The sequence below is a fragment of the Lithobates pipiens genome, unplaced genomic scaffold (assembly GCF_037356315.1).
Source record: "Lithobates pipiens isolate NorthernLeopardFrog02 unplaced genomic scaffold, aLitPip1_a1.2 Scaffold_18, whole genome shotgun sequence".
Taxonomy (NCBI): Eukaryota; Metazoa; Chordata; class Amphibia; order Anura; family Ranidae; genus Lithobates; species Lithobates pipiens.
In genome coordinates this window covers 593,313,607-593,435,502 of record NW_027507758.1, presented here as the reverse complement: position 1 = coordinate 593,435,502, position 121,896 = coordinate 593,313,607, and the positions used below count along the sequence as shown (strand labels likewise).

The 121,896-nt window shown below is 43.9% G+C and overlaps 1 protein-coding gene across 1 annotated transcript; it reads left to right on the top strand.

The window, feature by feature from the left end:
- The first annotated feature begins 7,337 nt into the window (after positions 1-7,337).
- On the top strand, positions 7,338-121,063 carry LOC143986801 (uncharacterized). The gene is made up of 7 exons (XM_077485207.1): positions 7,338-7,418; positions 10,236-10,355; positions 22,333-22,568; positions 31,027-31,315; positions 73,070-73,291; positions 119,784-119,930; positions 121,031-121,063. The coding sequence occupies exons 1-7, from the start codon at positions 7,338-7,340 to the stop codon at positions 121,061-121,063; spliced, it is 1,128 nt and encodes a 375-aa protein (XP_077341333.1).
- The last annotated feature ends 833 nt before the right edge of the window (positions 121,064-121,896 follow it).

The following is a 121,896-nucleotide window of genomic DNA, read 5'->3' as shown; positions in this document are numbered from 1 at the left end:
TTCCTTGGGGTGTCTACTTTCCAAAATGGGGTCATTTGGGGGGGGGGGGGGGGTCTGTGTTATTTTGGCATTTTATGGCCTTCGAAACTGTGATAGGTAGTGAGGAGTGAAATCAAAAATTTGCACCCTTAGAAATCCTGAAGGCAGTGATTGGTTTTCGGGGTGCCGTACGCGGCTAGACTCTCAAAAAGTCCCACATATGTGGTATCCCCGTACTCAGGAGAAGCAGTAGAATATATTTTGGGGTGCAATTCCACATACCGTATATACTCGAGTATAAGCCGAGATTTTCAGCCTCTTTTTTGAGGCTGAAAGTGCCCCCTCGGCTTATACTCGAGTCGCCGCTGTCTGACTGCTCGATCAGCGTATCGAGCAGACAGACGGCGGACATTAATTTTCAAAAGCCGCGCCTCCTTCTCCGCCTCCGCCTGTGATAGGCGGAACACTGAATTTCCCAGCAGTCAGTATTGCCTATCACGGACATCCGCTCATTCTCATACTACGGACGAGTATGAGAGGATGTCTGTGATAGGCGGAACACAGGCTGCTGGGAAATTGAGTGTTCCGCCTATCACAGGCGGAGGCGGAATTTTGAATTGTAGAATGGCCGCCGAGAAGAGCGGCGATCCATCGGCACGGGACGGAGGAGGCACGGCACGGCACGGGACGGAGGAGACACGGGACGGAGGAGGCACGGCACGGGACGGAGGAGGCACGGGACGGAGGAGGCACGGCACGGGACGGAGGAGGCTCGGGACGACGGCGGCTCGGGACGGAGGCTTGGGACACAGGTAGGCTGGACACACACACAAGGCTGCACGGACACACACACACACACACACACACACACACACACACACACAGGGATGGATGGATGGATGGATGGATACACACACACACACACACACACAGGGATGGATGGATGGATGGATGGATGGATACACACACACACACACACACACACACACAGGGATGGATGGATGGATGGATGGATACACACACACACACACACACACACACACACAGGGATGGATGGATGGATGGATGGATACACACACACACACACACACACACACACACACACACACAGGGATGGATGGATGGATGGATACACACACAGGGATGGATGGATGGATGGACACACACACAGGGATGGATGGACGGACACACACACAGGGATGGACGGACACACAGGGATGGACAGCCATGTCTCACCCTCGGCTTATACACGAGTCAATACGTTTTCCAGTTTTTTGGGGGTAAATTGGGGGCCTCGGCTTATACTCGGGTCGGCCTATACTCGAGTATATACGGTATAACTATGGTATGTGTGAGCAATATATCATTTAGTGATAACTTTTTGTAAACTTTTTTTTTTTTTGTGTCATTATTCAATCACTTGGGACAAAAAAAAATATTCAATGGGCTCAACATGCCCCTCAGCAATTTCCTTGGGGTGTCTACTTTCCAAAATGGGGTCATTTGGGGGGGGGGGTTTGTACTGCCCTGATATTTTAGCACCTCAAAAATGAGATAGGCAGTCGTAAATTAAAAGCTGTGTAAATTCCAGAAAATGTACTGTAGTTTGTAGACGCTATAACTTTTGCGCAAACCAATAAATATACGCTTATTGACATTTTTTTTTACTAAAGACATGTGGCTGAATAAATTTTGCCCTAAATGTATGACTAAAATTGAGTTTATTCGATTTTTCTTATAACAAAAAGTAGAAAATATCATTTTTTCTCAAAATTTTAGTTTTTTTTCCATTTATATCGCAAAAAATAAAAATCGCAGAGGCAATCAAATACCATCAAAAGAAAGCTCTATTTGTGGGAAGAAAAGGATGCAAATTTTGTTTGGGTGCAACATTGCATGACCGCGCAATTAACAGTTAAAGCAGTGCAGTGTGAAATTGTAAAAAGACCTCTGGTCCTTAGGCTGAAAATTGGTCCGGGGCTGAAGTGGTTAAATTAAAGATCGTTCTCTGGACCACCAGAGACGAATCCTTTCAAAAAGGTCTTATAAGAAACTGACTCATTTAGGCCAGGGATGGTGGTAGCATTAAGTTGAAAAATCCATTGGTACTCCCACTGCAACAATGTTTTATTCCAGTCCCTGCCCTTAAGGCCTGGGTGAACACAATCCAGTATTAAAAACTTGATTTGTGGGAAAATTCCGCAATGGGATGATATAACATGGCAGCCCAATGGTAAATCAGAGTTACATGATTGCATACTATGGATGTGTTTATATGCCCTCTGCCAAAGTTGCATTTTAGTTTTTCCCAAGTAGAAACAAGAACAGGCACATTGGCGTAAATATACAACACCATTTGTGCGACAATTCGCAAAATGTTTTGGAACAAGCCGAAAATTATTTGGGAGATGTGGATGCTTTGCCACATTCATATATTGACAGTATCCACATCCCCCACATGTGTAGGTGCCAGATGTTTTACAAGGATCACCTCCATCCGGCTTAAATTCACTAGAGACAAGCTTGTCTCTCAGAGACCTAGCTCTCCGGAACATAAAGGATGGTCATTCCCATACGCATGATCCAGCTATGGGATCAAGCGTCAGAATGTGCCAGTATTTGTTTATGTTCCGTTTAAAACTCTCCTGTTGATTTGAGAAACATGTTATGATTCTCAGTTGACCTGCATCGGATTTTTGAATTTTTGCTTTGTATTATAGTTCTTGTCTATTTTTAGTGATTGCCTTTTTAAAAGCTCACTTGAGGCATTTGTTGGAATATCCCCAAGCTTGTAGTTTCAGCTTCAGTTTATCTGCTTCCTCTATAGAAATGATGTCATTCGAACAATTTTGTTTGTCTATTGTCCGTACGGTATTGAATTAACCAACTTTTGGGGTGAAAATTGGTGGCATGAAGTATGCCATTTCCAGCAGATGGTTTATGATAAAGGCTGCTGGATAACATGCTCTCCTCATCTTTATGAATATATATATATCCAGAAATTAGATTTTTTGTTGGATTACATGACATAGTGAAGCTGAAATTGAAGGTGTTAACATTGGGAACCGGGGAGTGTGGCCGGACGTGAAATGTGTGTGGTGTGCGTAGCGGTGATGAGCGGTGTTATAGAGTGAGAGCTGAGAAGCCGCTGTGTGAGCTCCCTCCCCCTGTTACACCTGCTATGGGACGCACCGGGAGACAGAGCCGGCTCTCAGTGAGAGAGAGAGAGCCTGCATGACGTAGCTGCTGTATAGCTTCCCTACATCGCGGTGCTTCATTATCCTGCTGAAGCGGGAGTGGATAACCCAATCCCATGCGAGGGAACCCGAGGGAGACAGAAAGAGCCTGTATGACATCCGCCGGGCCAAGCCATGCTAGGTAACTGAGAAACTGCCGGGAAGTGGTAAGAGAGAAAGAAGACCATATACATTATGAGTAGCTGAAGTGAGGTTGCCCGCTGTATCAGAGGACATTTTAAGTAATTTCTTTCCTGCAAACAAAAACGGTGGATGGCTGTCTTTCTTTTCTCCCTTTTTTTTGAAGCTGGAGGAGATATCTGCCTGTTGTACTCCCCATTTAAATGCTAGACAGAGCAAAAAGGCACCAGGCAACTTATGGTATGTTGGAGACCATAGGATTGGTGCTTGTTAATCCGTATGGGTGATATGCTGCTATACTGTGCTTGTGCAAGGACTAATCATTGAATGGTATCTCTGGTATATGATTTACGAGCTAAAGGGTATACAGGCACGGAGAAGATTTATTTTTGGCTTCTTATGACCAGTCCCATTATACTCTGGGCTCAATGAGTGTCATTTAATAAGGGGAGGGTAGAGCGCATCCACGAATGTTTTGTTCAATTAGAATAATTACACCTCCAGGAAAAGGGGGAAGGGAGAGGAGGAAAGAGAAAAAAAAAGGGAAAAAAATAAAGTCGTCTGGCACCAGCATAGTTGATAAGTATAAAATGCTGCAGCTACGCTCCGCAAAAGAGAAAAACTCTCAACAAGTGGGTACAGCCGCAGCAGCAAAATTAGAACAATATGCACATACCCCAGGCAGACCTCCTCACAGTCCCCCCCCAAAGAAAGGATCGCAATCCAAGTTGCAACAGGGGGGCAACAGAAAAAGCCAAGGTCAGAGTCAAGCAACTGTTTCAACCCCCGAGGGCTCAAATAACAAAAATCTAGGACTGTCTGATCAAAATGTAAAAGTAAATATAGAAACAACGGACATTGCAGATGGGCCCAATACATCTTTAGAGGAAGAGCCAACATTAATGGATGTGCTTAAGGCAGTAAAAGTTTGCAATGACTCACTTAAAGAGCTCTGCAAGCAAATAAAGGGAGTCAAAGAGGACTTAGTTATGGTCAGACAAGATGTGCAGAAAATAGCAGAGAGAACTACAGTTCTGGAAGGAAGGATCAGCCAGTTGGAAGATGAGGTGTCACCATTAATAAAGGAGATGAAAAGTATGAAAGGACAGCTACTCAGACAAGCCTCTAAGCTAGAGGAAATGGAAAATAGGAGCCAAAGGGATAACATATGGGTAGTGGGGCTGCCCGAAAAGAGCGAAGGTCCTTATCCCATAGAATTCCTAGAAAAATGGCTGATTGAGCTTTTTGGGAAGGAGTCGTTCTCATAAATGTTCAGTATAGAGAGAGCACATAGGGTCCCATTCTGGCCCCCACCAGCAGGAGGATACCCTAGGACTTTGCTAATAAAGTTCCTTAATTATCAGGACAAAGTGTCACTATTACGGAGGGCTAGAGATATGGGAAATATTCTCTTTAATGGGATCAAGGTATCTTTTTACTCTGACTTTTCCCAGGATCTCCAGAGACGCAGAGCGGAGTTTATGCAGGCAAAACGCTCCTTACAAAAATTTAAGGTACCATATGCCCTTCTTTATCCAGCAAAATTGCGTGTGACCGCTGTGGGGGGGAAACCTGTTTTTTGAAGCTCCGGCTGGAGTTAAAAAATGGTTGGAAGAAAACAAGGAGAAATTATTGACATTTTGTTGAGAATGAAGAGAAGGGGTATAGACAATAAAAAGAAATGGGGGGAAGAGTAAATTAGGATATATGGGATATATTGTTTGTAATATGGCAGGAGGGAGGGTGGGAGGGGGGTTTTGCACAGTGGGAGTTTGAGAAATTATGTAAGGGGATGAATGTGTGAGTAGGAAGAGGGAACAAGTGGTATGGGAAAAGGTTTTAGGGGAATACCTAGAGAGGTGGGGGAGGGTAGGGGGTGTGGGGGGGGGGAGAGGAGAGGGGGAAGGGGGAGGGATTACCAGTATGGTTCAAGGTTGTACACTAGGGAAGCGTGGATTAAATGAAGGCACTATTGGAAATAATATAGGAAAGTTGCAAGAAGTTAAACAGAAGAGGGAGAGAAATGGTGTGTTTTTTTTCTCCTCTCTCTTTGGGGATTATACAAAATTAATTATAAAAAGGAAATGGGTGACACAAATAATAATAGGTAATGTGAGAATTAAGGAGGAAGTGCACATGTACTTGTAGTTAAAATACTTTGTAAGAGGGTATATATTGTTTGAATTTAGATGCAATTTAAAACACTAGGTTTTAAGATAGGTTCATGGAATGTAAGAGGGCTGGGCACAGTGGGCAAGAAAGCAGTAGTATTTTCTATGTTGGAAAAGTATGGTGTAGAACCGGTTTGCCTGCAGGAAACACATCTAACAAAGGACACAGCCCAGCAATTTCAAAGAAAAAAGAGAGTATATCAACACCAGTTTCACTCGGTCTATAGTTCCTATAGCAGGGGGGTTAGTGTGATGGTGAAGTGTGGGTTGAACTTTTCCAGCATGCAAATCAGTATAGACGAATTAGGTCGATATGTTTTTCTTCATTGTTTAATTGACAACAAAGCACTTGCAGTTGCAAATGTTTATATTCCGCCTCCATTTAAAATAGATATTTTGCTCAGGTTAAATTAACTTTTGTTGGATAAGCAAAGTATGCCAATTATAATAGTGGGAGACTTTAACGAGGTCCTAGATAGTAAGTTGGATAGATTCACTGTTCGGAATATAACAGAGCCTATTGAGAAGGGACGATTGAGTCAGTTTCTGGAAGAGATGGGATTATTGGATCTCTGAAGTGTGTGGAACCCAGGCGTTCAGCAATACTCTTGCTATTCGGCCTTGCATTCCACAGTCTCCAGGATAGTTATGGCACTAGGAAATGATAGAGTACTGCAGATTATGGAAAAAATAACATACTGGTCAAGAGGGATATCAGATCATTCTCCATTAGTGATTATGTTAAAAATGGGGGGGGAGTACAGAAGGAGTGGAAAATAAATCCATACTGGTTCAAATTAATCAATAAAACAGATTGTACTCCTCCCAAAATGAGAGAATTTATAGAATTCAATACAGGTACAGCTACGACAGGGATTTTATGGAATACCTTAAAAGCTTTCCTTAGGGGTACATTGATACAACAGGTGGCCAAATATAATAAAGATGTGACAGCTCAGGAGGAAAGAACTAGGAGGGAAGTGGTTGTGGCTGAGGATAATTATATATTAGATCCAACACCAGAAGGGTGTATGGTTAAATAAACAACAAGAATACAAGCTGTTAATTATGCAGAGGGTAGAGACTAAACGGCTACTACAGCGACAGGCCTCCTTTATGGATGCTGAAACTGTAGGGAAGCGCAATTAGTAAGGTCCAATGCCTCGCTACCAACTATTACAGCTATTCGGTCTACAGGAGGGGAGATAATATCAAACTCCACATAAATAGTGCAAAGTTTCAAGGAATATTACAAAAGTTTGTACACCGCCCAAATAAAAGGAGGAGGGGGTATAATGGAGGAGTTTCTGGGGAATTTGTAAACACCAGTATGTTTATGTGTTATGTTCAGGCGGGGTTCATATCTAATAGATCTACCAGCACAAATATCAGGAGAGCCTTTTTAAACTTGCAAATGCCAACAGAAAATTAGGGATCGAGAGCTATAATATCACTAGATGCGATTAAAGCCTTTGATACTCTAGAGTGGGGTTATATGTGGCGAGTAATGGAATTTGGATTTGGGCCCTCACTGATCGGATGGATTAAAATGCTCTATGATAAGCCCACAGCAAGATTAAAAATGAACAATGAATTTTCAGACCGGATAGAATTAGAGAGGGGGACAAGACAGGGGCGCCCGTTGTCCCCCCTGCTCTTTGCTCTTGCAATGGAACCCCTGGCTGTGTCCATAAGAAAGAGTTTGGATATAAGGGGCTTCCATAGGAGCTCGGGAGAAGAGTGAATAGCGATATACGCGGACAATATATTGCTTTTTCTGGGGGATATGGGCCATTCACTAGAGGGGGCAATGAATATCGTGGAGAGGTTTGGTAGTTTTTCTGGTCTGGAAATAAACTGTGCGAAAACCGAGCTCTTCTGTGTGGACACGGTGAGGGAAGGGATAATATGGGATAGACCACCAACTGGCAGTTGTAAATACCTTAAAATATTTAGGGATAATGATAACAAAAGATCCAAATATATTTATAAATAGAAACTTAGTCCAACTTTTGGTTAAATTTATGAACAAAATTGATATTTGGAAGCGTCTGCCGCTATCAGTAGCAGGCAGATGCTCCCTAATAAAAATTATTTGGCTACCTCAACTGATGTACATAATTCATAATTCTCTGGTGTGGATATCAAGGAAATGGTTTAATAAAATAGAGAGTCTTTAGGGAACTGATATGGAAAGGGAGACAAGCCAGGATACGGTTGCGTACATTACAACTTCCGGTGGGGAAAGGGGGATTTTCATTGCCCAACCCTGAGTACTATTATTTAGCATCACAATTACAGCAACTATTGGGATGTGGCGAACAAAATGGAGGTACACCCAATGGTAGAATCTTGTTAACAGGAACTTTGCATGACACAATAATAGAGACACTGGAGGGCAATTCTTTTAGGTACAAATACCCAACAATAAAAATGATCATTAGAATATGGAAAAAAGCTAAAAAGTTGATGAAATATATAGGGTTTAATACATATACCCCCATTTGGAATAATAGCAATCTGCAGGAAATTAGCTCAATAGGAAAGATCAGAGAGTAGGAAAAACAGGGAATTAAAAGGCTGAGACAAATTTATGTAGGTAACACTTTTAAAGAATTTGCTGAGTTGAAAAGGGAATTTAACATTCCTCAGAATACACTTTATAATTATCTTCAGATAGGGCATGCCTTAGAAGCCCAATTTAGAAATCAACCTCTAGAATGGAAAGAGTTCCCTCTGATACAATGTATACTTGGGACGGGCTCCACTAAAGGTCTAATCTCAGAAATATATAGACAGATAATTAAGGAGGTTAATGGAGAGGAGAAAATAGACTCAGTAAAAGAAAAATGGGAAAAGGATATAAGGGTAATACCCCCCGAATCTGTGGAAGAAAATATTGGAGGCAAGTCAGTCTGTATCAGTTTCCCCTTCACAGAAGATTTCACTTCTAATGCTATTGAGTAGAGCATATTACCAGATACCAGACCAGATGATAGCTGCCCTAGGTGCTGGGGGTCTGGGGATCTTCTCCACATGATGTGGAGATGCCCCAAGCTCTTCCGGTACTGGGAAGGAGTAACTGAAATCTTGAAGGAAACGTTTAAAATCAGACTGTAAAAAGAAGTTAAGACATGTACAGTATACTGGGATATAGGCAAGAGCAGGGTGAAATTAAGAATACTACAGTAGCTATATTAAGGAGTATATATCAAGCCAGGAAAATGATAACAGTGAGATGACAATCAAAGGTACCGCCTACGGTAAAAAATTGGATAGATACATTAAATGAAACCCTTCCTAAAGAGAGAGCTGCTTATGTAAAGAGACACAACTTAAAGGAGTTTAACAGGATAAGGAGACCTTGGATGGAAGGAAAACACAAAAATTTGATAGGAAAATAAAAATGGGGTACTGGTAAGGGAGGGAAGGGGGGGATGGGGGAGATAAAATATACAATTAAATATATGGGGATAGGGGGAAACGCGATGGAAGGATTAAAAAAGAGGTATCTCCTTGTTATGTTGCTCTATCTTCCTTAAGAGGCTTTTTCTTTCCTCCCATGTTGGGATAAGCGTTACGGATTCAAAAAAAGGATTTGGAATAGCCGCGCTTAGGAGAAAGTTCAGTTTGCTGCCACCCCCTAACTCCTCAGCCCCTGTTAGGAGGCTGTGGCTGTTTAGCTGTTTACAGTGTTAATATGGGGCTTTAGGCGCTACCTATGCCAAACCAGATGTTTTGCCTTTATAATATCCACATTATATTTCCCAGTGTTCATTACAATATGTAAACAGTGGGGTTAGTTAATCCACAAACCACATTGCAAACCATATATGCACTAGATATTATGAATGGAGCAATGGCCCGAAAGAAGAGAGAGGAGTAGGAAGAGGGAAAAAGGGAGTATTATTTGAATTCAAAAGCCCCCAACCAAAGATACTTTAATACTACTTCAGTATGTGGGAAGTGTGCGTGAAGTGGTATTAAAGTATCTTTTGTTGGGGGCTTTTGAATTCAAATAATACTCCCTTTTTCCCTCTTCCTACTCCTCTCTCTTCTTTCAGGCTATTACCCCATTCATAATATCTAGTGCATATATGGTTTGCAATGTGGTTTGTGGATTAACTAACCCCATTGTTTACATATTGTAATGAACACGGAAATATAATGTGGATATTATAAAGGCAAAACATCTGGTTTGGCATAGGTAGCGCCTAAAGCCCCATATTAACACTGTAAAAAGCATTGCGGATTGTATTAATTTAAGAATGCTAGTATAAATATTGATTGATAATTCACTGCTTATGTAATAAGAGGTTTTTATAACTTTGTTAAAATATTTAAGGAAAAAAACTTAATAAAGAATACATTTAAAAAAAAAAAAGAAGGTGTTGACATTAGGGGTCTGCACAAAAGTATGTAGCAGCTCATCAGAGCCGCCCCGCACTAAAAAAATATCATCAATAAAACGAAACCAAAGAATCACATAGCCATATAAAAAGGCCAGATCGCCAGAAGTACTAATCCTATGTTCCCACTCCTCCAGGTACAGATTGGTGTAGGATGGGGCACAAAAAGTCCCCATAGCCATGCTCTGTCCCTGGAGGAAGTGGGACCCATTGAAAGCTAAATAATTGTGATTAGAAAAATCGAATGCGTCAACAATGAAATTGTTAAATTTACGATCAAAACAACTTTTTTCTGATAGAACTCGTTGGATGCAAGCCAGGCCCCTATCGTTTCGAATGGAACTATAAAGGGCCTCCACATCAATGGCCACCAGGATCGCATTGCTGGGAACCTGGAGGCCATCGATGTTTTGAAGAAGGTGAATAGTGCCCCTTTGTAACTTGGGACATTCAAAATATAAGGACGAAGATGACTATCAATGAATTTGGTCAAATTTTAAGTTAAAGAACGTTGCCCAATACAATGGGGCGACCTGATGGATGCAACATACTCTTGTGCAGCTTTGGTAATGCGTAAAATGTAGGTGTACATGGGAAAGGAATATGAATAAATTCCCATTCATTTTTAGAGATTCAATTATTTTGATGGAAAAAAAAAGAGCAATGCGAATGTACACATCAGCTAGATCTAGAGAAACTGTAGCTGCTTTATCTGACGGTTTGAGTGATTGGTCTCAATGACTTCATATGATGCTTTGGATCATGATCCTTCCTTCCATATCTTGCCTAAATCTGCTTTCTGACTAAAGAACAATGGACTGATTGGTAACATTTGCTTAAAGCCTTGATTGCTCTAAAGAACCATAGTAGGAATTAGAGGAGTTGGAAGAGTGGAAAGAAATTCAATTGACTGCCTTACTGCACAAAGTACAACCCGCCAGCACACCAGGAATCTTCCGTTGTTGTCCCAAGGTTTTGTTGCAGACAGATCATATCACAAAAACAAGTGCTGCACAGGCCCCACTGATCCTGGGCCCCCTGCCCCAATTTTGCATTAATTTCCGCAATACAACACCTACTGGGCTTATTTGAGTGAAAAGGAACTTTCCTGCTCCTCTAGAGCAACAGACTTGGGCTTAGGTGATCAAAAACGATTATGGATCTTCCAATTTTTTTGCTAGCTCTTCTCAGGCCCTATCACCAACTCTTTGTTATGAGACTAGGTGACTAGCCTAAGGGATTAGTCCCTGATCTAGACATCACTGATCCCATCTTAAATCGCATTACATTTGACTTAGAAGAGGTATAAGCAGTCAGTGAGTTAAGCCATAAGACTTGACTGACCCCACAGAATAGTAGGAGGAACAGCCTGCTGCATCCATAGTGGTTGTACTGCCTCGCTGGTCACTCTAATTCAGTCAAGGATCAAACACCACATAGGCGTATTACTGGCCAAGTTTTCCTTCAACTCATCTGCTGAGAATCAAATAGCCTTGTCTACTGAGGTGAACTCCAAGGCAGGTCAGACCATACGCTTTTTCTATTTACCTTTTTATTTTTATTAATAAACAAGTGTGATTTAATTGTACTTCTGTCTCAGTCTGATTCATGGTTTCTGACAGTAGGTGAAGGCCATGAATTCAGAAGATACAGTCAATCCACTTGTTGGTAATATTTTTTCCAGATTGGATGAGCAAGATCACCGCATGGATCAGTTTGCCATGGCGTTACAAATGCTTCTGAGTCACACAGCTCACCTGGAATCCTCCATGGTGGCTGCTCCGGAACAACCTGAGTCGCAGGCCATCCTTGCTGCGCCAGTCTTTGTGCAGGCACCTGCCTCAAGTATTACCTCTATAAGAGGTATGTCTGGTTCCGCTCCACTTCCCCAGTGATTTTGGGGTGATCCAGTTCAATGCAGAGGGTTTTTCAATCAGGTTGAGATATACTTTGAGATGCTGCCCCAGGCGTTTCCCACGGACAGAAGCAAAGTGGGTTTCATGATATCTTTGCTTTCTGAGAGAGGCCTAGGCTAACCCTCTATGGGAGATGCAAAAACCCGTTGTCTTAAGTTATCTTCAGTTTGTGGACTCCTTTAAAAGGGTATTTGATGTTCCTGCATGCTCTTCTTCTGCTGCCAAGTGCCTCATGTCCATCAAACAGAGTACAAGAACTGTTGCCGACTACGCCATTGAATTCCGTACTCTGGCAGCAGAGGTTGCTTGGAAAAATGAGGCCCTCGTGGCTGCTTTTTCTCATGGTCTCTCGGATTCCATCAAGGATGAGATAGCAGCCCAAGATATACCCACTGAGCTGGAGAGCTTGATCTCGTTTGCCATCCTCATTGACTCCAGACTCAGAGAAAGATTTTCTCTTAAGGAGCGCTGGCGGAAGCCTCCTGTAAGTTTGCCTCCAATCTTTGTAGTCCTACCCATGCCTCCCTCACCCCCTTTGCCTCCTGGTACCGAGTCGGTCAGTGAAGATGAACCCATGCACCTGGGCTTCACGCATCTCTCTGCGGATGAGAGAGCCTTTAGGAGGAGGGAGAGACTGTGCCTTTATTGTGGCCAGGCAGGTCACTTTTTGAAGTCTTGTCTTACCCGTTCAGGGAATGCCCGAACATTGAGGTCCTGTCATGGACAGACCTTAGGTGGCGTTGTTTCGTCCCCAGTTATCCAGAAGGATAAGCCCCTGATTTCGGTTAACCTTTCTTGGGCTGAGTTGTCCATCGAGATACAGGCTCTAATCGACTCTGGGGCAGCAGGCCTGTTCATTGATGCTGCATTTTTTTTGCAGCACTCGATTCCGCTGCAGCTGTGTAACACTCATCTGACCATTGAGGATCTTGACAGGAGACCTTTACAGCCTGCCCATGTGACTCATGAGACGGTTCCATTGTCCATGGCGGTAGGGGCTCTTCACCATGAGATAATCCAATTCCAAGTTATTTCCTCACCCAGGTTTTCGCTGGTTATTGGTTATCCTTGGTTAGAGAGGCCCAACCCCTCTTTTGATTGGCTCCATGCTGAGTTTCTCTCCTGGTCACCACAATGCAGTGAGACATGCTTCCTGAAGGTATCCAAGGTCCTGTGCACCTCTTCACTCCCCTCCCTGCTGGAGGAGTACCGCGATTTTAGCGATGTCTTTGATCAAGCCAGTAGTTTGCCTCCACATCGGTCTTATGATTGCGCAATTGACCTTCAACCTGGTGCCATACCTCCTCATGGCCGGGTTTACCCTTTGTCAGTCTTGGAGGTTAAGGCCATGGAGGAGTATGTTGTTGACGCACTTTCTCGAGGTTTCATCCACAAATACTCGTCTCCTGCTGGTGCTGGTTTATTCTTTGTGAAGAAGAAGAGTGGTGAACTGAGACCTTGTATAGATTATAGGGGTCTCAATCGTATCACCATTAAGAATGCCTACCTGATTCAATTGATTACAGAGTTATTTGACCGCCTCAGGGGAGTAACGGTTTTCACAAAGCTTGACTTGAGAGGGGTATACAATCTCGTGCGCTTTAAGGAGGGCGACGAGTGGAAACTGCGTTTAATACCAGAACAGGCCATTATGAATACCTGGTAATGCCTTTTGGCCTTTGTAACGCCCCGGCAGTTTTCCAGGAATTTATTAGAGATGTCCTCCGAGATTTGTTGCAGTTATGTGTGGTGGTTTATCTCGATGATATCCTCATATTTTCCAAGTCCCTGGAGAGCCACCACACAGATGTATGTCGTGTGCTTCAGAAACGAAGAGAGAACAATCTCTATTGTAACCTGGAGAAGTGCAAGTTCCATCGTGAATAGGTTACATTCCTGGGCTATGTCATTTCCACTGCTGGTTTTTCGATGGACCCAGAGAAACTTTCGGCAGTCCTACAGTGCCCTCGACCCCTGGGTTTACGTCCTCTGCAGCGTTTCCTGGGTTTTGCCAACTACTATCGGAAGTTTATTCGTAACTTCTCGTCTCCGGTCAAGCCCCTGACTGATATGACCAGAAAGGACGGTAACCCACAGAGTTGGTCTCCGGAATCCATTAAGGCCTTTGAGACTCTCAAGGCTACCTTTGTTTCTGCTCCTGTGTTGGCACATCCTGATCCTACATTGTCTTTTATCCTAGAAGTTGATGCTTCTGAGACTGGAGTTAGCGCCCTTCTGTCTCAACAACCTAACTCTGAGTGCGCTATGCATCCGTATGGCTACTTTTCCAATAAATTGTCACCTGCTGAGTGCAATTATTAAAAGGTTACAGAGAGCTTTTGGCAATAATTTTAGCCCTAAAAGAATGGAGACATCTCCTTGAAGGTACCACTGTGCCTGTTCTTATTCTTACTGACCACAAGAATCTTACATTCTTGTCTGAGGCTAAGCGACTCTCTCCCAGAAGGGCGCGATGGGCTCTTTTCTTGTTGAGCTTTAATTACATTGTCTCATTCTTACCCGGTACTAAGAATGTAAGGGCTGATGCCTTGTCACGACAATTTTCCTCCACTTCCAAGTCGGAGTCGGTTCCGGTTCCTATGATTCGCACCAGTCTTACTTCTCCTTTGGGTGACAAAATTCTTGCTGCTCAGGTCCATGCTCCTCCTGAGAAACCTTGTGACCGCTGCTTTGTCCCAGAGAGTCTCTGTACTGCTGTGCTCCAGACTTACCATTCTCCCAAGGCAGCTGGCCATCCTGGGAAGAATCAACTAATTTGGGCCATTTCCCAACAATTCTGGTGGCCTAGTCTATGGGCTGATGTTACTGCCTTCGTAGCTGCCTGTCCCGTGTGTGCTCAGAGTAAGACTCCACGACACTTTCAGTGGGCCTCCTACAACCCATACCCAATGGAGAGAGGCCCTGGACTCACCTGTCAATGGATTTCATTGTGAAGTTGCCCAACTCCCAAGGCAACACTGTTATCCTTATGGGGGTTGACCGGTTCTCAAAGATGTGTCATTGTATTCCACTTAAGAAGTTGCCTACCTCTAAGGAACTGGCTTCCATTTTTGCGCGGGAGATCTTTAGCTCACATGGGCTACACAAGGTGATTGTCTCGGACATGGGCAGTCAGTTTGTCTCCCGGTTCTGGCGAGCCTTTTGTGCACAGTTGGGAATCCAGCTTGCATTTTCTTCTGCGTATCACCCGCAGTCTAATGGGGCCGCAGAACGAGCCAATCAGTCCTTGGAGCAATTCCTACATTGCTATTTTTCTGACCATCATAACAACTGGTAAGACCTATTACCTTGGGCAGAGTTTGCTCACAACAGTGCCTTGAATTCTGCCTCCCGATTGTCTCAATTTATGGCGAACTATGGTTTCCAACCTTCCATGTTGCCTGACTCGTTTGTTCCGCCAGGTATTCCTACATTAGAGGAGCATCTCCGTTTTCATTCCACTTGGGTACAAGTCCAGGAGGCTTTGCGTCATGCTAATGATAGGTACAGACTCCATGCTGACCGCAGACGCCTGCCTGCGCCTTCCTACCAGGTTGGGGACAGGGTCTGGCTATCATCTCGCAACCTCCGGCTTCGTGTTCCCTCACTGAAGTTTGCACCTCGGTTTATTGGGCCTTTCCGTATCCTTCGCAGGATTAACCCAGTGGCTTACGCATTGGACCTTCCTCCTAGTATGCGCATTTCAAATGTGTTTCATGTCTCCTTATTGAAACCGTCCACGTCCCTATTCAGGTTGAGAACCATGAGGAGTATGAGGTACAATCCATTGTTGACTACCGTAGGTTCCGTGGGCGCATACAGTACCTGGTGCATTGGAAGCGGTACGGTCCGGAGGAACGCTCCTGGGTTTCATCTTCAGATGTACATGCCCCTGTCCTCCTCCGCGAGTTCCATAGACGGTTTTCCTTCAAGCCCGGTGGCCCTCCGAGGGAGAGGGGTCATTGAGTAGGGGGTACTGTCAGGGCTGGCTTAGCCCTTCCTTCTCTGTGCTGGCTGCTCAGCTGTCGGCTAATTGCCAGCTCTTATCTCTCTCTCCACAGTTACCAGCTGTTCCTGATCATGCTCGTCTGACCTGCCTACTTAAAGCCATCCAGCTCACTTCCCCTCTGCCTTCACCTTGGTCACATCAATAGAAACCATTTCCTGCAGTTCTGTTTTAAGACTGGCTTGCTGACATCCCTTCTGGCTCCTTATCCTGCTTGCTGTTGCTCTACTTGGATCCTTGACTTCTGGCCTGGCTGACTACCCGATTTGGTTATTGAACTCTGGCCTGGCTGACTACCCTATCCGGTTACTGGACTCTTGACTACGCTTTTTCTATTTACCTTTTTATTTTTATTAATAAACAAGTGTGATTTAATTGTACTTCTGTCTCAGCGTTTAAACCTCTATAGTCGATGCAGGGTCTGAGGGTACCATCCTTTTTGGCAACGAAAAAGAACCCTGCTCCTGCAGGCGATGAGGATTTCCGGATGAAACCTCTCTCCAGATTCTCGGCGACATACTCAGACATGGCCTGGGTCTCTGCAATGGACAAAGGGTAGGTACGACCCCTGGGCAGGGTTTCTCCAGGGACAAGGTCAATAGCACAGTCAAAAGATCTGTTGGGAGGAAGCACCTCAGCAGACTTATTGCAGAACACATCTCGGAAATCGCTGTATGCCGCGGGAAGATCGGACGATACAGATGTGGTAGCAATGGGAAGTTTCCTCTTGGGGGTCACCTTGGGAAGACAGGATGAGAAACACGAAGGACCCCAGGCCAGGATCTGCCCAGAGACGCAGTCAACATGTGGCGAGTGGAGCTGTAGCCAAAGAAGGCCCATTACAATGGGGGTAGAGGCCTTGGGTAGGATGAGGAAGGAGATCCACTCCTGGTGGAGTATCCCTACCGACATCCTAATAGGTAGCGTCTGGAAACGGATAGGGCCCCCTGGGAGCACAGTGCCATCAATTGCCGAGACTACTAGTGGAGTAGGGAGGGGAGAAAGGGTAAGCTTCATAGAAGAAGCAGTTCTCCAGTCCATAAAATTGCCGGCAGCCCCGGAATCCAGATATGCTAGGACCGATTGGGGAGAAGTGCCTACATGGAGGAACACCGGAAGAAGGAGACAAGAAGGTGATGTTTCTGGGTCCAATACTCCACCTTCCAAATGTATTAGACCCGAGCGTTTTCTGGACGGAGCGAGCAGGAGTCACGAAAATGACCCTTGCCCCCACAATAAAGACACAAGCCCAGAGTTCTGCGTCTAGCACATTCTTCGGGGGTTAGTCTGGTCCGGCCCAGCTGCATGGGTTCCTCAGCAGACAGAGGATGCTCCACAGGGCGACGGGGAAAAATCTCAGGCTGACTAGGACCTAGGGGGTGCTGGTGTCTTTTTTCTAAGGACCTCTCCTGGAAACGAATGTCAATCTGATTACATAAGGAAATTACATCGTCCAGACCGGCGGGGATAGCTCTTCCTGCTAATTCGTCCTTCACTCGGTCAGAGAGGCCATGTAAAAAGGTTGCGACCAGGGCCTCATTGTTACAGCTCAATTCTGAACTGAAGTGCATATTGTCCCACTGAACAAGATTCTTGGCGAAGGCGTAAAAGGGCACTAGCCGCAGAAGAAACCCGGGCTGGCTCCTCAAAGATGTTACGAAAGAGCTTCAAGAAGTTGGACAGGCTGGAAACCACTGGATCATTTTTCTCCCACAGGGGAGCAGCCCAGGCTAAAGCTTCACCAGAGAGGAGGGAAATTATATAGGCTACCTTTGCCCGATCAGGCAGAAAGTTTTGAGGCTGGAGCTCAAAACGAATGGTGCATTGGCTGAGGAAGCCCCTGCAGGCCTTGGAGTCCCCAGAGAAATGGGACGGAGCTGGCAGTAATAATGAATGCGTGGATGTGACTGGTGCGATAGGTGCAGTCGCAGACTGTACTTGAGGCTGCAGGTTCGGGGTTCCCAAGGAAGCCTGTAGCTGCTCAAAGCAGGAAGCCAGATCCTGAAGGAATCGCATCACCTGAGTCTGATTAGATTCCTGGGTCTCGAGTCTGCGCACTATGCCCTGCAATGGATCGACTGCAGGGAGCGGCACGTCAGCCGGGTCCATGACTGTCGGGTCACCTAGAACCCAGGTGACAGATGCACACTGTAGGGCTTAGGAGTGCACCGCAAGGTTGTGGACCCTACGGCTGACTGCTGCAGATGGGGGACAGATCCCACTGGGGTTAGAGCGTAAGATTCCCTTGGGCGTGGAGTCTAAGAGCCAGCAGGTGTTCACAAGCGCCTCTGGTGGTGAGGATGAACTTGGCTGCAACTGGCTCCAGGTCGCGACCCCCAGGGTCCCCCAGCTCACACCCACAGTAGGCAACAGGAGGATAGGGATGGTGAGGGACAAAGCCAAGGTCGGGGCCACAAGCAGACAAGAATATTCAGGTACACGCCAAAAGGTCAGGATCACAGGCAAACGGGGATAGTCAAGATACACCAAAGTCGGTAACGGAAAACAGTAGCAGAGCACACGGCAGGAAACAGGAAGCTAACACACAAAGGTTGATCAGCAGGATTGGCTAGCAGTGCACAGGTTAATATAGAGTAGTCTGATAGGAGCTAGGGTGGAGCCATGCCAGAGGATGGATTATAAAAGCAGTCAGGTGAAGCTCGGCTGGTCTCTAGAAATGAACACATGGAGACAGGTAAGCAGACGAACTCTATTGCATAACCATGACAGTAAAACTTTTGGCCTTAGGCTCATGGTAACTCACATAATATACATTATAGAGGTATCATTAATTCGGGTGTAAACCCTGACCGAAAACAATGTCCGGGCATGTATGCATGAGGGTACATTCATCCACAGAGGAAGGTAGTCTCACTAGTGGGGGGCATGCATGTCCACCCGACCCAAAAGTCATAAAAAGGAAAAACAAATAAGTAAAAATAAACAAATGTGTGAACAGGAACTATGCTTTAACTAGTTAAACCTTGTGGGACAACAATTTTTTAACATATCCCCTGTTCCCATGGCCCAGAGGTCCCCACCAGGCCAGTGCCATCGCCTGGTGTGCTCCGGGGCCGTGGGCCCGGGGGGGGGAGGGCCTATGATTGTCCCCCCCAAGAGACAGGCTCCATACATCAGTGCTGACACTTAGATGGCTTAATCAATCAATAAATCAAATATAATGTTAAACTGAGCAGCTAACTTGCAACCGGCACAACTGCGACGAGTCGACTGTCAGAGACAGGTATCCACCAGTCCAACTGGGGGAGAACTTTGTCAGCCCCTTATGAGGCGAGCTTATAGTTCAGCTGGATTCAGGGGATTGGGGAGGACCGCCAGGCCGATGTTTTACGATCTTGTCACAATGGGGAGAGAGGGCGATTTGCTTAGCGGGAGGGGGAGGCAGTTTGGGAGTCCCGTGTAATGATCCCCAATTCTACCAATAAATCTTCGCCGTCCTGGAACATAGAAAATGCGTGGGATCTGCGCTTGTATGAAAATGATCATTTGAATGGTAATGCCCATCTGTATTTTATTTGTCTGCTCATGAGCTATTGCAGTAAGGGCTTCATATTCCTCTGTTTTTGCACTGTGGAAGGGGCTAAGTCTGTGAAAAGCTGGATAGGTGTTCCAAATAGGGATAGATCTGGTCTACTGCGGGAAGCTGACATTAGCTTCTCTTTTATGCGCTAATAGTGTGGTTTTACTATTATATCGCATGGTAGGCCATCCGACTTAGGGGCTGTGAGTGCACAATGGAGTCTATCGATCTCCATTTGGTGTGCGGTTATGTCAGGAATCAGATCTGTCATCAGCTCTCTCATGGCTCTTTCTAAATCAGTGTGAATTTCAGGAAGTCCCCTTATGCGCACAATGCGCACATTGTATCTGCGAGACCGATATTTCAAATCCTCGATTTTGGTATGCGCCTCATCCAATCTGTCCTGGAGATCGGTAATCATATTAGAATTCTAGTTGACCTTAGTGACAGTACTGTCCATCTTAGACTCAATCATCTCAAACCGCTCTCCTATGCCCTGGATGTCACGTTTAAGGTCTGTAGTGATTATTGAGCAGGCTTTGGATAGTTCTTGCTGTAGCATAGCAGGGAAACATGCCAGCAGCACAACATCCCCAGCATAGTGTGTTGGTTGGGGTGTGGGCAGCTCCCTATCAGGCCTGGGTTGGCTGAGGATTAGGTCTGTCATTTCTGCAATGTTTCTGTCCATGGATGACATAGGGGAGTCAACAGGCTCTTTCATGTCCCTGTATGTGGCATGTGATGGGGGCTGTGATAATGACTCACCCTGCTGCTCTGTACCCAGGTCCCCAGAAGGGGTCTCTGCTGAGTTCACGCCGGGCTGTTTGGCCTTCCTCTGCAATCTGGTTGTGTCCTGATTGAGGCCGCCTCATGTGTTTCCTCTGACCAGCGCCATCTAGTGCCGCGTACACACGACCGGACTTTCCGGCAGACTAGGTCTGACGGTCTTCCCGACGGACTTTCAGCAGAGTTCCGATGGACTTTCCAAATGAACGGACTTGGCCACACACAATCACACCACCGTGATGATGTACGACCGGACTAGAATAAGGAAGTTCATAGCCAGTAGCCAATAGCTGCCCTAGTGTCGGTTTTCATCCATCTGACTAGCATACAGACGAGTGGAGTTCTCCATAGGAGAAACGAGAACGGAAAAATTTCAAACATGTTCTATTTCTAAAGTCCCTCAGATTTTTGGACAGCAAAGGTCCGATGGAGCCCGTCTGTTCCGTCGGACCTTTGCTGTCTAAAGTCCGGTCGTGGGTACATGGCATTAGGTGGAGGTTTCTGGCCAGAGGAGGGCCCCGCCACTCCGTTCTGGTGCTATTGTTTATACGGCCTTCGTTTGGGCTGTCCGGTTGCCCGCCGCTGCATCACCCGCTTGGGGTGTGAGCCAGTGAGTCTCTGGTGCTCATTCCGGCGGATGGTGCTGATTATAGCTGCCGTTCGGGCCAGTGGTGTTCGGAGCTCACTCGGAAACGTCCGCTCCTGATTTCCCACACATGCGCGCTTTAAGAAAACACATTTAAACATTTTTAACTTATGAAATGGCATGTTAACATATGATAAAAATCATTATACCTCCAAAACAAATTAAAGTAAAAAAAATAAAAATAAAGAAATACTCCCCTTTTTAAAGGAAAGCCTTTTGACAAAAGAAAAAGCAGGTAAACCTAAAAAAGGCCCTATAAACATACAATAAAAAACAGTATACCACATAAGTAAAAAAAAAGAAAAAAAAAAGAAGAAATGTCCTTTTTTTAAAAAGTAGTCTTGCAGTGTGTAATTGCAGTCTTCTAGCATGCCAAAGCATAATGGCTTACTGAAATACTACAGAAGAAGGGTCATTGGAGGTTATTATGAAGGTGTTTCCTTCATATGTTAATCACTTCACAGACAGACTATAGCTCCCAGGATTCTCTGCGCTCTGCATAGAAGTTAATCAGCTTGATTGGCTTTAACCCCCCTGGCGGTATTCCTGAGTCTGGCTCGGGGTGGAGATTTTGTACCAAAAGCAGTAACTCCCGAGCCAGACTCGGGACCGCTTCGCTGAATGCAGGGAGGGTTTACTTACCTTCTCCCCTGGATCCAGCGATGCCCCCCCCCCCCACTGGGCGAGCGAGCCGTCCTCCGCCCGATCTATCATGGAGCCGATCTCCGTTCCCTCCGTTCAAAAAGTGAAACACACACATTACATACAGTATAATGTAATCTTACAGATTACATTACTGTATGTAATTATTTCACATCCCCTTTGTCCCTAGTGGTCTGCCCAGTGTCCTGCATGCAGTTTTATCTTATAAAAACTGTTCTTTATGCCTGGAAACTGGAGATTGTCCATAGCAACCAAAACTGTCCCTTTACATCAAAAATGGTTTTAGACCAACTAGAAAACAGCGATAATAAATTAGAATCACTCGCAGAATTAAGCAATAGCGATTTGTGGGGAGATCCGTCATCAAACACTGAAAAGTAATGACAGTGACAATTCTGCAACTGAGCAAATTTCTGTGTTTTTGATTTGATTACATTATTGAATAATTTTTATTATTTTTATATTATTATTTGGTATAATTATTTATAGTTATTTAATATATTATAATTTATGATTTCATTTTTCAAACTTTATCATACCCGGGATGTCTGCTAGACTCTGGTTTGGACAGATTTAAGTGAGTTATTCCTAAGAATTACAGGACTACAATATAAAACGCCAAATTTTCATGCAAAATAATTGTACCGCTTTCAGCACCTAAAATCTGAAATAACCATACCGCCAGGGAGGTTAACTCTCCTCCTGCTGTATAGAGGAGGATGGTTCAGCATAATATTAATATCTTAGTAGAGGGAGAGAAGAATAAAAGGGCAATGTTTTCATCTTCATATTGCTGTAGACTAGCACCTACCTGTCTACATGTCCTCTCTCCTTCCAGGTACAAATGCTGAAGAAATTACTCAATTTATCACTGTTAATCACTTTGTTAATGTTTGGCGAGGATGAATATGTGAAAGAGCCAGCGTGTAGCTTGGCAATGGTCCAGAAAAAGCCTCAATATTTTTCGAGAGATGGAGATGCCATCATTGGGGGCATTTTACAAATATCTAAATTGACAACATCATACCCCCCGAACTTCTTGTCTCATAGACACCCAGAGGACAAATGTGTACTGTAAGTAACTTATGTTTATGGAAATTCACCAATACCCCCTACTGACACATACCTTTCTCATATGTAAAAAGTAGCAACAGAACATTTCCAAGAAGTTATCAGATCATTCCTTTTCTTCTAAAACAAATTAAAACATCTGTGACACAACCAAAAATCCTTCCCAACCTCACAATTTCAGTTCAGTTGGCTCAGGATCACGATATTTCTGTATTTACTAATGCTATTTGTGAGTTCAGCTTTAATTTTCATAGCCACTGTCCTGACGAAGCAACTCCATTGCGTAACGCATTGATGTGATACGTGGATTTGGAGACGCCTACATTACAAATACTTGTTTTATGTTGTGATACATTTATTATATTGGACTATATGCTTCCCTATACAGTTATGTGTATTGTCTGTATGGTTTTATGAGAATTAGGGGTTATATTCCTATCATTTTAAATGGGTTTGATTTTAATATGATTCAATAAATCATTTTAAATGGGTGTTTATGTTTTAATATGTGTCCCATGTTGTGCCAATAATATCTGTTATCTGTAGGTGGTCAAGTTGGGGGGGGGGGGGTTCCCCCTTCACCCCACAATTTTTCTTTATTTTTATTAAAATAGTTCAGAGTTAGAGGAGCCCATCCATATGGGTAAAAAAAAAATACCGCTCACCCCAAATTATGTAACAAAACCATAAATATAGACAACAATCTCCCAGGGGCTGTTAGGCAACAAAAAAATACTAAATAAATTAATTGGATATATTGGATATATAACAAATATATTTTATTGATAGAAAATGACAAAGTTTCAAAAATAAAGTGCAAATATAAAAAAATGGGCACTGGTTTATGCACCCTCTATACTACACAGGATGTCCTAATGACATAGATAAACAACATTATATACATGAGAGAAAAAAAATTCACTTGATATACTGCTCAAAAAAACCCCAACAATTGATTTATGCTAGTTAAATGTTCCTCAGGGGGATAAGGACATCCTAATCATGAAACATATTAAGGTAAAATATGTTTACATACAGAGAAACCAACAACATATGTGTCCATACTATATTGGATCAACAGTTATGCAGTGACCATCAATGAGCATACAGGTGGTTACAGGTGACCAGAGCATACTAAAAAAAACACCCAAGAAGGTGGGTTTCAGAATGGACACCCAACAAGGAAACACACCGGGGCCCAAATTGAGTCTACGACAGTTGTGATCCAATATAGTATGGATTGGACACATATGTTGTTGGTTTCTCTGTATGTAAACATATTTTAACTTTATATGTTTCGTGATTTAGATGTCCTTATCCCCCGAGGAGGATTTGAACTAGCATAAATCAAAATGCGTTGGGGTTTTTTGAGCAGTATATCAAGTTTGAAAAAAAAAAAAACATGTACAGGTCCTTCTCAAAAAATTAGCATATTGTGATAAAGTTCATTATTTTCTGTAATGTACTGATAAACATTAGACTTTCATATATTTTAGATTCATTACACACAACTGAAGTAGTTCAAGCCTTTTCTTGTTTTAATATTGATGATTTTGGCATACAGCTCATGAAAACCCAAAATTCCTATCTCAAAAAATTAGCATATCATGAAAAGGTTCTCTAAACAAGCTATTAACCTAATCATCTGAATCAACTAATTAACTCTAAACACCTGCAAAAGATTCCTGAGGCTTTTAAAAACTCCCAGCCTGGTTCATTACTCAAAACCGCAATCATGGGTAAGACTGCCGACCTGACTGCTGTCCAGAAGGCCATCATTGACACCCTCAAGCAAGAGGGTAAGACACAGAAAGAAATTTCTGAACGAATAGGCTGTTCCCAGAGTGCTGTATCAAGGCACCTCAGTGGGAAGTCTGTGGGAAAGAAAAAGTGTGGCAGAAAACGCTGCACAACGAGAAGAGGTGACCGGACCCTGAAGAAGATTGTGGAGAAGGACCGATTCCAGACCTTGGAGGACCTGCGGAAGCAGTGGACTGAGTCTGGAGTAGAAACATCCAGAGCCACCGCGGACAGGCGTGTGCAGGAAATGGGCTACAGGTGCCGCATTCCCCAGGTCAAGCCACTTTTGAACCAGAAACAGCGGCAGAAGCGCCTGACCTGGGCTACAGAGAAGCAGCACTGGACTGTTGCTCAGTGGTCCAAAGTACTTTTTTCGGATGAAAGCAAATTTTGCATGTCATTCGGAAATCAAGGTGCCAGAGTCTGGAGGAAGACTGGGGAGAGGGAAATGCCAAAATGCCTGAGGTCCAGTGTCAAGTACCCACAGTCAGTGATGGTCTGGGGTGCCATGCCAGCTGCTGGTGTTGGTCCTCTGTGTTTTATCAAGGGCAGGGTCAATGCAGCTAGCTATCAGGAGATTTTGGAGCACTTCATGCTTCCATCTGCTGAAAAGCTTTATGGAGATGAAGATTTCATTTTTCAGCACGACCTGGCACCTGCTCACAGTGCCAAAACCACTGGTAAATGGTTTACTGACCATGGTATTACTGTGCTCAATTGGCCTGCCAACTCTCCTGACCTGAACCCCATAGAGAATCTGTGGGATATTGGGAAGAGAAAGTTGAGAGACGCAAGACCCAACACTCTGGATGAGCTTAAGGCCGCTATCGAAGCATCCTGGGCCTCCATAACACCTCAGCAGTGCCACAGGTTGGTTGCCTCCATGCCACGCCGCATTGAAGCAGTCATTTCTGCAAAAGGATTCCCGACCAAGTATTGAGTGCATAACTGAACATAATTATTTGAAGGTTGACTTTTTTTGTATTAAAAACACTTTTCTTTTATTGGTCGGATGAAATATGCTAATTTTTTGAGATAGGAATTTTGGGTTTTCATGAGCTGTATGCCAAAATCATCAATATTAAAACAAGAAAAGGCTTGAACTACTTCAGTTGTGTGTAATGAATCTAAAATATATGAAAGTCTAATGTTTATCAGTACATTACAGAAAATAATGAACTTTATCACAATATGCTAATTTTTTGAGAAGGACCTGTATATAATGTTGTTTATCTACAGTATCTCACAAAAGTGAGTATACCCCCTTTCACATTTTTGTAAATTTTTTATTATATCTTTTCATGGGAAATATGACACCCCTGTCAAACAGGTGTGGAAAAATTGGTCTTTGAGTGTTAGTGCCTTTATCCCGTAACCTTATAGAGATACTCTTGATGAAAGAAAGAATTGGCCTTGTTGTAAAAAAAAAAAATTAAATGCTCTCCCAGCTATGAGAGCATGACTGCCAATTTGTGTACCATTGTTCTCCCCTCTCTGTAGTCTCATGTTCCTTCCTTCCTCAACATCAAAACCAACATCTGAATCAAGTAATGACTGTGCATCGTCAAAGTGCAAGTGGCTGACGCTGTGTTCAAATATCTCTGCTGACTCCTCCATGTCTAAGGCTGGGGCTATGGCAGGAATAGCTGTGGACAAGGAGGCAGGTTTAGCCACTTTGCTGACAGCACCCACCATCCAGCAGGGCTTGCGGCACTGACAGCTAACCCCCTCAGTGGGGCTCGTGGCTCTAAGCAGCAGCAGCAGCGGTGGCAGGGGAGGTGTCCTTCCTGGAGTCCAGTTCATGTCTCCCCTGCTGAAGCCTCTTCCTAAGAACCAGGTGTCCAATAGGACAGCGCTTTGGCCAATCGGGAAACAGCTCTCACTGACCTGCCTCCTGATTGGTGGGGAGGAATGATAGTGTGAAAATAGCAAAAATGTATTCGCTATTGTCACACAATTGGGTGGGATCAGGGCGCACTCTCTGCACCTGATCCCACCCTATTTTGAAGCCTATTATGCATGGGCACCCTCAATGCATGGGCTGCCACTAGTTAAACCTGTACTAATGCACAGAGATGTACTGTGTTAAACGGCATGTAATGCATGGAAATAGTTAAACCGCATCCAAGGCACTGAAATATCCTGAGTTAAACGACGTGTAAGGCCCTGAAATATACGGCATTAAACTTGCAATGAGGCACTGAAATATACTGCTTTAAACGGCATGTAACTCACTGAAATATACTGCATTAAACAGCATGTAACGCACTGAAATATACAGCGTTAAATTTGCTGTAATGCATTGAAATATACTGTGTTAAACGACACATAAACTGAAATATAGGGCGTTAAACTGCAGTAATGCACCGAAGTATAGTGTTTTAAATGGCACGTAACACACTATAAATATACGGCATTAAACTTGCAGTAATGCACTGAAATATACTATGTTAAAGTGCACTAAAGCACTGAACTATACTGCAGTAAACCTGCTCTGACAAAATAAACTGACGCTAATGTAAAGATGAATGGTCACTACTCCTATGCCACGTACACATGATCAGACTGGACAATCCGCCCATGTGTGGGCTCCGGCGGACTTTTTCTTTACAAAAGTTCAGCGGACTTAGAAAGAAGTTTTGACTCAAAATTGTCCGCCGGACTCGGCAATCCACCCGTCTGTGTGCTAGTCCGCCGGACTTTTGAAATGAACGGACTTGCCCATACACGGAGTAAAGTCCATTCATTTTGAACGTGTCTCCAGGTAGCCGGGACTAGCGAATGAAGTCAATGTCGCTGCCTCCATCAGCGAGATTTACACCTCGCTGGCCCCGTCACCTGGTATGGATTTAAAGGGGAACCCCTACGCTGAAAAAACGGCGTGGGGGTCCCCCCAAAGTCCATAGCTGACTCTTATCCAAGCACACAGCCTGGCCAGTCAGGAAAGGGGGTGGGGACGAACGAACACCCCCCTCCTGAGAAATACCAGGCTGCGTGCCCTTAACATGGGGGGTGCCTTGGGGAAAGGGGGGGCCTGCAGCACCCCCACCTCAAAGCACCTTGTCCCCATGTTGATGAGCACAAGGTCCTCTTCCCGACAACCCTGGCCGTTGGTTGTTGGGGTCTGTGGGTGGGAGGTTTATCTGAATCCGGGAGTCCTCTTTAATAAGGGGTCCCCCAGATACCGGCCCCCCACCCTATGTGAATGCGTATGGGGTACATTGTACCCCTACCCATTCACCTGGTGAAAAAAGTGTAAATAAAAAAACACAACACAAATTTTTAAAATAATTTAATAGACAGCTCCGGTGGTCTTCCTTCATTTTGGGGGGTCTTCTCGTCGGACTCCTCTGCTATCTTCTGCTAGCTCTTTTACAAGTGGAGGAGTGTGGCTTTCTTCTTGGACGTCGCCGCCGCCCGGGGGTCTTCTTCCAACTTCGGGGTCTTGTCTCGCTCTTCTGGAGTCTTGTCTCACTCTTCGGTTCTTCTGCCGGGCCTCCGCTATCTTCTTACTCCCGCCATAGTCCTCCCAACCTAGCCTGCCGGAAAAGTCCGGTCGTGTGTGGGCAGGTCCGCTCATTTGGAAAGTCCGGCTTAAGACCGCCAGATAGTCCGATCTTGTGTACGTGGCATTACACTGACTGAAATATCACTAGATTCACACTAATTGTAAAGCTAAATGGTGGTCACACAACACTCACACTGACTGAACTGCCACTAGATGCACACTAAACTGATATTCTATACTGACAATTGAATCACAATAGCACACTAATGTCCCATACACAGGAAAGGAATTTCCGTTGGAAAAATCTTGGATGATTTTTTCGAAGGAATGTTGATCAAGCTTGGCTTGCATACACACAGTCACACAAAGGTTCTCTGAACTTTCGACCATCAAGAACACGGTGACATACAACACTACGATGACCCGAGAAAATTAAGTTCAATGCTTCTGAGCATGCGTTGAATTGTTTTGGAGCATGCATAGGAATTTTGTGCGTTGGAATAGCTAAAGATGATCAGAATTTCATATCGAAGTTTTTCTGACCGAAAAATAGAGAACTTGCTCTCAATCTTTTTCTGGCAGGAATTCCACCAGTAAAAGTCCGATGGCGCATACAAACGGACTTTTGCTGGCGGAATTTCCGATTGCGTGTACGCAGTATTACTCTCTAGTGACACTGAACAGAACCCTGTTCTATCTCTCGCCACGTCAATATCACACTACAAATGGCTGCTATTGAAAGAATAATTTTATAGTAAAAAGGGGGGGAAAACACCGCGCTGATCAGAAAAACAAGTGAAAAAACAGCTGCCAACACTTCAAACAAACAAAGTCAAACAATTCAAAACAATAAGTAGTGTAGCGCTTCTATTAAGTGAAAAGGTAATCACAATGAGAAGAAAACCAAATGTGATCACAGAAAATCAAACTTATTGGTAATCATATAAGGGAATCAATGGTCACATGGAGAAAGTCCATAGACAATTGCAAATGATAATAGAGTCCTCTATAGTGTGACTGGTGCACAAAGGGTGTGATAAGAACTTCTTCAGAAGTCGAGTATAGCCCAATATATCAGCTTGTCTGAAGATATCAGAAAAGAGGTGGGTAGAATACTCTTACCGACTGTGATGGACTCACACGGTCTTACGACGGTTGAGTCGGGAACGCTTGGGGTCCAGACCTCGGACCAGAAGATAGGTTGATGGTGGTACGACCAGATGTAGAGAAGACTCCAAGCGACTGTAGACCCTGGGGGGCGTCTCACATGGGGTTCTCCGGAGTGTTCGTCAGGTGGTCCAGTTCAGATGTAACTCAATTGGAATTACAACTCCAAACGAGGAGTAAGGGATTTGTAGAAATTAGAACAAAAAAGAAAAAAGAAAGCTCCACATGGTGCGGGTCAAAAAATATTAACCATCAGGTTTTATTAAAAGTCATATAATATGATAAAAATTATGACTAGTGATCACAGGTGAACAAAATAAAATAGAATAAAAGCAATGTGGGGTGCCAAAAGCGAGCCTGACGCGTTTCGACATAGAGTGTCTTCAACACTATTTTATTTTGTTCACCTGTGATCACTAGTCATAATTTTTATCATATTATATGACTTTTAATAAAACCTGATGGCTAATATTTTTTGACCCGCACCATGTGGAGCTTTCTTTTTTATTTTTTGTTCTAATTTCTACAAATCCCTTACTCCTCGTTTGGAGTTGTAATTCCAATTGAGTTACATCTGAACTGGACCACCTGACGAACACTCCGGAGAACCCCATGTGAGACGCCCCCCAGGGTCTACAGTCGCTTGGAGTCTTCTCTACATCTGGTCGTACCACCATCAACCTATCTTCTGGTCCGAGGTCTGGACCCCAAGCGTTCCCGACTCAACCGTCGTAAGACCGTTTGAGTCCATCACAGTCGGTAAGAGTATTCTACCCACCTCTTTTCTGATATCTTCAGACAAGCTGATATATTGGGCTATACTCGACTTCTGAAGAAGTTCTTATCACACCCTTTGTGCACCAGTCACACTATAGAGGACTCTATTATCATTTGCAATTGTCTATGGACTTTCTCCATGTGACCATTGATTCCCTTATATGATTACCAATAAGTTTGATTTTCTGTGATCACATTTGGTTTTCTTCTCATTGTGATTACCTTTTCACTTAATAAAAGCGCTACACTAATAATTTTATAGTGTTGGGCAAGACTAAGAGAAATGAGCCATGATTGGATAGTCATCATGACAGCGTTCAATCATGGCTCTGACAGTGCTCTGTGCCTTGATTGGGCAAAGCTTTCTTTGCTTCAGCCAATCAGAGATTCCAATGCACTGTGCGGCAGCGCAGTGCACTGTGGTCATTCGGCAGGCCGAACAAACGGTGGAACGCTCCAATAATTTGGGTATTCGTCAAATGGGTGAACAGCCAATGTTCGGCCTGAATTCATGCTCGGAAAGAACCTTTGGCTCATCCCTACTTCACGCGAAACAACATACCTGTAGATAGAACCCATGGGTCTAGTTTACACTTACTTCAAAACATGACTTTTGGACACGCTTTGTTAAAGGTCTCTGAACGCCAGTCAAAGCTCCTGCCACTAAATAAAATGGTTAGCTTACAGTCCTGTTTACACCTTGCTTTTACTTGGTGCTTCGATGAGGCTTCGATGAGGCTTCAATGAGCCTTTGGTGGTTCTTCGATGAGGCTTCATGGAGCTTCGATTGAGCTTCAGTGAGCCTTGGTGGGGCTTCGATGAAGCTTCAATGAGCCTTTGGTGGGGCTTCAATGAGGCTTTGGTGGGACTTCAAGCAAGCTTTGCCATAGACTTCTATGGAGGCTTTGAAGTCGCTTTGAAGCACAGCTAAAGCGGCATGGGGTAAAATTTTGGAAGCAAAGCCGAAGCAAAGCAAAGCAAAAGCAAGGTGTAAACAGGACTGTAAGCTAACCATTCTATTTAGTGACAGGAGCTTTGACTACCATTCAAAGAACTTTAATAAAGCCTGTCTGAAGCCTTGTTTTGAAGCAAGTGTAAACTAGCCGTTAATGTGTGTTGAAGGCAAAGCAAGTGTAAAAAAAACCTTAGTTTGGATTGTTAGGTGCATATGAGTTACATGCAAAAATAATATTGACTGTCTCTCTTCAGTGAACTCGGTTTTCTGAGACATCTTTTAGTCTTCATGTTTGCCATAGAGGAGATAAACAACCAAACAGATTTGTTGCCAAACATCACGTTGGGGTACCAGATTTATGACGTGTGTAATATTGAAAGTAAAGCTATACAAAGTGTGCTGGATGTATTATCTGGGATGGAGCATCCAGCTGCAAACTATGACTGTCATAAGAAGAGTAAAAAAGTCATGTTCGTAGGTCACAAGATGACTTCCTCATCTGTAGCATCGGCAACACTGACCGGAATCTATGGATATCCTCAGGTAAATAACTCCCTGTCATTAACCTTAAAATTGTAAGTAAAATAACAAACAAACCAGGTATTTTAAATGCTTACTTGCATAATTTTCCTTTGCTAGAATTTTTTTTTTATGCACTTGCAATGTCTCTTTGAACCTGCTAGGGAAGTTATCCACTCCAGAAAGAGTTGATTCCTTAGTGTAGCCCCCCCCCCCCCTTCCTCCTGCCACACCTTAGCCTCCTGCAGGAGGGGAAACTACGCTAGCTGCCTTGCTGCCCTTGATTTACAGAGACATCATCACTTTACCCATTAAGGGCAAGGTAATAGTAATTCTAAAGTGCTTTCAGTACAAAGAAAAAAGGAAGTGGGACAGAACATTTTTTACATGTCCTTCCTACAGGTACCACATCCTTAATCACTTCAATAATTGACCAGCCACTTTTACCCCCTTCCTGCCCAGGTACATTTTCACCTTTCTGCGCTGTTGCACTTTGAATGACATTTGTGCGGTCATGCAGCAATGTACCCATATGCAATTTTTTTATCATTTTGTTCACACATATAGGGCTTTCTTTTGGTGGTATTTAATCACCACTGGGTTTATTTTTATTTTTTTTGCTATCTTAAAATTGATCACTCCTGATGTACTGATACATTTTGTGAAACCCCAAAATGCCAGGACAGTACAAGAATATCCAAATTACCCCTTTTTTAAAAGTAGACAATCCAAGGTATTTAGTAAGAGGCATGGCAAGTTTTTTGAAGTTGTTATTTTTTTGTCATCATTTTTTGGAAAATTAAGAAATTATTATTATTTTTTTAACAGACTGTCACCAGTGCAGTACAGCATCATCGTATAACTGGTGTGGCGGTCATCAGGGACACTGACTGGTGAAAGTATGAAAAAAATTTAATTTTTTGTATTTTTTATTTTTAATTATATTTTTTTCAATTTTACAATTTTTTTTAACACACTTTGACCAGAGCAATATAATTTTATCATAGTGACATTGCATTACTCTGGGTAAGTGATCAGTATTTTTTTTTATACATTATGTTTGCTTATAGCAGTGAATTCCATTAGGCGGGTCCTAGTGTTAACCCATTCCCTGCCAGTGTCATTTATACATTGATTCGTGCATTTTTATAGCACTGATCAATGTAATAATGTCACTGGTCCCCAAAAAGTGTAATTTGAGGTCAGATCTGCCTGCCGCAATGTCGCAGTCCCAGTAATTTTTTTTTTACCAAAAATATGTAGAAGAATACATATTGGCCTAAATTCATGACAAAATGTGTTTTTTTTTTACATTTTTTTGGATATCTATTATAGCAAATAGTATTTAGTTTTTTTCAAAATTGTCACTCTTTTTTAATTTATAAGGCCGCAGAGGTGATCAAATACCACCAAAAGAAATCTCTTTTTGTGGGAAAAAAGGACATACATTTTGTCTGGGTACAATGTCGTACAACCACGCAACTGTCAGTTAAAGCGAAGCATTGCCGTATTGCCAAAAATGGCCTGGTCATTAAGGGGGCAAATCCTTCTAGGGCTGAAGTGGTTAAAGAGGTTGTAAACCTCCATAGTACCTATAGGTACTGTTAATATCTCCTAAACATGCGTCAGGTTTGGATAGTATAGGGTGGTATAGTGGCAGGTTTGGATAGTATAGGTGGTATAGTGGCAGGTTTGGGTAGTATAGATGGTATAGTGGCAGGTTTGTGTAGTATAGGTGGTTAGTGGCAGATTTGGGTAGTATAGGGGGCATAGTGGCAAGTTTGGGTAATAAAGGTGGTATAGTAAATGGTTTGGGTAGTATAGGGCAATATAGTAGCAGGTATGGGTAGTATAGGGGGCAGGGCCGGGAGCACCACTGACGCGCTGACCCCGCCCCATGTAGCCTGTAGACTGTATGCTCGGAACAGAGCGGCTGTAGTTAGAGCAGTGATCGGAGTGGGCATGTCAGTGGAGCCTCCGACCCTGTCCCCTCTATACTGGATGGGGAATACAGAGGTCTGGAGGCGGGGCTGGGAGCTCCATTGATGCACCCACTCCGATCACTGCTCTAACTACAGCCACTCTGTTCCGAGTGGAGCTCCCGGCCCCGCCCCCTAGCGAGCGAATACAGCCTCCGGTGCACTCTGCAAAGCTGTCATCGGGGCCCCAATTCACGGATAATCTCATGCAGTATGTCCACAGTCTCTGGTAATCTCATGCAGTATGCCCGCAGTCTCTGGTAATCTTATGCAGTATGTCCGCAGTCTGGTAATCTCATGCAGTAAACCCGCAGTCTCTGGTAATCTCATGCAGTATGTCCACAGTCTGGTAATCTTGTGTAGTATATCCGCAGTCTGGTAATCTCGTGCAGTATGCCTGAATTCTCTGGTAATCTTATGCAGTATGTCTGCAGTCTCTTATAATCTTGTGCAGTATGTCCGCAGTCTCTGGTAATCTCCTGCAGTATGTCTGCACTCTCTGACTCTCTCCTGTAGTATGTGTATTAATGTGCCGCTTTACTTGCTTAATTATTTGGGATTGCTCCACTGCTCAGTGAGTGGTAATGATGTGCATTAACCTATAGCAACCAATCAGCTAACAGAAAAGATGTGTTGTAACCTCAAGCAACCAGCCTGTGAGCGGTAAGGATAGGCTGTAACCTCTGGCACACAAATGCAATCGCTGCGTGATCTGCTGCAGTAAACAGATTTTCAGTCTATATGCTATTTTTTTGTATGTCTCAGAATGGGGGGTGGGCCCAAGAAAATGTTTGCCCAGGACCTGTCCACTGCCAGCTTCTCCATGTTAAAAGGAATGTAGATGGAGCCTGCACACCACTTATGATTGTCTTATGTAAATTACACACTTTACATGTAAATTTAACAACACAGGTTCAAATAATAAACATAACATCTGATGGACAGAACACCCTCAACATGGGGAGGGTGCTTTGGGGTAGCCCCCCAAAGCACCTTGTCCCCATGTTGATGGGGACAAGGGCTCATCCCCACAACCCTTGCCCGGTGGTTGTGGGGGTCTGTGGGTGGGGGCTTATTGGAATCTGGAAGCCCCCTTTGACAAGGGGACCCCCAGATCCCGGCTTCCCCCCTTACATTCAACTCGAACATCGATTATTCAATAGTCTCTGTGATCTGGCGAGCTTTGGTAGTAGTTTTGGTGGTAGTGGTCACTTTGCTGTCCGGAGTACTGACCGTGACAGGCATCGCAGCTGTGGTAGGCCTCACGACAGGAGTATGAGCAGCAAACTCCTCCACGACCACGCCCGTGGTCCAGTCCACTTGTTAGGCCCTTGGTGGCGCAACAGGTTGCTCCACGTGAAATAGGTATTCTCTGCATCCTGTACATTGGGCAAACGGTCGGGGACTTGTGGCTAGTCCTGCACACTTCCCACACAGCATCCTGAGGGCTTCAGTGTCTCCTGAGGTGTACAGTAGGAAGCGCCCTTGAGGTACCAGGCGTATCCCCGTGTCCGTAATCAAAGTTCCTGGGAGCCTCACACCCGCAGGGATACCAGCAATTGGCAACCTAGGACTCATGGCAGGTGATGCTCTAGGAACGCCAAACATTTTCAGCAGCTTCACTCTTAATCTCACGTACAGCCTTCCTCCTCTCTCTTCTGCAACACTTTTACGCGGTGCCTTGTGCAGGACAAAGAGAAAGGTAAGACTCCTCTCACTGGTTCCTTTGGCTGCGCAACTCGCTGGCTTTTTCCAGGCTCCTCCCACGCTTACACGCCAACAGTAGATGTCCATCATTTCACAAGATGGCGTAGTAAAAAAAAAAACACAACCCTCTGTCCTGTATTCACCATGTGCACAGTTGTTTCTTTCGAGGGGTAGCGGTAAATCCCGGACTGCGAGCCCCAACATGTAGCACTAACCCCCGAAAGAGCTGCTGGTTTGATTGGGCTTACCGTTATCTTCTTCACCTTGATTTTCGTCTAGGGATTTCCTGTGGTACATGGCCCAGAAACTTTAGAGACTGACGACAGATCCGCTTAAAGGGATTTTTATTTGCAAAAACGTAGTTAATGAACAGTCTCTTAGTATAGGATCAGAGGGTTGGGAAGAAAGTTCAGGTACTCCTAGTGTCAAAGTCAATAATAAAGAACTTGCTTACTTCGACTAAATCCAGAGAATAGCCATTCACAGCTGGATGTTCACTCAAGTTGGATAGTCCCTCTCTCACAAGGCCTAGCAGCCAACAAGGTGCTTAAATCAGGAATAAGTCTCTGCCACAGACTTTGTTATAGAACACATAGGAATAAGTCTCTTCCACAGACTTTGTTGTAGAACACGTAGGAAACTAGGACTTGTAGAACACTAGTGTGGTACCAATATCTTTCTTTTTTTTAAAGAAAGTTTATTCGAGAAAAAACAAACAAAGCAAAAGAATTACATCATTCTCGTACAACTTTTACTCATAAAAGATATACTGAGTATATCTAGTTTTTAACAAACACAAACAACTCGGGGAACATCCTTCCTCATGAGCAAATCAACCCAGAACCCTTGTGTGCTGGATTTCGTAGTCTTAGGTGACCAGGGTATGGTTAGCGGTATTTGAGGGTGTATTGTATTGTTGCCTTTGCTGTCATGTCCTGGGTGGTCCTGATTGGGTGCATCTAGAAGGTTTATGGTCTGAAGGAAGGTTACAGCGAGAATCTGCAAGAGCTTGAGATGAGGGTCATATTATTGGGTGTGGGTTAGGGGGACTGGGATGAGGGGGTAGGTCTGGAGTGTTAACTAAGGGAGATAAGGGGGGATGGGGTGGATGGGGGGAAGTCTAGGGAGGCCAGGTCATAGGGGAGCTGGGGGGGGGGAAGGAAAGAGCGGAGAGAGAAGAAAAAAAAAGGGCGGGGAGAGGGGGAGAAGGTATGGGGGTCCAGCATTGACTACTCTCTCCCATGTGTTTTTAAGGGTGGGAGTATTTGTTACTGTTTCGGGTAACTTGAAAGGAGCAGTTGGTCGTTGTTTGACTCGTCTTTTTCTGGCAATTTGTGTATTTAGTTGTCGTGATATGGTCTCTAGTTCTATATTCTTCTCAAGTTGGTATTTATTATTAGTCTTTGTGGTCAGGGCTAAATTAATTCTTTGAGTTGATTACACTTAGATATACGGGTGTTGTTTGGAAGTGTGTCTTATGAAATGTGGATCATCTCTTCCATTTCTACTGTTTTGCAGATTCTGCAAAACCACTCTTGGACTGTAGGTGTCTTGGAGAAACTCCAGAGTATCGGGTTGCATTGTTTTGCCGCGTTTAGCATGTGCATTGTAAGGGACTTATGGTAGGAGCTGTGCGGTAGGGAAGAGTTGTGTAGGAGGAATTGATCTGGGGTGAAATTCAGTTAATATGGGAGATGATACGGCAGACCTCCCTCCAGAATGCTTGTAATGAGGTGCATGTCAACCAGATGTGTAGTAATGTGCCCCTTTCCTTTTGACATCTCCAACACATGCCTGGAACGGCTGGATATATTTTGTTCAGGAGGGACGGAGTGCGATACCATATTGCCTGTATTTTATATCCATTTTCTTGCATGGAGACATTCATTGAGCCTTTATGTATATTTATGAAGATTTGTTCCCAACCCTCCTCTGTTAGTGGGTGAGATAGGTCTTCCTCCCATCGCGTACAGGCAATGTTGTCCTTAGGGCTAGTGTCTGCATAGAGGAGGTTGTGCGTGTAGGCTATCAGGTGTCTTTGGGGGATCCTTGAGTGCAAAGCTTTTCAAAGAGGGATAGTTGCCTGGAGCAGTTCTTGTTTTTGTCTAGGTTTTTGATGTAGTGGGATATCATTAAGTACGTCCAGGGGGGGATGGGTGGCTTCTCTGTTATTTCTGCTAGTAGTGAAGCAGAGAGGAGTTACCCGCTGGAGAAGAATTTGTGGGTTTGAATGTGATTGTGGGGCCATTCTTCTGAGAGGAAATGGCGAGACATCCCTTGAGGGAAGTCAGAGTTAAGTTTTATTGGAGTTAGACGGCTTGGTATACATGATATAGTGGTTTGGGTGCATAGTTCCATGAAACATTGTAGTGTTGGTTCTATCAGTGGATGATTCCTGGTAGCCAATGGTGGTGTTTAGGTGCTGTCCATGGTAGGGAGGCCAGGGGGAGGGGTGGAGAATGAATCCTCCAATTGAACCCAGTCTTTATACTGGGAGTGTACATTCCAATCTACAATTCTGGAAAGATGGATGGCTCTGTAGTAGTTGTATAGGTCTGGGAGTCCTATCCCTCCTAGTCATTTCGGTCTTGTCAATTGTGTAAAGCTGATTCTGGGTTTCCCATCACTCCAATTGAACTTTGTCAGGCAGATTTGTATTTTTTAAAAAAGGTTTGTGCTGGAATTCTGCTAGAAGTACAGGTAACGTGGTCAGGGGTTCCATAAGCAATAGTAATATGTCTTCTGCAAATGCAGCGTATTTATATTCTTTGCTGGCGGTTCTTATTCCTTTGATGTCTTTATTTAGCTGTAGGTTCTGGAGGAAGGGCTCTAACGTGAGAATAAAAAGAATCAGAGACAGGGGGCATCCCTGCCTTGTTCCGTTGCAGATGGGGAAGGCGTCTGACAGAGTGTTGTTCGCTCTTACTCTCGCTATGGGGGCGGAGTATAGGGACATTATGAAACTTAACATGCGCGGGCCTAGGCCTATTTTCAAAACCTCTTCCATGTAGTCCCAAGCCACACTGTCAAACGCCTTCTCCACATCTAAAGACAGAAAGAAACCCCTAGCCTTGGTCTGTGTCATCAGATGATGTAGATTTATTGCTTTTATGGTATTGTCCCTGGCCTCTCACCCAGGAACAAATCCCACTTGGTCTGGGGGGATGAGTGAGGGGAGAAGGGGTGATAGTCTGTTTGCTAGTATTTTGGAAAATATTTTGCTATCTACATTTAGTAGAGATATCGGTCTATAATTGCTTGTGTTCATGGTGTCCTTGCCTTCCTTGGGAATTACTCTGATGTGGGCTTCTAGCATGCAGCATGCAAAGGAGTTTGAAGGGGAGAGGGAGTTGTATGCGAGAAGGAATGGGGATTAAAGAGTTTCCGCAAACGCTTTGTAGTAGACTGCGGAAAGCCCGTCCGGGCCTGGGCTTTTCCTGGGTTTTAATTGTTTAATTGCCTGCTTCCATTCCTCCGGAGTGATAGGAGAGTCCAGTGTTTCAATAGTCTCCATAGGTATTTTCATTCTAGTGAATTTGGTCAGGAATGTGTGAATCTCGTTTAATCTCTCCTGAGTTGGAGGGGTATTGGGAGAACTTTTCTTGATGTTGTAGAGAGAGGAATAGTATTGTTTGAATTTGCGTGCTATATCTGCATTCTTCGTGAATACTTTGCCTTTCGAGGAATTCAGATGGTGTATTGTGTTCCTGGCTTTCTTTGCATGTAGTGTTTGGGCTAATAGGTGGACAGACTTGTTTCCGTATTCATAGAAGAGTTTCTGTGAGAGAATGTATATTTTTTTTATCTCGTGCCCTTGCTCTTCTTGTGTGCTTGTGCGGATTTCCATAAGTTCTGCTTGAGTGTTTTGTGCCAGTGTACGCTTGTGCATTGCTTCCAGAATTTTAAGTTTGCCAAATAGCCCTACAAGTTTCACCGCTTTCTCTTTTTTCATTGCTGTTGCCATGGAAATAAGTTTCCCCCTCACTACGCACTTGTGTGTCTCCCATTGGGTCATCTTTGATATGTCAGGGGTATTATTATCACTAAAGTAGTGTGTCAGGCATTCGTTAATCTCTTTTTCCTTAATTTTATTCCTTAGGATATGCGGATTCAACCTCCATATGTGCGTTTTGGTGACTTTGCCTGGGAAAGAGAGTGTAATTGAGATGGAATGGTGGTCTGAGATTGCCATAGGCTCTATTGTGGCCTTTGCTAGGTTTGGAAGGTCTTGTTGGGTGATGAAGACGTAATCGTTACGAGAGTACCTATTGTGTGGGATTGAGTAGTAGGTAAAATTTTTCTCTTTGGAGTACAGGTTACGCCAAGTATCATGTAAAAAAAGATCCTGGAGGCATTTTCTAATTTGTTTGATCGCTCTGTAAGGCATGTGGGAAGTACCAGAGGATGTGTCTAGTAGAGGGTCCAATGGGGCATTGAAATCGCCCCCTAGGATCAGTGTGCCCTCTTGAAAGGTGGCCAGTTGTCGTGCAATTGTGTGAAAGAAGGGAACCTGGGCTGTGTTGGGGCCGTATATGTTGGCTAATGCAACCCGCTTGTTGTTAAAGACCCCTTTAATGAAAGTAAATCTACCCTGGTCATCTTCTAGAGTGTCTGATATTTGGAAGTGGGTGTTTTTAGAGAAGAGTATGGAGACCCCTTTTGATTCTGTGTTTGGTGAGGTGGCGTGGAAGTTCTTGGCGAAGTGGTGATGTGATAATTTGGGTATAGATTTCGTGCAAAAGTGAGTCTCCTGCAACAAGACAATGTCGGCCTTCATGGTTCGCATACTGGATAGCACTTGCAATAGTTTTCTGGGGTGTTCAGGCCTTTGGCGTTCAGTGAGATAAGTTTTAGAGAGGAGTTGCTTACACGCATTTTTGAGGTGGTCATCTTGATACCCGAAGTTAGTTGATTGGGTTGTGTTTTAGGTAGGAGGGAGTGTTAATGCTGGATGAGAAGAAGAGGGGGGGGTTATCAGAGCATAAGACAGTGCTGGAAGAAAAAGAAAATATAAATGGGGGGGGGGGGGGAGGAAAGAGGGAGAAGGAGCAGGAGAGAGGGGGAAAGGAAAAAGTAGGTGAGCGAGGTAGGGTTTGCTGAGGTTGTGTGGAGGGTTTTAGATAAGGTCTTGTTTGGGGGGTAGGTTAAAGGGTGTTGGTAGGTGTACGGGCTGCGGGAATGGACCAGTCAGCCAGTAGGGGGGGGGGGGGTGTGGGCCGGTGAGGTCAACGGTGTCTGCCAGAGGCCATTGTTTGAGGGGTGGTCGGTAGCGTGCTACAAGAGGGACAAGCTCTGTGTCCATTAGAGGTAATTTTAGCTCTATAGTCAATGTATCCCGTGATGGAATCTCAAATTCTTCCTCTGCTGTTATTGTGTGTCGGTTGCGAATGGTGGTGTTGCTCAAGTTGGTGAGTGTGTCTTCGGTTTGGGTAGTGGTGCTTGTTTAGTGTATGTTGGTAGAAGTTTTATTGTAGTGTTTTGGTCTGAAGTTTTCCCCCTCCATTTGGTTGAGTCTGAGGTGTGGGTATGTTCTAGTCATGTGAGCTTGTTAGTTTAACGCTAGTTTGATTTAGGTTTGATATTACTTTTGGTTTCAGCTTTCAGTTTTCACTTTAGAGCTGGGAGAGGTTAACGTTGAGGGGTGTCTCTGGGCGGTAGTCTGGTGTATGGGCTTCCACTTTTGGCAAGTAGTGGTGTGAAGGCAGTGAAAATAACATGGACATAAAAGTATAGGAGAAAACATGCTCCAAACAAGTTTTAACTATTGCATGACACGCACTTACACAAACAAGGCATCTATAACAGTTTCAAGTATCGTATTATATCATGGTGGATTGTTTGGTCCCGGGGGAGACATGCATGGCTCCGGCTTTGCGGGTGTCAGGTAAGTGCAATGGCCTATCCAAGTTCAGTGGTTGGAGAAATGTGCACATGTGCTGATTGCTCCCTTGGTTAAGTATTTATGTGTCTCGGAATTAAGTTTTACTGTATATTTTGCCTGTTAACTTGAGCTCTCGCCTGTGCATCTCCCCCCTGGTCACCGAAAACCTGAATTTGGCTAGTGTACTTGATTATCTTTTTTCTCAGGCTAGCTCATATGGAGATATACAAAAATTATATTAACCATTTGTTAACTGACTCGTTGTTTTTCCCCATCTCTTTTGTAGTAGGTAGGTATGAAAAGACAAGCAAAGAGGTTTACTCAGCAGGAGCGAAAGAGATATTGAGCTCAGAGAGAGAGATTTTGAAAGTGGGACCAGAGGACGGTGAGAAGGGAGGAAAAAAAAAGTTGAGGTATGCACTTCTGATTAGGAGCTCTTGTCCTCTGCTCCTTCAAGATGCTGTGGTGTGGATAGTTGTTTATTCCGATACCAGGTAAACCGGCTGGGATAAACAGTTCGCGTAAGACGTCTCTAATGAGCCAGTTTCCAGAGTCATATATATTCTTCTTATCGTGTCGGTACTAGGTTTCCCTTTTGACTATAGGGCAAGCAGTTCTCTAGAGCATGGTTGCTGTGTTTTGAGGTTTTCTAGAGGAGTTCTTTCACAATAGGGAGAGTCGGCCCTATTTCAGGAGCTCAGGAATGTGAATTAGGTATTGTGATTTTATGGTTTCTATTTTCCTGTCTCTGGTCCCATCCTGCTACTATGATTAATTGAGTGTTTTTGTGATACCTGAAGTGGGTGATGGTGCTGATGTTCTTAGGTACAGGTGGATAAGTACTGGTTCTTGTCCGCAGTGATACTTGGCATACCTGTTGTGTTCTCAGTCTTGAGAGGGGTCAGGTAAGCTGGGCCGTGAAGTTTCTCTGGTTGGTGCGAAGAGGTAGAGATGTAATTCAGGTAATAAGGGAGTATATTGATAGGGTAGCTTAGTCTTATCTGCTTTGGAGGCTTAGTCCGCATTGGCTTAGTCCCGAAAAGAATTGGCGAATGGCTTTCCCTTTTTGTGTACATGGTATATCTAGGTGGTGAGCTCTTAGTGTGTATTGCAGTATTGATTGTTTGGCCATTGTGCCAATCGTGTTTAAGTCCATAAAAGAAGTTTGTGTCATGCAAAATTCCAGAGTTTAACCACTTGCTTACTGGGCACTTAAACCCCCCTCAGTCCCAGACCAATTTTCAGCTTTCAGCGCTGATGCACTTTGAATGACAATTGCGCGGGCATACAACACTGTACCCAAATGAAATTTTTATCATTTTTTTCCCACAAATAGAGCTTTCTTTTGGTGGTATTTAGTTACAGCTCGGAGTTTTATTTTTTGCTAAACAAACAAAAAAAGATGCAAAAAAAAAAAAAAAAAAATCATGTTTTAATAGTTTGTTATAAAATTTTGCAAACGGGTCATTTTTCTCCTTCATTGAAGTGCGCTGATTAGGCGGCACTGATAGGCTGCATTGGTGGGCACTGATGGGCTGCATTGGTGGGCACTGATGGGCTGCATTGGTGGGCACTGATAGGCTGCATTGGTGGGCACTGATAGGCTGCACTGGTGGGCACTGATAGGCATAGTTAAGGCGGCACTAATAGGCACAGATAAGGCGGCACCGATGGGCACAGATAAGGCGGCACTGATGGGCAAAGATGGGCACAGATAAGATGGCACGGATGGGTGGCACGGATAAGTGGCACGGATGGGTGGCACGGATGGGCACTGATAGGTACCACAGATAGATGGGACTGATGGGCACTGATAGGTGGCACTGATAGGTGGCTCTGATAGGTGGCACTGCTGGGCACTGATGGGCGGCACTGCTGGGCACTGATGGGCGGCACTGCTGGGCACTGATGGGCGGCACTGGGGTGCAGCACCTTTGAGGCAGATTGTGGGCACTGTGGGTGGCACTGTGGGGTGGCACTGTGGGGTGGCACTGTGGGGTGGCACTGTGGGTGGCACTGTGGGTGGCACTGTGGGTGGCACTATGGGCACTGACGGGGGGCACTTACTTTTGCTTTTACTTTTACTTCAGGATGGCACTGCGGGAGGCAGGTGGGCACTGGCAGGTGGCAGGTGGTCCCTTGTATTGATGGCCGTGATCGGGACTGATGTCCCGATCATGGCCGCCGGTGATCGGCTTTTTTTTTTTCTCCTCGCGCTGTCAGCGCGAGGAGGAATAATAGCCGATTACCGGCTCCGTTCTATCACATGATCAGCTGTCATTGGCTGACAGCTGATCACGTGATAAGGGGTCGGGATCGACCCCTTGCACGGATCGGGGATCAGGCGAGTCTCATGGACTCGCCGATCACAGAGCGCGCCGCGCGCGCCCCTCGGGGGGCGCGCAGGCCGCTCGTACACGGGACGACATCAATAGACGTAGTCCCGGAAATGTAGGTCCGCGCTAATGCCGTCATTTGGCAATAGCGCGGATCCCAAGTGGTTAAATTTTGTTTTTTAATTACTTATCTTGACCTGGTCAGTTGATGCGCGGCCTGCGTTGTGCCGGGGACGCTGTAGGACTGCCATTTCTTGGCGCACCAGCAGTCTGTGCAGTAGAATGTGGTGGCGGGGGCTGGTGGTGGTGTCGGTGGCATCTGGTGGCGAAGCCACCCGCCTCGCTAATGCCATCCATTGAAATAGACCTGTTGATTGGGGGTAGCCTGAAATCACTGTACCAATCTGGGAGGTCCACGCGTGGTATATCCAGTGTGGTACAGAAATGGTTCAGGTGTTCTGGGACTCTGAGATTATCATTATGACCTTGATGGGTCACTGACAGGCAGAAGGGGAACTTCCAGCGGTATGGTATTGATCTGGCCCGTAGTATATCTAGCAGGTGCCTTAGTTCCCTTCTGCGCTGCAGGGTGATATTGGATAAATCTTGAAAGATTTTTATTTCGGCTCCCCTAAAGGTGATCTGATGTCTGCTTCTGGCCTTGTGGAGGATTTACTCCTTAAGGGGAAAATTCATGAGACAACACGCTGATTCCCTGGGTGGGTCTGCGTCCCTGCCTTTAGGGCGAAGCGCCCTGCGTACTTGCTCAAAGGAGATCGGTGTCTCAGGGGGTCTCTCTAAAAGATCATTAAAGATGTTGGTAATGGCTTGTGAGAGTTGGCCTGGCTCTAAAGTTTCAGGGATCCCCCTTACCCTGATGTTGCAGTGTCTCCCTCTGTTATCGAGGTCCTCCATGTGGCGGTTGATTTCTCTCAGGTGCATAGCGTGTGATTCAGTAATTTGTTGTACGTGGCACAGGGAGGCATCATGGCGTGTTTGAACTGTCTCCACTTCCTCCACCCTAAGGACAATGGCTTGGATGTCTGCTTTAGATCTGCTATGGCAGCTGACAGTGTGCTTTTTATGTCTGAGGCAAAGCGCTGGTGAAGCGCGTGACTCCGGGTCTGATCTGTCAGGGTGCAGGCTTCTGCTGGGCGAGCATGACTCACGCAAGTACTGCGGCTGTGGGGCCGATCTCGTTGCCGACATGTTCCACGATGTTCTCCCCATTCTGTGATCGCCGTGGCTTTGGGATACTGCTGTCTCACTATTTATGCTGGACCTTAGGACGGGAGCTCCGAGATTACACATCCATCTTGGCCCACTGCTTGGCCACACCCCCCACCAGTATCTTTCAGCCAGTTTGGCGATACCCACAAAACTGTATTTGCTTAGATACTTCAGCTCTACCAGGCTCTTGCTAAGAAGCCAACCCATGCGTGGCCTTCTTCTGAAGAGTCCTCCCCTGGATAGCTATAAAGTCGCTGGGCCTCTCCACGACCAGAGACGGCACCGGACCATCTCTGAATCCTTTCCTTAGTTTCCCTACCTCGGGCTAGCCAAGACATAAAGTCAGGTGGATCCGCACCCCAGGCCATAGCCTTCCTGGGGGCTGGTCAGGAGGACCAGGACCATGCAGTCAGAACATACTTCTGGACCGGAGCCCCGACCCACGTGACATCTGCATCTTAAGTACCCTCTCCCAGAAAGCACAACAAGAGTGACCCTCCCACTGGGCTGGCTCCGAGAGAAAGTAACCTTAAAGCATCCAACCAGACTGTGGTTCCGTGCCTGCCAGAAGAGAAAGTGCCCCCTATGGCCAGGCTGAACACCCTATAATCCAGTCAGACTGATGCTGAGGTCAAAATTTGGAACAATTATACCCAAACCAAACTGCAGTTTAGGTGTAACTTTAAATTTCAAAACATATAGCACGGGCTCTTCAGGAGCCGGCGCTACACTATGTTATTCATAGACTCTGTATAGACGAGTATCACATTCATGGATATTACTATCATGGCAAAAGTCATTCACTATATGAGGCAAACTACCTTAATTAATATCCAATTATGGCAGTGTAGGGGCGAGGGTTAGTGGGCTAGCCAGCCACCTGTCCCAGATCTTGTGAAATGTTTTTTCCTCTTTCAGATATAAAAGATGAGCTTATTCAGTGGTAGGGATTCGTTAACCAGTTTTAACCAGAGACCCCTAGAAGGGGTCGCAGTTCCCTTCCAGGTCAGCAAGATGACCTTCTTTGCGTAGAAATAGAGGATACAAAGCAACCTTTTAGCCTGGGAGGGAACATCATCAAGGATGCCCAAGAGACAGTTCTTGGGGTTAAGTATGTTGCGGAGACCCAGTTCTGAGGAGAGAAAGGTGCTTCTGTACAATAGGACAAGTCCAGAAGCAGTGGAGGAAGTTAGCTGTGTGTCCACATTTCTGAAAGCATTTGGCCGAGGGGGATATGCCCATTTTTTTAATTTTAACTGGAGTAAGGTGTGATTGGTGAAAGACCTTGAGTTGAATTATCCTATCTCTAGAAGAGATAACCGAGGTCTTAAAGGTGTCACAGAATTCCGACCAGTCTTCATCTGTGATAGGGATGTCTAAGGAGTACCATTTCTGTTGTGCTGCCCTGAACCTAGGATTTGAGTTTGTCACTAGGGCTGAGTAATAGGTAGATATAAGTTTTGTCTGGTGTGGAACTCTTAGGAGCTTTTCCAGGTCAGGTGACTCTAGGGGACTAGCTAGGGAGCCAAACTAAGCGCAACCCTGCCTGGTGCCTCTGGTAATAGGGAAAGTCTTGGTAACTTAAGAATTAATTAGTATTGGGCCAGTGGCAAGGTATACATGAGCCGTATCCAGGCTATCAGTCGGGGGGCCGAATCCATATCGCTGCAGTACTTGAAACAGGTATGGCCATTCTACACTGTCAAAAGCCTTGCAGGTGTCAAGGGACCACAATAACCCAAGTGGGTGGGCAATCATGTGGGTAGATCAGGTTGTGAAACAATCTACAGACGTTCATTCTGGTCAAACGACCTGGTATAAAGCCCCCTTGGTCACTCCCTACCAGCTTCGCAATCACTTAGTTCAGACGGTTGGCCAGCACTTTAGCTAGAATTTTGACATCTACATTGATGAGAGATATCGGCTGATAGAAGTCACATTTAAGAGGATCTTTTCAGGGTTTAAGTATTAAAACAATTAAAGCCTCTCGTGTGCATGTACCATTCAGCTGGAAAACTGTCTAAGCCTGGTGTCTTACGAGTCGGCAGTTGTGAAAGCACAACGGAGAGTTCCTCCACAGAGAGAGATTCATCTAGCTCCTCGCTGTCTTGGTCTGTCATTTGGGGAAGTGGCATTTGGGTTAAATAGTCATCAAGTTGTGTTTCCGTGTATTGAGCTTTGGAGGTATAGAGATCACGGTAGAAGTTTAGGAAGGCGTTTGTTATATCCTGAGATACATCACTGATGTGATCCTCAGAGACCAAGATCCTGGGTAGAGATGAGCCAAACACCCCCCTGTTTGGTTCGCATCCAGAACATGCGAACAGGCAAAAAATTTGTTTGAACACACGAACACCATTAAAGTCTATGGGACACAAACATGAATAATCAAAAGTGCTCATTTTAAAGGCTTATATGCATGGTATTGTCATAAAAAGTGTTTGGGGACCTGGGTCCTGCCCCAGGAGACATGTATCAATGCAAAAAAAGTTTTAAAAACTGAAGTTTTTTCGGGAGCAGTGATTTTAATAATGCTTAAAGTGAAACAATAAAAGTGTAATATTCCTTTAAATTTCGTACTGGGGGGAGGGGGTATCTATAATATTCCTGTAAAGGGGCACATGTTTCCCGTGTTTAGAACAGTCTGACAGCAAAATTACATTTCTAAAGGGAAAAAAAGTCATTTTAAAACTACTCACGCCTATAATGAATTGTCAGTCCGACAATACACATAAAAGTTCATTGATAAAAATGGCATGGAATTTCCCCACAGGGGAACCCTGAACCAAAATTTAAAAAAAAATGCATGGAGTCCCCCTAAATTCCATACCAGGCCCTTCAGGTCTGGCATGGATATTAAGGGGAACCCCATGCCAAATAAAAAAAATGGAGTGGGGGTCCCCTCAAAAATCCATACCAGACCCTTATCCGAGCATGCAACCTGAAAGGCAGCAGGAAAGGAGGGGGGACGAGAGAGCGCCCCCCTGAGGAACCGTACCAGGCCACATGCCCTCAACATTGGGAAGGTGCTTTGGGGTAGCGGTCCCCCCAAAGCACCTTGTCCCCATGTTGATTGGGAGAAGGGCCTCATCCCCACAACCCTTGCCCGGTGGTTGTGGGGGTCTGTGGGCGGGGGGCTTTTCGGAATCTGGAAGCCCCTTTAACAAGGGGACCCCCAGATCCTGGCCCCCCCATGTGAATTAGTAATGGGGTACAAAGGTACCCCTACCATTTCTCAAAAAAAGTGTCAAAAGGGTTAAAAACCACAAGAGAGGTTTTTTGACAAGTCCTTTATTAATTTCTTCTTCTTTCCGCTTCTTCTTCCATCTACTTTCTTCTGGTCATCCTTCAGTGTTCTTCTTCCTCATCTTCTTCTTCATCCGGTCCTCTCATCCTGCATCTTGCTCCCGCTTTTTCTATTGCTCCGTCTGTATGATCCGCTACAGTGGGAGTCTTCTGCCGCGTGGCAACACGGGGAAAGCCATAGGGAAGTCCCCATGCGCCAGAGGGGGCAGGGTCACTCCCTCCGTTATAAAAGAAGTGCCAGAAGAACAGAAGCTTCACACGGTGGAAGACTCCCACTGAGGCGGATTGTGCGGATGGAGCAAAGAAGAAGCTGGAGCAAGATTCGGGATAAGAGGAGCGGAGGAAGAAGAAGATGAAGAAGAAGATAGAGGAAGAAGAAGAACACCGAAAGAAGACCAGAAGAAAGAAGATGGAAGAATAAATGGAAAGAAGAAGAAGAAATTAATAAAGGACTTGTCAAAAACTGTCTCTTGTGTTTTTTAACCCTTTTGACACTTTTTTTGTGAAATGGTAGGGGTACATTTGTACACCGTTACCAATTCACACAGAGGGGGGCAGGATCTGGGGCTCCCCTTGTTAAAGGGGGCTTCCAGATTCCGATAAGCTCCCCGCCCGCAGACCCCAACAACCACCGGGCAAGGGTTGGGGGGATGAGGCCCTTCTCTCCATCAACATGGGGACAAGGTGCTTTGGGGGGGGGGGGGGCGCTACCCCAAAGCACCCTCCCAATGCTGAGGGCATGTGGCCTGGTATGGTTAAGGAGGGGGTCTCTCTCTCGTCTCCCCCTCTTTTCCTTCAGCCTGCCAGGTTGCGTGCTCGGATAAGGGTCTGGTATGGAATTTTGGGGGAACCCCACACCATTTTTTTTTATTTTAATTAAAATTTTAACATTTTAAAATTTAATTTTTTATTTTTTTTATTTTACTCCCCTGGGGCAGGACCCAGGTCCCCAAACATTTTTTTTATGACAATACCATGCATATAAGCCTTTAAAATTAGCACTTATGATTTCTCCCATAGACTTTTAAAGGGTGTTCCACGGCCTTCAAATTTGCCGCGAACACCCAAAATTGTTTGCTGTTCGGCGAACTGGCAAACAGCCAATGTTCGAGTCGAACTCATGTTCGATTCGAACATAAAGCCCATCCCTAATACTGGGGATTGAGATGGGGGGGGGGGGGGCGGTCAGGTCTAGTAAAATATGTGAGTAGGCGACCTGCTTTGTTACCATGTTCAAATGTCTTCTGGGTGACACAGAGCATGTGTTTTTTAGTGAGGTCTAGCAAGGGAGTTCGTACTCCCTGTGACATTGCAGTCATGGAGTTAATGTAGCTGTACTGGGATTTTGGGTGAAAGTCGCCTCTGCCACTAGTAATACATTTTCTAGTTCCTTAGTATGTTGTTGGGCATTTTTGGGTAGAATACCAGTAATAGACATGAAAGTTCCCCTTAACACTGCCTTTGAGGCTTCCACAAGCCGTCGTGGGTCCACAATAGGCCATCGTGGAACCCCGATTCACCCGCCAGTATTCAGTGATGCCCTTCTGGCATTCACTCTGTATGATCTCATCCTCCAGCCAATGAGAGTTCTGTCTCCAGACCCGAGGGCCTGCTCTTAGCAGGAGGAGAAGGTCAACAGACATAGGGGCGTGATCGGAGATCCCCTAGAGCAAATATGAGACTGACTGGACAAGAGGAAGTACCTCTGCTGGGGCAAATGCCAAGTCTATGCGAGACATAGTATGGAAGGAGTCAGAGTGACAGGAAAACTGTCTGTCATCTGGGTGCTTCCATTGTCATATACCTGGGTCCAGTCAACAAATGAGGAGTAGGGTCTGCCCCCTCCCCGCAAGTGGTCCACAGTAGGATCAATTATAGTGTTAAAGTTGCCAATGAACAGTAGGGGACCAGGGGATCTGGAAAATAGTAAGAGATATATGAGAGAGAATTTCTGGAGAAAACGGAGGAGGAACATATACGTTCATAAAGGTACACTCTAAGATATTCACTGATATCCAAAAAAAAAGCCACCAATGGCTACAAAAAGGTTTTTGACTACTCCTAAACTCACCAATGTGATGTTGATTCCAGATTAGCTATGGAGCTATGGATCCAGTCTTAATGAATAAGTTACGCTTTCCCTCGTTTTACTGCACAGTCCCTGATGAGAGAGATCAGTTTAACGCCATCATCCTTCTACTGAAACATTTTGGCTGGAATTGGGTGGGCATTGTGTCTCCACAGGACCATGATAGTGAAAGAGTCATTACAGAGCTGAAGAGTCTACTGTTGCATAATGAGATCTGTGTTGAGTTTGCTGTCACTGTCAATGCACATATTGGATCTTACAATTTAAACACTAGTGATGGACGAACTTCCGACGGGACGTTTCGCGAAAGCGAAATGCGAACGGACCCAAACGTTCGCGAAACCGAACGTTCGCCGCGGGCCCCATTGACTTCAATGGGAGGCGAACTTTGCAAACCTTCATGTCGAATTTGCGGCCACGTGGTAATTATTAGGGGGTAAAACGTAGTCCCACCATCTGGACAATGACATAATACATGTATGAGGTGAATTTGGGATCGATAACTACAAGCATTTTTATTTTATTTGGGAAATTGTTCTAACAATTCAGGACTATGGAGCTAATGAAGGCAATGGAGGAGAGGGAAGGTCAGGGACCAGGGTAGGCAAAGAAGAGGGTGCAGGAGATGATCACCAGCAGCGTGACATACCGGAATGACACATGCACCGTGATAGAGGCATCTGACAGCAGCACCGTAATACAGAGCACTGACAGCAGCACCGTGACATACAGCGCTGACAGCAGCACCGTGACATACAGCGCTGACAGCAGCACCGTGACATACAGCGCTGACAGCAGCACCGTGACATACAGCGCTGACAGCAGCACCGTGACATACAGCGCTGACAGCAGCACCGTGACATACAGCGCTGACAGCAGCACCGTGACATACAGCGCTGACAGCAGCACCGTGACATACAGCGCTGACAGCAGCACCGTGACATACAGCGCTGACAGCAGCACCGTGACATACAGCGCTGACAGCAGCACCGTGACATACAGCGCTGACAGCAGCACCGTGACATACAGCGCTGACAGCAGCACCGTGACATACAGCGCTGACAGCAGCACCGTGACATACAGCACTGACAGCAGCACCGTAAGCAGCCCCAGGAGGAAGTCAGCACAGCACAGGGATGGTGTGATCCCCTCATAATAAGAACCCCCAGGAGGAAGTCAGCACAGCACAGGGATAGTGTGATCCCTTCATAATAAGAACCCCCAGGAGGAAGTCAGCACAGCACAGGGATATCATAAGCAGCCCCAGTAGAAATATGACACCGCTCAACCTCTTCAAAGAGGAGGGTAGGGGCATATAGTACGGTGTGCTTTTTTGGGTCAAGGAAGTGAGCCAAATGAATTAAGAAGGTCTGTGTGCTTGATTAAAAAAATAGTTTATAGACATATACATGGTCTACTGGTCACATGTGTTGAATTCCTCCGAGATCCATGCCTCATTCATTTTTAGAAATGTGAGGTAGTTAACACTGTGGTGAGCTAGGCGAGTACGCTTATCGGTCACAATCCCCCCTGCTGCGCTGAACGTCCTTTCGGACAGGACACTGGATGAGGGGCAAGCCAACAGTTCGATTGCAAATTGGGCAAGCTCTGGCCAGAGGTCAAGCCTGCCCACCCAGTAGTCTAGGGGTTCATCACTCCTCAGAGCGTCCACATCGGCCGTTAACCCAATGTAGTCGGACACCTGACGGTCTAGGCGTTCCCTGATGCTGGATCCGGATGACACCTGTCGATGGGTCGGCTGAAAGAATGACCTCATATCCGAAGTCACCAACACATCTTCAAACCGGCCTCTTCTTGCAGGCGCTGTTGGATTGGTACCCGCAAATCCTTCTCTGGGAGTGGGAATTGCTCCTCTGCCAGCGCACGCAAAAGCAGAATGCAGCATTTCTCGAAGCAAGGCCTGGAAGTGCTGCATTCTGACAGCCCTCTGCGACGGCGGTAACATTTCCGCCATTTTGTGTTTGTACCGGGGGTCTAAGTACGTTGCCACCCAGTACTGGTCCTTGACCCTCATGCTTTTTATACGGGGGTCCCTATTAAAACACTGGAGCATGAAGGCCCCCATTTGCACTAAAGTGGAAGCGGTGTGGTGGCCTGGCTCCTGCTCATCATCCAGGATAATGTCGTCCTCTTCATTCTCCTCTCCCCATCCTCGCACAACAGGGATCCCAGAAAGGTTTAAAGCATGCTCTTCTTGCTCCTGCTCATCCGCCCCGGCACCATCCTCCTCTGACTCCTCATCAGACTCCTGTTGTTGACTTGTCTCAGATAGAGTAGCCCCCCCTGGGAATTCATCCAGCATTGCGACTTCCTCATCTTCCCGCTCCTGCTCCTCCACAGCCTGATCAATGACACGACGCAATGCACGCTCCAGAAAGAAGGCATAAGGTACCATGTCACTGATGGCGCCATGGCTGCGACTGACCAGTTTGGTGATCTCCTCAAATGGCCGCAGAAGTCTGCATGTGTCGCGCATGAGCAGCCACTGGCGCGGTGAAAAAAAACCCAGCTCCCCAGAACCGTTTCTTTCGCAGAGTTCATACAGGTAGACGTTAACTGCACGTTTCTGCTGGAGCAGCCTATCAAGCATATAGAAGGTTGAGTTCCATCGCGTCGGGCAATCGCAAATAAGACGTCTGACCGGCAGATGGTGTCGCCGCTGAATGTCAGCAAGGCGAGCCATGGCCGTGTAAGATCTTCTGAAATGGGCCGAGATTTTCCTTGCCTGCCGCAAGATGTCCTGGACCCCAGGGTATTTGACAAGGAATCGCTGCACGACCAAGTTTAAGACGTGTGCCATGCACGGCACGTGCGTGATTTTGCCCTGTTTCAATGCGCTAAGCAGATTGGCACCGTTGTCACACACCACTTTACCAACTGTCAAATTGAGCGGTGTTAGCCACTCATCTGCCTGTGAACGCAAAGCTGAAAGGAGTGCCGGGCCAGTGTGGCTCTTTGCTTCCAGGCACAACAGACGCAGCACGGCATGGCAACGTCTCACCTGGCATGTGGAATAGGTTCTGGGGAGCTTGGGCGGTGCAGTGGAAGAGACGCTAGCAGCGGAAAAGGAGGAGGCAGCTGAGGAGGAGAGGGAGGAGGATGGAGTAGGAGGAGGAGAAGAAGAGTCAGGCCTGCATGCAATCCGTGGCGGTAAAACCAAATCTACACGGGTGCCACGGGTTACATGCTTGACGGCCGTCAGAAGGTTCACCCAGTGGGCAGTAAAACTGATATACCTTCCCTGCCCGTGTTTGCTAGACCACGTGTCTGTGGTCAGATGTATCTTGGCACCGACACTGTGTGCCAGAGATACATTCACTTGCCGCTGAACATGGCCATATAGCTCTGGGATGCCCTTCTCTGAGAAATACTTCCTTCCTGGGACCTTCCATTGTGGTGTTCCAATGGCCACAAATTTGCGAAAGGCCTCCGAGTCCACCAGTTTATATGGCAGTAGTTGGCGGGCTATGAGTTCTGACAAGCCAGCCGCCAACCGTTGGGCAAGAGGGTTATCCGGCGTCATCATTTTTTTACGCTCAAACATTAGGCCCACGGAAGCCTGCCTTTTTGCAGAAAAATGTGAGCTTGGCGTGATGGAAGGTGGAGTGGAGGACAATTGTGAGGAGAGAGGAGAAGGAGAAGTAGAAGACGAGGCTGGACGGTGAGAGCCTGCAGTGTGGCTTTGTGTGTTCCGTTGCTCCCACTGGGCTCGGTGATGGCTGCTCATGTGCCTTCTTAAGGCGGTCGTCCCTAGGTGAGTATTGGGCTTACCGCGACTAACGCGTTGACTGCAAAGATTGCAGATGGCAACGCTATTGTCAGCAGCGGACACGTTAAAAAAAGCCCACACTGCGGAGCCATGTGCCGGTGTCCTGGGAGCGCCAGATGTGACCGTACATGGTCGATGACTCGCTCCTGATACATTTGCAGTCTGCTTTGTCCCTGCTGTGCAATGTAAGTCATTGCTGCTTCTCCTCCCTATCTGCTGGTCCATATCTCCCTCTGAACTCCCCTCCTCTTCCTCTCTTGTGGGCACCCACGTGACATCACTAGACACGTCATCATCAACGTCACCTTCCCCACCGCTATAAGTAGAGATCTCGGAGTAGGCAGCAACACCGGGGACCAACCTCCTCCTTGGGCTGATCTGGGTACTGGCGTCAGACTGCTGAGTAGCGCTTGTTGCTACCTCCTCTTCCTGATCCAATACCAAGAGTGGCTGCGCATCAGAAATGTCCTCTTGATATGGATCGGAAAATAATTCCAGTGACTCAAGCGGAAGGTATGTGGTGGTGGTGGTGGTGGTCGTGTTGTTGGTGGTAGTGTCTTTGGGGGTGCACATAGCAGAGAGTGAAGAAGAGGGTGTAGATCGAGAGGATGAGGAGGGTGCAGAAGAGTAAGGCTGAGCGAGCCACTCAACCAAGTCTGGTGCATCCTTTAAAGTAATTGAACGCACCTTCTGCAACTTCCCACTTTGGCTCAAGCCTGTTGCTCCTGCCCTACCCCTACCACCCCTGCGGAAGGGCCTGCCTCTTCCTCTGCCTGTCATTTTTTAAATGACCCTGTGACAAAACTCTTAGTCCCTATACCGATGAAGGACTGCTGCAGTATAGGGCAGCGGTCAGCAGTGGTGCACGTCAACCCTATCTATTGTGGACCGATAGCGGTCCTTACAGAACAGCAGACTGTACCGCACTCAAGCCTATGTACCGTAGCACCCTATACCAAGTTACCAGTCCTTATAAGAACTTTTGTGGACCAAGCAGGTTGTGTATTAGTGTTTAGCAGACTGTACGTCAGTCCCTATACCGCTGAAGGACTGCTGCAGTATAGGGCAGCGGTCAGCAGTGGTGCACGTCAACCCTATCTATTGTGGACCGATAGCGGTCCTTACAGAACAGCAGACTGTACCGCACTCAAGCCTATGTACCGTAGCACCCTATACCAAGTTACCAGTCCTTATAAGAACTTTTGTGGACCAAGCAGGTTGTGTATTAGTGTTTAGCAGACTGTACGTCAGTCCCTATACCGCTGAAGGACTGCTGCAGTATAGGGCAGCGGTCAGCAGTGGTGCACGTCAACCCTATCTATTGTGGACCGATAGCGGTCCTTACAGAACAGCAGACTGTACCGCACTCAAGCCTATGTACCGTAGCACCCTATACCAAGTTACCAGTCCTTATAAGAACTTTTGTGGAACAAGCAGGTTGTGTGTTAGTGATTAGCAGACTGTACGTCAGTCCCTATACCGCTGAAGGACTGCTGCAGTATAGGTGAGCGGTCAGCAGTGGTGCACGTCAACCCTATCTATTGTGGACCGATAGCGGTCCTTACAGAACAGCAGACTGTACCGCACTCAAGCCTATGTACCGTAGCACCCTATACCAAGTTACCAGTCCTTATAAGAACTTTTGTGGACCAAGCAGGTTGTGTATTAGTGTTTAGCAGACTGTACGTCAGTCCCTATACCGCTGAAGGACTGCTGCAGCATAGGGCAGCGGTCAGCAGTGGTGCACGTCAACCCTATCTATTGTGGACCGATAGCGGTCCTTACAGAACAGCAGACTGTACCGCACTCAAGCCTATGTACCGTAGCACCCTATACCAAGTTACCAGTCCTTATAAGAACTTTTGTGGAACAAGCAGGTTGTGTGTTAGTGATTAGCAGACTGTACGTCAGTCCCTATACCGCTGAAGGACTGCTGCAGTATAGGGCAGCGGTCAGCAGTGGTGCACGTCAACCCTATCTATTGTGGACCGATAGCGGTCCTTACAGAACAGCAGACTGTACCGCACTCAAGCCTATGTACCGTAGCACCCTATACCAAGTTACCAGTCCTTATAAGAACTTTTGTGGAACAAGTGAGTTGTGAATGTTTAGCAGACTGCAGCAGAAGGGCAGCAGTCAAGTATAATATCCTTTCTATATTTGGAAGAAAGAATATTATACATGTACAAGCCTATTACTGTACCACTGATACCAGTCCTGAAAAGAACCTTTGTGGAACTAATAATAACAGCAAGTCTTTAAAATTACCCTCACTGCCTGACAACACTGCTTCCTTCCTGTCCCTATACAAATTGGCAAAAAAAGAGAACGATTAGTGGTTACTGGAACAGCTCTTTTGTGGACCTTGATAGTAACAGCTAATGATGATGATGATGATGATGATGATGAAAGACTAATCTGGCTGTCCCTGTAGCATACACCGTCCTTTCCCTTTCTCTAAACTAACAAAAGACACTCAGGCTGCTGCAAGAATCAGCAGCACAGCAAACCTATCAACACCTAACACCTATACCAGTCCTGAAAAGAACTTTTGTGTACCAAATAGCTAGTGGTTTATCTCTCCCTACTCCACACAGGAACCTGTCCCTATCGTAACAGAAGAAAGAATGTAAAATGGCCACCGGATCGGGTGTATTTATAGGTTAGGGGGAATGTACAAGTGTCCATGTGCTGTCATGTCTCAATTGGCTGTCCTGTATCACATGATAAACGTGTCACCAAAGGTTAAAGTTCTTGTATACATTAAACACGTAAGTCCGCCGCGGCGAACGACGGAAAAAGGCGTTCGAACGTGCGGACCGCGAATGTCGGAAATTCGCCGCGAAACGACCGCCGGGCGAACCGTTCGGCCATCACTATTAAACACTATGTACAGAATTTTAAAAGCTACCAGCAGTGTTATAATACTTTATGGTACTGCAGAAAGCACATATCTTTCCAGTGTCATTCATTTTACTACCAAGAAAAGGAAAATTTTCATATTGTTTGGGACTTTTCAGATATATGATAAGTTAAACATTACTCTTAATGGTTCTCTGATGGTCCATTTGCACAGCGGGAACATTCCAGGACTGAAGGATTACCTGCTAAATGTGAACCCTGAGAAATATCCTGACAACCCCATGTTACTGAATGTTTGGAGACAACAATTCTTCTGTGTGCCTGAATCTCTTCTGAATGTCTCAGAATTTCCAGAATTTCCTTGTAGAGAGTCTCATAGTTTTCAATCTGTGGATCTAATTAAATATGATGTGGAAAGTTTCCGCTTCTCTTTCAATGTCTACTCTGCAGTTTACAGTCTGGCACATGCTCTGCATGATACATATTTATACAAGGAAGGGAATGTCTTTAAATCAGAAATCTCAAACTGGCAGATGTGGCAGGTAGGGCATATGTTTGGTGTAATATCACACTACAATCTCCTTGCCAGGTTTTATATTATTAAAACCTCTTATTGATCCTTTTTATTCCAGATGTACAAAATACCACCCCCCCCCCCCCTCCCCAACAACACCTCTTTCCATCTCCTTATCTCAAGTTATTCCCAAAACTTTGAAAATGTAGGATTTCAGGTATGAATATTGTAGAGCTGGCTCCTGATGAGCGGGCGCTATGTTTTTTTCAAAGTTAACTTTCCTGAAACCACAGTTGGGTTTTGGGGCTAATTTGCTACATTTCTGGTTTCAGTACCATTCTGGCTGGGTTGCACTGGCTTCTCCTTGGCCGCAGGTGTTGCTGTCACCGCTGGCAAGGTTAGAAGCGCAGTCTAGCTGGGTGTATTGAATGCCACTGATTCCCTCGGAACCAGCCCAGTGGGAGTGTTCTCCTGCTGTGCATTCTGGGGGGTGGTATTTAAGGTACTGACATCACGTGCTTTGGGCTTTTCGTCCTGGAGATTATTTTCTGTCTGTTTGGTTCTTGTTCTCCTGACCAGCCCCCATGGCCCTCCTGGCCTGCGGTGTGCAACCATGCATTTCCAAGCATCGGGGCTGGCTGGCCCGAGGTGGGGCAACTGCAGGGACAGGTCTGAATGGAATTCTGGGCCTACTGATCCAAAGATGGTCCGGTGCCGTCTCATCTGAAGGGAGAGGCCCAGCAACTGGAAAACTCCAGGGGAGGACTTTTCAGGAAAAGGCCGTGCGCAAGGCTGGCTTCTCTGAAGGAGCCTGGAGGCTAGGTTGAAGGATCAACACTCATATGGTATCGCCGGATCGGCTGAGAAATACTGGTACTGTATGATAGCTCTTTAAAAATTGTCTACGTCCCTCAGTAATGCACAAGTCTGTGGCAGAGACTTTGTCAAACACCTTACCGGCTGCTAGGCCTAGTGAGAGGAGGTCTATCCGGGGGTTTATACAATCCAGTTGTGAAACGGTCTTTATTCTCTGGATTTTCTATAAGGACTCCCTTGTATTTTTTGCAGTCTAAAGTACCTGAACTCGCTCCTAACCCTTTACTTTATAGAAAGACTCTGTTTCTGTTTCAAATAAATATCCCAAAAAGAAGATTCAGTGTCAGTTTCCACATTTCTTTAGGCCATCTACCATGGGAACCCCTAGATGGAGAAATAAACAAGAAGGTAATGGTAAGCCCAATAAAACCAGCAGCTCCTTCGGGGGTCAGTGCTACAATATAGATAATGGCTAGTGTCAAGGCAGCATGCAAGCACTGGAATATGCAGAAAATAAACATTACTCAGCAGTGTGTTGTATCTTGCTCCACCATTGTGGGCTGTAGACTCTGCCTGCAGTGTATCAGCTGTGGTAAAAGTATTAGCAATTTGGGTACCACATGCATTAGAACACATACAACTCTATACAACATACAATGACACTTCCATTCTCATCCTGCATTTCCTAGCTCACGGGATTCCATTCAGAAAATATGCCTGTCAAAAAGCATAGGATTTTTTTACTGAAAAAGCCGGATGCTGTCTCCCTTGCTATGGAGGGTCCCCCCCACTTGTGTAAGTGGGGGAACATTTGCAAACATTTTCAGAAGTATGGCGATGGCTATTATGCAATGTATGGGTCCATTGTATGATTGCCCTTGTTTGCAAGTAATTATGCCAGTTCTAGAGGATGAAGGGTTCTGAGGTTCTGCTTAAGCCTTGTTACTATTTCAAAGCTGAGCGATGAGGTTCATCTAATAGTAAAATGTCAAATGGAGCAAGCACATGGAATAGTGGCATTTCAGGAGTGTTTTTTTCTGGCATCATAGGACAAAATTATACTACCTAAATGCCCCAATCTTTGTTTTTTCTATCCAGAGGTTCTTTCACTTGAAGTGAAGGATGGGCATTTTTTTTTTTTTTTAGTCTGGGGCCTGACCCGCAAGTTCAAGTTTTCTCTCGCTTGGGTGGAGCCCCAAGCGGTTTGGTGTGCACACGCGCCCCCTTCTGTATGGATGTCCAGGCCATCCATACATGGGATATGTTGGGGTGTAGAATGGTCTAGGGGTGAGTGGACCCTCGGTTAAGGTATCTGCTTAGAGTATCCTTCAAACCCAGCAGGCCTGGAGACCACTCTGATCAGGAAAATATTCACACACACACACACCATACAGTTCTCAAAATTGTCTGACAATTTATTTCTGGACTTCAGCTCATAAGGGCAAAATTACCTCACAAAGAAAGCCCAACCCTCCTTACATTGATATATGATAAAATACAGACATTAATTAAATCAAGCAGTGGAAAATTACTGAGTACATGCATAAAATAATATACACCCTCAAATTCATATAGAATCTGACCACAGGAAGGCCAGTAGAAAAAAATAGATTGTTCTCAAGAACATTTGTTCTCAATAGTGATGGATGAACTTCCGACGGGACATTTCGCGAACGTGGACCGTGAACGCGGCCAAAAGTTCGCAAACTGCAAGATTTGCGGCGGACCCCATTGACTTTAATGGCAGGCGAACCTTAAACCTTAAAAACCTGCAGGTCATATTTTCAGCCACAAAATACTTACTAGATGTGCACACATAGTCCCACAACATGGACACTGACATAACAAAAGTATTAAGTGAATCTGGGATCGACAACGACAAGCATTCTTTTTTTATCTGTGAAATTTTGACAATTCAGGAGCGCATGAAGGCCATGGAGGAGAGGCAAGGTCAGGGCAGGCTATGAAGGGGGTGCAGGAGATGATCAGTACCACAATCAGTCCTGTGCCAGTGTCCCAGTGTGCCAACCTGTGCTTGAGCCCCTCCCTCTGCCCGGCCCTTACCCCCCCTATGCAGGGCTCCACTGCGGTGGTCTGGAGGTGCTAGTCCAGTGCTGATCCTCAGCCATGGTGCTGGCACTGCCTGCTGATTGGCTTCTCCACTGCTATCTCCCTCACTGTCTGAAAACAGCACCACAATAGAGACTGAGCACTGACACCAGCACAGTGATAGAGAGCACTGACACCAGCACTGAGATAGAGAGCACTGACAAGAGAAATGAGATAGAGAGCACTGACACCAGCACCATGATAGAGAGCACTGACACCAGCACCGTGATAGAGAGCACTGAGACCACATCAGCACCAAGATAGAGAGCACTGACACCAGCACCGAGATAGACAGCACTGACACCAGCAACCAGATAGAGAGAGAGCACTGACACCAGCACCGTGATAGAGAGAGAGCACTAACACCAGCACCGTGATAGAGAGAGAGCACTGACACCAGCACCGTGATAGAGAGCACTGGCACCAGCACCATGATAGAGAGCACTGACACCAGCACCGTGATAGAGAGCACTGAGACCACACCAGCACCAAGATAGAGAGCACTGACACCAGCACCGAGATAGAGAGCACTGACACCAGCACCGTGATTGAGAGCACTGACACCAGCACCAAGATAGAGAGCACTGACACCAGCACTGTGATAGAGAGCACTGACACTAGCACCGAGATAGAGAGGAGAGAGAGCACTGACACCACACCAGCACCGAAATACTGTATACCTATACCAGTCATTAAAAGGACTTTTGTGGACCTAATAGCAATAGCTAGTGATTCAACTGACTGTCCCTGCTCCACACAGTGTCCTTTCCCTACACTGACAAAAGACAGCTGCAGAATCAGTCAGCAGTGTACTCAGCAGCACAGCAGTCAGCAGCAGTGCACCAGAATATACTTTGTATATTTGAAAGAAAGTATATTCTAAGTGTATTATATATAACACTATATACTGTACACCTATACCAGTCCTCCTTAAAAGGACTTTTGTGGACCTAATACTAATAGCTAGTGATTAAACTGACTCTCCCTGCTCCACACAGCGTCCTGTCCCTACACTGACAAAAGACAGAATGTAAAATGGCCGCCAGATCAGGTCTATTTAGAAGGTAGGGAGTATGTCCAATTGTCCATGTGCTGAAATGTCTCAATTGGCTGTCCTGTACCCCATGATGGATGTGTCATCATGGGTCAAAGTTCTTTCACAATGTAAACGTATATGTCTGCCACACAAACAGCGCCAGATGTCCGCCAGTTTGGCGAATCGCGAAGGAGCAAAATTCGAACCGACCGCCGGGCGAACCGCAAGGCCATCTCTAGTTCTCAATAAGAGTGACTTAACTTATCTCTTAATTTAATTTAACTCCTAACAGACTCTATGTGAATATTTATCTTAAAATGGATACTCATATTATAGGTTACAATATCTAAGATGACAGGCAATAAGATAAAAAACATTAAGCTAAAATATCCCTTCAGGACAGACACCCTCCCTGACGGCCTGTCCACAAATCCAGAAAGGTTGACAATGGTTTTTTTGGGCCTTTTTAAGGGTGCCTATTTGGAGGTGACTGAACAAGCTGCTGCTCAGGGAGCAGTCTTTGCAGCATCCGGAGCACAATGCTTCTCTGATAATGTGCTTTCTGGCGAGGTTGGATGGTTCCTATTCTCTTGCGTTTGGCATTGGTGCCAGCATTAGGTACCTGTGCCTGCTGCTGGACATGGTCCAGGTGAAGCTGGCTCTTCCTAAAAAAAGATGCCTGTTTTAGAGGAATCGGGTGTCAGCTTTTATTCGGAATGCTAAGGTATCTCTCAATTAATCTTGGCATCATTGGCATGAGAAGATTGTGGAAGAGTGTTGCCTCGTATAAGACAGTGTGTTTTCCAGAACTATTCAACAGAATGTTCGATTGGCATGGGGCAGGAGGAGGCTCCAATGTCCTTACATTCCAGTGATTATAGTCTAGACTGGTGGATGTCTCCCCTAAAGTTGGAGACAGGGAGATCTTTTCTCACTTTTTCAGGACATTAAGAGACTGGATAGTTACCAGATCCAAGGATCCTTAGGCATTAGCAGTGGGTCCTTGCAACATTGTGGGATCAGTTCTCCCTGAAATAGGTATTTTTTCTACTGTACAGTTCTTCCATATCTGCATTCACAGGATCTGGGTATGGTTGAGCCGAACACCCCCCGGATCAGTTCCCACCAGAACTTTTGAACGTGCCAAAAATTTGCGCAAACTTTTGAACCCCATTGAAGTCTATGGGACTCGAATGTTTGAAATAAAAAGTGCTAATTTTAATGTCTAATATGCAAGATATTGTCCTAAAAGGGGTTTGGGGACCTGGCTCCTGCCCCAGGGGACATGGGTCAATGCCAAAATTGTTTTTAAAAAAGGCATTTTTTTCGTGAGCACTGATTTTAAAGTGAAAAAAAGTGAAATATTCCTTTAAATATCGTGCCTGGGGGGTGTCTATAGTATGCCTGTGAAGTGGCACATGCTTCCCGTGTTTAGAACAGTCCCTGGACAAAATGATATTTAACGGAACAAAAGTCATTTAAAACTGCTTATGGTTTTAATGTAATATCTGGTTCCGGCAATATGGATGAAAATCATTGAGAAAAATGGCATGGGTAGCCCCCCCTGCCCATTACCAGCCCCTTTGGGTCTTGTACGGTTTTAAGTTGAACCCCGTACCCACATAAAAAAAAAGGAAAGGCGTGGGGCCCCCAGGCCCTATATACTCAGAACAGCAGTATACAGGCGGTGCAAACAAGACAGGGACTGTGTAGGTTTGTTGTGTTAAGTTGAATCTGTTTGTAATTTTCAACTGGAACATTTTGAAAGTTTAGCTGCAGTCAAAAAATCTATTTTTAAGCTTTTTGGAAAACATGGGAAGGGTTATCACCCATGTATAATTTTTTTTGCCGTCCGTCTCTTTTCATCTCACTTCCTGTTGTCTCCTTCTGTTTGCAAGTAGGAGACGTTTGTAAGTTGGATGTTTGAAAGTAGGGGCCTGCTCTATATGCTCTGCAGAAATGGCGGAACAAGGTATTGGTGTAGCCACAACACTGTAAGCCCTCAAAGTGACTCTTGGTGGGCGCTGGAGTGCTCTGCTGTGAACGATTATATCAAGAATTGTAATTACATGCCCCTGTTAAACAGGGGCTGAAAAATTGGGCCTTAGGCACTGCTTGCTGGTGCCACAACCCTGCAACCTCTCCCAGATACTCTAGTTGGAGTGCAGAAATGAGCCCTGATGCAAAGCATTGCATCAAAAATTGTAATTACATGCCCCTGTTAAACAGGGGCTAAAAAATTGGGCCTTAGGCACTGGTGCTGGTGCCACGACACTGCAACCTCTCCCATATACTCTATTTGGAGTGCAGGAATGAGCCCTGTTGCAAAGCATTGCATCAAAAATTGTAATTACACGCCCCTGTTAAACAGGGGCTGAAAAATTGGGCTGGTGGCATCACCCAGAACCAAAAACGTTCTTCCAAGATATCAGCGGGATCATTGAGGAGGAAGAGGATCATCAGTCAACATAACAGGACAGTCACTCAGCATCAGCATAGACAGTCTCGAAGGGATGTGATATTTCCAAAAAAACTATTCGGTTACATCAGCTTCAGGTGCTTGGTAGCTGGTGGTGATCCAAGACTGATTCATCTTTATGAAGGTCAGTCGATCAACTGAGTCGGTGGACAGATGCACCCTGTAATCGGCTACAAAGCCAACAGCAGCACTGAAGGTGCGTTCCGAACGCGCTGGATGCAGGACAGGCCAGTAGCTCAATTGCATACTGTGCAAGCTCTGGCCAGTGATCCATCCTCAAGACCCAGTAAGCCAGAGGATTTTCGGTGGGGAAGGTGTCCAAGTCTGACCTTGCCACTAGGTATTCCTGCACCATGTAAATCAGACGCTGGCGATGGTTGCTGGAACCGATCATACCTCGGGGCTGCGGACTAAAAAATTGTCTGAATGCATCAGTCAGACGGCCACCTTCTCCACCGCTCCTTCTGACCGAAGCCTCAGCAGCACATTGTCTAGGACCAGGAGTTTGTAACCTCCCAGTCTCTGGGAACGCGTTGCACAGACCTTTCTGCAAGACCTCCCGGAGATGTCTCATCCTCTGCTCCCTCTGCGATGGCAAGATAAGGTCGGCAACCTTACCCTTGTACCGTGGATCAAGGAGAGTGGCCAGCCATTAATGGTCCATCTCCTTGATCCGAATAATATGAGGATCCTTCCGCAGGCTTTGCAGGATCAGGGAGGCCATGCAGCGTAGGTTAGCTGAGGCACTCGGTCCGGACTCCTCTGGGTCACTAAGGACAACATTATCCGCAGCCACCTCCTCCCAGCCATGTAGAAGTCCACGGGTTTCTTGGGACTGTAAATCATCCCTACAAGACTTCTGCTGCTGATGCTGAGTGCCAGGCTCCACCTCCATGCTGACACAATCCACCTCCTCCTCCTCGTCCTCTTCCTGTGTGATGGGTGGGACAGCAGGAACACTGTCTGGATAAAGGGGGCCTTGAGAGGCACAGAAGTCCTCCTCTTTCTGCCTGTTCTGCCTCAAGGGCCCTGTCCATTATTCCATGCAGCGTATGCTCCAAGAGGTGGACAAGATGTACAGTGTCACTAAAACATGCACTGTCACTGCTGAGTATCATCATCAGACCCTTCAAAACACTGGGCATCCTCCTGGAGCATGTACCCAACACTGTGCTCAAACAGTTTGGGGGACTCCTCGGGAGGACATGGTGGGTCTAGGGAAGGAGTGACTGATGATGACATTGAGACAAGGGAAGAGGATGCATTGGCAGCTACTTTGCTAGTACCCTGAGCCTGGGTGAGAGAGGATGAGGAGGATGAAGAGGGCTTGGTCATCCACTCTACCAAGTCTTTGGCATGATGCGGCTCAACACGTCCAGCTGCTGAAAATAAGGACAAGCGTGTACCATGGCCATGTGCTGATGACGATGCACCACGTCCACAACCAGCACTGTTGTCTCTAGACACAGAGCCTGCTTGCCCTCTTTTTTTGCCTCGTGACTGTCTGCCTCTCCTTGTTGGCCTTCTAGACATGGTAATGGCCTGCAGGGAGATGGGAAAACCAGCAATTGGGTAGTGTATATTGTCCTGGAGGCACACAACACCCACTAACTCCTGCAAATGGCTGTATTAGAGAACACCAGCAATAAAGGGTATATACAGGTGTATACTGTTCTGTGCTGGAGGCACACAACACCCACTAACTCCCGCAGATGCCCTTATTATAGAACACCAGCAATAAAGGGTAGATACAGGTGTATACTGTGCTGTGCTGGAGGCACACAACACCCACTAACTGCTGCAAATAGCTGTATTGGAGAACACCTGCAATAAAGGGTAAATACAGGTGTATACTGTGCTGTGCTGGAGGCACACAACACGCACTAACTCCCGCAGATGCCTTTATTATAGAACACCAGCAGTAAAGGGTAGATACAGATGTATACTGTGCTGTGCTGGAGGCACACAACACCCACTAACTCCTGCAGATGCCTTTATTATAGAACACCAGCAATAAAGGATAGATACAGGTGTAGACTGTGCTGTGCTGGAGGCACACAACACGCACTAACTCCTGCAGATGGCTCTATTAGAGAACAGCAATAAAGGGTAGATACAGGTGTATATTGTGCTGTGCTGGAGGCACACAACACCCACTAACTCCTGCAGATGCCTGTATTAGAGAACTCCAGCAATAAAGGGTAGATACAGGTGTATACTGTGCTGGAGGCACACAACACCCACTAACTCCTGCAGATGGCTGTATTAGAGAACACCAGCAATAAAGGGTAGATACAGGTGTATACTGTGCTGGAGGCACACAACACCCACTAACTCCTGCAGATGGCTCTATTAGAGAACAGCAATAAAGGGTAGATACAGGTGTATACTGCACTGGAGGCACACAACACCCACTAACTCCTGCAGACGCTGGAACACTACACAAGGCCGCCATGCTGGCAGCCTTACATATTGTGTGGAACGTGTACTAAACACCCTGAGCTATAATTGGCCACAGGCATCCTGCCTGTGGCCAATTATGGCTCTCCTCACTGCTGGCGCTGTGATTGGCCAAGCATACACGGTCACAGTGAATGCTTGGCCAATCATGAGCCAGCAATGCACTGCGATGGCGCCGTGCATTGTGGGCCGTGAGCGCCACATGAATTTGGCACGAACGGCCCACAGAGTTCTGGCTTCGCCGAATGGGCGAACAGCCGGTGTTCGAGTTGAACATGCGTTTCGACTCGAACACCAAGCTCATCCCTAGATCTGGGTGAAAAAAATATGGTTTTTCATTACACCTGCTTGCCCCCAGGAGAAAATAGTATTGTGGTCTTCCTCTCTTCCTTACATTTGCTGGCTTGGACAGCAGGGCTATTGAAGAGATTGAGTTGAGAGATGGAGAAGTGCCTGATTCAGTCATCCTTATGCTTTTTAGAGCTAGAATAGCTGCTTCGGGGAAAATTTACCACGTTAGGGAACTCGTGTGTTGTATGATATAAGGCTATGATGCTCATTCACACAAATTGTGTGGATGAGAGCATGACAGGATTGGGACTATGGTTTGCAGTGCACCCAAAAGGGACGGTTCTGTTGGCCGGAGAACCTGTCAAGTGGTTGGAGGTAGAAACTGTCACCACAAAGGAACCAACCACCTTTACCAGGGTCCACAGTGAGTAACTGAATAAAGTACTGGAACCACATTCTCACCAAATGGGCACGGTGGAGAATTGGGAAACTTCAGGCAGTGATCAAGTCAAGGACCCAACTAGGGTTGCCACCTGTCCAGGATTCGGGTTTGGAATCATGTATCCGGGTTTCAGACAGTCTGAAACCCAGACACATTATTTAGACTGGACTATGGCTTCCCAGCATGATAGCTGGCTGCAGTTGTCTAAGCTGAGAGTGTCTGTTGCATTCTTTCACAATGCCCAAAGCCAGCACCAACAACTCCCCCCCAACACACACACAGAAGGAAGAGGCGAGAGGGCTCGATCCACACTTCTTTCCCCCACCCCTACCCCTCTGTGTCTGCCTACAATCTAATCCCTGGCACTGTGCCTCAGAAAAGGAAAGTTGGGGCCAAAATTTGAAGTCCAGCAGCATCAGAGACATCTGGATGAGAGGCGCTGACTGCCAAGGGGTAATTGAGTTCACCATCCATTCCCGTCTGTGACTGAAGTCTCCCCCCTCTCTCTCCTGCCTCTGAGTAAGTACAGTAAGGTAAATCAGGGTTCTCACAAGACCAGATTCTCTCGGTTACTTCAGCCCTTCCAGGCTCTTGCTAAGAAAACCAACCCGTACGTGGTGTTCTTCTGAAGAGTCCTCCCCTGGAATGCTGGAAGTACACTGGGTCTCTCCCGAACTGGAAACGGCACCCAACCACCTCAGAATCCTTCCTTAGTTTCCTTGCCTCAGGCTAGCGAGCTCCGAGACATTAAAATTGGTGCATCTGCACCGCAGGCCATAGCCTTCGTGAACCACGTGTCCTCCGCATCTTAAATACCCTCTCTCAGAAAGCACAGCGAGAGGACCACTCCCACTGGGCGGGCTCCGAGAGAGAGTAACTTAAGCACCTGACCAGACTATAGTTCCATGCCTACCAGAAGAGACAGTGCCCCCTGTTGCCAGGCTGAACATCTCACAGTCCAGTCAGACCCAATTTAGATAATTGTGCCCTAACCAAACTGCAGTTTAGGCAACTTAAGAAAAACGCATAGCGCGTGCTCTTCAGGAGCCGCCGCTATACACTCCCCCTGCTTATTTAGACGATGTCCCCATCATTTGGGAAAGACAGGAAAAAAGAAACCCAGAGTTAACAACTAGTTCTACCAACAAACAAACAAAACCTTAGAGTACCTGAATGTTTGGGAAGGAATGGGGAAAAAGGGAAGGAAACAATATAAACATAGTTTAAGCATAAAATTACTATACATTAAGGTTACCACCCAAGCCTGTTTATCTAACCCATCCATTCTCTGGCAGTTTGATAGATGCTCCTTGGTGAATCCTGAAAAAGAAGAAAACATACAGACAATACATTATACACCGACCATTAGAAGGCAGAATTTCATCCAATCTCAATGGATTCCTCTCCTCTAAACTCTAAAACTTTTAAAACTTCTTTTTTTTTTCTTGTAGAGCAGTGCTAATTGTGCCGACTCATGGCACCTAGTGGTATGCGTTGCTGAAGTGCAGTCTCTTACTTAAAACAGGTTAAGTGTTCTTGACACGGTGGATGTTCCATTCTCTGTGTAACTGGTTCTGTCTAACTACCCCATAGTTCAGCAGCTTCAAGAAAAATTGCAGAGGCAAAGACCAAGAAAAACCCTCCTTGCAAATTTCAAAGTCTTGACTCAGGAGCAGTTCACCAGTAGAAACGGGGATCAGGCAAAGTCAAATCTTTCCCCTGTGCATCCACAGTAGTAACAAAGTACACAGCACTGTCTTTATCCGGTCTGCAGATCACAACTTTGTCCTAATAAATGTGCCGACCATAGCTCCAATGCCGTAGACATCCAACAAACCGTTCCTACAGCTGCGGTGAAAAAGCCTTTTTCCGAAGAGGCTTCGGTACTTTTAAATAGCTCCAAACATCGTCCTCGTACCATGCCTCGCGGTTATTTTTAATAACGGTCATAATGTCCCTTGGAACATAGGGGAATTCCAACCCCATACTCTGTTGCCACCCGCTTATTCCAAAAGTCTCGGAGACCAGAATTTGCCTCGTCATAATTGGGCAATTTTTTTTGTTTTTTAGAATGGCTTAACAACTACAAGCTGTTAAAAGAAAGTTCAAAAAGTACTCACAGCAGTTTGTGTTCTAAGTGCCAGTCATCTCCTTCTTCAGAGCCAGAACTGTTCCCTGAGCTCTGTGACGACTCCCCTGTGGGCCGGCAGTTCCCGGTAGCAATACCCGCAGCTTTCCTGTGCTTGTCCACGGGTATCTTTTTCCAAATGTTCGGCCTGGAGCGGCGTAGGGGCAATCTGCTCTTACGGCCACAAGAAGCGCTAAGTTGTTTCCCTTCTTTATAGCCGAACTCCTCAGTGGCAACACTCAGGGCGGAGGTCGTGTCCACTACCTCCAGGGTAGTCTCCGGGACTTCAGAGGGAGCAACATCCTTTCTTGCAATGCGAGCTCCGACGGATGATGCTGGGGCATACACGATCGGCTCCTCAGTCGCTATACCGTGACCTAATCCATGTGGTAGTCCCGAGGCAATTCAGTGAGCTGCTCTACTTTAAAGGTGTACTCTCCACACCTCTTGCATCTGGCAAACGGTCGAGGGCAGTTCATAACACAACCCTCTTTCCTTGCTTTACCACATGTACAGTTCTTTTGCTGGGTAACGGCAAATCCCGGACTACGTGCCCCCACATGTAGCCCCCGAAGGAGCTGCTGGTTACTTTTGGGCTTACCGTTACCTTCTGTTCTCCTTTTAGCACGTCTAGGGGATGTCCTGTGGTAGATGGCTCAGTAACTTGAGACTGACAATAGACCCACTTGAATGGATTTTATTTGCAAAACTCAGACAATTGAACAGTCTTTCAACTTGGGATAAAAGGGTTGGATCGTTGAAGAACTTGCTTACTTTGACTGCATCCAGAGAATAGCCATTCGCAAATGGATGATCACTCAGGTTGGACAGTCCTTCTCTCACAAGGCCTAGCAGCCAACTTGGTGCTTACTCAGGAACAAGTCTCTGCCACAGACGTTGTTGTAGAACCTGTAGGAAAACTAAGCTTGAGAACACTTGTGGGATACCTGGATCTCTCAGCCTACTTGGCGATATCCACAAAACCGGATTCTCTCAGTTACTTCAGCCCTTCCAGGCTCTTGCTAAGAAAACCAACCCATACGTGGTGTTCTTCTGAAGAGTCCTCCCCTGGAATGCTGGATGTACACTGGGTCTCTCCCGAACTGGAGACGGCACCCAACCACCTCAGAATGCTTCCTTAGTTTCCTTGCCTCAGGCTAGCCAGCCTGAGACATTAAAGTCGGGTGGATCCGCACCCCAGGCCATAGCCTTCCTGGGGGCTGGTCAGGAGGACCAAGACCATGAAGTCAGCACATCATTCTGGACCGGAACCCCGAACCCCATGTCCTCCGCATCTTAAATTCCCTCTCCCAGAAAGCACAGCGAAAGCGCCACTCCCACTGGGCAGGCTCCCAGAGAGAGTAACTTAAGCACCTGACCAGACTATAGGCCCATGACTGCCAGAAGAGACAGTGCCCCTTGTGGCCAGGCTAAACGTCTCACAGTCCAGTCAGACCGATGCCGAGGCCCAATTTAGATAATTGTACCCAAACCAAACTGAAGTTTAGGGAACTTTAACTTTAGAAAAACGCATAGCGCATGCTCTTCAGGAGCCGCCGCTACATACATACATACATACATACATATATATATATATATATATATATATATATATATATATATATATATATATATATATTGTGAAGGACTAGCGTCAAATGTAGAGCTTTAAGGACACTGCCACTCGCTAGTTCTTCTTTTAATAAAAATGGGCAAACAAAGCCCTTAAAAAGAAAGTTCAACAAACAGGTTTTCCTTGTAGGGGTTTTCAGCATTCCTTTTTCCATAAATAAAATGACCTAGTAGGATCTCACTTGCCGCACTGCTGCTCTGGCCTTACACTCCTAGCCCTTGTCTGTCTTGTACAGACTGTTTCACCAACCACCTTGGTGCATATAAGCTAGCAACCTCTTGCTGCACTGGCTCCCCCGTGGAGCCCTCCTGACTCCTGGTACTCAGACTTCCTATCTGCCGGGGTGAAGCCCAGAACCATGGTCAGGTTACTACTAAAAACCCAGCACACACCTGACCAATCATCATGCTGGCTGTTCTCAAAATCAAGACCCAGGACTAGGGATTCCATCCCACCCGGATCTCTCAGAAATTCCTGAGCTCCAGGTCCCAAAGTTAACTTTGCAAAACACTGAGGAAACTGAAAGGCCAGTTTCATCTTCATGTTACCAGCTCCCTAGAGCCCCTCAAGTCGTCCGGTTGAGAATTCTGATTCACAACCTCCTTCTAGACCCTGGCAGGGCAACGCTCTGCCACAATATATATATATATATATATATATATATATATATATATATATATATATATATATAAACACACACACACACATATTATATATAATGTGAATTCTGTCCCAGATCCCCAGTGAAGTGCTGAGATCGCAGCTTCAAACTGTGCGTTCCTGTGTCAGTCAAATAAGGATTCTCAGTGTGCGGAGATCATCGGTGGGAGAACATTTTCAAACTAGTTCTCCCCGATTATCTCTGGTTCATTAACTGTTTATGGACTGTGATCAATGGCGATCCTCGGGATCACTGCCGTTCACTGCTTCATAAACGGACACCTATGTGTGGGGGAAAACTATCACTGCACATAACCCTGAACACTTCATCCCCACTGTGAAACATGGTGGTGGCATCATCATGTTGTGGGGATGCTTTTCTTCAGCAGGGACAGGGAAGCTGGTCAGAGTTAATGGGAGGATAGATGGAGCCGAATACATGGCAATCTTATAAGTAAACCGGTTGGAGTCTGCAAAAGACTTGAGACTGGGGTAGAGGTTCACCTTCCAGCAGGACAATGACCCTAAACATACATCCAGAACTACAATGGAATGGTTTAGAGCAAAGTATATTCATGTGTTCATGACCCAGTCAAAGTCCAGACCTAAATCCAATTGAGAATCTGTGGCAAGACTTGAAAATTGCCGTTCACAGATCCTTTTCATCCAATCTGACAGAGCTTGAGCTATTTTGCGAAGAAGAATGGGCAAAAATGTCACTCTCTAGATGTGCAAAGCTGGTAGAGACATTCCCAAAAAAACTTGAAGCTGTAATTGCACCCAAAGGAAGTTCTACAGGGGGGCTGAATACAAATGTGCACCACACTTTTGACATATTTATTTGTAAAAACTTTTGAAAACCATTTATCATTTTCCTTCTATGTCACAATTATGTGCTAGTTGGTGTTGGTCATTATATTAAGGGGTATGAACACTTTTTCAAGGCGCTGTAAGTATGCCCAATCTTCACACTGGCATAATCTTTAACAACTTCACCCCCTGGAAGAATTTACTCCCTTCCTGACCAGAGCACTTTTTACGATTCGGCACTGCGTCGCTTTAACTGACAATTGCATGGTCGTGTGATGTTGTACCCATACAAAATTGACGTCCTTTTTTCCCCACAAATAGAGCTTTTGGTGGTATTTGGTCACCTCTGAGGTTTTTATTTTTTGCGCTTTAAACAAAAAAAAAGTGTAAATTTTGAAAAAAAATGCATTATTTTTTACTTTTTGCTATAATAAATATCCCCCAAAAATATATAAAAAACTTTTTTTCCTCAGTTTAGGCCGATACGTATTCAACATATTTTTGGTAAAAAAAAAAAATAGCAATAAGCGTTTATTGATTGGTTTGCGCAAAAGTTATAGTGTCTACAAAATAGGGGATAGATTTATGGCACTTTTATATATATATTTTTTTTACTAGTAATGGCGGTGATCAGCGGGTTTTTTATCATGACTGCGACATTATGGCGGACACATCGGACAATTTTGACACATTTTTGGGACCATTGGCATTAATACAGTGATCAATGCTATAAAATTACATTGATTACTGTAAAAATGTCAATGGCAGTGAAGGGGTTAATCGCTAGGGGGCGGGGAGGGGTTAAGCGTGTCCTGGGGCATGTTTCTAACTGTCTGGGGGATGGGCTAGCAGTGACACAACACTGATCGCTGCTCCCGATGGCAGGGAGCAGGCGATTGGTGTCCTGTCACTAGGCCAAACGGGGAGAGGCTGTGTTTACATCGGCATCTCCCCATTCTTCAGCTCCGTGACATGATCACGGGTATCCCCGCAGACAGAGTCCGTGGGTCCTGCAGGCACAGTGACGGAGCTCGCAGCAGGTGCACGCGTGCGCATGGCATGAAATTCAAAGTAAGGTACGGGTACATTACTTTGCCCAGGCGTGCCATTCGTATAAATACCGGAGCCGGTCGGCATGTGGTTAAAAATGATGATGGGGTATCTTTAAAAACTGTTCATTTACATATACAGCATTTATTGTAAAATAATTTTCCCTTTAGATTAACAGGTATCTAAGGAAAGTGCATATTATAACCAAAGGAGGAGAGGAGATAAAGTTCAATGAAGGAAAATTTTCACCCAGGTTTGACCTAATAAACATTGTCTTTGCACCTAATAAATCATTCTCATTGGTTAAAGTTGGATATTTCCACAATGATGCAGAAGAATTTAAATTTAAAATGAATAAGAAAATGATCCAGTGGCATCCCAGGTTCTCCAAGGTATCTAGACCAGTGCTTTTCAACCTTTTTCAGTCAAAGCACCCTTTAGGATTGTGCACAATCCCGAGGCATGCCAATCTGATGGCTCGTTCACACCAGAAGGTTTGTTCGAGCACTCACTTTTTTGCATGTTCATGCACGTCACATTTTTTAATGAGTGCAAACGTACACGTATTTGCTATGCGTGAGGATATTAAAAAATATTGGCGCCCATGTGCAACTGCAAAAGGCAGCACATTTTTGTGTGGTACAGGAAAACGTGCGATTTCGCATGTTACCCCACTGTACCTGGTGTGAATAGGCCTTCAAATGTGATCCGTGTGGCCGCAGTTCAGTGATCTTAGACTGTAACTCTTATTCTTCCAAGTTCCGCCTTCTAGGACAAATCCCCCCAGCACACTACCCCCCCCCCCTCCAAATTCCTTCTCCTAGCACAAACCCCACTCTAACCTTCTCCCAGCACACCCCCCCAATCCCCCCCCCTCCTGGCACAACCCCCCAAATCCCCCCTCCTAGCACAAACCCCCCAAATACCCCCCTCTTATCGCAACCTCTCCCCCAAATACCTGCTCTTAGCACAAACCCCCACCCCAAATCCCCCCTCTTAGCACAACCCCCCAAAGCCTTCTCATAGCACAAATGTGGCTTGTGCCCTCTTCCTCCCTCTCCTCCTCTTCCTCCCTCCACCCTCACCTGCAATTTCTGCTGTCTGTACAGGAGCAGTGCGGGGAGGAGATAGGGACAGTAGTGAAATCCTGCACATTAGGATAAGAGTGCTACTTTGTGTTAACTCCCATGTTTTGCGACTTTGCAAGGAGAGAGAGTACAGCCCACCCGGCTCTTTCCTCCTCCTCCCTGCAGATACAGTATGTCAGCCTTTCTCAAACTTTTCAACACAGAGGAACCCTTGAAATAGTTCTCCGATCTCAGGGAACCCCTGTTAAAAATTAGAAATCTACAACTCGTGATACATTAGTGTGATGGTCAGTGGGAAGAATAGTCCTTACACTTGTGGTCCTTGGGAAGAATTACCTCCTTACAGATAGTTATTTTATGCAATGTTGCCTCAATAAGTCAGTATCATGGATAGGGTTAGGTACCATCATCCTATAATTGTATAGTGAACAGATACAGATAGTTAAAAAGATCAATGGTGTCAGTGGGAACTTATCTGAGAGGCAGAAATTTCCCAATGCTGAAGGAACCCCTAGCAACCACTGGAGGAACCCTAGGGTTCCACGGAACCCTGGTTGAGAATCAATGCAGTATGTGAATAGCTATGTGAACTATTGCCGCCTGACATGTCCTTAACAACCAATGATGTCATCAGTTGGTAGGATGTGGGTGGATGACCAGCACAGCTTTCTACTTTGTCAGCAATGGTTCACATAGCTGTTCATTTAGTATACATAGCCACAGGGAGGGGGAGGAGGAGAGAGCTGTGAAGGCTTTGCTCTCACTCTCCTTGCAGAGTCACAGTGCACGGGAGTTAACACAAAGTGGTCAAGGCACCCATGAGGACTCTTTGCGGCACCCTGGTTGAAAAATTCTGATCTAGAACATGAATCACACTGAAAACGTTTATAATGATAGGATACAAAAAGCAACAACATAAAATGAACCAGATAGTAAACATGATAAATATGCCACATACAGTAGGGTAGGAGGCTAAGAGGCTCACCGTGGCATATATACAGGATATATATTTTCATTAACTAAGTTGATCATTTATTTCCTTTTCTCATTATGAAGAATGCACCAGGAGGAACAGAAAATGAAATCTCTTTTGTTGCAATAGAAGTGCTAGATAGATTAAAGGTGGATAACAGAAAAAAAGAAACAAAAAAAAGCACTTTAAGAATAGCAGGATACCATCAGAAGTGATAACTCACTGGGACTCTGCTCACTCTATGTCAGAAACCATGAATCAGACTAAGATAGAAGTACAGTCAAATCATACTTGTTTAATAATAATAAAAAAAGTAAACAGAGTAATCGTAGTCAAAACATAGCTAGAGTCCAGGAACCAAAATGGATATTCAGACAATCCAAAATGTCAGGGAGCCAGAGAACAGCATAGTAGAAAAGCAAACAGGATCTGGAGCCAGAAGGAATGTAAGCCAGGCAAGTTTTTAACAGGAACACAGGAGAGCGTTTCTAGAGATGTGACCAAGGTGAAGCAGAAATCATCTGGACTGGACGGCTTAAGTAGGAAGGACTGATGAGCAGGATATCATCAACAGGGGAGTCACTGTGGAGAGATAGGAGCTTAGCAATTAGCTGACAGTTGAGCAGCCAGCTCAGAGAAGGAAGGGCTGAGCCCAGCCCTGATAATAACCCCTCAATGACCCTTGCCCCTCCGAGGACCACCAGGCTTGAGGGGAAAAATGTCTATGGAAATCAGGGAGGGGAACAGGGGCATGCACGTCTGAGGATGAGATCCAAGAGCATTCCTCCGGACCTTACTTTTTCCAATGCACCAGGTACTGTATGTGCCCACGGAACCTACGGGAGACAACAATGGTATGTACTTCATACTCTTCATGGTTCTCAACCTGTACAGGGTGCGGACAAGGCAACGAGGTGGTAAAGCGGTTGCAGACCAAAGGTTTTAATAAGGAGACATGAAATACATTTGAGATATGCATATTAGAAGGAAGGTCTAATGTGTAAGCCATTGAGTTAATCCTGTGAAGAATACCGAAAAAAGGCCCAATAAACCAAGGTTCGAACTTCAGAGAGGGAACACGAAGTCGGAGGTTGCGAGATGACTGCTAGACCCTGTCCCAAACCTGGTAGGAAGGCACAGGCAGGCGTCTGCGGTCAGCATGGAGTCTGTACCTATCATTAGCATGTTACAAAGCCTCCTGGACTTGTGCCCAAGTGAAACAAAGATCACGGAGATGCTCCTATAACGCAGGAATACTCTGCTGATCAAATGAGTCAGGCAACATGGAAGGTTGGAAACCATAGTTCACGATAAACAGGGATAATCGGGAAGCAGAATTCAAGGCACTATTGTGAGTGAACTCTGCCCACGGTAAGAGGTCTGACCAGTTGTTATGATGGTCAGAAATATAGCAACGTAGGAATTGCTCCAAGGACTGATTGGCTCGTTCTGTGACCCCATTAGACTGCAGGAGATACGCAGAGGAGAAAGCAAGCTGAATTCCCAACTGTGCACAAAAGGCTCACCAGAACCAAGAACAAACTGACTACCCCTGTCCGAGACAATCACTTTGGATAGCAAAAAAGGAAGCCAGTTCCTTAGAAGTGGGCAACTTCTTAAGTGGAATACAATGACACATTTTCGAGAACTGCCATAGGGATAACTGTGTTGTCCTGGGAGTTGGGTAACTCCCCAATGAAATCCATAGATGGGTGGGTCCAGGGCCTCTCTCCATTGGGTATGGGTTGTAGGAGGCCCACTGGAAAGGGTTATGGAGTCTCACTCTCAGCATATACGGAACAGGCAGCTATGAAGGTGGTTACATCAGCCTGTAGACTAGGCCACCAGGATTGTTGGGAAATGGCCCAAAAGAGTTGATTCTTCCCAGGGTGGCTAGCAGCCTTGGTAGAATGGTAAGTCTGGAGCATGACAGTACAGAGACTTTCTGGGACAAAGCAGCGGTCACCAGCTTTCTCATGAGGACCTGAAGCATGGACCTGAGCAGCAAGAATTTTGTCACCCAAAGGAGAAGTGAGACTTGTGCAAACTGTAGCCAGAATATAATCAGGAGGAACCACAGGAACCGGAACTGACTCCATCTGGAAGTGGAGGAAAATTGTCATGACAAAGCGTCAGCCCTTACATTGTTATGACTGGGTAATAATGAGACAATCCAATTGAAATTAGACCTTCTGGGAGAGAGGCAGCTCTCTGTCACCAATCTTGTAATTGCACTCCGCAGGTGACAATTTCTTGAAAAAGTAGCCACAAGGATGCAAAGCAATCTCAGAGGTAGGATATTGAGACAGAAGGGCACCAACTCCAGTCTCAAAAGCATCTTCTGAATTCATTGCCTTCGCCTACTGTCAGAAACATGAATCAGACTGAGACAGAAGTACAGTCAAATCACACTTGTTTAATAATAATAAAAAAAAGGTAAACAGAGTAAAAGTAGTCAAAACATAGCCGGAGTTCAGGAACCGAAACGGATAGTCAGACAAGCCAAAACCTCAGGGAGCCAGAGAACAGAGTAGTAGAACAGCAAGCAGGATCTGGAGCCAGAAAGAATGTCAGACAAGCAAGTCTTTAACAGGAACACAGGAGAGCGTCTCTAGAGATGTGACCAAGGTGAAGGCAGAGATCATCTGGACTGGACGGCTTAAGTAGGCAGGACTGACTAGCAGGATATCATCAACATGTGAGTCACTGTGGAGGGATAGGAGCTGGCAATTATCTGGCAGCTAAGCGGCCAGCTCAGAGAAGAAAGGGCTGAGCCCAGCCCTGACACTCTACTAGTGACTCTGACTCCTCTTTTCTCTGTTTTCCATCCTCTCTCGCCCTTTTTTCATCTCTCACATCCAACCATCTGCAAAAAGTCCAGTACTAATCCCATCATCTATCATTATGAATCACAATGAACACTGATTCAGTTGGCTCAAAAATTATGATCCATGCCAATGATTTTCTCCCAATGTACTATCATTGCAGCTTACAGCTCTCTGTCTAGCTGCTGAATACAGTGGGGCCATGTCCATTTTGGTCAATGACCTCAGCCAGTATAACCAGTCATTTATTTTACAGTCAGCAATCAGCCAGGGAATCCCTACTTGACAATTGAATGGGGATGTGTTATATGTTGTTAGAACACAGACGCCCACCAGTATCCTAGCAACTACTGAGAGCTCTGAGTAAGAAACTGTCACATTTAGAAAAGGGTATTAATACCACCACTAAATCAATGACTACAACACATCCAGAGGTTCAATTTGGCAAGACCCCGTGCCTAGTCAAGTGCACAGTACTGTGCAAAAGTTTTAAGCAGGTGTGAAGAAATGCTGTAAAGTAAGAAGGCTTTTGAAATATTATTTATTTTTATGAATTTATTTTTAACAATTTACAAAATCCAAAGTGAGCGAACAGAAGAAAAATCGAAACCAAATCAATATTTGGTGCGACTATCCTTCAACTTCAAACCAGCAACAATTCACTTTCACAACCACTTGCACACTTTGTACACGTGCACAAAGTCAGGGATTTCGTAGGATTACAATCAGGGGTATAATTAACCAATTATATCAAGCAGTTTCTAATGATCATCAATTTTGTATGTAGGAAACAGAAAGAACCGCGTAGGAGGCTTAAAACTGGTTAAGGAACAGCCACACTCTGCTACTAAGGAAAGGTTGTAGAGGACAGTTTCATGTCACAGGTTATACACTTTGGTAAGACTGAGCACAGCAACAACACATAAGGTAGTTATATTGTGTCACCAAGGTCTTTTTCATGCAATATTTTCAAAGTAGAGGTTTCAAGATATGCTGTTCAAGCTCTTTTGAAGACACACAAAGAAACTGGCGATGTTGAGGATCGTAAATGTAGTGGTTGGCCAAAGAAACGTAATACAGCAGATGAAAGAATGAAAGACGCATCACGATTACAACCCTTCAACATCGGAAAATGTTCAGCAGTGCCTAGAGGCGATTCAGTTCGTATTGTGCGCTATACAAGTATTTCATTCATTCATTCATTCATCAGCACAGAACTAGCAGAAACCAGTGGGACCCAGATACACCCACCTGCTGTCTCCGGAGGAGTCTAGAAAGAAGTGGTGTTCATGGAAGAATTATGGAAAAAAAGCCATACCTCTGACATGGAAACAAGGCTAAGCAACTCAACTATGCATAAAAAACATAGGACCTGGTGCAGAAAAATGGCAGCAGGTCCTCTGCTGATAAGTCAAAATATTTGGCTGTAGCGGCAGGGAGTTTTTTCACAGAAGGGCTGGAGTGAGGTACAATAACGAGTGTCTGCAGGCAACAATGAAGCATTGTGGAGGTTCCCTCCAAATTTGGGGCTGCATTTTTACAAGCTCAGGACTAATGGTGTCCTCAATGTTGAGAAATTACACAAATAGAGGCAGTTACTAACCAATCATGCCATACCATCAGGGAGGCATGTGATTGGCCCCAAATTTATTATGCAGCAGGAGAATGACCCCAAACATAAAACTATTGTCATGAAGAGGAACTATCTTCAGCGTAAGGAAGAACATGGAGTCCTGGAGGTAATAGTCTCAACATCATGGAGTCTGGGATCACATGAAGAGACAGAAAGATTTGAGGCACCGTATATCCACAGAAGATCTATGCTTATTTGTATAATATGTTTGGAACAACCTACATGCCGAGTTCCTTCAAAAACTGAGTGCCTAGAAGAACTGATGCTGATTTGAAGGCAAAGGGTGGTCACACCAAATTTTGGATTTTATTTGATTTGATTTGAATTTCTCTTCTGTTGATTTACTTTCCATTTTGTTAATTGATAAAAATAAACTATTAACATTTCTAGTTCTGAAAGCATTCTTCATTAAAAGCATTTTTTCACATCTGTCTAAAACTTTTGCACAGGAGTGTATGTTTGTTTTTTATGCAAGCACAGAAGTAGATTTTTTTTTTTGAGTGCTTTGCGCACTAAAAAGGGGTTATTTCACAATTAAATTGGTTGTAAAGGCTAAAGATTTTTTACACATTTTTTGCGCATATGGGGCATTTTTTATGCATTCGGGGCTGCTCTGTGTAAAATCATTGCACAGAGCAGGTAAGTATGACATGTTTGTTAATAAAAAAAACTGAACCTTTCAGATCACTTTAAAGAAGCACCAAATAACCAAACCAACCTTGCATTGTCACCATTTTTACAAGATGGCAACATGATAAAGTAAAATATTAATTTGTAAAGTTGAATTTCCCTTTAGACTCCACATTTTCGGTGCTCTGAGAGCTGTCTTCCTGGATACCAAAAACATTTGCAGGAAGGAAGACCACCCTGCTGCCATTACTGTGTGCCCTGTCCGGAGAACGAGATCACCGATAAATATGGTTGGTGTACCATATTCTTCATTCACATTTTCTCTAGCTATAGGCACTTCTATAATGAAAGAATGCATATGATTACAACACTTACTTCTATGGGCTCTTCAGCTTCATCTTTTAAGAGATATTTTAGGTGGAAGTAGATAATATGGCTACAATCACATTAAGTTAGGTGGAAGTAGATATTTTTCATAAGAATGTTGTCAGGAAAAAAGGGACAATTGCAGGTATGATGAGCCATGAACCCTTTATAGGAAGCGATGATGCTGACTATCTGTGTCAGTAAAAAGTTTGATCACGAAATCTTGGGCAATTTCACCCTTTTTTTCTCTCTTATATGTGTGTTCTTAACCCTTTCATGACTAAGCCTATTTTTGGAATTTGGTGTTTACAAGTTAAAATCCATATTTTTTGCTAGAAAATTACTTGGAACCCCCAAACATTATATATTTTTTTTAGCAGAGGCTCTAGAGAATAAAACGGCGATTGTTGCAATATTTTATGTCACACGGTATTTGCGCAGTGGTGTTTTAAACGCAACTTTTTGGGAAAAGGGACACTTTCATGAATAAAAAAAAAAAAAAAACAGTAAAATTAGACAATTTTTTTGCGTAATGTGAAAGATAATGTTACGCCGAGTAAATAGATACCAAACATGTCACACTTTATAATTGCGCGCACTTGTAGATTGACGACAAAGTACGGTACCTAAAAATCTCAATAGGCGAAGCTTTAAAAAAAAATTACGGTTACCAGGTTAGCGTTACAGAGGGGGTCTACTGCTAGAATTATTGCTCTCGCTCTGACGATCGCGGCGATACCTTACATGTGTGATTTGAACACCGTTTACATACGCGGGCGCGACTTCCGTATGCGTTTTCTTTGCTTCGCGAGCTCGCGGGGACGGTGGGCGCTTTGAAATTTTTTTTTAAATTTTTTTATTTATTTTATTTATTTTAAAACGACTAAATTGTTTAAAAAAAATAATAAAATTTTGATCACTTTTATTGCTGTCACAAGGAATGTAAACATCCCTTGTGACAGTAATAGGTGGTGACAGGTCCTCTTTATGGAGGGATCGGGGGTCTAAAAGACCCCCCACCCCTCCTTTACACTTCAATGTATTCAGATCGCCGAAAACGGCGATTCTGAATACCGGATATTTTTTTAAAACCGGCGCCATTGGCAGCCGAGTAAACGGGAAGTGACGTCATGACGTCGCTTCCGTGTTTACGATGAGGAGACTGGAACGAAGCCGATTACGGCTTCGTTCCAGTTCCTCCGCAGCAGCCAGAGGCGTCGGACCACTGATCGGTGCTCCCGATCGAGCGGGAGCACCGGTAACAGCGGCGAGAGGCGGTGGGAGGGGGGGACGTCCCCTCCCGCTCCTCCGGCATAACAGCCCAGCGGCTTTTAGCCGCATCGGTTGTTATGGCTGGAAAGCCAATCGCCCGCTGAACAAAACGGCACCGGGATGATGCCTGCAGGTGCGGGCATCATCCCGGTATACCCCCCGGAAGCCGAGTACGCAGATCTGCGTACGCTCGGCGGGAAGGGGTTATATTCGGGGGATTTTTAATCTTTAATCTAATTTCATCTTTATCTCATTTTGGTTTGTAATGGATTTGAGGACAGCAGTATTTTTTTGCTGATCTCCCATCCATAGCAAATCACTTTTTTTTCTTTTGAAAAAACTAGTGTAGTTTTGTTTTTGGAGGTAGATTTTGGGAGTTTTCATTTAATTTGGGGGATTAGTGTTTTTTTTTTCTTTATTTTTTTTAAGTGCTTTTTACACAGATGTTTTATCTGAGGGCTGCTGCTTTCTTTTGCCCTGTGTTTAGTATATTGGTTATGTTCTTGCCAATTAAAGCTATCTTGTTACCTTCCAATTTCTTATCAAACTCCTAGATACATGTGTGTAAAAGATGGTCAAAGGAAGGAAAGTGTCAATCAGCAAGGATAAGCCCAAATACAGAGACACATGACATAGGCATGTGCTTTTCTGCAAGATTTAAGAGTGTCAGCCCTCAAATGATACAGCTGAATAAAAATTGACCAGTGGCAGGATAGATTGCACTAGCAAGAACAGGGACAGCGTCAGAGAACTGCTGGTTAAATCTGCCAATCAAAGCAGCCCAGGCAATGCTTAATGAAAGGATATATGTCGCTACTAAAACTACCAAAAAAAAAATCATGATTTTAATAAAATAGAGAATTGGAATGCTGCCAAGATACTGTAATTGAAAAAAAAAAAATTCATAACCAAAAGTGTGCTGCCGATGTTTACTATTCGGCCTCTTTCACACTGGGTCGGTGCAAGATTCAGCAGTAAAGTGGCGCTATTTTTACCGTCGTATTTGCGGCGGTATGCGGCCGCTAGCGGTGTGGTTTTCACATGGTCGGGGTGGAGATCACAAGGCCGTTCAGTCTCTCCTGCAGTAGCCATAAAAACCGGCCGAGAGTTACATGACCAGCCTGAAGACAGCGCTAAAACAGTATTTACAGCGCTTGTTTTGCTAAAAGAAAATTACAGTGTGCTCTGCCAGGATATGAAAGTATCTGGCAGGGAGCAAAAAAGATTTTTATTTTTACTAGAAGTGGTGGGGGGCGGGGGGCGGAGACACAGACACAAGCTGACATGCAGGAAGGAGGGGGGTGAGGGGGAGACAGGAGAGCAGAGGGGACAGCAGCACATGACGGAGGCATGCATTTAGACCACAGTGATCAGGGCAGCGCTGCCCTGATTTTCATGGTCTATTTAGAGAGGGGATACAGGAAGTGCCAGATTCAGGGTTTTTATTTTATAGTTTAGAGGCGGGTACTGTGCTCTGTAATCTCCTTTAAGGCGCCAGAAAATCTACTTTTTTTTTGGGTTAACAAACGTTTTAATTCTTCTCTACTGGAGACTACTAAGCCCTTGTACACATGGTCGGAGAATCTGTCGGAATGAGTCTTATCAGACCGTGTCGTCAGATAATCCGACTGTGTGTGGTATGCATCGGACTGATTCCGTCCGAATCTCCGTCCGAACCAATTTTCCAACATGTTGGAAAGATTTCCCGACCAACTGGACCGGACGGACCTAATCCGATCATGTGTAGAGCATTTTCATCGGGCCAAGTGCCATGCATGCTCAGATCAAATTCCTACATCAAAGCTATTGGCTACTAGCCTGAATGTAGTCCCATCGTAACAAAATTACGTCATCACGTTCTGAAAGATCGGATTTTTCGCCAACTTGGCCCGACCGTGTGTATGCAACAGTTTCGGACACAATCCGTCGGACTAAATCCGACGGGCAAAATCCGACGGATTTGGTTGGCAAAATCTCTGACCGTGTGCACGTGGGCTAAAGCCCCGTACACACGAGAGGACTTATGTCCGACAGACTTCCGAAGGAGTCCTGCCGGAGTTCTGCTGGAGTTCCGACAGAGTTCTGACGGACTTTTCGACTGAGCGGACTTGGCCACACACAATCACACCAAACTCCGACGGATTCGAACGTGATGACGTACGACTGGACTCGAATAAGGAAGTTCATAGCCAGTAGCCAATAGCTGCCCTAGCGTCGGTTTTAGTCCGTCGGAATAGCATACACACGAGCGAATTTTTCGAAGGGACCGGGTCCGGCGGAGTTCCGTCCGAAAAATTTGAAGCATGTTCCATTTTCTAAAGTCCGTCAGACTTTTGCGAATCAAAAGTCCGTTGCAGCCCACACACGATCGAATAGTCTGACGGAATCATTCCGTCGGACTTTTGATGTTGAAAAGTCCGCTCGTGTGTACGCGGCATAACAGTAGCTGGCAGAAGCATTCAATAACCTGAGTTTAGGACTTTTTATGTACCCATCAAAATAAAACATATCATTAGACTGGCTACAGCCTGGCTGCTTCTAGAAGACACAAGGTAAACTAGGGACACTATTGCTTAATGTGTATGTAAATTTTTACTTATTTGTTCCCTTTTGCTCTGTTACATATTCCATTGAAAGTGGTTTGTTAAATCTGTTCAATAAGTTAAAAATTGCCTGTTGGTCTTGTCAGGAATTCAGAGCTATCCTCTAAATTCTGCCTGTGAAGTCTACATAGTTCTTATAACGAACTACATAAAAACGACTCTCTATGGTATGGAGAGGAGACAATGGAGAAGGATTCTGTAGCTTACCAGAGATTTTAAATGCAAAAAGGCACTGTTCAAGGAATCAAGGAAAAAAACGGTGTAGCCCCCCCATGCCAAAATGTAAAAAGAAAATGGCGTAGGGCCTCCCCCCGATCCATACCTGACCCTTATCTAAGCACGCAACCTGGCAGATCAGGAAAGGGGGGGGAGCTCCCAGATCCCACACTCCCCTATGTGAATGGGTATCGGGTACATTGTACCCCTACCCATTCACCAAAAAAAGCAGTAAAAAGTGACAAAAAACAATAGCTGGTTTTGACAATTCCTTTATTGTAAAATAGCTCTGAGTGGTCTTTTACCACGAGCCATGTCTCCCGCCGTCGTCTTCTCCTGGTGCCTTGTCTATCGCCACCGCCTACTTCTCCAGCTGCTGTGTTCTCCCCACTACCGTGTTCTTCCTTACCGCCGTCTTCCTCCGTGTGTTGTCCCCCACTCTCTGGCGTCTCTTACACAGCACACTTCCATATGCAAACTGCTGGGAGTGTCAGTAGAAAGCTAATGATACCCCCAAATCAGTTTGCATATCGCAGAGCAAACTGCAAATTCACACAACACCGATACGATTCGATTCTGCCGTGGACCAAAAAAGGGCCCTGTGCGAGTTTGGTCCGAAAGCAATGCAATTTCAACCATACAATCTGTATGGCTGAGTTTGCCTCACACAGACATCACATGTGATTTGCAGTGCGAGTCAAATCACATCTGATGTCGGACAGCACAGCAGTGTGAACCAGCCCTAAGGCCCTTTTCACACTTGTGCGACTTGTCCTGTGACTCCTGTGTCCATAGACCTCAAGATAACACTGGCATTCCTTCAAATAACTTCAAATTTGCAGCAAAAAGCGCTGCAAAATTGCTGGACTTTCAGGTAGCACAAGTGTGAAAGGGGCCTTATAGACCTCAAGTTGTATGAAACGTCGGTCAAGTTTGAAAGGAACCCAATGAGATTAATTGATAACACCTTTGAATTAGGCCCCATTTACACTTGTGTGACCAATGACTGTGTAATCTTGCAGTATATGGACCTCAAGTTGCACCAAAGTCAAAGTCAAACCAAAGTAGTGCAGGGATGAATTTGACCCACTTGCAGGATGCACAAGAAGGAATAGTTCCTAATTCAAAGGTATTATCCATGAATCTCATTTACACTGCTGCAACCTGAAAGTCACACTATTTTGCTGCTGCAACTTGGCCCCAACTTTTGGGAATGCCTGTGTAATATTGCGCCCTATGTACCTCAAGTCACACCAAAGTAGTATAGGGACTCCTTTGAAGTTGTTGCAACTTGAAGTAGCACAGATATGAATGATTATCATTGAGACTCATGGGGTACAACTTGTCATGCAACTCAGAGGTCCAAATTTGCTGGAAAAGTCGCCCAACTGTGAAACAAGTCATATACATTTTAATAGAAAGGAGCTCTCATTTATATTTGCATAGTCCTTACTGTGTTACATCAGCAGAACAAATGCAGGAAATGATGTGTGCACATGGTCCAGAAGCAAATGTGTGGTGATGCCAAACAAATCAATGAACCCCACCCACACCAAATATAACTACCACATCCACCTACACATTGAGTAAGCATTGATGTCAATAACAATCACACCCAAAGTCCCCAAAAATGAGTACAGAGACTACATTTGTAAATTAAATCGGTGCAATTGCCACTGATTTGACATGTCAAATTGCACCAATGTGAACCAGGGCTGACACATACAACACTGCCTATCCACCAGCTGAATTCATTACCTGCAATTCTCCACAGTTGTTATAAAGATTCCACCTTTATCATTTACTTGCAGGTGTGCTGAAGAGATTTGTTTTTTTGGTGCACAAATACATGTGGGAAGGCTGGCCGTAGGCCAGCCTGTATTTGTGGGAGGAGTCGGAGACTATATAACCCTCCTCCTCTGTCAGGGACAGGGTTGGGGTTTTCTAGGTAGGGCTGTCCAGCTATCCCCCACCGCTCACTTCTCTACAGTCATGCTGGTGGAGAGGGGGGTGCGTTCCCCTGTCCTCCTCCAGTGTGGGGAGAGGGGGGGTGAGCTTGTTTTTGCAGAGCGGCGGTCGGCCGCCTCTCTCCCTCATCCCTGGGTCCACTGGCTTGTGGTGGCCGCCCCGCCTTCGCCCCCCCCCCCTTTTGGTTCGGCCGTGTTCCAGCAGGGAGGGGGGTTGCTTCTCCCGGCATTCGGGTACGGGGGAGGGGGGGAGGACGGGACGGTTCATCCATCCGTCCGTCCTACTTCCTCCCTTTGCCACCCACAGCTCTGGCTGACGTGCCGCCCGCCTCCTTCTCCTGGTGCTCATGCCGGGGGGAGAGGGGCGCCCTTCTGTTATGTTCCGCCTCTCGTTGGGAGGATGTTCACCTGCTCCACGAGGGAGCCACCCGCCAGCTCCGCTCTCCAGGCATCTTTTCACGGGGGAGCCGCACGCCTGGTAAGGGGAGGTGGAGAGAGTCGGCCTCCCCCTCTCCCCTCGTGGGTACGGAGCACCCGCCGTTTCTCCTCGTGGGGGGGGGAGGATGGTCGACTGCGCCGCCTCCCCCTCCCCCACATATGCTCTGTTCCGATGATTCTCCTGGCGGGGGGGGAGGGGGAGGTGGTCGGCCGCCCCCCCCCCCCCATACACTCATATGCTGTACACCCGCCGATTCGGCCGTCCTTCACTCTCCCCTCCCTCAGCTCTCCGGCAGGCAGTCGGCTCGGTGTTCCTGCGGGGGGGGGGGGGGGGTGCCTGCGATTTTCTGTCACAGCGTTCTGCCTGCGATTTTCTGTCACAGCGTTCTGCCTGCGATTTTCTGTCACAGCGTTCTGCCTGCGATTTTCTGTCACAGCGCTCGGCCCAGCATTTCTGTCACAGCGTTCGGCCCAGCATTTCTGTCACAGCGTTCGGCCCAGCATTTCTGTTACAACGTTCTATCCAGCATTTCTGTCACAGCGTTCGGCCCAGCATTTCTGTCACAACGTTCTATCCAGCATTTCTGTCACAACGTTCTGTCCAGCTTTTCTGTCACAGCGTTCTGCCCTGCATTTTCTGCCCAGCATTTTCTGTCACAGCGTTCTGCCCAGCGTTTTCTGTCACAGCGTTCTGCCCAGCGTTTTCTGTCACAGCGTTCTGCCCAGCATTTTCTGTCACAGCGTTCTGCCCAGCATTTTCTGTCACAGCGTTCTGCCCAGCATTTTCTGTCACAGCGTTCTGCCCAGCATTTTCTGTCACAGCGTTCTGCCCAGCATTTTCTGTCACAGCGTTCTGCCCAGCATTTTCTGTCACAGCGTTCTGCCCAGCATTTTTCTGTCACAGCGTTCTGCCCAGCATTTTTCTGTCACAGCGTTCTGCCCAGCATTTTTCTGTCACAGCGTTCTGCCCAGCATTTTCTGTCACAACATTCGGCCCAGTATTTTCTGTCACAACGTTCGGCCCAGCATTTCTGTCATAGCGTTCTATCTAGCTTTCCTGTCATAGCGTTCTGTCCAGCATTTCTGTCACAGCGTTCTGTCCAGGTTTCGGTCATAGCATTCAGTCCAGTTTTTGTCACAGCGTTCTGTTCAGCATTTTCTGTCATAGCGTTCCATCTAGCTTTCCTGTCATAGCGTGCTGTCCAGCATTTCTGTCACAGCGTTCTGTCCAGGTTTCGGTCAGCATTCAGTCCAGTTTTCTGTCACAGCGTTCTGTTCAGCATTTTCTGTCATAGCGTTCTGTCCAGCATTTCTGTCACAGCGTTCGGGCCAGCATTTCTGTCACAGCGTTCGGGCCAGCATTTCTGTCACAGCGTTCGGGCCAGCATTTCTATCACAGCGTGCAGTCCAGCATTTCTGTCACAGCGTTCGGTCCGGCAATTCTGTCACAGCGTTCGGTCCAGCATTTCTGTCATAGCATTCGATCTAGCTTTCCTGTCATAGCGTTCTGTCCAGGTTTTGGTTATAGCATTAGTCCAGTTTTTCTGTCACAGCGTTCTGTTCAGCATTATCTGTCAACGTTCGGCCCAGCATTTTCTGTCATTACGTTCGGCCCAGCATTTTCTGTCATTACGTTCGGCCCAGCATTTTCTGTCATTACGTTCGGCCCAGCATTTTCTGTCATTACGTTCGGCCCAGCATTTTCTGTCATTACGTTCGGCCCAGCATTTTCTGTCATTACGTTCGGCCCAGCATTTTCTGTCATTACGTTCGGCCCAGCATTTTCTGTCATAACGTTCGGCCCAGCATTTTCTGTCATAACGTTCGGCCCAGCATTTTCTGTCATAACGTTCGGCCCAGCAATGCTGTCATAGCGATTGTTCCAGCATTCTCGGTCATAGCATTCTTTCTAGCTTTCCTGTCATAGCGTTCTGTCCAGGTTCGGTCACAGCGTTCGGTCCAGTATTTCCGTCATAGCGTTCGGTCCAGTATTTCCGTCATAGCGCTCTGTCCAGCATGGCGGTCATAGTGGTTTGCCCCTGGGTTCCTGTCATAGCATTCTGCCCGGCATGTCTGTCATAGCGTTCCGCCCCAGGTTATCTGTCAGTGTTCTGCCCCTGGAGTTCTGTCATAGCGTTCTGCCAGCATGTCTGTCATAGCGTTCTGCCCCGGGATTTCAGTCATCGTTCTACCCAGGTTAACTTTTAGCATTTCTGTCATGGCATTGTCGTGACTTTTTTCTGTCAGTATTTCTGTCATAGCGTTTCTGTCATGGTGTTTCAACCTCTGTTTGGCTTCAGAGTTCTCAGAAGGGCGTTGTTCACTTATGACATATTCTGGTTAGGTTTGTCTGCATTGATTGTCATGTCTCATCGTATCTGTGTTCATGTTTGTACCGGGGTCAGTTAGCTAGGGCTCGCACATCGGGATCTGTCACGTCTACAGATCCATACGGGCTGAGGTTTCGTTATTAATGATTGTTGACCACAATCTTCTCGCCTGTATACCATACGTCATACGATGCATGTTCATTCACCACACCTGTACGTCTACCCACCACAGTCTGTGGGTACTCTAGGCCTGAGTTTCTGTTAATTACCTGTCTCTGCGCTGCAGGTTACTCGGGTTAACTCACTATTCACAACTCAAACACGGGGGGGGGGCTCATCATTAGGTTCATTCATGCGCCGTGGTCTTGACTTTTCTGCCATGTTCTCATTCTTAGGTAGGCAGAGGGGCGTTGTTGTTCTCATGTCTGGTTGTCTGTCTTTCCTTCTAGTTGCGTTTTCAGGTTGGGTCGTCTTGGCATCCATACCAATATCAACCATGCCTGCACTCACTTACAGATGTCATTTCGCCACTGGGCGCACCCTCGGGTTGGAAGCAGACGTCAATTTTCTTAGTTGACATCCTGTTGCATAGAGGCCCTGGTTACCGCCTTGGGATTCATACTCTCAGGGTGTGTCCAAGCCATGGTCCTTAGGTATTAGGTTGGGCGACATCATCACCATTCTGGATTCCACTCTCAGCTCCGATCTCTTGTCTAGGAGGTTGCCTGGACTACTGCTCAGGGACGTCGGTCCAGTCATCTTTGCTCCTCCCCGGTTTGTTCCAGGTGGGGAGGGGGGTGCTTTAGTCACTTCGGGCATGGCTGGATCATGCTATGGGACTTATTCCCCTGGGTTCTCCTTCTTCAGTTCAGGATTCGGTCTCGGTTGGGAGGTCTCGGGCAGTAGCATGACCTGCTCGCATCCGGTGGGACCAGTTTGTCTTGGTGTCGCCATGTTGATGATGCTCATTGCCATGGCACCTACTCCATCACATCCATCGGGCAGCCAGGTTTCCTCTCCTATCACTGGTATTTTTGCCACTCACCCTCTCACTTCCTCTTACCAGTTATGGGAAGGGGTGTTTTCACGGTGCTTCTTCTGGTGTCTGTTGTAGGGGTTCTTCGGGTCAGCCCTTGCTCTCTTTTCCCCACGTATCCTCTCATTCATAGCAGTTCATTCTCATGTCCGGGTCACCTTGGGCATCAGGCTCATCCTATCCTTCACGGGACGTTCAATTGGGTTTGCGTAGCTTGCAGGCTCTAAGGAGGTTCCTTCTCATCTCCAGGTCTGGAGTCGGTGGGTTCTACTCTCACAGTGGATACTTACCGGTTACTTACGATTGGCGTTTGGGCATACGTCATTTTATGGATGGGATCTCTACCTTCCCTCTCCCACCTAAACTTGTGTCTTTTTGCCCTCTTTTCAGGCATACTGACCATCCAGGCCATGGCACACCTCAGGCCTTGTTTCTTAAGTAATATTGCATTTCCCACTTGAAGACTCCGATTACAAGTGGGAAGGCTGGCCGTAGGCCAGCCTGTATTTGTGGGAGGAGTCGGAGACTATATAACCCTCCTCCTCTGTCAGGGCCAGGGTTGGGGTTTTCTAGGTGCCCACCCACCCGTTTCCCCCAGGTTATTCACTCATACTCATAGTATTTTTCTTATTCTTACATTCAGGGTATGCCCTCTTTTCAGGCATACTGACCACCCAGGCCATGGCACACCTCAGGCCTTGTTTCTTAAGTAATATTGCATTTCCCACTTGAAGACTCTGATTACAAATAGAAATTACAGGTTATAAAAAATAGATATTGCACTTCCCCCAAAACCAATTAAAAAGAAGAAAAAAACATAAGCTGAATAATGTACTTTTATTTTGCTAGCAGAAACAAAATTATGTACATTCATTTATTAGCTTCAGAAAAATAATAATTCTACAGTATATATGGTGCTACATTAGAAATATTTATTAGACTCATGTGCTATGGCATGTTATTGCCATCATCCCTGAAAAGTGAATACAATTGATCAAACCTCAAATTTGGTTGGGATTTTTAAGGCAATGTGAAAAAATATACTAAATATATATAAAAGAATATATTTTATTATAGATACAAAAAAACAAAAACATTACAACTATATGTACAAAAGAATCCATAAAATAACATTGTTGTACTGGAATATAGTATAGCATAAGACAATACCACATGCATAAATTTATGCGACAAAGCGAGCGGCTATTTTTCCTATGGTGCTACATTTAGCAAAACAGCAATTGGGTTTTAAGGGCCCTGCTCATTGGAGCTTACAATCTAAAATGTGTCTAAACCTTATAATGGACACAGCTTTACTGTCAGTGTATAACAGGTAACATTTCATACTACAACTCACCCACCAGCCCACATCATTTTTATGTGCAAGATTATAGAAACATTATTCCTACAAAGCATTCCAACATAGTATTAAAAAAGCACATATTCAAAATATAACCCACCACCACCCCACAAATCCACACATATAGATAGGTGACCATGTTCTACTGGAAGCTTAATTTCTGTGTACATGATTAAGCAATGAGATCAAAGAGTAGAAGGTCAGCACATGCTCCCAAACCATGAATGCATGGTCAGAGAAGAACACATTGACCGCATGGCCACATAAACCCAAATGCACAAGAATTTCAGCAAACAATATGCACAATATCATTCATTCTCTCCCACAATTTTCTTATCAATTCAGTAAATGAACAACAGCACCCATATACGATCAGTACTTAGTGACTGCACCCTTCACATCATATGACCAAACAAATGAATAATACAGAGTACATCTTAATAATCATGCAAATATATCAAAAGACATTCCACTTATCCCTCTTCCAATATCTCCCAGCTTCTTCCTCCCCATCCCTTTCACATCAAAAAGATAAACAATATACATCCTAGCCAAAAATAACCTCACCGCATCGTCTACAGAAATTAACCTCTTCCTTCCTACCCATATATTCCTAACATCCCACATTACTTCCTTGTAGACAACAGAAAAGCACCATGCCTTCCTGCCTACATTTTTCTCCAATCTCCACAAACCCAGAACCACCATTTCATCCCTTACAAAAACCACCCCCACCACCTCCCTTAGGAAGCCCTTCAACTTTCCCAAGACTTCTTTAGCTAAGACACAATTCCTAAACACATGATACACGTCCTCCACTCCCCCACAGCCCTCCCTTGGACACAACTCCAATCTTACTACATCCCTACTTTTCACAAAACTCATGGTCATCAGACACCCCATAAAGGTCATCCAAGATATGTCCCTATGGCGGTTAGTCACTCCTTTTGTGCTCAATGCTCATACTCTTCCAAATTCTCCCAAGAAATCCAAGCTTTAAGTTTCTTTTTATCACCAATCTCCTTCCCCAGACCCCCCACACTCCATCCTTCCCAGATCTTGGTTAAGACCAAAAAATACTGAGGAACGACCCATGCCTGTGACTTTTCCAGGGCCTGCCTGTAGAATCCCCATCTTGTAAACAATCTTCCTCCAAGGTACTGCATCATCTCCTTCCTGATTCTGTTACCTCTTATGGTCCTTATCACCCAGTAATGCAGCATAAAAAGTCCAAAGCCACCTTTGGCCCTTGGTTTAGTAATCTTCTCCCTTGCAGACTTCTCCATCCTCCCTCCCCAAAAGAACAAGAACAATAGCCTCGTCATCTTCCTCACCCAACCATCAGGAGGTGGGAAGACAACAGAGACATACAACATCTTCGGAAGGATCACTGACTTGATGATCAACACTTTTCTAGTGCAGGACAATGCAGACATCTGCCAAATAGACAACTTTTCCTCCACATGCTTAGTCACCTTTTGAAAACTGCGACTCCCCCTCAACTCCCTGTCAAAACACATACCCAGCATCCCCATCCATTCCACCTTCTGACTCTGTCCCTCATTCCCCTCCACCTCACAGCCCACACTACACACCCAACACTTACTCCAATTCACACTCATCCCAGACACACTGCAGAACAGACTCACCTGCAATCTTCCACGCCGCACATAAGACATTCAGCCACCAACACAACATCATCCATGTACCCCAACACTTTCACACTCCTTCCACCACTGCCAGGCACAAACACACCCTTGAATGCCTTGTCCTTCTTCACTGCACTGGCTCCATCATGCAGATGAACATCAAAGGCGACAGGGGGCACCCCTGCCTAACACCAGACATCACAGGGATACTCCCCCCTAGGGTACCGTTAACCAAAACCTGACTTGAGACACCTTTGTATAGTCCTCTGATAACCTTCATCAGCTGGTCCAGAAACCCTAGGACCTCCGGAATATGAAACAGAAACTGATGGGAGACTTTGCCATAGGCCTTTTCAAGGTCAATTGACTTGACCCTCAGCAAAAATAGATTGTCTGAAATCCGCCGACCAGGAACCGCACACACCTGCTGCTCCCCAATCACTTCGCCAATCACAAGCTTGACTCGATCGGCAATCAACCCTGCCACAATCTTGTAGTCAATGTTCAGCAGTGTAATTGGCCACCAATTCCAAATGTCTCTCTTGTCACCCTTTTCATAGATGAGGTTAATCACCCCTCCCTTAAGGACTTTGACATCTCCTCCACTTCAAACAACAGCGTCACCAACTCACACACCTCATTCTTCATCACCTCCCACACTTTACAAAAGAACTCAACAGTCAGCCGATCCTTCCCAGGCATCCTATTCCGGTTCATCCCATCAATCACACGCCTCACTTCCTCCTCAGACACAATCACACACATACCAAACCTATCCTCCTCAGACAATCTTGCATCCACTTTCTCGCAACACTCCTGCATCTCCTCAGCACTTACTCCACGTCCGCCTGCAAACAAAGCTTCTCACCATGCACCTCCTGTCCCTGCACCATCACCGATTTCATCACATTGCGTCCCCTAAAGAGCTTCTTGAAGAACCGCAAACATGTCTCCCCTTCCTCCATGTCCTTGACTTTAGCTTGGAAGATTAGCTTCTTCCCTCTCATCACCCAAGCTTTCTTTATCTCCTCCCTGAAGCTTTCCAATCTCCTCTTCTAACTCCCAGCCCCCCTGTCTTAATTTAAGCAGGAGTCTCAACCTATGCAGGAGAGCCCTCCCTTCTTTTTTCTCTTTCCTTGCCTTCTTTTCACCTGCTTGAAGAAAGAAGAGCTTGATTCGCTCCTTCAGCCAGTCCCACAACTTGAAAAAGGATTCAAAATCCCCCTTCCTTCCAAACCACACCTTGTATTGGAGAGCAAACTTATCAAAAATCCCTTGGTCTTCCAATAGCAGATTACTTAATTTCTAGATTCCTCTCCCAGTCTTGACATCTTGATCAAAAATAAACTTTCCCACCAAAACCTGGTGGTTGGAGAAAGACACCTCCCGTTGCTTCCACTCTGCGACCTTCAGTCCCCTGGAACCTAAAATAAAGTCAATTTGAGATTTCACGCTTCCCTTATCTGAAAAAAAGGTTGCTGGAGCTTTACCATTTCCATAGTAGCAAACCGCTCCATCTTTCAAACAAAAATCCTGCAAAATTGCATTAAAAGCAGTGCTGGTGACATCGGTCAGGCTTTCACCTTGGCCTACTCTATCTTCAGCAGTCCTAATAAAATTAAAGTCTCCAGCAACAATGGTCTTTCCTCCCCCACAAGGTGGGGCCTCAAAATTTCCAACAAATCCATCCTGGCAGATTTTCGCACTGGTGCATAAACACATACCAACTTAAAGTATTCTTCCAGGTAGGTAAACATTACATTCAGAACTCTTCCTATCACCACTTCCTCCCATGATTCAACTTTAAATTCTGTTCTTTTTTTTTTAAAAGAGCATCCCCACCCCTTCACTTTTATTTTCCGCAGCACAAAACCAAACCGTTGGTCCTGCTTACCAGTCCCCATGGCCTGGAGCATACCACAAACCACACTTTTGCAAACACAAGACATCACACTTAATCTTAGCCAACTCAGACAAATCAGCTGCACGACTATAGACAGAGCCAATCGAACGCACATTCACACTACATATAGACAAAGCCATGAGAAGCATCAAAAAAATCCTGAAAGAAAACACTAAAACCCTCCATCAGGAAGCTCTTTTCCGTTCCCTGTACCTTTTACAAGAGGATCAACTGATTCACTCTCCAAATATTGCATGGCAGGAGAACCTACCAAGCCCAGTGGTGATGTTGCTCCACTTAAATCATCTGACACTTGTGAATCCATACTTGAACTAGGCAGTACACACCCACCACAACCTGGACTCAAACTCAGAGACAAGTCCCATATATGCTTCTTTCTCTGTGCTTCACTCCCCTGCTCCACCTCAGGCTCTGGTCTTTGAGTGGCAGTTAAAAGTTCTTTTGATCCTGACCCCTCCTTCCTCCTCACCTCCAGCACCTCCATATCCTCAGCCCACTCACTAACCTCCTCATCTACATATTGACTCTCCTGCTCTGCTTCCACCTGTTTTATCAAAGCAATCAACTCTTCACACACTCCACCCATCTCTCTCCCTCCATGCCTTCATCCGCCACAGCTTCTTCCGCCTCACCAACCTGCATCTCATTATCCCATTTTATACAGTTTAATATTCACTTCACTTTTACCCATACTCCCTTGCAGTTCCTGTCTGACACCTTCCTTGACCTTTTTACCTTCCATGCCGGCCACCTGCTCACTCCCTTCATCTGGCCGCTCAGTCTCCTGCTCCTCTGGTTCCCAGCTCACATTCTGGCCTGTAAACCGCCATCCACTATTTTCAGAAAGTTTCTGACCATATGCTCCCCTGAACCTCACATTTTTTTACCTTGCACTCCGCTGCATTGTGTCCGGGCTTCAAGCACACTCTGTAGCCGGTAACGGGGTTACCCAGAATATAAAACAGTACACCGCTCCCCAGCAATGGTATCATCTCATATGCAGCTTGGCAGGTATCCTCGGTATGAAAAGAAACATCGTATTGACCACTGTCAACAAAATCTTGGAAAGCAAATATGTCACTGACCTGTAAATTCAGCAACTTCTGTAAAACACACCCCCCAGTATTTTTCAATCTGTGCCTCCATGTATGTCTAAAGTGATTGCACCTGATGAGTAGGAACACATAATCCTATTTGCAACTGTGTTAGCCCTTGGCTATGTGCATCAAATCTCAAACTACAGGCCAAAGATCAAATTCCATTTGCATGCACATAAACCAAGCAACAGTTTTCTAAGCATATGTACCTGTGCAGTGTAAACACTACCATTTTAAATGTCCCTGGGCATGATTAGTGCTAACAAACATCAGTCCCTGGCTGCAATGAGCTTCCAATCTAAAGTCCAAAACAAACTTTCTTACATTAGAGACTATTTCGACAGGAGACAAATAAAATACCAGCACCTCTTTGGGTTTTGGTGAGAAACACACACAGGGAGGACATATAAACTTTATCACAAGCATTAGCATGTTGGGGATTTGAACCAGAAACCCTAGTACTGCTAGATGGAATTGCTACCCATTTAGCCAGCAGGCAGCCTCATGCATGTGGTCTGCATCTCTGTTATGTGAACCAGCCCTATGTTCCATAGCCATGCTCAGTGTCACAAGCAATATACAATATATTGGCCTAAGTATTGGGACACCTGCCTTTATATGCACATGAACTGTAATGGTATCTCAGTCTTAGACCTTAGGGTTCACAATTCATTTGGCCCACCCTTTGCAGCTATAACAGCTTCAACTCTTCTGGGAAGGCTGTCCACAAGGTTTAGGAGTGTGTCTATGTGAATGTTTGACCATTCTTCCATTCTTCCAGTACACATTTGTGAGGCCAGGCATTGCTGTTGGACGAGAAGGCCTGGCTTACAGTCTGTGCTCTAATTCACCCCCAAAGTGTTCTGTTATTTTGAGGTCAGAACTCTGTGCAGGCCAGTCAAGTTCCTCCACTCCAAACTTACTCATCCATGTTGTTATGGACCTTGCTTTGTGCACTGGTCCAAATCATTAGGTGGAGGGGGGAGATTATAATGTGGTGATGTTTTTCAGGGGTTGGGCTCGGCCTCTTAGTTCCAGTGAAGGGAACTCTTAAGGCATCAGTATACCAAGACATTTTGGACAATTTCATGCTCCCAACTTTGTGGCAACAGTTTGGGGATGGCCCCTTCCTGTTCCAACATGACTGCACATCAGTGCACAAAGCAAGGTCCATAAAGACATGGATGAGCAAGTGGAGGAACATGGCTGGCCTGCCCAGAGTCCTGACCTCAAACCAATAGAACACCTTTAGCTATCCTAACAGGATGTGTGGACTTGATGTGATGGGTCTGTTATATTTAAATGTTATTATTACTCTCACATCATGGACTGCACATCAAGTTATTATCAGACTTTAAGATTTCATTTCTGTAGGAAAACTTCCTTATGTATCCCACCCATCTTGGCTTTGTTAAACATTATTGCAGCTGTATTCAAATTAACAACCTCATCTTAATCTTTCTTTTCTTTCCACTCAATAAATGTAAAATTACAAAATTGCTATCTTAATCTAAACTAATTCCTTTTTTACCAATTTCCCCATTAACCTGGATTTAATTTCCAACCAAAGGTTGTCTAAACCAGTTTCAATATATCTATATTTATTAATAAAATTGTTAAACTCATATTAGAAATTAATACTCATATGATAATTTCAATATCACACACTAATATATATGCACAGATAAATGTCCTTAAAGGGGGACATATTACTTAATTTTACTCAATTTCTCTCTTTTTTTTTTAAATGCAATTTAAAAGTCAATTTCCACTATCAAAAGATATTCAATTAGTGTAAGACATGGTTAAATGTAACCTTGATTTTACCATGTTTGGAAAACAGATTCAAAAATAATTGTGATCACATTGTTTATCATTAGATTCGTTAACCCGGCATATTTTGTTATAAATGTTTTGTCTAAAAAACTGAAATTGGCATGGTGTCCTTGCAGCTTATCACCAATCTCTCATGTCAGCCACATTCTTTCAGGAGAGCACAAAGGAGGGGGTCACATCTGCGTACATGACACAAGCGAGCGAACTAAAGGTTCCAGCATTCACAAACATACTCAAATATATCTCTAAAATCGCTTACATTATTCCCATTTGTACACAACACATGCATATCATTCTCTCAAACCAATAGAACACCTTTTGGCTGAATTAGAGCAGGGACTGCAAGCCAGGCCTTCTCGTCCAACATCAATGCCTTGCCTCACAAATGCACTTCTGGAAGAATGGTCAAATATGGATATTTTGATGATAGGCAACTCCTATCCTCATATTGATTAGTGGTTCCAAATTAATAACTACTGCAGTAGGGAACAGACACAAAAGATACGCTCAGCATCTTTCCAAATAACCGTTCTCCTTTATTATGACGCATTTGAAGGCTTTTATACACATGATTACGTAGGTATCACATTAATATTACAATTGTACTTTATGGTAACAAGGGGCGTTACATAGGCAGGCTAATTCTAATCAGGACTTGAAAGAATGCAAAACATGTACTGAAAACATTGTTAGTGCCGTGTGCACAGTGAGGGCATCGTGCAATACATATAAAATAGAATACAATTATATACAGAACCTACAAATTTCCATTACAGTCTCCTCTCTTTTGATCAATATTTTGATCACTAACCATACCTGCTCTCACCTTTAACCTGGAACCTCCACACGCTTAGGTGGAGGTAGTCCTGGCCAAAGAAGCAAAAACTCCATTGTGGAGAAAATAATAGCTGAGCAGCTTTTTTCATTACAAAACGACTTTTCACTGTGAAAAACAAATGATTGATAAGACATATTTACAGAGTACTGGCTGTACACTCCTGTGGCCAGAATGGCCTTCTAGCTTAATTGCTGGTATGCTGACTTATCAGCATATGTAAACACAGACAATTCTACATAAAATGGAAAAGGTACAAAAGACAAATATGACTTCAACATGGCTAAACTACTTTTCAAATATATGTATCCCTTACAATTAAAGTAATTGAATCAAAAAGTACCCTAGACTGTTATCGCAAGAGGGAAACAAATCAAACACAGAGATTTCTTTTATTTAGACATATTACAGTGTCTGGTGTGGATTTGGGTGACTTTTCCTTCAAGTTTTGCAAAACTGTACATAAAATAGATGCTGTATTGAGTCTCCAAACATTTCCTTATATATAAATGTCTCTTAACAATCCACAAGTCAACTGGCTTTAGTTTTAGATCCTTCCAAACTTTTAGGATCTGGAATTGGGGAGAAAACACATAAATGAGTTTGTCAAAAACCTTAAAAGATCAGCAACATTCTCTGTGAGATCCGAATGGAGGACTTCAGCTGCTGAGACAAAATATAAGCAAGTGAGTAACACACTCCCAAACCAAATCCCATAGGGAAAGAGTCCAACATCCCCCTACAGGCTTGATAAAATATAATAAAACATTCAGGCAAAAGTTTTATAGTTTCTTACTCTACTTTGTCCACTACATTGTAGACAGTAGGGGGTGTAAAAATAAAACCTCAAAACTTCTAGTAAGGACTCTCCTATAAAAATGATTTCCTCTGTTACTCTCTGTAGATTCTGCACTCTGTACTTAAAAACTACTTCTGATAACACTTTTTTACTATGGCCTTTGCAGTAGCATTTGCCACTGGACATCCATAAAACATGTCAATACATACTCGTAAGATTCCTGACTTGGGCATCTGGATATATCTTTTTGTTATCTCTGGAAAGGATGTTCAGCTTTTGGTAACACCTTTGGTAACAGGTAAAACAAGAAGTGGTATGTTATAAAAACAACTGTGGAGAACCCTGGCTCTATCCCACGCTCATTTACTAAGGCAGCCATAACTGCTTGTGACTGATGACACGGTCTACGTGTCAAGCTGAAGGGAAAAGAGTGTCTGGCAGACATAAATGATCACCTTTTCCAAAGTCTTGTTTCGTAAGAAGTTGCCCTCTGTGGACCACTTGTGCTTCTCGTTCTGGGGTCCTTAAAGTTGAATTATTAATCCCAGCTATACTGGGCCAGAACTAGGGTGGAATCTGTGAGTTGCACAGACCCAGCAAGTGTCCGGGGCTGTAAATGCAGCATTCTTAGATTAGCCTGGTCAGCTTCCATATGTGAGTTTTACTGTTAGTATGGCTACCTCAGTAAAAACCTGGAAGGCTGAAAACAGCCAATCAAATTAACTTGGCAAGCTTGATTGGTTTACCCGCCGAAGTAAAAACAAACTTCTGGCCCTTCAAATGGAACCAAAAGCTCTCTATATCTCGACTATCTATATAAATATATACTCTTTTTATAGCTCACAGGCTTTTCTAAAACATAAAGCTCTGCTTCTTGAGCTGGGGAAAAAGGATCCAATGACTGAATACAGGGAATCCTTCTGGGTGATAAACTTCATCCTCGGTATAAAACCAGGAATAACACTACAAAAAAGTAAATACTCGGGTCTTCTGGGAGTGTGTCCTGCACTGGGCTCACAGCAGCTGATTCCCACGTCATCAATTTAACACATGTGTTTTTTCTTTGTTTCCAGCCTCCTCCAATAGAGGCAATAAGGTGGCTGGATTCAAATGTACACATTTTTCATTGTTAGATTTGTACATAAACACACAAAACAAATTCATATTTTGAACCTTTCATTAGACAAACACTTAGCTATATATTTGCTGTGCAGAATGTCGGACTATTAAAAATTAAATATTCAACCAAAATAATATCTGTAACTTTGTCTAATAGCAACTTTGCATAAAGCTACAGCTCTGATACATCGTAGTGAACCCTTGATTACTGGGTCCAGCTTGCATAAATATAACAATGGCTTGTTTTCTATCATGCTGTTTGTGTAAGAACTCCAGTTTCATGTTTCAAAAAGACAACTTTTTCCTAGCAATATTATAATAAATGATAAGAATACCCTGCAGTGCTGCAGAGATGTCCATAAATCCAAAATATTCTTCTACTTATACCCACTGCACTTACAAGGAAAAGGGGCACATCATTTCACAATCCACACATTCTGCTTTGGATTTCAAAAATAAAAATACATAAAAACAAAAGGACCAACAATATGTATGAAGGACCAGAAAGCACTTGGCCATCCTTATATATATAAACCAACTGGCTGCAGGCAGCAGCTATCCTAACAGGATGTGTGGACTTGATGTGATGGGTCTGTTATATTTAAATGTTATTATTACTCTCACATTATGGACTGCACATCAAGTTATTATCAGACTTTAAGATTTCATTTCTGTAGGAAAACTTCCTTATGTATCCCACCCATCTTGGCTTTGTTAAACATTATTGCAGCTGTATTCAAATTAACAACCTCATCTTAATCTTTCTTTTCTTTCCACTCAATAAATGTAAAATTACAAAATTGCTATCTTAATCTAAACTAATTCCTTTTTTACCAATTTCCCCATTAACCTGGATTTAATTTCCAACCAAAGGTTGTCTAAACCAGTTTCAATATATCTATATTTATTAATAAAATTGTTAAACTCATATTAGAAATTAATACTCATATGATAATTTCAATATCACACACTAATATATATGCACAGATAAATGTCCTTAAAGGGGGACATATTACTTAATTTTACTCAATTTCTCTCTTTTTTTTTTTAAATGCACTGTTTCCACTATCAAAAGATATTCAATTAGTGTAAGACATGGTTAAATGTAACCTTGATTTTACCATGTTTGGAAAACAGATTAAAAAATAATTGTGATCAAATTGTTTATCATTAGATTCGTTAACCCGGCATATTTTGTTATAAATGTTTTGTCTAAAAAACTGAAATTGGCATGGTGTCCTTGCAGCTTATCACCAATCTCTCATGTCAGCCACATTCTTTCAGGAGAGCACAAAGGAGGGGGTCACATCTGCGTACATGACACAAGCGAGCGAACTAAAGGTTCCAGCATTCACAAACATACTCAAATATATCTCTAAAATCGCTTACATTATTCCCATTTGTACACAACACATGCATATCATTCTCTCAAACCAATAGAACACCTTTTGGCTGAATTAGAGCAGGGACTGCAAGCCAGGCCTTCTCGTCCAACATCAATGCCTTGCCTCACAAATGCACTTCTGGAAGAATGGTCAAATATGGATATTTTGATGATAGGCAACTCCTATCCTCATATTGATTAGTGGTTCCAAATTAATAACTACTGCAGTAGGGAACAGACACAAAAGATACGCTCAGCATCTTTCCAAATAACCGTTCTCCTTTATTATGACGCATTTGAAGGCTTTTATACACATGATTACGTAGGTATCACATTAATATTACAATTGTACTTTATGGTAACAAGGGGCGTTACATAGGCAGGCTAATTCTAATCAGGACTTGAAAGAATGCAAAACATGTACTGAAAACATTGTTAGTGCCGTGTGCACAGTGAGGGCATCGTGCAATACATATAAAATAGAATACAATTATATACAGAACCTACAAATTTCCATTACAGTCTCCTCTCTTTTGATCAATATTTTGATCACTAACCATACCTGCTCTCACCTTTAACCTGGAACCTCCACACGCTTAGGTGGAGGTAGTCCTGGCCAAAGAAGCAAAAACTCCATTGTGGAGAAAATAATAGCTGAGCAGCTTTTTTCATTACAAAACGACTTTTCACTGTGAAAAACAAATGATTGATAAGACATATTTACAGAGTACTGGCTGTACACTCCTGTGGCCAGAATGGCCTTCTAGCTTAATTGCTGGTATGCTGACTTATCAGCATATGTAAACACAGACAATTCTACATAAAATGGAAAAGGTACAAAAGACAAATATGACTTCAACATGGCTAAACTACTTTTCAAATATATGTATCCCTTACAATTAAAGTAATTGAATCAAAAAGTACCCTAGACTGTTATCGCAAGAGGGAAACAAATCAAACACAGAGATTTCTTTTATTTAGACATATTACAGTGTCTGGTGTGGATTTGGGTGACTTTTCCTTCAAGTTTTGCAAAACTGTACATAAAATAGATGCTGTATTGAGTCTCCAAACATTTCCTTATATATAAATGTCTCTTAACAATCCACAAGTCAACTGGCTTTAGTTTTAGATCCTTCCAAACTTTTAGGATCTGGAATTGGGGAGAAAACACATAAATGAGTTTGTCAAAAACCTTAAAAGATCAGCAACATTCTCTGTGAGATCCGAATGGAGGACTTCAGCTGCTGAGACAAAATATAAGCAAGTGAGTAACACACTCCCAAACCAAATCCCATAGGGAAAGAGTCCAACATCCCCCTACAGGCTTGATAAAATATAATAAAACATTCAGGCAAAAGTTTTATAGTTTCTTACTCTACTTTGTCCACTACATTGTAGACAGTAGGGGGTGTAAAAATAAAACCTCAAAACTTCTAGTAAGGACTCTCCTATAAAAATGATTTCCTCTGTTACTCTCTGTAGATTCTGCACTCTGTACTTAAAAACTACTTCTGATAACACTTTTTTACTATGGCCTTTGCAGTAGCATTTGCCACTGGACATCCATAAAACATGTCAATACATACTCGTAAGATTCCTGACTTGGGCATCTGGATATATCTTTTTGTTATCTCTGGAAAGGATGTTCAGCTTTTGGTAACACCTTTGGTAACAGGTAAAACAAGAAGTGGTATGTTATAAAAACAACTGTGGAGAACCCTGGCTCTATCCCACGCTCATTTACTAAGGCAGCCATAACTGCTTGTGACTGATGACACGGTCTACGTGTCAAGCTGAAGGGAAAAGAGTGTCTGGCAGACATAAATGATCACCTTTTCCAAAGTCTTGTTTCGTAAGAAGTTGCCCTCTGTGGACCACTTGTGCTTCTCGTTCTGGGGTCCTTAAAGTTGAATTATTAATCCCAGCTATACTGGGCCAGAACTAGGGTGGAATCTGTGAGTTGCACAGACCCAGCAAGTGTCCGGGGCTGTAAATGCAGCATTCTTAGATTAGCCTGGTCAGCTTCCATATGTGAGTTTTACTGTTAGTATGGCTACCTCAGTAAAAACCTGGAAGGCTGAAAACAGCCAATCAAATTAACTTGGCAAGCTTGATTGGTTTACCCGCCGAAGTAAAAACAAACTTCTGGCCCTTCAAATGGAACCAAAAGCTCTCTATATCTCGACTATCTATATAAATATATACTCTTTTTATAGCTCACAGGCTTTTCTAAAACATAAAGCTCTGCTTCTTGAGCTGGGGAAAAAGGATCCAATGACTGAATACAGGGAATCCTTCTGGGTGATAAACTTCATCCTCGGTATAAAACCAGGAATAACACTACAAAAAAGTAAATACTCGGGTCTTCTGGGAGTGTGTCCTGCACTGGGCTCACAGCAGCTGATTCCCACGTCATCAATTTAACACATGTGTTTTTTCTTTGTTTCCAGCCTCCTCCAATAGAGGCAATAAGGTGGCTGGATTCAAATGTACACATTTTTCATTGTTAGATTTGTACATAAACACACAAAACAAATTCATATTTTGAACCTTTCATTAGACAAACACTTAGCTATATATTTGCTGTGCAGAATGTCGGACTATTAAAAATTAAATATTCAACCAAAATAATATCTGTAACTTTGTCTAATAGCAACTTTGCATAAAGCTACAGCTCTGATACATCGTAGTGAACCCTTGATTACTGGGTCCAGCTTGCATAAATATAACAATGGCTTGTTTTCTATCATGCTGTTTGTGTAAGAACTCCAGTTTCATGTTTCAAAAAGACAACTTTTTCCTAGCAATATTATAATAAATGATAAGAATACCCTGCAGTGCTGCAGAGATGTCCATAAATCCAAAATATTCTTCTACTTATACCCACTGCACTTACAAGGAAAAGGGGCACATCATTTCACAATCCACACATTCTGCTTTGGATTTCAAAAATAAAAATACATAAAAACAAAAGGACCAACAATATGTATGAAGGACCAGAAAGCACTTGGCCATCCTTATATATATAAACCAACTGGCTGCAGGCAGCAGCTATCCTAACAGGATGTGTGGACTTGATGTGATGGGTCTGTTATATTTAAATGTTATTATTACTCTCACATTATGGACTGCACATCAAGTTATTATCAGACTTTAAGATTTCATTTCTGTAGGAAAACTTCCTTATGTATCCCACCCATCTTGGCTTTGTTAAACATTATTGCAGCTGTATTCAAATTAACAACCTCATCTTAATCTTTCTTTTCTTTCCACTCAATAAATGTAAAATTACAAAATTGCTATCTTAATCTAAACTAATTCCTTTTTTACCAATTTCCCCATTAACCTGGATTTAATTTCCAACCAAAGGTTGTCTAAACCAGTTTCAATATATCTATATTTATTAATAAAATTGTTAAACTCATATTAGAAATTAATACTCATATGATAATTTCAATATCACACACTAATATATATGCACAGATAAATGTCCTTAAAGGGGGACATATTACTTAATTTTACTCAATTTCTCTCTTTTTTTTTTTAAATGCACTGTTTCCACTATCAAAAGATATTCAATTAGTGTAAGACATGGTTAAATGTAACCTTGATTTTACCATGTTTGGAAAACAGATTAAAAAATAATTGTGATCAAATTGTTTATCATTAGATTCGTTAACCCGGCATATTTTGTTATAAATGTTTTGTCTAAAAAACTGAAATTGGCATGGTGTCCTTGCAGCTTATCACCAATCTCTCATGTCAGCCACATTCTTTCAGGAGAGCACAAAGGAGGGGGTCACATCTGCGTACATGACACAAGCGAGCTAACTAAAGGTTCCAGCATTCACAAACATACTCAAATATATCTCTAAAATCGCTTACATTATTCCCATTTGTACACAACACATGCATATCATTCTCTCACTTTCTTTTAACGCTTTTTAATACTTTCTTGCTTAAATTTCTGCTTTCTTTATTTTGTTCTGATATCCTTTGCATCCAATGTATTGTAATTCCATACTTCACATACTGTACCTTCTATGATCAGATGGGCAGCTATAGTGCTCATCCCATCTTCCCTCTCTGACAACATATAAAGCATTCTGTTTTAACTCTCATTACTTTTTTTTTTGACTTTACTAGTTGTAATGCCTGACCCCAAATTCATCCCACAACTTAACATCAAAAAGTCCCTTTTTGTCTAGTGTTAATGTCACTCTTGATCCATCCTGCTCACATAAATAGCTGTTTCTCTAGCTGTATACTCTGCGTGATTCTTTGTCCCTGTGGACTTTGGTGGTAACCCAGTTACCCTTTGTGGATCCCTGTCCACTTTAACCATTAATCTAGGGGCTCAGTATAGGCGGAACCGCACCTTCGGTTCATATATAGCGCTCCTCTTGCGCTGGGCATTTTTGAGGGTCTCTTACCCGTCATTCCCTTACTTCATTTAATGCCCATAATGACTGGCCAGTCTTCTCTACATGTGCCTATACCCTTTTGCCTCTAAACTACTTTATCTAGCAGATGTACTACATATACCTGTGAACAGCACTATTCTTCCCTTTCTCTATAACACTCCGATGGACAATAGACAGTGACAATATAACATATAACCACTAATCAATACAGTTCGATTAAGGGGAGTAAAATAGGTACCCTTTGTCCCGAAAATGCCTTACCGATCAAGGAAGTCTGATAACTCAAATGTAAGCAAAAGGCTTACCTCAGCCGGCTGATTATCAGAAATTCCCGGATCATCTCAAGCTCCTCGTTTTGGATACTCAGGGTCACCTGATAACCCCTGCTGGGCTGGCTTCGCCACCTGAAATGGATATTTTGATGATAGGCAACTCCTATCCTCATATTGATTAGTGGTTCCAAATTAATAACTACTGCAGTAGGGAACAGACACAAAAGATACGCTCAGCATCTTTCCAAATAACCGTTCTCCTTTATTATGACGCATTTGAAGGCTTTTATACACATGATTACGTAGGTATCACATTAATATTACAATTGTACGTTTATGGTAACAAGGGGCGTTACATAGGCAGGCTAATTCTAATCAGGACTTGAAAGAATGCAAAACATGTACTGAAAACATTGTTAGTGCCGTGTGCACAGTGAGGGCATCGTGCAATACATATAAAATAGAATACAATTATATACAGAACCTACAAATTTTCATTACACCATAGACACACAAAACCTTGTAGACAGCCTTCCTAGCCTTATCAGGAGCTGTTCTAGCTGCAAAGGAGCAAAATACATTTTTAACTCTACGGACTAAGTTTGGGCTGTCATTAAAGTTCATGTGTGTGTAAAGGCAGGTGTCCCAATGCTTTTGGCTAGATAGTGTATCCAGCAAGATTTACAATGGTGGTGGAACCCTCCTACACATAAATACTACATCTAGTAGTAGGACCTGGGAGATGAGACAACTTCTCTACATGAAGCGGCATGTTTTAGTTTTAGGACCTGGGAGATGAGACAACTTCTCTACATGAAGCGGCATGTTTGGGATTTGAACCCAGATGCTCTGTAGAAGTTCTAACCTCTAAACCACAGAGCTGCCACATGTGAGAACCTCCTACACATAAATACTGCGCTTCTTTGGACAGACATGATGATCTGTGATATTTGGTGGTTCTTTGTGGGTGAGTGTAGAATAATGATATTACCCTAAAATTTTGGGGAATTACATTTTGATTTCTGATGTTGGTACACATATCACATTTTTTGGGCTCAAATTATGATTATTTGGAAATAAAAAGCACAAAAAAGTGTGACTCATTTTAAATTTGCATCAGAAATGGTATTGTTTGTGCTTTGTAAAGACACATGTGTGAGTTTGAGTAAAGATTGTTGTGAGATGGAGAGTAACAAGTGAAAGTGACAGAAAAATATAGTTGACCAAAACATCAAAATATTCCACATTCTAGTATTCTTAAAGACAAAATATTTGAAGTCAAAGCAACAATATTGCAAAGTAAAATTTATTTCAGAGAAAAATACATTTCATCTCAACATTAAAAGGATTTATTTGGGAAAGTTACAATTGTATCATTAGAACCAATGGCTAAAAGTTGCATTGGACTATAATAGCGCTGATTTTCACTCCCTCTTTAACACAGTGCTCATTTTGGTATTTATTATAGCGCCCCGTAAAAAAAGACATTGGAGCTAAAATGAGAGCTATTTGCAGGTCTGAGCATGCTCAGTTGTGTTGGCACCTAGTTGTACAAAAACAGGGAATTTATCTCTTCTCAGACTTTTAAAGATATTTCAGTTTAAAAATCCCTTTTTCACACAGTTTAAAAGCAGATTATCTTTAAATAGTATACCACATATTTTAATACCATTTAGGCAATTATATCATGCTCTAAACATTATTTCCATGCACATTATTTCCATGTGCTATTTGTTTTCAGGGAACTATAGTAAATTCGATTTTGGGAGTATTTTTTTACTAGTGCTATAGTGAATACCATTTTAGTGCTAATTAGCGCAATTAGTGCTAATTCACGTAATTATCGCTAATTAGCGCCACGGGACTATAGTAAATGACCCCCTATATAAAGAATATCCCACTGTGAATATTAGCATAAATATTGATGTACAACCTCCATGGTCCATATAATGCCTATGTGGAATGATGGATTTTTTGTTTATATGCTTAGGGCAATGTTTTACTGGGAATTGTACCATCTCCGCATTTATATCTCAAAGTGTATGGCTATAAGATTATAACTTCATGTATTACATCTCATGAAAGTCATGATTTGATTGTCTGCTGGTATAGTAATAATATCATTAGGTATATCATTATGTATTCATCTGATTTAGAAATATACTGTTGCCTTATGAGTTTATGTGAAATCTCCATCAATAGCTGTAAAATATTTTAATTATGAATATATTTAATTTAGCATGTATCTATGTAGGGCGTAACATATTATCTTCACAGAAGTCTCTGTTAGACCAGACAGTTCTGTGCCTAGGCATGTGTATCTAAACAATGGGACCCAAACCTCATTGTTCTACACATATTCACTTCAAAGGATCCCATGTTTGGATATGCAATAAAGGGAGGCCAACACGCAATCAGTACTTAACTTTGTCAAGTTAATCTCCTGCTCAGAATAGTCACAAGGATTTGCATTAAAGGGGGCTGACTTATGCAAAGTATAGGGATTGGAGATGTAGCCAGTCCTTAACCAGGAATAGGGGAGCCCACCAATCAGAGCCACGTCATGCCAACCAATGAGGCATCAGACTGTAATGATATACACAGACTAGATGGGAGGGAAACACACACTCTATGGCAGAGCAGTCGTGTGAATTGAACCCCTGTGGGAATGGTAAATATGGGAAATCTCCCTTGTACGTGTATCTAAATATGTTGGTCTTAAGTATTTTCTGTCCTATTGTTTGTATATGAATGTTTTAAGGAACATACTCTGTATTCCTTCATGTAATCCATGATTTTTACCCTTTTCCTGTACAATTAGATAGCTTGCTGTGTATTAGTCTAGGTCTACTTTACTATATACCAATAAATTTCTGTTATTGTGTTAAAGCTTTCACTCATGGTCAAAGAACTCTCATTTAACCCAAATCATGTCTGAGAGATATTAAATCTCAAATATAGTATACGGGTAACATAATTGGTGACCACAAAGGGACACCAATTAGCGGGAAAATTTAGTTTTTATTTATTTGTTTCTTTTGTGCTCACCAAGCTTTATTGCTCTCACTAACCATTGTTTGAGTGTGCTGTATGGTAAGTATATATGTGTTTTATTGGAAAAACACTGAAAGAGTGTGAACTTGGTTGTTTTGTTGAAAAGGATAAACAGTTTTTTGTTTTTATTTAAATGATGTGTTCCCTAAAGGCATAGTATTTGTGTGTAGGACATTTAAACTGAGCTACAAGATAGTCGTTTGTTTGTTTTTTTGCTGTGGGAATTTACAAGTAGTAATATTCTCATTGTTTTCTGTTAAAATACCAAACTGTGGAAGTCTGGTTACTGAAGATAATATCTGATAGCAATTATAGAGTGTAAAATAAGGTGCATTTAGCATACTGTATTATACTTGGACTTTTTTAAGGATAAACCCTACCAATACTTTGATAAGCTGAGTCTGTGGTAGATTGTTTTTTGTTTTGGGTGTAACAATTATGGTTCTAAATACAGCTGTGTTTACCTTTCTATTGTCTACCGAGAGGGTTCCCTTTTGGTCCCTGTGTGTTGAAATCAGCACTATTGTTCAGCACAACTCTTATATCTTTTGTTTCTTGGGTGTAGACTCTATTATCTGAAGATACTAGTGTTATTTTAATGTTTGTGTCTCCACTCTTGTGCATATGCTAAGTGGTAGACTACTGTGTCAGAACTCTGTTCTGTGGTGTATTGTTGTATCATCACTGAACTTGTACATCATGGAGAAATTGATGGCCAGGATTGCTAAAGTTAAAAATAGCTCTGAAATAATAGGAGCAATGAAGGAATCTAAAAGCACCAGGCACAAGGCTATGCAAATATAAAGCTTACAGAAAAAAATACAGGAAACGTGAGGGTGAGATGGCACTCATTTTTGTGGCTTGCTGGTTGGCTAACAATTACAGACAGTTATTGTTACAAAACATATCTCTCAAGGATGATCTAGAAATAGCCAAACATAATATCAGTACTCTAAAGCTCCATACACATTATCAGATTTTCTGCTGATTTTTGTCTTTAGATTTACCAAAAACCATGTAGGGCAAGGACCTGTTTGATTGCATACAAATTGAAACTCCTAAGGTTTGACCTCATATTATATGGTTTTGGTAAATCTGAAGGAAAAAAATCTGAATAAAATCTGATAGTGTGTATGGGGCTTAAGAGTTTCTATGACAAATTTAAATGCTAGCCACCATCAACCAACAATAGACAACCAAAACAAGCAGGGATAGGTTGATCAGCTGGCAGGGGAGCTGAAGGAGGCAGAGAGTAAATGTAAACAATTGTCTGCATCTTCTAGCCCAGGGCAGCTTGTGCAATCTCCACATACCATAGATTGTAATGCAACCGGTTTGAGTATTTCTAGATGCAACAGGAAATTATCCCCATCTGGAGTATGTGCTAGTTTCAACAACTCATTGAAAGGTGGGAGCTCTTTTGAAAGTGCCCCTATATCTTTTCAAATGTTTTTATTGAGATTTTTAGCAGAGTTAGTTACAACAAGGGTTACAAAAAAATAATAATATATAGTAACAAAAGTAACATAACACAGTATAATGTAGTGATAGGGTTTTCTCAGCACAATATAGCATAGTAACAAATAGTCCACAATAAAGAATAAAGTAGTATTCCCAAGTATCTAATATTCATAGTCATAAAAGGACTCGAACAAGAGTAAGTCTCTTAGAACTTGTATAATAAAGTTCGTAATATAATTATTGTAAGATTTATAAATAGCGATATGGATAACGGCCACTTTTGGACCCCAAGACACCCCTCACAGGGATCTATCTGTGTCCTGGAGTACCTAGGCCAACATCCTAAAGGAAATTCAAACACAGTAGTTATCTTTTATGAAGGAAAATAAAGAACTATTCTTACTCCGCAGCTCAATTCAGATAAACAGACATGTGATATAGTTGTCACTTTGCTATGAAATTATTTTTAAAGCCATCCAAAAAATATTAAAACACACAGGAGTTCTTTCTTCTATATGATTAAAGAATCAGCATTATCTAAATTGTGGAAGTATAATTTTTGTACCATGTACTCCAAGGTTCCCATAGTTGTTGTTCCTTAATATATAGGGATTTGTCATTAGGAAATAACAATTCATAGGAGTGGTGGAGTTGGGTTAATTCTATAACTTCTGTCATAGTAGGAAGAGAGTCAGTTTTCCATTTTCTAGTTATGGATAGTCTCGCAGCTAAAAGTATATGTGTTACTACTTTACGATATTGTTTAGGAATCGTATGTAAATTCATATTCAGAATGGCTAGTTCTGGTGAAAGTTGAAGGACAATACCTGTTACGGAAGTGAGTAAATGGGAGATTGCCTGCCAGTAGTTATGTAAGCTTGGGCAGTCCCACATAATATGAAATAGGGTCCCCAATTGGGTACAATTTCTCCAGCAATTAGGTGACGAGTTCCCCTTGAATTTTGCTAGGATATGTGGAGTCAGGTATTGTCTTTGAACAATTTTTTGTGCCAATTCCCATAGTGTAACACATGCAGTGGCCCTATATATGCTTTGTAGGGAAGCCATCCATTGTTTAATTGAAAAGTCTTGCCCCAAATCTTGTTCCCATTTAAGGAAGGAAGGTAGTTTGCTGGGTATGTTTTTTTTCCCCTAGAATTGGGTATATTGTAGCTACTCCTTTCTGTGAGGTGGCATGGTTATTGAGGAAAGACCATATTTTAACCGGGATTGAATCTCTGAGTTGTGGATTGTGTAGCAGACACTTTTCTATTTGAATATATTTAGATCGCTCGATTTCGGAAGCTGTAATTCATTACTTAACTGAGAAAAATACTTTAATGAGCCCTGTTGGAAGAAGGAACCAAGTTTGATATCCCGACCCAAATTCCAGTCGTGTATTTGTACGCCAGGAATTAATGTTGGTATGATTGTTAGAGGAGGGTTTAACACCGTGATTGGAGTTTTATCCCATTTGTATGTGATGATTCTCTGCCAAGAGTGTAGCATCGCTTTCACCGTTGGTGAGTATTGAGCTGTAATTGTGGACTTAATTTTCCTACTAAGTAACCAGAATTGCATATTAGGCTGTCGCGTGATGTCTTTCTCAATTTGTCCCCATAAAGTTTTAGGAGTAGGCAAGAACCATTCTTGCAATTGGGTCAAAAGAGTTGCGTCATAATAATCCTGTAGATCAGGTACGGTCGCACCACCTATATTTCTATGTTTAATTAGTATATGGTATGCGCAACAGGATTTTTTGCCATTCCATAGATATTTTCCCAAACTGCTTTGTAAGGATTTAAAGTAGTATTTAGGGATACATATTGGAAGGGACCTGAGTTGATATAATAATTTTGGTAAGGTCATCATTTTGAAAGCTGCCAGGCGACCAGCCCATGTAAATTCGAATTTACTAAGTGTTGTCAGATCTGCTTCAAAATGTTTCTTAAATGGTAAAAAGTTTGTTTTAAATAACTGTTTTGTTTTGTTAGTGAGAGTGATTCCTAAGTAAGAAATCCCCTCGTCTTTCCAGTGGTAGGGGTATTTATTAGACAATAACTGCCTGGTTGTGTTATCTAATCCTAGGTCTAAAATATGGGACTTGGTTTCATTGATTTTATAATATGATGCTGCTCCAAATGTCGTTAGTATATTTTGGAGATTCGGGAGAGATGAAATAGGATCAGACACTATAAGCACTATGTCATCTGCGAACAGACTTATTTTATTATCTATTTGCCCAATTTTTATACCAGATAGTTTTGTGTCAGATCGTAAACGTTCTGCTAGAGGTTCGATGGCTAAATTAAATATTAAAGGAGATAAGGGGCAACCTTGTCGTGTTCCATTCAAGATGCCAAAGGACCTAGACATCATATCATTTGTGTATACTCTCGCTGAGGGGCCCTTATACAGTGCAAAAATTGCCGATAAAATATTTCCATGAAAGCCGAATTTTAAAAGCACTGACTGTAAATAGCCCCAATGGACCCTATCAAACGCCTTCTCTGCATCCAAAGAAAGGAGCAGAGAAGGCGTTTGATGTCTCTCAATGAAGTGTATAATATCAATCAGACGTCTTGTTGCATCTGAAGATTGTCGACCTTTAGTAAAGCCAGATTGATCTTTGTGAATGAGGTCTGGTATGTAGTTCATCAGTCGATTCGCTATTGCTTTGGCGTATATTTTGATGTCAATGTTCAATAATGAAATCGGTCTGAAATTTTGGGGAGCGTTGGGATCTTTGCCTGGTTTCGGCAGTGTTATGATCAAGGCCTGAAGCATCTCAGCCGGAAATTCTGATTTGGATGCCGCTTCGTTAAAAAGTGAGCATAAGTGGGGAGCCAGTATATCTCAAAGTAATTTATAGTATTCTCCTATCATTCCGTCTGGGCCCGGAGATTTATTGTTGGGCAGGGAGTCTATAGTTCTAGCAATTTCTTCCACTGAAAATGGGACATTAAGATCGAGATTTGATCAGTAGTTAATAATGGGAGACTAATAGTATCTAAGAAATCACTTATTATCTTTGGGGTAGGTGTGGGAGTTTGAGAATCATTTTTAAGATTGTAAAGGGAGCTATAATAACAGCTAAATGCATTCGCTATGTCTTGGGGGTCTTGCAATTTTTCTCTAGTAATAGGGTGGTATAGATATGGAATCTTTGATTTGGAATATCTGCCTTTGATCCAAAGTGCCATGTTTTTTCCTGCTTTGTTGCTAGTATGGTAATATTTAGCTTTACGTTTTCTAGTATGTTTTTCAAATGTATCCAATAAAGTCGTTCTGAGTTCCTGTCGTAATATTTGTAGTTTCGTTTTATTTTTCCTGAATTGAGCATTCAGTTGCATTAGGATTCCCCTACTAAATGCTTTATGAGCACCCCATAGGGTGGCGGAGTCTGACACCGATCCCACATTATATTTAAAGAATTCAGTTATCTGGTTTTGTATAGCTGTAGCATAGGTAGGCATTTTGATAAGATATGCATTTGTTCTCCATAGAAAATGGGTTGTTTGAGAGTGTTTAGGTAGAATAGTCATACTAATTGGGGCATGATCAGTCCAAGTGATGGGTGCAATGTCAGACTCCCTCACCCGCTGTAATAACCACTTATCCGTAAAAATATAATCGATACGAGTATAGGTATTATGTACCAGGGAATGATATGTATATTCACGATCTCCAGGATGATGGCATCTCCATACATCATAGAGATCGCTTTTATTCAAAAAAAAATTTAATGCACAGTTGGTTCTGGTTTTGGGATTAGAAGTGTCTAGTTCTTGTTCATGTATTGTGTTGAAGTCTCCACAAATTATTAAGGCACCTTTTCGGCATTTACCTATTCTTCTCATCAGGCCATTCAGAAAATGGGATTGCCTTTTATTAGGCACATACACATTTACCAATGTAGTAAGTGTATTATCAATGGTACATATTAATATGAGGTATCGTCCATTGGTATCTACAATAGATTCATGCAAGTGAAAATTAACTGAATGATGTATGGCAATAAGTACTCCTCTTTTTTTCTGTTGGCCTGAGGCTGTAAATATGTGAGGAAAGTTCTTATGGGTGCAAGTGGGAATAGCGCCTGTTTTGAAATGGGTTTCTTGTATACACAATATTTGACGTCGCTGGGTGTTAGCCATTTGCCATATCAACGCTCTTTTTGCTGGATGGTTAAGACCATTAGTATTTAAAGATATTAACTTTATACTCATAAAAGGATATTAATAAGATGCAAAAAGTAAGTACATACTAGCCTGATAATAGCTTTAAACTCTACTTCCATGTGAACAATCTGTAGTCTGAAATGACTATGAATGTCCAAAAATTTAGTGACTGAAAAGTTTTGATTCAAATTTTGTATGTTCACAACATACCTGTCCCTTTGAACACTATGAGTTGTGTATAGGATACTGTGAGGAAAAAAATAAAAGTAAAAACACAAACAAAAATATAACCAAACATTAAACTTAACTTGCAGTGGTAAACATTTCAATGCATACTGCAACATTAGAATGAGGAATTAGTTCAAAGGTCAGCTGTTCCAAAGATTTAGTATTGCACGGCATGGCGGGCAAGCTGATAGATCGGTTTCCTATAGATAGGATTGTATTTTAACCGGATCTAGTCAATGAAAGCTAATACCATTGTGGCGTAAGTTTCTCCGGATTCTTCGTAGCTCCGATAGGTGGAGTTGGTTCGGGGATAATACCCCATGTGTGAAGTAACTTAATGCCTTGTTCCACAGAAGTGATTGTATGGTAGGTGTCGTTCTTCTGTATCAGTAGTTTAGATGGTTGTTTCCAACGGTATTCAATTTTATGATTACGCAGATTTTTTGTAATCGTGGAAAGTTGTCTTCTCATATCTAGAGTATGTTTAGACAAGTCAGCATAAATCTGGATTGTATTATATGGTTGTGGAAGTTGTCCTTTAACATGGTAGAAGTGTACTCTAAGTAGTACATCACGTGGTATCTGTGGAGGAAGAAATGACGGTTTCGGAATCCGATGGATACGATCAATTGTGAGCTCTAAGGCTGGTATAGCTGGCAGCAAGTTGGAGAATAAGTCAGTGGCATATTTTTTAAGATCAGACTGCTGTATATTTTCAGGGATACCCCTGATTTTGAGATTGTTCTTCCTTGAGTGGCCTTCTAAATCTGCGATTTTAAATTTAAGCCACTCTTTTTCAGCTTTATTTTCTTCATGAGCATCTATTAAGTAATTAATAGTATTGGTCATGTCTCCCATAGAGTTCTCAATAGTGTGTACTCTTTCACCTAAGGAGTTCACTGCTTTGGAGAATTGATTTGTGAGTTGTAAAATATCCGTATGAAGCGAAGTATGTAAAGTTAATAGCATTTCTTTTAATTGGGTGTCCAGAATAGGCTGGTTATTAGTGAGGAATGCGGCTATAGGTGAAGCTATAGGAGTTATGACTGTGTTATCTTGACTAATATGAGGTATTTTATGGCTTACCTCCTGGCCTGTGAAATCCAGTTTGATACGAGTTTTAGCCGGGCTGCGACATGTAGGGCTGAGGCAATCTTCCTCATGAGGAGATTCCAGATGTGTTTTGTGAGTTGATTCTTCTAGAGCAGCATCAGGCATGTCAGTATAGTGCGCTCTCCCTGAGGAGGCTGTTGCTGGTACAGCAGCTGTGAGAGGATCTGCGCCATCTTTTTTTCTCCCTCCCGCTGACTGAGAGGAGAATGTCGTTAGTTTTTTCATTTTCTGTTTCGTCTTTCCGCTTTTTCGACATCACCTTCGGATTCAGGAACTCTTCCGTCGTCTGTTCGTATCTTTTTTACCGATATTCGCTGTGAATTGTCGTTAATATGCCCGTTTGGGTCACGGAGCTCTCTCACAGAGCTTCCATTCAGCTCGTGCGCTGGCCACGCCCCCAACTAAAGTGCCCCTATATATTGTATGAAGACAGAAAAAGTTTTTAATCAGGTTTTAGCCTCTAAATATTATCAGCCTAAAACCACACCAGTTGTTAAGAGATGCTTTAATACTTTACAAAAGATAAAGTGCTACACCTGTGGGTTATTCAATCACATCGCTCAGTTTTGTTTGCCTTCTGGTGAAAAGGTATTAAAACAGAATCAATATTCAACAAAGAGGTGTGACGTGGAAATGTACTCACCATGCTGGGGGGAAAGGCCTAGGAATAATAAATATGAAAATACAAAATCATATATCCCTTCCTCAACTATTAAGGCTGAGAATGAGGCTTTACAGTATTAGATTAGGCAAATGAAACAGGAACAAGATGAGTTTGTGAAAGAATTCCAATCATTTAAAAGAAACGTTATTGAATCCTTGAATTGGAAAAATGGAGGGAGTAACTTGTCTATCAGGAACCAAACCAGTACACTAAAACTGGGGATGAAATACAAGATATAAGTTATGTTTTAGCGGTCTATTCACTAGAACAAAGTGGGAATGTCATTGACCATTTACCAATGTACACATAAGAATGATTTATTGTTTGCTTTAAATAGGTTAAAGAAAAAAAGGGGTATAGAGTAATAATTGTTGTCTACAAGTTATCTTTTGTCAGGTTAAGTGAGTTCCTGAAAGTATATTTACATATAAAGCAGCTGTATGTACAGTGTCTTGCAAAAGTAATCACCCCCTTGGCTTTTTACCTATTTTGTTACATTACAGCCTTTATTTCAATGTTTTTTTTTAATATGAATTATATTTGATGGATCAGAACACAATAGTCTAAGTTGGAGAAGTAAAATTAGAAAAATATATACATAAAACTATTTTTTAGAAATAAAAGACTGATAACTAGCATGTGTGTATGTATTCACCCCTTTTCTTATGAAGCCCATAAAAAGCTCTGGTGCAACCAATTACCTTCAGAATCACATAATTAACAAAATGATGTCCACCTTTGTGCAATCTAAGTGTCACATGATCTGTTATTACACATACACACCTTTTTGAAAGGCCCCAGAGACTGCAACACCTAAGCAAGAGGCACCACTAACCAAACGCTGCCATGAAGACCAAGGAACTCTCCAAACAAGTAAGGGACAATGTTGTTGAGAAGTACAGATCAGGGTTTGGTTATAAAAAAAATCCTAATCTTTGATGATCCCTAGGAGCACCATCAAATCTATCATAACCAAATGGAAAGAACATGGCACAACAGCAATCCTGCCAAGAGACGGCCGCACACCAAAACTCATGGACCGGGCAAGGAGGGCATTAATCAGAGAGTTAACACAGAGACCTAAGGTAACCCCGGAGGAGCTGCAGAGTTCCGCAGCAGAGACTGGGGTATCTGTACATGGGACGACAATAAGCCATACCAGCCGTTCCATAGAGTTGGGCTTTATGGCAGAGTGGCCAGAAGAAAGCCATTACTTTCAGCAAAAAACAAAATGGCACATTTTGAGTTTGCGAAAAGGTATGTGGGAGACTCCCAAAATGTATGAAGGAAGGTGCTCTGGTCTGACGAGACTAAAATTTAATTTAATTTTTTGGCCATCAAAGAAAACACTATGTCTGGCGCAAACCTAACACATCACCCAAAGAACACCATCCCCACAGTGAAACATGGTGGTTGTAGCATCATGTGGGGATGTTTTTCAGCAGTCGGGACTGGGAAACTGGTCAGAGTTGAGGGAAAGATGGATGGTGCTGAATAGAGGTATATTCTTGAGCAAAACCTGTACCACTCTGTGTTTGACTTGAGGCTAGGACGGAGGTTCACCTTCCAGCAGGACAATGATCCCAAACACACTGCTAAAGCAACACTTGAGTGGTTTAAGGTTATACATGTTAATGTGTTGGAATGGCCTAGTCAAAGCCCAGATCTAAATCCAATAGAAAATATGTGGTCAGACTTAAAGATTGCTGTTCACAAGCACAAACCATCCAACATGAAGGAGCTGCAGCAGTTTATAAAGGAGAAATGGGCAAAAATCCCAGTGGTAAGATGTAGCAAGCTCACAGAGACTTATCCAAAGGAAATTTTAGCTGTGATAGCTGCAAAAGGTGGCTCTAAAACGTATTGACATTAGGGGGGTGAATAGTTATGCACATAGATTTTACTGTTATTTTGTCCTATTTGTTGTTTGCTTCACAATAAAAAAAAAACATCTTCAAAGTTGGGGGCATGTTCTGTAAATTAAATGATGCAAATCCTCAAACAATTCATGTTATTTCCAGGTTATGAGGCAACAAAACATGAAACATGCCAAGGGGGTGAATACTTTTCCAAGGCACTGTATGTCTACATGTTGTCTTTTTAGACTTTAAGTACTTACAAACCCACCGAGTTTTGCTATAACATTTGTCAGAGTACAGATGTGGGTATGTCTGTGCACACCCACATCTTACTGTTGATGGACTCATTATCTCTGCTGGAAGGTGGTTCGCACACCGCATGTTCTGTCATAGTAAGTGGAGACAGCGGCGAGGCAACATCTCCAGAAGAGAAGAACAGAAGACGGCGGCGGCGATGGCGATGGCAGCGGCGACAGAAGACTGGGCCACCACTTGTAAAAGAGCTAGAAGAAGGCGTGGTGGCTCGGCAAGAAGAACCGAAGAGGGGGACAACACCCCCGAAGTTGGAAGAAGAGGGCGGCGGTGGCGAAGAAAAATGCCGGGCTCCTCCGCTAGTAAAAGAGCTAGCAGAAGATAGAAGATAGAGGAGTCCGGCGCTAAGACCCCCGAAGAAGGAAGACCTCCGGAGCTGTGCAATAAACTATTTTAACCCTGTGTTTTTTTTTTTTGTACTTTTTTTTCACAGGTGAATGGGAAGGGGTACGTTGTACCCCATACTCATTCACATAGGGTGGGGGGCCGGGATCCGGTTATTCTCTTCATAATATACTGACAGGCAGGGAGCTGCAGAACAATACCATCATGTAATTCCGTTTTCTTTATTAAACAATATTAAAAACAACATGCCAAGTGGCCTCTTACTTTATAAGTGCCTTTCCCCACAGGCTGCCGTGCATCCGCCTCAAAACAGCCGCTAATTGCCGCAGAAGGCGGCCAATAGGGCGGCAGCAGGGGCGGGGCAAGAGGAGAGCAGGGACCTCGTGTGATGCTGTAAGGAGCCACGTCATTCCAAAGGAGCGACAATGGAATGAGACCGCCCAACCTGCCACACATACATCGGAACGACCAATGCAGCAGACAGGGAGAGGGCGGACCGAACAGAGGTCGATGCACAGCCAAAAGTCCCACCAATCACCACGCACCTGGTCAAAGAAACCCCCGGATGGGCAGCGATGTGTGGACACATAGGGGAAGAAAGTCCCCAATTGTACCACAAAGACAGGTCAGCACCAAACAGACAAAACAAAGCAAATTACCATATTAAAAAAACTAGAAATAGATAGACTACCAAAGATGTAAATAGAACATCCATATATAGCCATACATATGTAGGAGTAAAATAACCTTATATCAATAATCCATAACTCTAAAAAGTCATAAAAGGCTCTTTGTATTGAACCTGAACAAACATAAACATTTTCTCAATTTGTAGGATTTAGAACACGGTTACAGAACAGGATTTTGAGACAGTAAACCTAGGAGCAATCAAGCTCAGCTAAATGAGTAAATAGAGACCAATTATGATACTAACGGGAGATCCCCTAAGAATGAATTAAAGGGATAATGACAACAAAAAATGAAAATAGCATTATTCTATTGGGACTAATAAGTACAATCATAGTGTATTAATAAAGCAAACAATATATCAGGCAGAGTGACAGACTATAAGAAAGGCTTGTATGATTGCATTTCATTTAACCACTAGGCATCCTCGCTATAGCCGAAAGACGGCTACAGGGTGGTGCCAAATTGCCGGGAGAGCATCCCTGGACGTCCTCCTCTTTACTTCCCCTCTGCACGCCACCGCGGGCGGGCATCAGGGAAATGTTGTGTTGTCCATGTCCCTTGGACACAGCCAATCAAAGATCGTGCTAAATGGCCCATCACAGATCATCTCTCATTGCCAGCTCTTCCTCCTCACACAGAAACCGCATGTGAGGAGGGAGAGCTTCTTGCTGCAGCGTGAGTGTAAAAAAAATTGAAAATACAGCGCCCAAAGTAACTGTCAGTGCCATTTGTCCCCAGTGCTATCTGTCCCTAGTGCCACCTGTCAGTGCCATCTGTCGCCAGTGCCACCTATCAGTGCCAACAGTCCCCAGTGCCACGTATCAGTGCCATCTGTCATCAGTGCCAGATCAGTGTCACGTGTCATCAGTGCCACCTATTATTGCCACCTGTCATTAGTGCCACGTATTAGTGCATCTGTCATCAGTGCCACGTATCAGTGCCATCTGTCATCAGTGCCACGTCAGTGTCACGTGTCATCAGTGCCACATATTAGTGCCACCTGTCATCAGT

Bases quoted from the DNA above. Each gene is read 5' to 3' on its own strand.
- LOC143986801 (XM_077485207.1), top strand. From the start codon at position 7,338: ATGAATATCGTGGAGAGGTTTGGTAGTTTTTCTGGTCTGGAAATAAAC. The intron at 10,356-22,332 runs GTGAATAGTGCC...CTCTCCTTCCAG, and splicing joins CCATCGATGTTTTGAAGAAG to GTACAAATGCTGAAGAAATT. The intron at 73,292-119,783 runs GTATCTAGACCA...TTGTCTTTTTAG, and splicing joins GGCATCCCAGGTTCTCCAAG to ACTTTAAGTACTTACAAACC.